The sequence below is a fragment of the Rhododendron vialii genome, chromosome 5a, assembly GCF_030253575.1.
Source record: "Rhododendron vialii isolate Sample 1 chromosome 5a, ASM3025357v1".
NCBI lineage: Eukaryota > Viridiplantae > Streptophyta > Magnoliopsida > Ericales > Ericaceae > Rhododendron > Rhododendron vialii.
This window is the reverse complement of record NC_080561.1, coordinates 13,074,977-13,219,155: the sequence shown is the minus strand read 5'-3', so window position 1 is coordinate 13,219,155 and position 144,179 is coordinate 13,074,977. Positions and strand designations below refer to the sequence as shown.

At 39.3% G+C, this 144,179-nt stretch overlaps 9 protein-coding genes and 1 long non-coding RNA gene across 16 annotated transcripts; 7 read left to right on the top strand and 3 right to left on the bottom strand.

Moving 5' to 3' along the window:
* Window positions 1-24,851: 24,851 nt before the first annotated feature.
* Window positions 24,852-25,489, top strand: LOC131326709 (uncharacterized). The gene has a single exon (XM_058359567.1). It carries the CDS (start codon window positions 24,983-24,985, stop codon window positions 25,076-25,078), a length of 96 nt encoding a protein of 31 aa, XP_058215550.1. The 5' UTR covers window positions 24,852-24,982; the 3' UTR covers window positions 25,079-25,489.
* A 6,473-nt stretch (window positions 25,490-31,962) lies between these two features.
* LOC131325657 (methylmalonate-semialdehyde dehydrogenase [acylating], mitochondrial-like) lies at window positions 31,963-62,335 on the bottom strand. Of its 3 annotated transcripts, none has more exons than XM_058358011.1 (21): window positions 62,159-62,335; window positions 58,511-58,614; window positions 57,695-58,269; window positions 55,562-55,659; window positions 55,254-55,325; window positions 54,993-55,154; window positions 54,831-54,909; window positions 54,575-54,729; window positions 54,186-54,249; window positions 43,750-43,829; window positions 41,339-41,404; window positions 40,039-40,089; window positions 39,764-39,915; window positions 36,375-36,465; window positions 36,189-36,269; window positions 35,041-35,118; window positions 34,902-34,937; window positions 34,770-34,813; window positions 34,591-34,669; window positions 34,207-34,297; window positions 31,963-32,241 (listed from the first exon to the last, which is right to left on the bottom strand). In XM_058358011.1, exons 3-21 carry the CDS (start codon window positions 58,242-58,244, stop codon window positions 32,093-32,095), a joined length of 2,178 nt encoding a protein of 725 aa, XP_058213994.1. In that variant the 5' UTR covers window positions 58,245-58,269; window positions 58,511-58,614; window positions 62,159-62,335; the 3' UTR covers window positions 31,963-32,092. The 3 variants fall into 3 exon arrangements, with proteins under 3 accessions (XP_058213994.1, XP_058213993.1, XP_058213995.1); XM_058358010.1 differs by having other exon boundaries at window positions 58,511-58,576; XM_058358012.1 differs by having other exon boundaries at window positions 58,511-58,567.
* An 8,997-nt stretch (window positions 62,336-71,332) lies between these two features.
* On the bottom strand, window positions 71,333-73,285 carry LOC131327029 (protein FLOURY 1-like). The gene has a single exon (XM_058359993.1). It carries the CDS (start codon window positions 72,949-72,951, stop codon window positions 71,959-71,961), a length of 993 nt encoding a protein of 330 aa, XP_058215976.1. The 5' UTR covers window positions 72,952-73,285; the 3' UTR covers window positions 71,333-71,958.
* Window positions 73,286-76,740: 3,455 nt separating this feature from the next.
* LOC131327594 (uncharacterized) lies at window positions 76,741-79,585 on the top strand. The gene is made up of 5 exons (XM_058360744.1): window positions 76,741-76,840; window positions 77,130-77,215; window positions 77,333-77,362; window positions 78,262-78,462; window positions 79,172-79,585. Exons 1-5 carry the CDS (start codon window positions 76,741-76,743, stop codon window positions 79,583-79,585), a joined length of 831 nt encoding a protein of 276 aa, XP_058216727.1.
* On the top strand, window positions 79,564-83,941 carry LOC131326247 (uncharacterized). Of its 4 annotated transcripts, XM_058358955.1 has the most exons (5): window positions 79,564-79,937; window positions 80,038-80,175; window positions 81,455-81,513; window positions 81,935-82,062; window positions 83,647-83,941. In XM_058358955.1, the coding sequence occupies exons 1-4, from the start codon at window positions 79,771-79,773 to the stop codon at window positions 81,949-81,951; spliced, it is 381 nt and encodes a 126-aa protein (XP_058214938.1). In that variant the 5' UTR covers window positions 79,564-79,770; the 3' UTR covers window positions 81,952-82,062; window positions 83,647-83,941. The 4 variants fall into 4 exon arrangements, with proteins under 4 accessions (XP_058214938.1, XP_058214937.1, XP_058214940.1 ...); XM_058358954.1 differs by lacking the exons at window positions 81,935-82,062; window positions 83,647-83,941 and having other exon boundaries at window positions 81,455-81,616; XM_058358957.1 differs by lacking the exons at window positions 81,455-81,513; window positions 81,935-82,062; window positions 83,647-83,941 and adding an exon at window positions 81,293-81,318.
* A 758-nt stretch (window positions 83,942-84,699) lies between these two features.
* On the top strand, window positions 84,700-86,055 carry LOC131327593 (protein FAR-RED IMPAIRED RESPONSE 1-like). The gene is made up of 4 exons (XM_058360743.1): window positions 84,700-85,413; window positions 85,525-85,664; window positions 85,727-85,779; window positions 85,964-86,055. Exons 1-4 carry the CDS (start codon window positions 84,700-84,702, stop codon window positions 86,053-86,055), a joined length of 999 nt encoding a protein of 332 aa, XP_058216726.1.
* Window positions 86,056-90,671: 4,616 nt separating this feature from the next.
* Window positions 90,672-105,131, top strand: LOC131326993 (leucine-rich repeat receptor protein kinase HPCA1-like). Of its 2 annotated transcripts, XM_058359935.1 has the most exons (19): window positions 90,672-91,189; window positions 92,491-92,611; window positions 92,719-92,790; window positions 93,026-93,100; window positions 93,195-93,266; window positions 93,431-93,592; window positions 93,713-93,787; window positions 95,722-95,793; window positions 95,897-95,968; window positions 96,073-96,141; window positions 96,310-96,384; window positions 97,521-97,592; window positions 97,749-97,883; window positions 98,091-98,569; window positions 99,617-99,772; window positions 99,869-100,005; window positions 101,100-101,319; window positions 102,515-102,750; window positions 104,441-105,131. In XM_058359935.1, the coding sequence occupies exons 1-19, from the start codon at window positions 91,090-91,092 to the stop codon at window positions 104,912-104,914; spliced, it is 2,874 nt and encodes a 957-aa protein (XP_058215918.1). In that variant the 5' UTR covers window positions 90,672-91,089; the 3' UTR covers window positions 104,915-105,131. The 2 variants fall into 2 exon arrangements, with proteins under 2 accessions (XP_058215918.1, XP_058215919.1); XM_058359936.1 differs by lacking the exon at window positions 92,719-92,790.
* Window positions 105,132-106,000: 869 nt separating this feature from the next.
* Window positions 106,001-109,843, bottom strand: LOC131326256 (uncharacterized). The gene is made up of 3 exons (XR_009199949.1): window positions 109,428-109,843; window positions 109,216-109,292; window positions 106,001-106,549 (listed from the first exon to the last, which is right to left on the bottom strand). It is a non-coding gene; the product is annotated as an uncharacterized LOC131326256 (long non-coding RNA).
* Window positions 109,844-119,710: 9,867 nt separating this feature from the next.
* LOC131326624 (uncharacterized) lies at window positions 119,711-122,087 on the top strand. The gene is made up of 2 exons (XM_058359474.1): window positions 119,711-120,261; window positions 120,948-122,087. Exons 1-2 carry the CDS (start codon window positions 119,721-119,723, stop codon window positions 121,586-121,588), a joined length of 1,182 nt encoding a protein of 393 aa, XP_058215457.1. The 5' UTR covers window positions 119,711-119,720; the 3' UTR covers window positions 121,589-122,087.
* Window positions 122,088-134,395: 12,308 nt separating this feature from the next.
* Window positions 134,396-136,603, top strand: LOC131326737 (uncharacterized). The gene is made up of 2 exons (XM_058359603.1): window positions 134,396-134,988; window positions 135,793-136,603. The coding sequence occupies exons 1-2, from the start codon at window positions 134,439-134,441 to the stop codon at window positions 136,431-136,433; spliced, it is 1,191 nt and encodes a 396-aa protein (XP_058215586.1). The 5' UTR covers window positions 134,396-134,438; the 3' UTR covers window positions 136,434-136,603.
* Window positions 136,604-144,179: the final 7,576 nt, after the last annotated feature.

The following is a 144,179-nucleotide window of genomic DNA, read 5'->3' as shown; positions in this document are numbered from 1 at the left end:
TCAGAGGGAGGAGTATGTAGTTGTATGTAATATTCTTAGGGGGGTAAAATGGTCAAATAACATGAAGTCTTAGGGGTATAATGGTCAAACTGCACAACGGCATTTTTGTCTGTAATTGGTAAAAGTTTTAATCGGCTATCGGTAGCAGGAAGTGGGCTGCGAATAGCGGCCCCCTAAAATAATCATGTAGCAATTTGATTCTTTTAAACTTCGAGTTATTATTTCATTATATAGCAAATTCAACAAGATTTTTTTAATGCATATATAACTTGTCATCACATGAGGGCTTCTCACTAAAGGACCCCTTTCGCTTATTCTCTATTCTTAACTTTTTTGTCATTTCTATGGGTCTTCTTCTTTCTCTCTCTAAAAACGGGAGCACCTCTCTCTAGGCTCTAACCCTAAAATAGCTGTCGCACTTACTCTTCTCCTTTCCCTCTTTCCCCCTCGGGTTTATACCCGAATTTGGGTGGCGGGAGGGGAGGGACTAATCACTGCCTTCAGATCTAGTTTCCCTTTCCCCTTCTCCACCAAAATCGCTTATCATTCGCCACCGCCGCACAGCTTCAAGGTTTGGAGCCGCGTGGTCGCCAGTGGCTTTTTGGGGCGCCGGCTTGGGAGCTTGATCGATAGGGGGCTAGGCAAGAGAAGGGCTACTCAATGACGCAGGGGTGTATTTCTTGATTTATTTCATTTTGTTTGGATTTAGTCCAGTTTATGTCCAAATTTAGTTCGGTGGTTTATGGTCATATGCTTGGTATTAGTTTTATTTTCTGCAAACTTGATCTCACTAGGCGAGTTTGAAATAGGGCTACACATACTATGCTTTGATTGCCATCTTTTTGCCTCATAGTGGTATACAACTACTCACATTTCCCAAAAAAAAAGACGCCTTTCGCTTAATATATTGTTTCGATATATAGTATGGAATTGCACAAAATATGGAATGCGTCCATTACAATAAATAATGGCAGGGTGCCGGATTTGTGAAATTTAGAGGAGACATTTTAGGTTTCCATTTTATCCTTTGTTTCAAATGTTTTATTATGCTTCTTTTTAACCTCATTTGACCTTCAAAATTTAAAACTCTTAAAAATCAAACGGAGAAAGATCAAGGAAGGAAGAGAATTCCATATTTTTAGTGGAAAAAGCCATATAAGGTATTAAATTCCAAAACAATTATCCCAAAATTTAAGGATAGGTCAACCAAAAACGATTATCCCACAATATAAGGTATTAAATTTTTTTGGTCCAATATTATGTAAGAAAATAAGAAAGTAGAAATTAATTTTTGTTGGCCAATTAATTCATGCCACTTGTCATATCCACGTTCCTCCTCACAAAAGAACCTTTGCTTTGATTAATACACACACATGCTTCTAATGAAAGATCCCTCATTTTGCTTAAACCTCCCATTTTCAAGTCATATTTTGATAATCCAAATTGTTTAAAACATGTTTTTAAGGGTACACGCAAGAAATTAGTTCAAAATATGACCGAAAAGTAATTGATCCAAATAGTTTTTCATAAAGCTTGACATGAACTATTTTATGAAAAACTGTTTGGATCAAACACTTCCCAGTCATATTGAGCTGATTTCTCGCGGATACCTTTAAAAACATATTTTAAACAAGTTGAATGATTTGGATCATTAAAATATGACCCCAAAATAGAATGTCCGCATTTAGCAAAATGAGAGATCCCCCATAAGAAGGTCTTTCAATGCAGACCTCATAGTTCGGAGCCCCATGCTAAAAATCGGAGTCGTTCAACTTGTATAGACATATTTTTAAGAGTACCTACAAGAAATCAGCTCAAAATATAATCGGAAAGTACTTGATCCAAATAGTTTTTCATAAAGCTTAACTGTGGGCAGCATGCCCTTTTGGAAATTTCTGGATTTCCAAACGCGAGGGCTTGGAATCGAGGGAGCGCGAGCGCGGATGGCAAGCGCTAAAAAATATAGAGTCGTCACTCGGGTTTTGAAGGTCCGACACCTAAGGAACCGTATTTCGAAGCACTTGCCGCACTATTTTGATTTGAAAAAGTGAAGGCACCGGTCCGTCATAACCATACCTGGGTTCGGGAGCCAGGTTACGAGAGGGGAAGGGTTTTAAGGCACCCCTCTCGTCCAATCCGAAGATCAGTCTCTACTTAGGCATTTTGTGAAAATATTTGCGATTCTTCTTTTATTAACCAATTTTTAGCCAATTAGGGCGGGGAAACAGTTAATCGGGGATTAAAACTGTAACACATTGCAGGATGTGATCAAAAAATGGCATGGATGAAAGATATGCTAGAAAATAAATGAGATAAAACCCCACATTGTGACCAGATATCAAACAGTGCGTTGGTGTGAGTTTGACACAAATAGTGGCTAACTTGCATGCATGAAACTTCCAGCATGCAAATACACCATCGCGCGTCGAACCCACTCCATCGTGCGAGGGTCGATGTTCTTCCAATGGGTTGAATTTTGTCTCCTTCTAGGCTCTGGAAAGACTAGTGCACACCCAGGGGACAAACCAAGCAATTTATAAATACTAAAAATAAATAATTATTACAAACAGGGATAATAGTAATAAAAAGCGACCTCTAAACAGTGGGGGTACCAAAACAGAGGCCATGGACCAAGTTGCCCATGCAAGGGCAATTGCTGGAAACAGAAGGACCATCATGCGATTGAGTCAGTTCACCGCGCGAATGTCATGACTGGACTTCTAGGAATTGCTTTGCATGACTGGGCTCTGAGACATATTCAGAAGCAACCCAGGGGCATTCCCAAGGGAACAAGCAAATAATCTAAGTTAAGCTACAAATTTTTATCATGCAAGGCAGTGGATTAGTTCTAATCATGCTTCAAGGTGTTTTATTACACTATGAAAAAAGAAAAATAACTAGCATCTTATCCCCACGAAGAGCATCGCGTGATGACCAGAATAGTCGTGCGTGGGAGTGGCTCCATCGCGCGTAGGAGTGCCAGCAGACGGTTCTTGTAACGCTGCGGACTTTGGGACCAGGACTGGTATTGATTGCCAGCCTTGATCCTGCCAGCCCCCCTTAGGGACCAAAACAGTAAACAGGCAGTAAAATTATACCTTTGCTTGAGTGATATGGAAATAACTTGAAGAAAGTGGTAGAGCTTGTGAAATAAGTGTATGAAGATGGGTTGAGTGAGGAAATATCAAGAGTATTAGGGTTTATGTAGCCTTTCTTACTTGATTTTTTGTAACCTTTTGGAAGAAGAACCATGGGGGGTACTTATAGAAGATGGGAAAGAGCTTGGTGGGTGAAGGACTTGGCCTAGCAACCAGCCAACAAGGCTGGCCAGCTTCCCTTGGTGGAGAAAGAGACCAACCAGGTGATGGGAGTGGTTGTGAGGGTGGTGCAATCCATGCACCTGCAAACGCAGTTCAGTCGACGAAAACGAGGTTCTACAGATGAATAGCCCCCTGATCATCACAAAATCCAGCTGGAAAAAGGTGAAAGCGACAGGTGTTAACCATCGCGCGACGAGTGACTTCATCGCGCGATGGTTGAACCAGCCCCCGTGATGGTCAACAGTCAAGGCTTTGACTTTGACCAACACCTTGCAGATGGATCATCGCACGAGAGATCCAATGGATCGTGCGATGGTCAAACCTTAGGTCAGGGTTTTGACTTAGGGTTTTGGGGTTTAGGATAGGTTCCACTCACTCAAAGCTCAAACCATTTCACTCTCAAGACTGTTTTTTATTTGATTCATCATCGGGGAAATAAGAAACCGAAAAATAAAGTAAAACAATTGGAAAACGAAATTGGGGTGTCTACAGTAGTCCTTCTTTGACGGCACGCGGGGCACCATTGACTGGTACGGGTAACGTCAAAGATTTCTAGACACCCATCAAATTTACCCAAAAGCCGATTAAATGCAAAATGCAAATAAGTATATAGAAATACCGTGCACCGATGGACCGAAGAGCGGATCAATCATTGAAGAAACTCTCCTGGGGAATAAATAAGATGGACGAATAGATCGTCGCTGAGTTGAAATTGGATGGATGGATCATCATTGATTTGATAGTTGGACGGACGAATCATCGTTGATTGAAAATTGGACGGATGGATTGTCGCTAAGTTGAAATTGGACGGATGGATCGTCATTGATTTGATAGTTGGACGGATAGATCGTTGCCAAGTTGAAAGTGGACGAATTGATCGTCGCTGATCGAATATTGGACGGATGGATCGTCGTTGATTTGATAGTTGGATGAATGGATCGTCGTTGATTGAAAATTGGACAGATGGATCGTCGCTCAGTTGAAATTGGACGGATAGATCGTCGTTGATTGAAATTGAACGGATGGATCGTCATTGAGTGAAATTGGACGGATGGATCGTCGCTGATTGAAAATTGGACGGATTGATCGTCGCTAATTGAAATTGGACGGATAGATCGTCGCTGATTTAATAGTTGGACGGATAGATCGTCGCCGAGTTGAAAGTGGACGGATTGATCGTGGCTGATTGAAAATTGGACTGATGGATCGTCGTTGATTTGATAGTTGGACGGATGGATCGTCGTTGATTGAAAGTTGGACAGATGGATCGTCGCTGATTGAAAATTGGACGGATGGATCGTCGTTGATTTGATAGTTGGATGGATGGATCGTCGTTGATTGAAAATTGGACGGATGGATCGTCGCTGAGTTGAAATTGGACGGATGGATCGTCATTGAGTTGAAATTGGACGGATAGATCGTCGCTGATTGAAATTGGACGAATGGATCGTCATTGAGTGAAATTGGACGGATGGATCGTCGCTGATTGAAAATTGGACTGATTGATCGTCGCTGATTGAAAATTGGAGTGTGTGCGGGCAGACCACTGCTGGGGATACAAAAGTGCTCCGGATTTGAAGATCATATAATTCATGGCGACCATCAAAATTGTTGCGGTGCCATAACGAGAAACCATGGGCCTTCGTAAGAAAGACGAATCATGATCGGGCCTGGCTAGAAGCTAGATTGGGCCTGAAGGCCCAATTGGACCATCGCGAGACAGAGCCACTCCGTCGCGCGAGGGAATCCTGTTAGGGCTTGGGTCTGGAAAGATTCCAGACCCGGCCCACACCTGTTTTCTTCCCTTTTCTTCTCGGGGATGCTACAAAAATCAGTTCCCAGCGGTGTCGAAATTTCAAAACTCCTCACAATTCTCAAACTCTCCAAATCCCAACTCAAACCCTAGGATTTCTTCCCAAACCTTTGATTTCTTCACGAAAATCGATAAACCCACACGCAAACACACACCCATGGGGGATCACGGCAATGGTGGCGGTGGAGGAGAGGTAGTTGATCGTCCGGAGGACGAGGGAGGACCCATGGGAGTTGAAATAGCAGAGCAACAGCCGGCGGGGATTGTCGCAGACGTAGGTGCAGTGAGAGCAGGCGGCGGCAATGGTGTACAAGGCCACGAATAGGAGGTAGGTGGTGAAGGCGACCATCGCGGGACAGAGCCAGGGCGTTGCGCGACGGAGGAAGCTGGGGCCACGGGGTCTGTTGTTCGGCCATTGGACCCGAGCGTAACAGTGGAAGGCTCGGTGGTGATTGGTGGCGATTCTGAAGGCGCCAGGGGCAGTGGTGATGGCATGGGGCCGAGTGGGTTTACGCCGAGGGACCCAGCGACAGGCAAAGGTGTAGCGGCTGTGGAGGAAGAGACCACGGGGGCTCCGTTTGTGTACAGAGAGGAGGATGTACTCTTCCGGCCAACGGTGACATCGTCATGCCACAGGCTGATCACCAAGTAGGATGTCGCAGAGCTCCTGAGCGATGAGCAACTAGCCCAACTTTTGAAGGATAACCCCGTAATAGGGGCTGCCGTTTTGAAGGCTCGAGAGGAGCGAGAGAGGGAGATAGCATCTTCAGAGGTTGCGGCAAGGCCGAAAGGGAGAGAGCCAAGGAGGAGGAGGCTCTGAGAGGCATGGAGGCCGAGGAGAGGGCCAGATCTAGGGTGTACGGGCCCAGAGTGACGGCAGTGACAAAGGCGGTGAGTTTGACTTGTGTCCCTTTTACAGTAGAGGGGTACATGCCACCCACACCACACTTGTTTGTGTCGTCGGGCTTTGCAGCTTATAGGCCACGGCGAATAGAGTACGACTCTGAGCTCGTCCTGTGAGATCTCGACACCCATATTTCGAGCAGCTGGATAGAGGTAAACTTCCAAAATCCCCCTTTGTAGTTTCAATTTTGAATTTCCCTGCTTGTACTTGAATGTTGAAACACACACGGTAATCCTTAAAAGAAAAGACCGAATTGCGATACCATGATCTTCATATCGAATGCCATGCATGCAACATAATAACTTGAACCAACCATCTGCTACCAGGCTGCATTGATTACTTAGAACTTGAGAATGGAAACCTTGCATGCTAACATGCCCTCTTGTTGCTTGTTTTTGTGTCTGAAACAGGAGAGAGCGAGGCAGAGGGATATCCATGGTTTCGGAGGCGCACGTAGCTCTTTGGCGTTATACCAGGGTTTGCCCGCAAGGGTAAGGCAGTTAGTGGATGAAGCGGGCTTCAGAGAGTTCATCCAAACCCTTACTCCGGTCAGAAATGACCATGCCGTTCTAGTAGCACTTGCAGGGAGGTGGAGGGACACTACCAACACCTTTCACCTATCGCCCGGGGAAATAACAGTGACTCCTGCTGACTTTGCAGCGATTACCGGCTTGAGAGTTAAGGGCGAGCCTATCCCGTTTGATTCGGGCATTCACGAAGACCCAGTGGCTCTGGAATGGTTCTTGGGAGAAGCGCCCAAGATTGAGGAAGGGATGGCGAGGTATGGGCAGTTCACCAAATATCTCAAGAAAAAGGTGACAACTAAATAGGAAGCGGAGCAGATGGCCCGGGCATACCTACTGTACCTCTTTGGCACGTCCTTGTATCCGAATAGGCGCAGTAAGGTCCATTTGTCATACCTCCCAGATCCTTCAATACCCAACAGTACGACTCGTTGAGGACAGAGATGATTACTGTTGGGTATTGGAGGATCTGGGAGGTATGATTTCAATAGAGTAAAGCACAATTTCAGATTACACTTATATCCATTTGATTGTATAACCTGCTTGATTGTATTATAATATGCACGATGATTTGCTTTGCTTGTGAACCATGCAGCTCTGGGCCTATGAGGTTTTGAACATGTGCCGCCCTGCTTCCGAGAGCTTGGATTTGGGAATTCTCCCGCGTGCTCATATTTGGAGCAAGAAGAACATAGGGAAGAAGAAGGGAAAGGGTGATCTGAATGGCTTTCGGATATACTTAGACAAGCTCCGCCCCTCGCAGGTATAATCACGAAACTTGACTGAACAAAGTACACATCCCTTTGTATTGCTTTAATGCTGTCGCTGATCAATACTTGCATTGTTCTCCTACCTTGTGTGCAGATCGAGTGGGATCCTTGGAGAGTGGCAGGGCCAGAGCCCGAGTACCTGGCTAAGAGCAAGGTTGTGACGGCTAGCAGAGTGCTGCTGGAGTCAGCCTTTGGTTGGTAGTGGTACTTGGGAGACCGGGTGACATGCCAGTCCCTTGGCTTCACTAAGTTCCAGGTGCCGGGGCCACTTCCACCACGGGCCTCACACACGTGGGAGTACACATTGGCTGAGCTGGAGACGTTTACACAGCCTGACACCGACCTGACACGCCAGTTACGTCCTGACATGGACTATGCAACATACCAGAGGGAGCGTTTGGCGGGGCCGCTGAGAGTCCGAGCGTTCAGAGAGGTTCGGAGCCAGGCTCATGGAGCCGCCGAGGAAAAGAAGGCTGCAGGAGAGAGAAAGAGTGGTGGCGAGGGTCGCGTGAGACGAGGCTTGAGCGGACCAGTGAGAGGTGGGCCACCGGAGTTACCGTGGAGGATAGCAGTGGTAGACTCTCAAGGCAATCCAGTCAAGCTACACCTAGCCCCTGCCAAAGTTGAGCCTGCACCGATTTCTGTTCCAGTAAGACATTATTGTTTCCTTTCTTTGCATTTCACTAGAATTGAATTATTGCTGAGTCGCCTTGATAACTCCCAAATCACTATTGTACGTACCAACTGAGTGGGCGAACAAAGCTGTTCGTCGTATGCTTGCACTGGAGAACGTAGTAAGAAGAGCAGCGAATGGTTTGCCATTGGACCTGCGCTATCCAGCACCAACTTCTCCACCGGTGGTTCAGAGATCTCAGGTACCCCTTTCTGAAAACGATACGCTCCTGTTTTCAATACTTGATATATACATCTCCTTTCGATACATAATATGCCTTAAAAGCCTCTTATTTGAAATTGACCATACCTGCTTTCAAACATACAATATGCACAATGTATACTAATGCACAAAAATTACCATGCAGGCACAAAGACAGGCGGCTCCTAGGAGAAAAAGCGCCAGAGACCCTCCACAGAGGAAGCTGGCTGAGAGGGCTCCTACTCCTCCGGTTGCTACCAGGCGACAGACGAGAGGCTCACAGCCGACCTCCGCGAGTGAGGAGGCAGCCCGAGAGGCCGTGGCGTGCGCAGAGGAACGGTACCCAATCAAGATGCGCCAGAAGCCCTTACAAGACGAGCCGGTCCGCAAGAAGCGACTAATCCTGCCTGAGGTCTCTGAGGAGGAGGACGAAGAGGAGGAAGAAGAAGAGGAAGAGGAAGAGGAAGAGGAAGAGGAGGAAGAAGAGGAAGAGGAGGGGGAAGAGGGGTCGTCCGACGGCAGTGGCTCTGATGACACCGCAGATGATCCTGGATACAAGCAAGATCCTAGAGAGATAGACGACAACGATGGCGACGAAGATTGGCTTGGAGAGGATTGAGGGCTACTACGAAACCTCCTTTACTTCCTGCAATTTTGACTTTTACTTTCGGGCCTGCGTGCCCAAGTAGATAGGTAGATGATGGGCGAATAGGCCCTAGCTGACATTTGATAGCTGTTTTGAGGCATGCGTGCCTTCTTGATTTGCGGGCAGATGTGCCCAAGTAGACATGATGACTTTGATTGGCTGAAGTGCTGAACATGCAGCAGCTTTCTTTATTTTCGACATGGATAGATCATGGTTTAGCTATAAAATTTGCAATTTCACGGTTCATTTACTCTTGCAATAGATTAGAGGAGATAAAACTCACCACTAATACCAAACTTACATTGATGACATGCTGAGACTGCTTACAGACACATAAATATGTACAGATGTGACTAGCTCAGAAGAAAAATCGAGGATACATCCTAGGACACGACCAGGATACAGGAAAAGAATGAAATTTTGGGCAACAACAAACCAAAACTCAAAATACTTCAATTTTCATAGAGCCGACACCTTTATGAGATAAAAAATGTACAACATGACTTGAACAAATAAACGGAATTGAAAAATACATCCCGGAGCAAAGTTTAGACCAAAAAGTGCTAAAAAAAGACATAAAAATGGACATAAGATGCAAAACACGACTTGATTATGTCCCGGACCAAAATTGACACCTCCGTACAGTCATATTAGGTCCAAATGACTTGTACGGCATGAGAGAATGGGGCGAAAGTCTCCAAAACTGTAGGGAGGTATTCCCGAGCAGATACATTTAGTTACCGAACACGTGATGTTTGGGAACACGTGGTAAATACGACTGGACTTATCGCCGGGCAGTATGAAGAACAGCGATATGGAACAATGACATGTGAAGTCCTTGGTCCATGCAATCTGTTCGGCTGAATAAAGGCCAATGACATGACAAGTCACTGGTGTAAACTATCTGTTCGGCAGATAAGAGACATTCTGATTACATTTGGACCAAGTTACATGTGAAGTCCTTGGTCCAGGTAGTCTGTTCGGCCATGAGACAGCCGAACAAAGAAGGAGCTCCAATCGAGAGTAGGAGCAGAGGGAATACTCTGGAAGATTCCAGAGTAGTCATGTCCCATAAAGGGATAAAGATCCCAAGAATATAGGATCTGAGAAAGATACCCAACAAGTATGGGATGTTCGGCTCTTAATGGAAAAGAATCCTAAAAGGACTCTTTTCCATAAACTGATAAAGGAAACGAGACTCCTTGATATCCTGGGTTTCCTATACGAGTTAGGAATCCTATGGCAACAAGGATGCTTGGACGGCAAGCATCCATAAATCTATAAATATGAGGTAAACCTAGAGGTGAAAGGTACGCAATACATTGCATTATTATTGCTTTCCTACTGATAATTAGGGTTGAGTTTTCTAGTACGTGATACTAACAAAGGCATCGGAGGGCCTTTGCCACGAGAGGCAAAGGTGCACTCACCCCCTGTCTATTTTGCAGATTAAGGTTCAGACGTCGAGCTAGGGTTCCGGTGAAGAGGCACGAATAAGCCGTTGCAATCCAGTTGATCCGAAGCATCAATTGTTTTCATCCCCCTACAAAAACGAATTTCGACCACCCGAAACCCTAATTCGAACTTGAAATGGGCCACCGAGGGTCCAAAATTTTCGTTAAGCGCGATATTTCGAATCCGATGCTTGGACACAGTTACACATACCTATAATGACTTGTTTGAACCATCAAAACTACAAAATAACCCTTGGAACGAAAAATGACCAAAACTGGACAGTAGCTACTATAAACTGTCAAATTGTATGCTGCATCATTGCGCGATAGACTGGGAGAATCGCGCGATTGAGGAACCATCGCGCGATGGATAGTTTCTGCTAAGCCACCTTTGTTTGACCACATCAGATTTTTAAGGCACAAAAAGCCTTGTCATTGTCCTTAGCCGTCCAGAGAACCTCTAGGACAGCTCACAGGTGTGCCCTTGTATTAAAGGGGGCATTGTCACCTTGCTTAGATATTTGCCTTGAAAGGAAGGATATTTTTTTCAAGCCTTGGGCTATAGAAGGCCATGCCCCTACAAATGTGAGGCATATTCTCTAAAGTTAAAACTTTCACCACCCTCACAATGGCAAACAAGCTCCCTGTCTTGATCAGTCCATAGCTAACGGCCTTTGTAGCCGGAGATTGGCTATCATTTCGATCTCACGGGCTGGCCGCTTTTCGTTTCCTCTAAAATGTGAGGGTCCGCCCCGAAATTCTGATGGCGGTCCTACAGTTTGGGACCCAAAGGTTCATGTTTTTAGGTTTGAGGACAACGAGCTGTGCCCAACTGTGGAGGAATTCCAAGCATACCTCTAGGGGTTTGCTTCGAGCGTGATTGTCGTACCACCTTACAGGAAGAGCATGCCAAAACTTTTGCAGTCATGTCTCAACATCTCGAGGGGAGCAGCTAAAAGTTTGTCAACTGAGGGGCAAATCAACATCATACGCCTGATGGAGTGGTATGGGCCTGAAGGAAACACAGAGAACACCGCCTTGCAGGCTTGATGCCGATTTGCCCTGATTAGTATACTGGCCGCTTACTTACTAGTATCTCCGAATAGGCGAGTCAACCCCTCGCTGGTGAGCGTTGCCGCTTAGATGAGTGCTAGATGGAATGTGGTGCCGCTGGTTCTGGCAGAAACGCTCATGGGCTTGGATTTGGTTTCTACTGGCCAAACAAACATATTCAGTAGTAGTCCACTCCTGCTGCAGGTAAGCTCTCACTCAACTCACCTTTTTCCAGTTTTCGCACATGTACCTTTTACCTCATCTCTCGGCTTAGGCTATATCGGGACTCCTCACTTGTTTTGTCGCTCAAGTTTTATATGGCTCCTTACTTGTCTTTTCACCCACTCATACAGCTATGGCTATCAGACAAATTGCAACTGCTCACAGCACCGGAGGCAAACTGGCCTCATCTGCCCGGCCGAATGCATCAGCGCGGGATGATCTATCTGGAGATGTTCGTGAACTAGTGGTACACGTTCATGAAGGAAATGCAACCGAATGAGATCATCTGGAGGCATGAGACCCTGAACATTCCAGACATGGCCCTTAATTCCGCAGGTTTTGAGAGGATGGTGATAGCTGGGCTGACCGCTTTTCACATTCTAGGGAAGAGTCAAGGACTGCACCAAGCCGGAATTGAAACTTTCAATATCCCTGCATTCACTGCACAGAACTTGGCTGGATATGAGCACAATTGGGTCCTGTGGCAACTTGGCAGTGCAGGACCAGATTTCAGCACAGAGCTCATGCATCGATACAAAGCGTGGCTAAGAAGGGAAATCGCAAGAAGACAAAGTGACGACTGACTCCCGACAGACTATAATGATCTTAAATAAACTGTGAGCCTGTTAAGGCCTCTAGCATTTTATTCTATTTTTATGCTTAACTACTTTAAAGACTTTGCTCAGCTGTGTAATAGAAGTAGTGGCTTGGATATAATCGAAAGATTTAAAAACTTTCTCCTTTTGATCCAAATGTTGAGCTCCAGGCCGCTTTGAACGTTAAAGAAAATTTCCAAAATGGCAAACCATGGATCAAATTGATGGAATGTGACCGAATCTCACGAAGAGACTGCCTACGTATCCTCTTTCAAGGAATCAGGTCAAAACGTAGTTCAAGCTTAGGTTCGCTCGAGTATTTTTGACTCTCCTTTTACGCTCGAACTTTTGCCTAGTGTCGCCACTTCGGGTTTTCGGCCTAACAAGCTTTTGAATATTGTCTATTTATTTTTTCCTGAACCACCTTCTTAGGTTTTCGGTCCAGCAGGCTTGCTCTAAATTTTGCTTGGAACCGCCCACCCTTTTGGTTTTTGGCCCAACGAGCATCTCTCAGGGATAGTAACACTTGAGTTGATCCAGATTTACCAAAGTGGAGAACTCGTTGTCATCAAGGTCTATGAGTTGAGCTGCTCCCCCAGAAAGGATGGTCTTGATAATGTAAGGCCCTGAACGCTTTGGACGGAATTTGCCACGGGGATGAATACAGGTGCCCGAATCTCCTTCGTAACCATGTCTCCTTCAACCAAGTCCCTAGACTTCACCTTCTTGTTGAATGCTCGTGCGATCCTTCGTTGATACCCCTGAACATGGTATAAGGCACAGAGTCTCCTCTCATTGAAAAGCATGAGTTCCATAAACTTCTCGCTGAGCCATTCAGATTCCGTGAGTCCGCATTTTGCCATGATTCTCAATGACGGTACCTCAAGCTTGATAGGGAGTACCGTTTCCATCCCGTAAACTAAAGAATAGGCGTTGCTCCTGTCGATGTTCGAATTGACATCCGATACCCCCAAAGTGCTAGAGGTAGTTGCTCATGCCAGCCCCAGGCAGACTCAGCAGACTTTTAATAATCGTCTCAATATTCTTGTTTGTCGCTTTGACAGCTCCATTTGTTTGAGGGTGATAGACGGTCGAATGATGGATTTGGATTTTGAACTCTTTAAACAATTCCAAAACCCTGCTTTTGAAATGAGTCCCATTATCTGACACAAACGTTTGAGGTACACCGTATCGATAGATGATGTTCTTCCTGATAAAATGGGCAACCTGAACTGCAGTTAGAGTTTTGTAGGATTCAGCTTCAACCCACTTGGTAAAGTAATCTATCGCTACCAAAATGAACCTGTGATCGTTCGAAGCAGACGGTCTGATCATGCCGATGACATCAATGCCCCACACAGAGAAAAGCCAAGGAGAAGTCATGCCAAAGAGGTTAGAAGGGGGAACATGCATTAGGTTGGCATGGATCTGGCACTTATGACAACGCCGTACATAATCCACACACTTAGACTCCATCGTGGACCAGAAGTAACCCTACCGTAGGATTTTCCTAGCAAGCATGACACCGCTCATATGAGGACCGCAGACTCCTTCATGAACTTCCTCCATAATCCTTGTGGCTTCAAAACCATTGACACAGAGTTTGTGTATCCCACAATGGGATCTCTTGTAGAACTTCCCTCTACAAAGGATATACTGAGCAGCTATCCTTCGTAACGCGAGTTGATCCTTTTAGAAGCTTCAGCCGGATACTCCCCACTTTCAACAAAATTCCATAAGTCGTGGTACCAGGGTAGGCCATCATTTACGTCATTGATGGCGTTGACATACTGATAGGCAGGATAGTCCTGCTGTTCGATCAGAATAGGGCGGAGTTTAACACCCAAAAGGAGTTCAACCATGGAAGCCAAGGTTGCCAAAGCATCGGCAAATTGATTCTTCAAGCGAGGAATGTGAGTAAAAGTAACCTTGTTAAAACGAGGAATAAGATCTTCCAAGTCCTGATGATAAAGTTTCAATTTCTCTTCGCGAACTTTCCAGTCCCCGTTGGCTTGAGATACAACAAGATTAGAATCACCAATGACCTCGAGTTTTTCCACACCGAGGGTAAGAGCGGCCTCCATACCAACAATACACGCCTCATTCTCAGCTTGGTTGTTTGTGACATCGAAATTGAGCTTGAACGCAAGCGGAATGTGAGAACCACAAGTGTAATCAACAGTACTCTGATCCCATATCCCTTCTGGTTGGCTGCTCCATCAAAGTAGAGTGTCCACACGTCTTCGACAACTGTTAGCACTTCCTCATCCGGGAACATGAAATCTGAGTCCTCTGGTCCATCCATAGGGTGATCAGCCAAAAATTTCGCAACTGTTCGCCCTTTGACAGATTTCCTTGTAACATACTCGAGATCAAACTCTGCTAATAAGAGCAACCAACGTGCTAACTTATCAGTAAGTGCTGGCTTCTCAAATAGATACTTGAGAGGATCCATTCGAGAAATCAATTTCACTGGATAAGCCAGCACGTAGTGTCTCAATTTCTTAGAAGCCCAAACAAGAGCCCAACATGTCTTTTCCAGAGTTGTGTAGCGTTCTTCACATCCGACCATCTTCTTACTTAAGTAATAAATGGCCTTTTCGACACCCTTATCTCCTTCTTGAGCTAGTAAACACCCCATAGACGAAGGATTCATAGACAAATAAAGTATCAAAGGCTTCCCGAGAACCGGCGGCATGAGGATCGGAGGATTCTGCAAGTAATTCTGAATGGACGTGAAAGCCGCTTGACACTTGTCTGTCCATACAAACGGAGGGTTCTTCTTTAGAAGACGAAACATCAGCTCGCAAGTCAAAGTTAACTTGGCGATGAATCTGCTGATGAACTGAACCTTCCCCAAAAAGCTCCGCACTCCCTCTGGTGGCTTCATTTCAAGTACAACCTCAATCTTCGACGGGTCAACTTCAATCCCACGAGTAGTGATCAGAAAGCCAAGTATTTTACCTGCTGTGACTCCAAAAGTACACTTCTGCGGATTGAGACGCATTTTATACTTACGGAGTCGTTCGAAGAACTTTCGAAGAACAGGGATGTGCCCTTCACGAGTTTTTGACTTGGCAATCACGTCATCTACATAGACCTCAACCTCTTTGTGCATCATGTCATGTAAAATGGTCGTAGCAGCGTGCTGATAAGTAGGACCGGCATTCTTCAAACCAAACGGCATGACCAAAGAGCAGTAAGTCCCCTATTCAGTGATGAATGTCATTTTCTCACGGTCTTCTGGTGCCATGAGAATCTGATTATAACCTAAGAAACCATCCATGAACGAGAGCATGGCATGTCCCGCCATATTGTCAACAAGCACATCGATGTGTGGCAAGGGAAAATCATCTTTAAGGCTTACCCTGTTCAAATCCCTAAAATCAACACATACTCGGATTTGTCCATTCTTCTTAGGAACCGGCACAATGTGGTGAACCAGGTAAGGTATTGAGAAACCATAAGAAAACTGGCATCGATCTGCTTAGTGACCTCATCCTTGATCTTTTGCACCCAATCCGGCCTCATCCGCCTTAGTTTCTGTTTAACGGGTTTAGCATGTGGCAGTAGAGGAATTCGATGCTCCACTATCTCTGGGTCAATGTCGGGCATGTCCTAATGAGACCATGCAAAAATATCACCAAACTCCGTTAGCAGTTCTTTGAAATCCTAATATTCTTTTGGGGACAAAGTGGAGCCCACTTGAACCATTCGGGGATCGCTCTCATCTTTCAAATTTAAAGAAACTACTTCTTCTTTTAACAGCTGAGCATGCCTTTGATCTTCCCTTTCGATGAAGGCACGGACTTCCTTGGGAATATCCCCATCGAAATTTATCCCTTCATCGTCAAGGTCGACACAGTTTATGTATAAATCATCAAATTAGTCAGAAGTAGGTTCTTTCATTCCAAAAGACCCCTCAAGGCTACCAAGTACAGCAGAGTCAAACTCAAAATAAAAGCTATGATGTGGAGGGCTAAGAGGCACAAACTCCGACTCAGAGCTAGACTCAGAAGACTCTGTGTCAGACTCCGTGTCAGACTCAGACACATCATCAATGCAAGTTAAGCGCGGTTTGAAAATGCAATTTTTAAGGCTACCCTTGGCCTCTGTAATAAGAGAGGTGGGATCCTCGAGGGCATCGGGCCTGAGCATGAGCACTTTAGCTTCTTCAGCTTCCTCTGCCAAACCCACTTGGGAGAACTCGTGAAACAGTTGCTCCAAGCTTCCCTGATTGAAAGATCCCAGCCAGTCAGTCCTGACCTTCGGCTGGCTGAGCTTCTTCTTGAGTTCCATCCTTGCTGGCTCCTCATCGCTATCCGGCCAAGTGTCGTTAGCGAAAATCTAAAAACCCGATAGTAGCTCCCCAGTCTCTGAATCGATAAAGGGCTCAGCCTACCCTGTGTAAACAGCGTTTCCCTTCTCGCAGACGAAGTAGCTGTCAGGATCACCATAGAGGGTTCAAGGTTTTCCCGTACATTTCCTTCTTTTGGCATCATTGGGTGAGGCAATGTACCCCAAACAAAGCGGCCCTCGCAGGAAGGAAAGGTAGGGAATTCCGGGATCCCTTGTTGGTGAATCCCTAAGCCCAACCCAGGTAGATAGGGCATCCTCTTCATATTATCCAAAGCAACAGAGCTTATGATGAAATCTTTGTTCACATTGATAGCCAAAACTGAACTTGACGTATCAAAAGAAAAGCCTCCCAGATCAACATCCTCCTCGCCATGCATGATTCCTAGAACGGGAGTACCATATTCCTTGAACGAGCGGATCCTAGAATCACCACAGATAGTTAATGTGCCAGTTGGAAGTCCCAGCATGCACTACAAGAAAAAGTATGTTTAGTGACGAAAAAGTGGCGACAAAATTTAATTTCGTCACTAAATAAGTATATTTGGCGACAAAAAAATAAATTCGTCACTGTTTTGATAACTTCCTTGACGAAATTATTTTGTCACCAATTATAACTATTTAGCGACGAAAAAGATATTTTTGTCACCAAAGGCTCCTATTTGGCGACAAAATAAAATTTTCGTCGCCAAAAGAGTAAAAAATGAGACGAAATTATTTTTTGTCACCAAAGATAACTATTCGGTGACGGAAAAAATATTTTGTCCCCAAATGAACCAATTTGGCGACGAAAAATATTTTCGTCTTCTTTTTACGTTTTCAGTGACGAAAAATTTATCCTTTGGTGACGAAATGTATGAATTTCGCATTGTCACCAAATATATTTCGGGCATAACTCTTTGCTCAGAGCTCCGATTGAGATAATTTAAATTGGGTTTGAACAATAACATAAAGAGCTACGACTTTCATGTTTATTAAAATTGCTAATTTTAATGTTTAATAGTTCAAAATGCCGTTCAAAATATATTTTAATGTTCAATGTATGTGTTATATATTAGATATTTCAAACATATGCTGAAAAGTTTGTGTGGTGTAGTTGGTTAAAGCTTGCGTGCAAAACTTAGGAGACTCGGGTTCGAAACCCCGCACGAGCAAGAAAGTGAGATTTTTTTCACATATAAGAATGACTTTCGCGACGAAAAATTTCGTCACCGATGGGTCACCTTTGACGAGCCAAAGGGAATAATTTGTGACGAAATTTTTTGTCATCAAAAAAGCACAATAGGTGACGAAGAAAATTTCGTCACCAAGTCATTTTTCCGTGACGAAATTTTTCTTCACCAAAAGGCACTATAGGTGACAAAAAATAGATTTCGTCACCAGGTAGAAATCCTCGACAACCTTTAGTCGACATATTTTTTTTCGTCACCTATATTATTTGTGACGAAAAGCATACAATTTGTGACGATTTTCATTCGTCACCCAATGCAATTTTTCTAGTAGTGATGACTTTTTGGTGAAGAGTAGATGGGACAGCCATAATATCAGACCTATGGAGCCATGGCCTGCCAAGCAGAAAATTGAAAGTAGCTGGGATGTCGACAACATGGAATTCGACATCCATTTCAAAGCCCTCAACATCGAGTTTGAGCATAAACGTACCCTCAACCACACGGCGAGTGCTGTCATATGCCTTAACAGCGAGATTGGAAGGTGCAAAGTCCTTCTTAGTTAAACCCAAATGGTAAGCCACCCTTAAAGGGCAAACATTGATTGCTGAACCGCTGTCGATGAGAACAGTCGGAACCCAGAGCCCTCGGCATTTGACAGTGATATGCAAGGGGCGATTGTGGTTGACCCTTTCAACTAGCAGGTCCTTGTCAGTGAAGATCACGGTGTGCTTGGAAGTAGGTGGGAGGATAAGAGATATCATTGCTTCAGGAGTAATAACTTGAACCTCACGATGGGAGAGAGAGTGGCAAAGTTTCTGTCGATGCTCACGGGAGGAACAAATCAGTCCCCAAATCGATATAACAGCGGGAATCCACTTAAGTTGTTTCTGAATCATGTCCGTATCCGAGGTGCCAGCAGGTACCTCAAGTGGTGTAGACCTTGGGAAGGTAGAGGGCTCGCTCCTTTGGTTAGAAGGTTTGGATGAACTTCCAGCTTTCAGATTAGCAGGCTGAAAAATCCATCCACTCCTTGTAACATTGTGAACGTTTCCCAAAGAGGGCACGACCTGAGGGTCTTGATCAATATCCCAGAGGTCAGCAAGGACCTCACCCAGTATGCGTTTCCCTTTGTCGGCTGCTGGTGCTATCGTAGGCACTTCCAAGTCTAAACCCAAATCTTCAGCCAAGTCTTTTACCAATAGTGTGTCCCAAAAGTCCAAATCCTTGACCGCCGCAACCTCTGCAATAGGTTCTGGGTCAGCAAAGAAGGGAACATCCCAAAGTCCGCCATCGGCCAAATAGCGATTGGCAGTCCAAACTTCTGCCCCAACTTGGACATTGACTATATCATTAACGTCCCAAAGATCGACTGGCGGGATAAGGTCCGTGACCATGATATTGCAGTCTTCCCTAGTCGGAAAAGGAACGGTAGGGCATGGAAGTCCCTCATCAACGATGTAGAAAGTGGGGTCATGTTCGACATCAAATACCGAGTCGACAAGCCTGTCGATGGTAGAGGGGAAAAAGCATTCCCCTAAGACGCGAGGTTCTTCCTGAACGAAATCATCCTCGACAAAGTGAGATATGTGATCTGGCAAAGCGTAGCCTTGAAAAGGATTAGTGTCAAAATCCAACAAAAATTGCCAAGTGGGTTCGGGATCCCAATAGTATTCCTCTTCAACAAAGGTTTGGGCTGTTGGAATAGCATATACAAGGAGATACCATCCAAAGGATCGAGCATCGCCTGGTTGTGTCCGACCTGCCATTCTTCATTCCAGACCTGGTCATGCTGAGGGAGCGGGAGATACTCGGGGTGTATTGGGAAGCCTTCTAGCTTAAGTTGGTTCCACTCTTGGATTAAAGGAGCGGCATAATTATCACCGTCGGCTATAGACCAACCCACAGCTTGCATGCTGAGTTCAGGCTCTTGCTCAAAGAATGCTGGTAGTGCAGCCCTGAATTGGCTTTCAAAGTTCCGAGAAGAACTAGGATCCGTTATGACCGGGATAGGATCACGATGAGTCGAGGACGGACCAAGTCGTATAGGCTGAATAGGGTCATCGTGGAGATCACTAATGATTTCGTTGAAGAGATCGAGGCCTGTCTGCAGGAGTTGAAGAGTTGGATTAGGATGAGAAGGTTCTTCGATGAACATGTGTCTACTTCTGATTCCAATGGTATAGTTACGGCCGGTTTGGGCTGATTCATTGGGATTATATGGTTAGTAGGGTTGAATATGGTGGAGCAAGGGCTGATTTGAGTGGAGCTGAAGGATATGTGGAGTAGCATTGTGCTTTGGCATGGAATTGGAAAGGATGTTTGGTTTTTGAGATGGCGGAGGTGGAGCCTGAAGGGTCCCTTCATCTATAAGGTCCTGAATCGCATGACGGAGACGAAAGCAGGAATCTATAAGATGACCAGTCCCTTGGTGATAGGCGCAGTAGAGATTGGCTTTGAAATTAGGTGAAGGATTTTTGGGTAGAGGAGTTGGATCAAGGGGCTTCAGATGACCTGATTTGATCAACTTTTCCATAACAGAGGATAATGGAGCCTCGAATGTGGAGAAACTGCAGGGTTGATTACGAGGCCGGTTGTTCTGTGGAGTCTACACTTGATTGACGTCGGCAATGTGATTGGTAGTATTGGAAGAAGAGGCATTGGTGCCACTGGTTGCTGTGTTGGAGAAAGTCCCACCTCCAAACAGTGCATTGGTGTTTCCTGAGTATGCCCAAGGTTTTGACTTCGGAGGGTTAGAGGACTTTCCCCTTGGTAAAATACCACTTTGCAATGCGTCCTCGATGGCTAGGCCAGAGTCGAAGAAGGTTTCAAAGTTTGCTGACGCTTGAACAAGTACCAAATGTTTAGCATAGTCTGGCTGAAGATTGGGGGAAATGATGCGGAGTTGATCCCTCTCACTGGGACGCTCAATCATTAGAGCGGCTTTGGCCCTCCACCTCTTAACAAAGTCCGCGAAGGACTCCTTGGCTTCCATTTTGGTGGATTCAAGTTCTCGTGTCGTCATTTTCAGCAAGGAGTTATAACTGTATTGCGAAATAAACGCAGCAACAATATCTTCCCAAGTCCTCCTCTTAGCAATATCAAGCGACAAGAACCAATGAACTGCCAGACCAGAGAGAGTCTGAGGGAATAGTTGCGACATGGCTTCGGGCTCAACGGACAAGAGCTTCATAGTAGCATGATAACTATAGGGATGAGTCTTAAGGTCACCACTGCCATCAAACTTGGCCAGTTCTGGCATTTTGAACTTGTCAGGAAGCTTGGCATTGGGATACAAACAGAGATGGTCCAAGTCGATTCCCCCAGCACTGATCTTTTCAGATTTAGAGACAGACTCCTCCAGCTTGGTGATCTTGGCCATAAGAGTAGCCAAATCAGGATTTTTAGCAGGCCTAATGACAGTAGGGTTCAAGTTTGTGGCTATTGGGCGAGCTTCTCTCGGATTGGGCTGAACTATGAATCGCCCTGCATGATTCGGGTCCTCAACAAAGATAGGTTCTGCATGAACATCCTCATCGACCTTGCCTCCCACTTCTGCTACTGGCGGAAGACGAGTGTTAAAAGGTCATTCAAACGAGTAACATTGGCATTTGTCTGAGCAGCCCTCTGTTGCATGGTGGCGATGCTATTCTGAAGGCTTGTGAACATTGATTCCACAGTGAGTGGTTGGGGTTGATCTGCCATGACTGGTATTTCAGAGGAACTTGATGAAGATGAAATAGTTGGTGATGTCGGGGGTTCAACTTCCTGAATAACTGAAGACGAGCCTGACTGAAGAGTAGCCAATAGAGAACGCGGAGAGTCTTCCGTTGTGACTGACTGGGATTGTAACCTGACAAGCCTTTGAACTAAATTCTGATGCAGACGTTCCAAGTGGGTTTGCCTTTCTGCTTCGATACTCTCCGTGGTGGTGCAATGATTCAGAACTTTGCTTGCAGTAAAGTAAGAAAAGGCTCAATAGGAGTCCTGCAATAACTTTAATCTAAATAAAAGACTAAAGTGAAAGCGCAATCACCGTCGTCAGTGTCATCCTAGACTCTAGAACTAGAAGACAAGTCTGTCTTTAAGATGTTCGGACATTGCCAGAATCCTCGAGAATCTTTTCGAGGGTGTATCCTTTGAATAGATCGACGAACACTAAGAGATGTCAAAATAGTCTAAGCCTTTGACTATTCCGTTCTCGAAGTTTCAACTTTGAACGCAGAACAACTCGGTGTTGATGACGTGATACTGGAACCGGGGCGGCGTAGGCAACACAACGCCATAGCCTAAATGGTGTACGTGCTGCGGCGGCGTAGGCGACACAACGCCATAGCCTAAACGGTGTACGTGCAACAGTCATCGTCGAAGGTTGTTGGTCATTCGGGGTCCCCAGGCTCCAGTAAACCTTGCCGGATTGCCAAAATGATCCAATGAGGCTTATCCCACATCGATGCATATGAAGAATGCTAAAGAATTTGATTTAAGAAAAGAAGAATCACAAAATCGCAAAATGCCTTTTCAAATTTGGCTCACTTTATTTAATCCATTTTAAAAGAAAATTACACAAGTGATCAATCGAAAAAGTCCCAGATTGGATTGGCCGGATACGAGGTCCTGTTAAATCACCATTCCGACCTTCGACAGAGCGAAGCTCACCGTTTTGATAGACTTTTAAAGGATTGTTCATAAGTGTATTTAACCTTTAAGCATGGATTAATATTTGTTCGATTTTCCCCCGCAAAGTCGCCACTGTGGGCAGCATGCCCTTTTGGAAATTTTCGGATTTCCAAACGCGAGGGCCCGGAATCAAGGGAGCGCGAGCGCGGATGGCAAGCGCTCAAAAATACAAAGTCGCCACTCGGGTTTTGAAGGTCCGACACCCAAGGAACCGTATTTCGAAACACTTGCCGCGCTATTTTGATTTGAAAAAGTGAAGGCATCGGTCCGTCATAACCATATCTGGGTTCGGGAGCCAGGTTATGAGAGGGGAAGGATTTTAAAGCACCCCTCTCGCCCAATCCGGAGATCGGTCTTTACTTAGGCATTTTTGTGAAAATTTTTGCGATTCTTCTTTTATTAACCAATATTTTGCCAATTAGGGCGGGAAAACAGTTAATCGGGGATTAAAACTATAACACCTTGTAGGATGTGATCGAAAAATGGCATGGATGAAAGATATGCTGGAAAATAAATGAGATAAAACCCCACACTGTGACCGGATATCAAACAGTGCATTGGTGTGAGTTTGACACAAACAATGGCCAACTTGCATGCATGAAACTTCCAGCATGCAAATACACCATCGCGCGTCGAACCCACTCCATCGCGCGAGGGTCGATATCCTTCCAACTGGTTGAATTTTGTCTCCTTCTAGGCTCTGGAAGGACCAGTGCACACCCAGGGGATAAATCAAGCAGTTTATATATACTGAAAATAAATAATTATTACAAACAGTGATAACAAGAATAAAAAGCAACCTCTAAACAGTGGGGGTACCAAAACAGAGGCCATGGACCAAGTTGCCCATGCAAGGGCAATTGCTGGAAACAGAAGAACCATCGCGCGATGGAGTCAGTTCACCGCGCGAGTGTCATAACTGGACTTCCAGGAATTGCTTTGCATGCCTGGGCTCTGAGACATTTTCAGAAGCAACCCAGGGGCATTCTCAAGGGAACAAGCAAATAATCTAAGTTAAGCTACAAATTTTTATCATGCAAGGTAGTTGATTAGTTCTAATCATGATTCAAGGTGTTTTATTACACTATGAAAACAGAAAAATAACTAGCATCCTATCCCCACGAGGAGCATCGCGTGATGACCAAAATAGTCGCGCGTGGGAATGGCTCCATTGCGCGTAGGAGTGCCAGCAGACGGTTCTTGTAACCCTGCTGACTTTGGGACCAGGACTGGTATTGATTACCAGCCTTGATCTTGCCAGCCCCCCTCAAGGACCAAAACAGTGAACAGGCAGTAAAGTTATACCTTTGCTTGAGTGATATGGAAATAACTTGAAGAAGGTGGTAGAGCTTGTGAAATAAGTGTATAAAGATGGGTTGAGTGAGAAAATATCAAGAGTATTAGGGTTTATGTAGCCTTTCTTACTTTATTTTTTGTAACCCTTTGGAAGAAGAACCATGGGGGGTACTTATAGGAGATGGGAAAGAGCTTGGTGGGTGGAGGACTTGGCCTAGCAACCAGCCAACAAGGCTGGCCAGCTTCCCTTGATGGAGAAAGAGACCAACAAGGTGATGGGAGTGGTTGTGAGGGTGGTGCAACCCATGCACCGGCAAATGCTGTTCAGTCGACGAAAACGGGGTTCTATAGATCAGTAGCCCCCTAATCATCACAAAATCCAGCTGGAAAAAGGTGAAAGTGACAGGTGTTGACCATCGTGCGACGCAGTGACTTCATCGCGTGATGGTTGAACCAGCCTCCGCGATGGTCAATAGTCAAGGCTTTGACTTTGACCAACACCTGGCAGATGGATCATCGCGCGAGAGATCCAATGGATCGCGCGATGGTCAAACCTAAGGTCAGGGTTTTGACTTTGGGTTTTAGGGTTTAAGATAGGTTCCACTCACTCCAAGCTCAAACCATTTAACTCTCTAGACTGTTTTTTATCTGATTCATCATCGGGGAAATAAGAAACCGAAAAACAAAGTAAAACAATTGAAAAACCAGATTGGGGTGTCTACACTTGACGATAACTATTTTGTGGATCTCATGTTTGGATCAAGTATTTTTCAATTATATTTTGAGCTGATTTCTTACAAGTACACTTGAAAACATATTTTAAATAAGTTGAATGGTTTGGATCATCAAAATATGAACCGGAATGCTCCAAACTATGAGGTTCGCATTTAAGGACCTCATTTAAGGTCCTTATTAGAAGGGGACTGATATGACTTGGTGACGCATATTTGGTCCATTGGCTATTTCCTGATGCATGATACTAGCCTATCCTTTGTATGGAGCTTACACGATGGTTGGAACAAAAGACACATTTGATTGTTAATTCCAATGTGGCTGATAGATAAAGGCATCTGCATGAACTATTCAATCGTTCAACTCATAATCAAAAGATGAAATTATGAAAATCAAAAGATGAAATTATGAAAAACCTTTTACTTGGTTATATTCTTTTTCCTACGAGATGGCGGAAATTCCTTCTACCGCATTCGTTGTTATGAAAAATGGAAATAGGCCTTGGACCTAATCATACCATTCCATTACATTATATTGACAATTTCAAAAAACTGGTCATACTATGATCATAGTATGATGGCAGTCAGACAAGTATGCCCCCATTGTCTTGTGGTTCAAGACATCTCTCTTTCAAGGAGGCAGCAGGGATTCGACTTCCCATGGGGGTAGGGTACTACGAAAGGAAGTTGATCATGGATTACCAATAAGCCTAAACTGGATTCTTCCCGGGTCGATGCCCGAGCGATTAATGGGGACAGACTGTAAATTCATTGGCAATATGTCTACGCTGGTTCAAATCCAGCTCGGCCCAAAAATTTGGCAATCTACCATGAGATGGTATAACCCCTAGCCCTTCATAAATACCTAATATAGAGGAATAAAAAAGAATCTAATTTTCGGATATATCCCTTATTTACTTGGGATTGTATTTCAATTGGTCAAAGCACTGCCCTGTCAAGGTGTAAGCTGCGGGTTCAAGCCTCGTCAATCCTGACGGATCCAATCAATCAATACATCAATTTAACTCCCTCTTTTTTATGAAAGCTGGTATAAAGGACAGCCAAATTTCATTCCCAAAGGGGATCAGTTCTGGGTTTCAAAGTTGCAACTCGGGCACGACTACTGCGCTATAGCCGATGGTGGTTGTATTTCTTGCTTCCATTGCATGAAGTTGCTAGTTAGTAGTGGAGAATTTTGGGTATCTATCCTAACATCCCAATCTTACCTGGTTTCTGGATCTGAGGCTTTGCACGATGACATGGTGGTGCAAGGCTATCCGCAACATTTGCTATTAGCATAGAAAGTAATGAAGAAGTCCCAAGTACGGGCATGTTTGGTAGTTCGTCATTCATGCTTGTTTGTTTAATTTATGTTGGATTAACTGCTGTAAAACAAGAACGTATTACCTCGGAATCTGCTACTGAAATATAGAATACCAAAATGAAGAACGACGGCTGGGTTGAGTCGCGGACTAGGTCGCTCTCTTTAGGACGTTTCGCGGCTCTGTCCAGATTGTGCAAGTAGTTCGTTGAGTACCACGCCGTCCCCAGGATAAAACAGCCCAGAATTCACCACCTCTGCTCAACCTTCTCTGCACAAAAGAAAATCGAAAAACAAAACACAATTCTACCTATTGCTCGAACTCAACAGAAACCATTTTTGTGGAGGGAGAGAGAGATGTTTTTTTCCTTGTAAAAACCTATTCTAAAACTCTGAATTTATAGGAGTAGAAGAAGGGTTGTGGCCACGATTTTGGAAAACAAAACAATCAAATCCCGCTAATTATGCACACATTCTTTAATCAATCCGTTAATCAGCAACAAATCAGATCCCACTGATTATGCACACGTTTTTAATCAATCCGTTCCGTTAATCAGCCAGAACTTTCCATTTAGAAAAGGATTTTTGATTGACTGAATATTCTGTAACAAAAAAACGTGTTTCAGAATTTTAGCAAAAACGTGCTTAACTAGTACGTGCGCGAGGCTCAAATCCCGGATTTGCCCCCCCCCCCCCCCCCCCCCCCCCCAAATAACCCGTGACGCGCACCCAGTTAACTAGTTTCTGAATCAATTTTCCAAATTGCCGCCCATTTTCCTGAGCGCGCAAGACCTCTCCTTGGGTCCTTATTCACAAACTCATTTGTGTGCAAAGTCATTTAAAGTAGATAGAAGTTTTGTGACTTAGCAATGTGGGACTAGAGAAAACACAATGTTTTACAAATAAAAACCAAAGTTCCAACAATCCCCCACTTGTATTTTTAAAACAAAATATTCGAGCAAAGGTATAAAGCTGTGCATAAGTAAAGGTGTCTTTCAACTTGAACCCTTACATAGTGATAGTGCTTCAGATAGTAACTAGAGTGACTTGTGATCTTGAACTCTAAGTCTGAGAGCACTACACACACAACTCTACTAATGTGTAATGTTTAAAGCCAGCACTTTATGGCCATGTGCTTATATCCCAGTTTCATGAATGACCTAGAGAATTTGCCCAAATTCTCCCGAGAAGCGGCCGAACTTCAACATTCACATAGGTGAGTCTATCAAGAGTACTCCTGTAGTCTAGGTACTCTACTCCACATAGAGCTATAAAACTCATTAAATGTTAAAATAACACAACCTTTTTCACTACTGGATGTCATGCTTCTTAGGGATGGACTTGGAGTGTAACTCCTTACAGCATGATTCTTACCACATCACCATGTGACTCTTTTTTCCCTTTGAACCTATTTCTTGGGATCTCCAGTCTATAGGTTGGGTATCCATCACAAGTGACTCATTTCTTAATAGGCTTTACCCCATCCCTTTCGAGGTGTTCCACACCTTCTCTCGAGCTAATCCATTCGTCAAAGGATCAGCCAGGTTTTCTGTTGACCATACATAATACACTCTAACAGCTCCATTAGAAAGCAAATTTCTAACTGTGCTATGTTTACGACATATTTGTCGTTTCTTACCGTTGAAAAAACGGTTCTGAACTTTTGCAATAGCCGCGGTACTATCGCAATGGATTAGTATGGCCGGTATCAGTTTTTCCCGTAAGGGAATCTCTGACAGGAGGTTTCTCAACCAAGCTGCCTCCTCACTAGCCACAGCTAGTGCTATCATCTCAGACTCCATAGTAGATTGTGCCAAAATTGTTTGTTTCTTGGACTTCCAAGAGATTGCACCTCCTGCTATGTTGAACACATACCCACTAGTTGCTTTGGAGTCATCCGAAAGGGTGTTCCAATTGGCATCACTGTATCCCTCTAGAACAGCAGGAAACTTCTGATAGGGTAATCCAAGGTTCATGGTTCTTTTCAAATATCGCATGAGCCTCCCATAGCAAACCAATGCTCCATTCCTGACCTGCTAGTAAACTTGCATAATACCCCGACTGCATAAGCAATATCTGGTCTCGTGCAATCACAAGCATAACGAAGACTACCAATAATACTAGCATACTCAGATTGTCTAACCTTGTCTCCAGTGTTCTTAATCAACTTAATACTAGGATCAAAAGGAGTGGAAGCAGGTTTACAGTCAAAGTAATTGTATTTCTTCAAGATCTTTTCAATATAATGTGACTGAATCAGAGAAATTTCATTTGCAGATTTAGTAACTTTAACTCCGAGGATTACACTTACCTCACCCAAATCCTTCATGTCAAAATTTTGGCTAAGCAATAATTTAGTTTCATTCATGACAGATAAGCTAGATCCAAATATCAGAAGGTCATCCACATACAGACAGATAATGGTGCATGCATGATTATCAAACTTGTAATATATGCATTTATCACTCTCATTGACTTTGAAACCATTTGAAACAACTAGACTGTCAAACTTTTCATGCCACTGCTTTGGAGCTTGTTTAAGGCCATAAAGAGATTTAACTAGTCTACACACCTTGTGTTCTTGACCATGGACAACAAATCTCTCCGGTTGATCCATATAAATCTCTTCTTCTAAGTCTCTATTTAAAAAAGCAGTTTTAACATCCATTTGATGTACAACTAAGTTATGAAAAGAAGCTATGGCAATCAAGACTCAGATAGAAGTAATCCTTGTCACAGGAGAGTAGATATCGAAAAAATCTATGCTCTCCCTTTGCCTATATCCCTTAGCTACGAGTCTAGCTTTATATTTATCCACAGAACCATCATGTTTCAATTTCTTTTTAAGCACCCATTTGCAACCTATTGCTTTGCAGCCCTGTGGTAGGTCTACTAATTCCCAAGTTCTATTGGACTCCAACGAGTCCATTTCATCATTTATGGCTTCTTGCCAAAAATCAGCGTCTGGGGAAGTCAAAGCCTCATTAACAGTAGTGGGGTCCTCTTCTAAAGAAAATGCAAAGTCAAGACCAAAGTCCTTAGCGATTCGAGCTCTCTTGCTTCTCTTTGGTTCAATCTCAGTGTCCATAGAGTTCTCGTTTCTAGGTTCTTCTAATCTAGGCACACTACTACTAGATTCAGCACCCCCACTATTTCTGGATTTAAAAGGGAATTTTTCTTCGTAAAAATCAGCATCTATAGATTCTACGATCACCTTATTGTAAATATCGTTGAATTTATATGCTTTACTATTCACAGCATAACCAATAAAAACGCATTCATAAGCTCTACTCGCAAGTTTTGACCTTTTCGGGTCAGGAATACAAACATATGCTAGACAGCCCCAAACTTTAAAATATGACACATTGGGCTTCTTGTTTTTCCACAATTCATAAAGTGAAATCAAAGACTTAGAATTAGGAATTCTACTCAGCACATAGCGTACAGTCAATAAAATTTCACCCCACTAATGTGAAGCTGCACCCGAACTAAGCATAATAGCAACTACAAGTTCACACAAAGTTCAATTCTTGCGTTCTGTCTTTCCATTCATTTTGGGTGAGTATGGAGCAGTTTTCTCATGTATTATACCAGTAGATTTATAAAAAGCAATGAACTCATTTGAATTATACTCAGTGCCTCTATCACTACGGAGTCTCTTAACCTTTCTATTAAACTGGTTCTCAACATCATTAAGAAAGATTTTAAACATATCAAATGCTTCACTCTTATGTTTCATCAAGTAAACAGAGGTATAATTCGAATGATCATTAATAAACATGATAAAATATCGGTGTGCATTTCTAGTGAGAACTCCATCTAATTCACACATATCAGAATGGATCAAATCTAGCAATTCGGTCTCCTTAAAAGTTGATTTATGAGGCTTCTTTGTGATCTTAGCCTTGCTACATGATTCACATCTTTTAAAATCATTTAAGGAGATATTAGGAATAAAATCTAAGTTGCTCATATTCGTAATCAGTTCTTGTTAACATGACAAAGTCTAGCATGCCACATATTAACAGAACAAACAATGTAAGAAGAAGATGCACTTTTATTCATATCAATAGTAAGCTTAAAAATGCCATCAGATGCATAACCCTTTCCAACAAACATGTCATTTTTAGTAAGAGTATACTGATCTGCTCCTATGGTCTGGGTAAATCCGGCCTTATTGAGGAGGTTGCCGGATACAAGATTCTTCCTCATTTTTAAAGTGTGCAGGACTTCCTTCAGAGTGACAGTCCTTCCAGAAGTGAACTTGAGATCAACCTCACCAGTACCAAGAACCTTAGTGGTGTGGGAGTCTCCCAACAACACCTTCTTATCATCAGCCTCAGAATACTTTTTGAACAAGGAGCGATCATAACAGACATGGCGAGAAGCGCCAGTGTCTATCCACCACCCTTCTGAACCACTTATCAGATTAACCTCTAATATCATAGCCACTAGTGGTTCTCCATCCACCAGGTTCGCCTGTGGAGCGCGACGCCTGGGGTTCTTGCAATTTCTTGCCATATGGCCAGGCTTGTTACAATTGTAACACACAAATTGGACAGGGTCCATGTTTCAAGCCTGGCCTCCAGAAGGGGGTAACTTCTTGTTCTGATTCGATTTTCCGTTCCGGTTCTAGTTCTAATTTGGCTTTGTGATTCCTCCTTTCGGCTTGAGCATAGTCGAACTGTGGTTCTTTTTGTTTGCAACAAAAAGAACCTCATCCTTCTGATCCTGTTTCCGAGCCTCCTCCTCAATACGGAGCCAAACAATCAAGCTTTCTATAGAAAAATCTTTTGACTTATGACGGAGATCCTTTTTAAAGTCTTTCCAACTAGGAGGCAGTTTATCAATAAGAACAGCAACCTGAAATTGTTCACAAATAGACATGCCCTCAGTAAGAATTTCATGTGCAATTTTTTGTAAATCGTGTGCCTGGGAAACTACGGATTTTTCATCAATCATAGAAAACTTCAAGTAGCGACTAACAGCATATTTCTTAGTCACAGCCTCTTCGGTATCATACTTTTTCTGGAGGACATCCCAAAGTTCTTTAGCAGTATCAAAGGTGGAATAGTAATCGTAAAGCTCATCAGTCAAAGCATTCAGAATGTAGTTCTTGCACAAAAAATCATCATTGATCCATTTCGAAATCTCTTTAGTGTTTTCAGTAGTAGGGGGATTCACAGCAACAGGTTTAGTCGAATCACAGTATGCAGCAAGTTTTTGAGTAGTCAGAAAGAAAAACATCTTTTGCTTTCAACGTTTAAAGTACAGCCCCTCAAAGCGAAAAGGTTTGTTGATATCAATGGTGGTAACAGAAATCTTATTTTCAGAATCCATGGCAAATTGAAACGTCTTAAAATTGTTGGATTAACTGCTGTAAAACAAGAATGTATTACCTCAGAATCTGCTACTGAAATATAGAATACCAAAATGAAGAACGACGGCTGGGTTGAGTCGCAAATTAAGTCGCTCTCTTTAGGACGTTTCACGGCTCTGCCCAGATTGTGCAAGCAGTTCATTGAGTACCACGCCGTCCCCGGGATAAAACAGTCCAGAATTCACCACCTCTGCTCGGCCTTCTCTGCATAGAAGAAAACCAAAAAACAAAACACAATTCTACCTATTGCTCGAACACAACAGAAACCATTTTTGTGGAGGGAGAGAGATGTTTTTTTTCTGTGTAAAAACCTATTTTGAAACTCTGAATTTATAGGAGTAGGAGAAGCGGGTTGTGGCCACGGCTATGGAAAACAAAACAATCAAATCCCGCTAATTATGCACACGTTTTTTAATCAATCCGTTAATTAGCAACAAATCAGCGCGAGGCTCAAATCCCGGATTTGCAACCCCCCCTGCGCGAATAACTTGTTAACTAATTTCCGAATCAGTTTTCCAAATTGCAGCCCATTTTCCTGAGCGCGCGAGACCTCTCCTTGGATCCTTATCCACAATCTCATTTGTGTGCAAAGTCATTTAAAGTAAATAGAAGTTTTGTGACTTAGCAATGTGAGACTAGAGAAAACACAATGTTTTACAAATACAAACCAAAGTTTCAACAATTTATTTATTTGCATTTGAATCAAGACAACAATGAGCAAAGATTCAAACACGAAGTAAGCAAACAAATCAACAAAACTATAGCAAGGTTACGACATGGGTCCCCAGGTACATTACAAATAATATAAAAAAAAGTGGACAAAATGGGGCAAGGATACAGAGAAGATAACAGAGAAGGCAAAGGGAAGAGTCCATGAATCATTGAAGGGTTCGTACAATACAAAGAAGAAAAAAGAAGGCAAATACAACTACAAAAAACACAAAAATAAAGGATAAAGGAAAACCGACTAGAAAAATAACGATTTAAGCATCTTGGATTTGTTGTGATCCATCAGAAGTTGTAAAAGCCAAGGATTCTGTATTTCCCAAGGATACACCATCACTACTAGGAAAATCCTGCCATTGTCGAGTCACTGTTTTGACCTTGGTGTAGAAGTGTAGTTCAGCCTTGCCTGCAAGTAACATTGCCACCCAATTAATCTTCAAAAATATGTAATAAAAAAAACAGTCTAAAGGTTCTCAAAATCGTATCAGACTACATACCATATTGTGTATAAAGATAGTGTCCTGTATTCATCACGATATTTATCCTAAAATAAAGTCTAATGTTTATATCGATGTGTTTGTAGTGGTATTGTATTAATGCACAGGTATTTAGGCTTAAATAAGGACACAAAACCTTGATTTTTCAGTTAACTAATCAATATTACATCATCCAACCATGGAGATCGAAGCCGACCAAAAAAAAAAATTACCATGGAGATCGAAGACAACAAGAAGCATTTTCACCTGTTTTCCCATGATATCCTGTTTCCAGCCAGCCAACCACCCTTTCCACCTCCAGAGTTACTATTTTGGAATTAACCCTTAGCTAATAGCCTAATACCCACCACTGACAGACACCAAAGCAAATCCATTCACAGTGGATGTCCGTAACATAAGTCAAAAGGTACTTGGACGATTCTCTAACATACGTGTAAACAAATACATGAGACCCTCTTATCATTGTCTCAGTCCCTATATTCAAACGTGTCCAGGAAAACTTGTGTTATGCACCCCTTATGCATACTTCTTAGAAAAAATCTACGCATAAGTTATCAATATGTTTATATGTCCCAAGTATACACAAGAAAATTCTATAGATTGCGTTTTTGATGGCTGTTATTAGTGTTTTTTTTTATATATTTGTATGTGGGGTGGTGTTCAATTCAGATCTCCCCTCCCCTTCGAACCTCCTGGAACATGGGTGTATTGGGTAAGCCTCTCTTCCACCTAGCTCTGCAAAAGGAAGAACCGATTAGTGCCTAGCGGGCCGAAGGTGGCTGGAAGGCACTCTGATTAAATTAGCCCTGAGCTCAAGAGAGTGAAATCACAGAACTTAGCTCGGAGAAGAAGGCATACCTTCCTAGGATTTATACTGTTGTATTTATAGGAGTGCCTTGCCTTGGAGATCAAGACCGCGCGTGCCGGGCATGTGCCGTGGTGACGTTCACTTTCTGGCTCGATGCCGCACCCGATGATCGCCAATTGCCAGGCACTATGCTGTGGCGAGGGAGGAAACCGCGCCACATGGCAAGACCAGATTGGAGCCACGTGGCTGGTTTGTGCGATTATGGAATCCCATGCTCAGTACGCTGCACAGCTGGGCCACATGGCAGGACCAGATGGTGCCATGCGACCGGACCATATTCTCAGCAAGCACTAATGCACTATGCTGTGGTACATTGTATGACCGTGCCACATGGCACGACTAGACCGGCGCCACATGGCTGGACCGGAACGTACCACACCCGCATGTTCCCCCCTGCCAGAGTGCCAAGCTGTCAAAAGACAATTGACCGCGCCACATGGCCGGGCAGGTAGATGCGGCGTATAGTATCATATGTGGAATGTGACCGTGCATGACCCGATCCGATACCTCGGCCCAGCCGCTGAGCCCCGGGTGGGCGACCATTCCGGTCGCCAATGGGCTCTGGTCATCTCGTTAATTGGGCCTGCGCCGAGTTGGGCCTGATTATCTAGCCTGAATGGTTGACCCGCTATCCAGCCTTCTACATCATAGACTTGGAAAGACAGAAGAAAGAGCAGACAAATTGACTTTAGTTTACTTTCTTCAAAGTTCATTCGACTTAAACCTTTGGAGTTTGGACATCAGGTATGACGGCAAACTAGATGAAAAGGTCCCAGATATCCAAATAATACGCTATCAAAGAGAAAAATATCAGAAACAAATATAGTTGTCAATTATACTGGTATTTGCACTGCCCTCGCTTTTGGTGTTCCTTCGTAGATGGTAGGTTTTCACTGCTAATATGTAATGTACTCATTGGTTAGGATCAATAACATTTGTATAAACTGCTTGCATAGCAGAAAGAAGATATACAGAATGTTCTCACTTCTCGGTTAGTATTTATTACCAGAGAAATTGAGATCCCCGGAAAAAGATGCCTTGGAGCCGTTAGAGGAGAAAAAGGGCAGTGAGGCTGCAACAGGAACATTTATGCCAACCTGGATTAAATAAAGCTTATGTCAGTAGTTCATATAGTAAGTGAAAGAAAAACTAAAATTCAGCTATGGTAAATATGACATGTAAATATGATTATGAAAGGGACGGGTATCTTTACACCATCAGATAACAGGAAAACTAGCATCAAACATCACCATATAGTAAAAACAAAACAAAAAAATTCAAAAAAGTTAGCAAACATAATTCAAGCAGTTAATGGTCTAAACAATTTTAAAGCATCTGTGCTATTTGTTGAACCAGAAAAAGGACATGCTAAGAAGAAGTGTTGTCCTACCTGCCCAGCCTCAATCTCACTCTGGAATTTACTAGCAGCTGCAGCAGATGTTGTGAATATGGAAGCTCCACTGCTATATCTGTTCGGAGAGAGCAGGTTAAAATATAACATGAAAACACAATGCTTCAATAAGTTAAAAATTATTAGGGTGCTGAAGATAAGATAAGATTGGGACATACTTGTTTCTGTTAACGAGGTTTATGGCCTCCTCTAAACTGTCAGCCTGAGTAAAAAGCACAAAACAAAATCATAGCATCAAATTTCCAATGATAAGTGCATGGGTAGAAAAAAATTCGGAATGCCACACCAACCTCCATGCAAAGTAGCACTGGGCCAAAAATTTCCTCCTGCACATACAAAGATCAAGTGTCGTCAAGGCTCAAATCTACCCTTCCACTAGGTATGATACAGCAAAATTTGAAAGTTCCATTTACACTCATATCAAGCTACCTTGTAGCACTCCATCTCAACTCTGACGTCAGATAATATGGTAGGACCAATAAAGTTGCCCAGTTCATACCTTGGCACCTATATGTCATTCTCAATTAAATCAAATTAACCCTTGGATATTTAACCAAAAGAAAACCCAACAAGGTGCTCATTATCTCAAACAAATCACAACAGAGACCGGTATATATAACAGCATCATTCAAAAAGTGAAACCAATACACTTGTAGATCGTGTTTCAGTTCCTTACATCAGCATTAATTGCCATCACTACATAGCAGCTTCTATCTATATCAGTCTGAAAAATAGATTTATTTAGTCCACACTCCACAGGATAACTCTCCATCTGGGAAAGGTCTTCATACCCTAGGCCAAGCTTGGTTAAAATGACCTAGGGGCTGCACTGTAGGTTCAGCCTCTTCCAAATCTTCATTTGTGTTACAGACTAACAGTGTTTGCGATGAGAAGCCTAATTCAATAGGAAACCTTGGTGTAACCAGAAAAGGAAGCTTCCGCTTCATTGAATTGATACTTAGTTTTCCTCCCCAGGATGGAATGTGTGAAGTGAAATGCCTAGTACCACAATAATATGAAAGAAGGCTCCCTAACCTAAATAGCTAACTTTTAGGGTTGAGGAAACCCACAACCATGTCACAGTTACATAGGCTCAGACAGTCTCCTCGAGCTTGCTTTGGCTAATTTTGGCATCCAGAGATGAGGAGTAGGCCATTCTCTGTTCAGTAGATTGCAATCGTCTGGATAAAGTTGTAAGTTGATTGAGTATGTGGATGGCATTATAATTGCAGGTGATGCTTGTAAAGACATTAATTGATTGGAATGGTTTCTGCATAACAATTTTCGAACCAAAGATCAGTTAGCCCGTTCCAGGATGCCCCATGGTCGTGTCATTGGGATGTCAATAAGCACATTTTGAAATATCTCATGAGCAACAGTTGGTGGCCTATTATATCATAATCATGGTCACACTCAGACTCGGGGTTATGCAGATGCAGACTAGGTTGGATTGCCATCTCATAGGATGTCAAATCGACAAGTACTACTGGATATTTGATATTTATGAATGTATTATTTTGGTGGAACCAATTGCGGGCATGAAAAAGTAACAGAGATTGCAGACACGAAAGATGTACCACAATGTTTCTTCCATCAAGTGCTAGTTTGGCACCGCTATCAATACCACTCTGAATCAATCTGCATAGGCGCTCCTTTGCCTGTGGATACAACAGAAAACCCAAATGCGTAAAATTTTTAAGCGCGAAAAAGAAGTGACGGGAGCAGCAACTATATATGGTTACGGAATTAGTCTATGTATCAACCTGTTTGCTAATCACAGGACCAAGGTCAGCATCCGATTCAGTTCCAGCATTTACTATAAGTGATTTAGCAAGCTCCACTAATTTATCTTCCCTAAAAAGCAACCGAAAGACCAAGTTAATCAGATACATGCCATTTCCAGCTGGAAACATAAATCACAGGATGCACTACCTCACTTTTTGGTTTCGATATTTAGAGAACAGCAAAGGAGGTGAAATTTAACAGAGTGACCTCAATACAAGTTACACAACAGCCCAAAGAAACATAAGCTACGCACTCCCATGATCCTCATCCTGGTTTCTGTTTTCAGTGAATAGTAGAATACAAACATTGCTTCAACTGTTTGCATGAAGATTTTCTCATGGACTAAGACAAGGAAACACATTCAAATTTGTTATCTAATTCAGTTATAGGATCACTTTGCGATTTGCTAAGTTCTTTATGCTGATCAATAGGAGCTAAAGAGGTCTATGCAGCACAGAGTATAACACTATTCATAGGTGACTCAGAAAGGCTGATAGGGGAGTTCTACGCCAAGTCTCATCCAGTCATGCTCCCTAAACAAATACCTTAAATTCCTTAAATTCGTACACCATGCCAATGGTTCAGCCACACTTCAACCCATTTGAATACAGAAAGACATTCTCTAGCTCTCAAATATATCATACATAAAATAGTTTGTTATGCCTCAAAGGATGTCAAACAACACACTCAAAATGAGACGAAAAACTCCGGATATCAACAAAATATAATGCCATGAAAACTCTCTCAACTCACAAATCCCACACTCTACCTCTATGCAATACACATACATATAGGAAGAGAAATCAACGGGGTTAGGGTTAGCTCAAAGCCTCAAGGATTACACGTGAAGTAGTTGAGGAGGTTGAGCTGCCGACAGCACCTGGATGGGAAAAAAGGATCCTCTACATCTGGTACCTCAATCCACTTGGTAGGACTATACTTAACCAAGTAAACAATCACCCCCTCCGACCAAGGGGTCAAGCACCTCCTGACCCCGCACTCCCTGAACCAGAATCCTCACCAGTCTAGTCTGCTACACCTTGAACCAAAGTAGGTGTCTGCAACCCCTTACTGGGGTGCCATGCAAGGGTCATCTCCTTGCAACCTGTGACCCCACCTCCCCTAATCTTGCAGGAATTCCGCACAGGATGGTAGGTTGACCACAGGGATGGTCAAGGATGCCCTGTTCAATGAGGAGGCTCGAAGGAATGGGATGGGGATATCAGCCTACGAAGGCACAAAGGCCTTGGTAGCCGATGGCAGGGTTAGTACTCAGGGGAAAGCCAACAGGAGTTCCAACAAGGGGAGATCGAGATCTAGAGGTCGTAGTTTTGTCTGCTTTTACTGTGGCTAGGAGTTGCATATCAAACCGAATTGCCCTATGTACAAAACAGAGAAAGGAACCAAACTTCTGAAGCAGTCAGTGTTTCAGACTTCAAGATTAAGGATCAGGCGTTACTGGTCAGTGCAGCTGGCCAGCATTGGGAAATCGGACTGGGCGTTAGACTCAAGTTGTTTAGACCACATCTGCACAGACAAGAAGAGTTCGTGGTTTAGGAGGCATACGACAGTGAATTATCAGGATGGCCAACAACAAAGCTAGCAAGAGAGTTGGCAAAGGGACATCCCGTTATGTATGTCAGACAGAAGGAGGGTGAGGTTCACAGATGTCCGACATGTTCCGGGATTGAGGAAGAATTTGATTTCTCTAGGGATGCTGGATACATGGGGTTGCAGATTCTCAACATGTATGCAATTTTCAAAGTCTCCAAGGGAAACGGTCCAAGGTTGCAAGGGAGAAGGGTTGGTCAACTGTATAGGCTGGAAGGGAGCGATCTGACAAGAGGAGCTACTGTCAAACATGGTTCCAACGGTACAAGGATGAAACAAAGTGGACAGGGAGAGAGACGGTTGCACAGGGAATTGGTGCAGGAGGAGTCGTAGGGCCCATGTCGATCCTCAAGTGCAAATAGTAGCCACACAGGGTGTGCAAGAGCTCCGAGAAGTTCACAAGGAAGCTCAGAGCAATGGGATGAGGTAATGTTTGAAGAGTTGTACAGCGCCAGTGACCCCAATGACCAGACAGATCTCATTTGCTCCAAATTTGATTAGTGAGTGATAAATGATATACCTCTGGAAGAATTCCTGCAAGATTGGGCGAGGTTGAGTCACGGGCTACAAGGTGATGACCTTGCGTAGCACCCCGGTCAGGGGGTGCGGGCACTCCGATGTGAGGGGGGGCAGACACCTTGGTTAAAGGTGTGGCCAAGTTCAGACTGCCGAGGACTCTGGTTCAGTGCTTGCGAGGTCAGGAGGTGCTTGACCACTTGATCGGGGGTGATTGTTGACTTGGTCAGTATAGTGCTCCCAAGTGGATTGAGGTACCAGATGTAGGATTTTTTTTCCCCATCCCAGTGCTGTCGGCAGCTCAACTTCCTCAACGACTTCACGTGTTTTCCTCAACGACAACATTATGATAAAAATCGAGAAACGCACTCTTCAAGTTTCAACATACCTATCCTCAAATTAGTTTGGGCCTTCAGAGTTACTTATGTATATTGTTTATGCTAAATAGGAAGAGAAATATGAAGGCAACCCAACCAAGATAAGGAGATTAATAAAGTGCACCCGTGCCTGTACAATACAACGGCCATACAATTTTTACTACAACAACGTATGTGAATGCATAGGAACAGAGAAGACAATCATAATGCCATTTTGTGATGCTTGATAGATGTTACTGCTAATCAGTCGTTTAAGATTATTCCCTTCACTGAAATGACGGTCCAAATGAATTTTTTCCGCTAAGAGAAATCAACCTTTACTTACTGTCATGCCTATGCAATAATAAATCACACAGCTCATCGTTAGCATCAAGTAATTGCCACACATGTAGCCAGTAAAACCCTCTCAAATGCAGAAAGACATTCAAAGACAAGCACCACACTCTAAACTCGGAAATAGGTGGTCGAGTTAAGTGGCGTTAGGGAATCATCTCTGTTCTGCTACCTCTGCCGCTTCTTTTCTTGGCTTCCTATGCAACGCTTTCTCGTTTCTACTAAGATAGAGAGGGGTCAGGTTTGTTTGGCATCTATGCCCCCTGCCCTACACCAAACAGTATGGGAGCCTTTCCGCTCGTACTGCTCACACTTATGGAACTTGTGGATAAGCGTAGCAGAAAATAATAAGAAGACCCAGTTCTCCCGAGCTTACAACACAATTAATACTTGAGGGATCTTCAACCCCTAGACATTAATACTTGTCCATAAAAGGGCCTGAAAAGATTAAAAATTCAATTGCAACATATGGTGGAATAAGAAAACACATATATCATGAGTGATTGAAAGAAGAGTTGCAAAACATATACCACAAATTTGATCCTCCAACAAAAACAACCGTGCTGATTGCCATGCACCTTTGTCCTGCAGCACCAAAACCTGTGGCAACTAATACATTCAAGGTCGCGTCCATGCTTGCATCAGGCATGACAATTGCATGATTTTTGGCTCCCCTGTTACACTGAAGAGAATAGTCAATCATCCAAATCTTGTTCACAGTGACGGGCGTGGAAGTTAAAATACTTGCCCACAAGTTGCAAGGGAAATGCATATTTGTTCCAAGAGCCAGATAATCTGCAACTACCTGAACACGTTTACCACTAGCTGATGCTCTTTCAAAAACATACACGCCAGCCTTGAAACAGAAATTACAGAACAAGGATTTAGTTAAAAACTAATAAACCTACAGGCCCAAGCGAAAATTTAAGCAGAAGATTTACAACACTTTGAGAAAACCTAGGAACGCCTAAAAAGGAATCAGATGGACTTGACATAGTAAAATGCACATTGTTTTCCATAAGTTATAAGAACAGCATTTAAAAAATAAGCCAGATGTGAAAAAAATCAACGTCAAAATTAAAGTAAGCATTCAATGTTTCACAGATGAGATTAAATATTATCACGTAGAGTTAGGAAGCAAGCAACATTGTAAAAAATACTAGACATAGAAGGCAAGTTTCCAGAGAAAAAAATCTGTTTGGGTTTGGCACATCTAACTGTCACCACAGGCATTGCCACATATATATGCTTTCCCATATCTCAGTCCTCCAATCTATTTGTGAATTGAAAGCAAATTGCTCAGGGAGCCATGACACTTTACATAGAACTCCCCAACTAGCCTTTCTGATTCACCTTTGTATAGCAGTGTGCGTTGTTCCCCTCATACTTCTATAGCTCCTAAGTAAATTGTTTTCGGTCCCCCCAAAAGCTCCTAAAATAACCGGAAAATGTATTTCAGAAAGGTACAATGATGGGACCATCATAAAAATCCCCCCCGCCGCGTTCATTTAATTTAATTTTTTCTAAATTTCATCCAGCTAGGACTCCGGCCCTTTTTACGTTTTGGTTAGTTTATTTATATCCGGACAATTTTTAATTTTTGGAACTTCATGGTATCACTAAATTCACCACTTGAAAGAAACTGTTCCATGTTTCGATGCAGTAGTACTTTTTATAGCATTGGCCAAAAGAGACGCTAACTTTCCTAATGTCAAACTTTTTCTCCTTCAAAGGGGAACTGATAGCACGTTTGACCTGAACTACGAGTTGCCAATTTGGGACGAGGACATGAGACCTTAGTAGTTAAAGCTCTGCCATTATGGTTTTCGCCTGGACTAAGTCAATGGTATGTAAATCCAATTGGCAGTTGCATCACCTGTGTCAAATGGTCATTTTATCTTTTCCTCATTTACTTGAATTTCAATAGATTACCAGTCATTTAAGCGCTGAGAAGATTCAGTTTGCATACTGTCTGGCTCCTTGCATACCCTTTCAGCCTTTCAGGATTTACAGTGATAGATGTTAACTTGAAATAGATAAAGACACCCACATGCAGAGGCATTCAATAACAACAAACTAGGAGTTGAAAACAGAAACTAACTCACAGTATCTGAACCAACAAACGATACAGCTTTAATATCATCATCATCACAGATGGAATTCATGATGTCCTGCCAAAAAATTGAAAAAAAAAATACATTCAAAATGAGACATCAACACATTGAATTGACGAGTTTCCTCAAGAAGAAATGAAAAGCCCAATGACGACAAGATATGAGGTTATGTATTCTGATAAAGCAGAACTCGAAATTCAGGTGAAATAAAAAGCAAAATGTGCATACTGGATATTCAATGGACCAAAGAAAACACATTCAGTTACAACAGTTACCATCTACTTCATGTACATCTTTCGGTTCCCATTCACCACAAAATGTGTTGAAAAAGATTCAAAAGATTTGCAACTTTTTCGAACCTTAGCTAGTTTCACGAATAGAATGCATTTATGCCATATAGAGTAATGATGTGGTAGCACAGTATCACGTCCACTTCAAAAGACATCTACATTTTTCATAAAGTCTAGTTACAAAATATTACATGGGTTAAGAGGAGTTCTCAAATCTAAGGAAATGGGTTCCCAGTGAGATTTTTGGCATGAATATTGGGATGCTAATGGCTGCGCTGAGGCGAAGTTCCATACCTTTCCATGACTGCAATTAATTTGGGAGTCCTACTAAGAGTACCGACGAAACTCCCACCGAAATCGTACCAACGGCCGCGCCGGGCTGTCTCCGGCCACCGGACGGCCGATCCGAGCCGTCCAAAAATTCTATAAAAAAAAACCGAGGGGGCCACGCAGGAATCAATAGCTATATGTACATACACAAAAAAATAGGGTGTTAGATCAAGCGCTGTTGATTCCCGCGTGACCCCATCGGTTTTTTTTTTTAGAATTTTTGGACAGCTCAGATCGGTCGTCCGGTGGCCGGAGACAGCCTGGCGCGGCCGTTGGTACGATTTCGGTGGGAGTTTCGTCGGTACTCTTAGACTTTCTGTTAATTTGGAACATTTGCTTACATTGACCAATCCAGGTTTGGTTGGCCCATTGGAGTTCTTCTCCAAGTTGTATACTTTTGTGGCTATAGGTGGGGGATATGGAGGATTCTCAGTCAACAGGGGAAAAAAACACCCTCCCCTTTTCAAAGACTATGGTTCCATTACTGAGCACCAAAATGAAAACTTAAAACCCTAAAATTTTCGAGAATTCACTTTGGGATACGCTATCATACAAAAGGAGAGAAAGAGAAGAGGGTACTGCAGAGATCAAAATGTCCATGCCGATGCTCACCTTCCAGTTCAACAGACATCCTCCTACTTTTCTTCGTTCCAGGATGTTATAGAACATATATACACACATGCATATGTACCTAATGAATCAAAGAAGTCGGATGGCTGGAAGAGGTAGAGGGAGAGAGTACAGAAGGATTTCCAAGCACATCATTTATTCACATTTACATCCTGATCCAGACTTCGTACATATTGCATCAGACGGCTTTGTTTCCACTCAGTCTGCAAATGAAAATCAATGTCGGACCGGACATGGATGATTATATTCCTAAATTGAATGGGACGTAGTCAATAGAATGCTGATTGCTGACTAAAACCATCCTCCTTGGTCAGTTTTAGCCACTCCAGTCCGTTTATTCGGCTTTAATTATGCTGCTATTTTTCAGCATGTAGTGCACTATGGAGGATTCTCTGAGTTATAGGAAGTTAAGAGTGCACTTATTGTTGTTTTGTACCAACCATTATTTTGTTTTTATGGCTGACTATCATTATGTGCTCTTCACGAAATAGAAAAAGGACTTCAAGATCAATTAACTATGTCACATCAAACTAGGGCCGTAAATGAACTGAGCCATTCGTGAACTGTTCGAGGCTTCGCTCAGTAAGGGTTCATTCGAGTTCGATTCGGCTATTAAATGAACCAAACCTGAACCTCAATGTTGGGCTCTTTGATAAATGAGCCGAGCCGGAACCTTATAGTATTCGGCTCGGTTAGGCTCGTGAACTTGTTAAATATAAATTAATAATTCTTTAGGGGTCTATATACAAATATAAAAAAATTCAATGATATATAATTTAATACTTATTTTTCTCAGAAATTCTATATGACCAATGAGAGAGTTTGGGTTTGGTTGAGTTTAAAGAGCTGAGCCGAACCAAACCCGAGCCTTGACGAGAGCAATTCGAGCCTAGATTCGGCTCAGCTCGGTTCGTTTGAATTTACCGAGCCGAACTCGAGCTTTGAAAAATTTTAACAAGCCGAACTCGAGCCAAGTTGTTCAAGCTCGAATCGAACCCGAGCCAGACTAGTACCTTAACAAACCTGAGTCGAACTTAACAGGGTTCGGCTCGATTCGGCTCGTTTACAGCCCTACATCAAACCCTAAGAACCTGTCCTATCGAATTGAGCCGGCAATAGCATAATGCTTGTTACAAAAAACTTGGAGCTTACATGGGTGCCATGAACAATATTCAAGACACCTTTAGGCAAACCAGCCTCCACTGCTAACTCTGCAAGTATAACCGAAGCACCTGAACAACATCAGGAAAAGTCAACATCAAACAGCTACTCTTCATAGGCATATCACAGTTGAGTGACTGCTCTATCCAGTCTTAATAACTACAAGCCAAGATAATAGTAAAAAAAAAAAAAAACAAACCAAGAAATTCAACAGAAGGGATCTAGAACCAGGGAAATGCTCAAGTACTTTGTATAACCAGCATATGAATATAATGAAAGGAGAATGCAAGCAAAAAATCAAAAAATAAGTATAATAAACGAAAATGATAAGCGCGGTACCAGTGGCAGAGCTAGGATTAAGATTCCCGGGGGGCCTGAAAAAATTTCAACCTCAAACATCTTTCTATTCCTTACCCAACAAATAAGTACAAAAACAACTATCAAAATCCTTGCATTCTATAGTCAAAGAGAAAGCCAAAAAACACATTTTTCTAGATTGATCTTCCATCAAAATATAACAAAAGTAGTTTAACAATCTATCAAAACAGAAAACCGACATGTTTTCAAATCTCAAAATCATATAAGATTGACCACGAACTGAATTTCATCACAACTTTCCTTTCAATATATGATATATATATAACGGAAGAGTCTGAGAGAAAATCATACTCCATTTTGTTCCAAAGTCTGGTTTTGATAATCTTAATTTTCGAAAAAAGATCGTTTTGCCATTGCAGTAGAAACAGTAAGAGTAAACACGTGTGATTACTCGATAATTCTAGTATAGATTGAGACTTGGGAGCCGAGGATTTTTATTTCGATCAAAACAAAATCGAAAATTCTACTGTAGTATAGATTGAGACTTTTTTTAATGAATCCAAGGAGATAGACTTGTTTGTTCAGAAATGACATTTCGAATTTGTACGAGGAGTGAGGTGGAAGACAGCAATTTTAGGGGAAGGATTTTTTTGGAAGCAAATGTCATATCAGGAGTAAAAGGATTTTTTGTTTACAGAAAAAAAAAAAAGTGTGTGTGTGTATGTGGTGGGGGGAGGGCAGGGGCGGGCCCCTTAATACCTCCACCACTGCACGGTGCAAAGATCGCTTGAGAATCAATTATATCCATCGATATATAACTATATTTCTTAGGATGCAAAGAGAGATTTCTGAATGCTATACAGGAGGTGCTCCCAAGGGTAACTGATGATTATTCTACTGTGATCCTTGAGAGTTGGCCTTCGAAGTGGCACCTGCTCCATTCAGATTTCGGATACACAAAGTTTGAGCACCATTTTTTCGTCAAATGATTTTGAGGAGTGGTGGGCTAGTTTTAGAGCCAAGGAAAAAGGAAGAGTTAAATTTACAAGGAAACTTCAAATGGCAAAGGAAAAGTTCAAGGTTTAGAACTATGTAGCATAGAGACATAATTGGCACAGGTTACAGCTGCATGTGTACCGATTACATGAAAAAAGGAGTGACCTCTTCCAAAAATTGCGGTGAACGCAAATCAGTCTTAATCAAGAATAAATGCATAGAATAGTTCACAAATTTCCAGCCTGTCTTACCAGATAACATTAATACCATACCCAAATGATTTACGTATTGGGAATGCACATCCAAAAACATGGAACAGCTTCACTCCAAAATGATGATTTGGCCATCCAAGAAATGCCCAATTTTTTCCTTGTTATTTAGCATTTTCCTCAGGAGAAAAATATCAATGTACTAAACCAAATGTCTAGAGAGAATGGAGCTTTGACCAGACCCGAAAAAAAATATCATCATAATAAACCTAAAAGAGTTTTACGTAAGTGATTTTAAGGTATAATACTTTTCTATCAGATGTTTATCGCTTAAAATAAGTAGGACATCCAAAAAATTAGGACAGGTGGTGTACCATAATCCACATTCCAAGTGAGAGAGGTTCCAACCAAGTAAAATTCTATGGACTTCCATAATCTAACAAAAGTAACAATATCCAGAATATCCATGTGAGTCGACCAACACCAAATTCAATCGACTTTAAGCAAACTAATAAACATATGAAGATTTTCGGAACTGTGATGAGCTAAATTTGATGTAGAGCCATTCATTAACTATTGACAAACATGCTAATCAGCATAATTATTAATCTCGTTCCGGACCATGTACTGGTTTTGTTACAGATATGGTATGTGTTGGTAGCATAACAGTATGTTCCTGTTTTGGATTTATCGCTGAAAATCAAGTGGTGCTAATTGTGCTGTGCTCATGTGGCAGATGATTAACATACTTGATCCAATCGGATTTAACTAGCTTATTTGGAGAACAGAAAGAATTATTCAACCATTTTGGTTGAGTTTGAAGTCTCTAAATTTATTTTATATAATTACGTTCCTGCGTACTGTTTTGGATTTATCGCTGTAAATAATTAATATCTTCAATTATAGATATCATATATACTTAATTCCTCTTCCTAACATCTTGAGTACTTTCAATCATGAAATTTCAGAACACCCAAGATTTTTATGAGAGTTGAAAAGAAGCCTTTCAACGCTTTATATCTAATTGCTAACTACTTAAACCTACACTTGCTCTCACGTCCTTGCTTAGGTGGATATGTGCGTGTAGAGGCTTTCTCTCTCTTTTTTTCTTGAAAAACTCAAGAGTCTAGATCTACCCTTATTTTACAGGTGGTATGTTTGTTACTCTACTCCACCTTGTGTCCAAAGACAAAAGAAGAGGAACAGTCATCAGCCCCAAATCAGTCCTCGTCCGACTCGTTTCTCCTCTTTCAATTTCTTTCTTCTGAAATCCACCAGCAACATCACATCCGGCATTCATGGATCTCTATGAGCTTACCTTTTTGGTGATGAAGATTCCTTCAACTTATATTTATCACTCACCTCCGGGCTTTGTAGAGGGTCAAAAATACACAAACGAGGGGCATGTCTCCCAAATCAACACGTGGAATAAGAGGAAAGAAACGACCTGTTAAACCGCGGGACCACTTGTCCGCGAGGTCCGACCGGGAGGGCGCCTGACCGAAAGGGCTCTCTGCCGCGTGGCCTAACCCACCGCGGACCACCCGACCGTGGGGGCTCTCGGCCACGGGTTCAGCCTGACCGCAGCGATTACCCGACCGTAGGGCCTAGCCCGACCATGGGGCACCCGAAGCTTCCAGGAGGCCACAGCTCCCAGCACCTTATTTTCATTCCCTAAACTTAAGGACTTTTCTTTACTTTAATTTATTTAATGAAAATAAGGAAGTATCCCCCATTTGGATCCAATGGCATTGCCAAAAAATCAAAATTCCAATCATATCAAAATGTTGACCCCCCACTTTTTTTGCAGAGCTTAGTAGCAGGATCCTTCTAAAATGAGGGAGCTTGAATCAGTGCTCCCAAGATGGGAGTTTGACACGAGCTTGCTCCCCTCAAGACAAGAGCTCGCTCCTAAATAAGATGGGAGCTTATCGGGTCGTTAAGGCAATTATTCTCTTACTTTTAAGGGAGTCATGCCATTCTAGAAATAAGAATATGAGAATCATATTGGTCAAGAAGTTTTGCAAATTGAGAATATATAACCTCCAATAATTACACTTTAAGATGGGGAAAATTTTCAATAAGTACCACTTTTCCTTTAATTGTTAAGTATTGAATTTTTATATAATCTATATACGCTCCTTAGGAGCTCCCAACCTTAGGAGCTTCTAGGCACCTCCGCTTCTACTCTTGCCTCTGCTCCCGCCTCCGCCCCGCTTCATGCTACAAAGGTGCAAAGCACAAAACTGCACATTTTTCTCGAGCAGTAATGGTTCGAAACATGACCTTGCTCTTCACATAAAACCTCGCAAAGTTATGGTGGCTCTTAGAAAAATCCAAGGATCAATTAGCACCATTTTTTACTCCGAAAATCGATACTTTTTCGGAAAGTCATGTTTTCATACTTAGCCAAATTTTAATAAGCAGACATAGCGGGCTCTCGAGCCCCGAACTTGATCTTTTGGTTTGAGAATGTGAAACCCGCCTCCGTCCCCAGATGCTTGAGGAGATTCGATTATTGAGATAAAGGCGAGCGTGCTGTTCTCAGATATAATGCAAACCAAGAACCGAAACACGGCTCAACATGCTACAGCCAGCGTCACCCAAGTTTGGGTAAGTGTCAATAAAGGACCGATTGCGATTCCCCGAAGATTTGGGCATGATGCCTACCGCCTAGGCCGCTAGGGGCATTGCCCACAAGGGCTCCTAGCCCCTGCAGTGGCAGCAACTTTGCCACAGAACAATGAACCCTGTCAGCTGGCACAGCAGCAGGGCCGCCAGCTCAGGAACCGGGAACAACTGTTGGACACCTTTTGCCGTCCATTGGTATGGAATAGAGAAGTTGACCCCATAGCCGCCAAGGCTTGGCTGAAACAGATCGCCAAGTTCTTGGACACCATGAGCATCACCAACGAGGAGGACCGCATTGCCTTAGGTGGTGTTCCACTTTTTGTAAAAGTACTTTTTTTTCAAAAGAAGGTAATTTCAAACTCAAATATAATGATAATGAAAAATATTTTTTTCAATTTTTTGTACCGTTTAAAAGATCTTAATGAAATTTATCGAACAAGATCCATATTGGTAGGAAAATTATTTGCATAAATACATGATTTTTGAGCTTGAAATTACCTTCTTTTTCAAAAAGTACTTTTTTAACAAAAGTGGAATACCACCTTAGCCGCCTTTCAGCTAAAGGAAGAGGCCGATCATTGGTGGGACCTGATCAGGGCCACCAACAATGTCACAACCATGACGTGGCAGCAATTTAAGGATCTCTTCAATGAGAAGTATTTCCCGGAACCAATCAAAGACGCAATGTTGCAAGAATTCATAGATCTGGAGCACGGGACCATGACTGTCTTACAGTATATCACGCGCTTCGAGTTTTAGCATGTCACGCTACGAATTTAGTGACAACTCCTGCCACGCGTGCGAAAAGGTTCGGCTGGGGACTCTACCCTGCCATCCGAAGGAGCGTAGCGTCTCAAAGCTTCAGCACGTATGTTGCAGCCGTTCAATGTGCACTCACAATGGAGCGTAAGAGCACCGATTCCAAGGCTGTGTGGAGTAATCTGAAGAAAGGAGGATTATCATCTGGAGGACGGATCCGCAACAACCACAACAGCAACAAAGGCTACGCTAACCAAAAGCCATACTCTCAGAACAATAACAATCGCCCACAACAACAGATGAAACCTGAAGGAGCAGAGTCAAAATCAGATTCGCAGACCAATCCGCTGCTACATTTGCAACGGAGAAGGGCACATGAAGAACAAGTGCCCCCATCCGAAAAACTACTTCGGGAATCAGCCGAAATTCTCACAAAGACTTGCTAGACATGGAGCTCAGCCTCAAAACGAGGCTCCACCGAGGATTGGGTGGAATCAGAACCAGAACCCACTGAGAATTGGGTAGCATTAGAATCAGGGATAGAACTAGTAGCAAAACTGCCTGCACCATAGCAATGTCGTGGGTAGAGCACCGGCGGAGAACAATCAGGCCAATGGAGCTGGCAAAATCTTCGCACTATAGGCAGAGGAGGAACCGAGCAATCCCTCCATGATACAAGGTACACTTGTACTTTTCAACACTTGTTTAGAAGCCTTATTTGATTCTGGAGCATCACATTGTTCATATCTACTGCATGCATGACATCACTCAGACTAGAAACAGAACCCCTAGGAATAACAATGCAAGTGACTTCACCATTAGGGGGTAAGATATCAGTTGGATTAGTTTGTAAATGGTGCGAGATAGAAGTCTCTGGACCGTGGATAACATGCAACCTAGAGTTATAGACATGGTGGACTTTGATGTGATTTTGGGAATGGATTGGCTTTCTGCCCATCAAGCTGTAAGATGGACAACTTATTCAGAGGATGGGACTTGCTTCAAATTTTTAAGAGAGATAGGCAAGATCCCGCTTCCATTTCGTTGACACACCAATCAAGATGGCACAATCAACTACTGGGATGGCTAGCTAATTTGTCACTTCGGATGGACTTAGACCTACCCCAAGTGGTGTGTGAATACGAAGATGTATTTCCTGAGGAACTGCCCCAACTACCTCCCCAGAGGGAGATAGACTTTACCCTTGAGTGTCAACTAAGTACAGAACCAATATCCATGGCACCGTACAGAATGGCGCCAGCAGAAAGAAGGAATCAATTGCAAGAATTGCTAGACAAGGGTTTAATCGGCCAAGTACATCACCCTGGGGAGCCCCATCACTCTTTGTCAAGAAGAAGGAAGGAACCTTGCGGTTGTGCATCGACTACAGACAGTTGAACAGTGTGACAATCAAGAACAGATACCCACTATCGAGAATCAACAACTTGTTTGGCCAACTGAGAGGGGCAACTTGTTTCTCAAAGATTGATCTGAGATCTGGATACCATCAACTGTGTATTAGGGATAGCGATATTCCTGACCCCGTTCGTTTTGGGATTTTGGATTTGGATTTGTTGGTAATGAGTGTAGAGAGAAATAGAGTAATGATTGAAAATAAGGGTAATGATTGGAGAGAAAAATGAGAGTAACGATTAGAGAGAGAGAGAGAAAAATGAGTAATGATTGGGGAGAAATAGAATAATGATTAGAATCCAAAATCCAAAACCCTTAAACGAACGAGGTCCCTTTGACTGCATTACGGACTCGATACGGTCACTATGAGTTTTTGATGATGCCGTTTGGGTTGACCAATGCACCTGCAGTGTTCATGTGCCTTCATGTGCTTGATGAACAAGATTTTTCAATCATACTTGGACAAATTTGTTATGGTCTTCATCGACAATATCTTGGTTTACTCACCATCAGAGGAAGCATGGACAAATTTGTTATGGTCTTCATCGACAATATCTTGGTTTACTCACCATCAGAGGAAGCATGTGAGGAGCATTTGAGAATCGTACTGCAAACCCATAGAGATAGTCAATTGTACGCTAAGGCTAGCAAGTGCGAGTTTTGGATGAAAGAGGTGAAATTTCTGGGGGCATGCCGTATTAGAAAAAGGAATCTTAGTCGACAACGGCAAAGTTGACGCCGTTTTGAATTGAAAGCGACGGATGACAATGTTTAAGATTCGGAGCTCCTTGGGACTAGCTGGTTACTTCAGAAGGTTCATTCAAGATTTCTTCATTTTGTCCAAGCCCATGTTCCGACTCAGAAAGGAGTTATGTTACGCCGTTCGTTTGGGAAAGTTATAAAATACGGCTCACGCCAATTGAAGCCGCACGCAGTTGGCACAGGTGATAGCGCAACTGGCACAGGTGATGGTCGCTATGTCCTAATACTCCAAAATAAAATAAGACTTGTACACAAATGTTGAAAAGCACAAGTGTACCTTGTATGATGGAGGGATCGCCCTGTTCCTCCACTGCCTATTCCTCCTCTGTCTGTAGTGCGAAGATTCTGCCAGCTCCATTGGCTTGATTATTCCTCACCAATGCTCTACCCACGGCATTGTTCTGGTGCGGGCAGTTCTAATGCTGGTTCAGTCCCTAGTCCCTGATTCTGATGCCACCCAATTCTCGGTGGGTTCTGGTTCTAATTCCACCCAATCCTCAATGGAGGTCGGTTGTTTTGAGGCTAAGCTCCATGTCTAGCAGGTCTTTGTGGGAAATTCAGTTGATTCTCGAAGTTGTTTCACGAATGGGGGCACTGGTTTTTCACGTGCCCTTTTCCATTGCAATTGTAGCAGCGGATTGGTCTGCAAATCTAATTTTGACTTTGCCTAGATCCTTGACTCCTCCAAGGTTTCATCTGTTGTTGTTACTGGCGATTGTTGTTGTTCTGAGAATACAGCTTCTGGTTAGCATAGCTTTTGTTGCTGCTATTGTTGTTGTGATTGTTGCGGATAAGTGCTCCGGATGTTGATCCTCCTTTCTTCAGGTTATTCCACACAGCCTTGGAATTTGCGCTCTCACGCTCCATCATGAGTGCACACTAAAGGGCCGCGACATACATGCTGAAGCTTTGAGACACTACTCTCCTCCGGATGGTAGGGTGGAGTCCCCAGGTGAACCTTTTCTCCTGCACGGCAGGAGTTGCCACTAAACTAGTGGGCATGACGAGCTAAACTCTTTAAGCGCGTGATATACATCGTCCCCTGCTCTAGATCCATGAATTCTTGCAACATTGCGCCTACGATTGGTTCACGGAAATACTTCTCATTGAAGAGATCCTCAAATTGCTGCCACATCATGGTTGTGACATTGTTGATGGCCTTGATTAGGTCCCACCAATGATTGGCCTCTCCTTGTAGCTGAAAGGCGGCTAAGGCAATGCAGTCCTCCGCATTGGTGATGCTCATGGTGTCCAAGAACTTGGCAATCTGTTTCAGCCAAGCCACGACGGCTGTGGGGTCAGCTTTTCCATTCCAAACCAGTGGACGGCACTTGCAAAAGACATCCAACAGCTGGTCTCAATTCTTGGGCTAGCGGCCCTGCTGTTGTGCCAGCTGACGGGGTCCATTGTTCTGTGGCAAGTTTGTTGCCACTGCAGCGGCTATCACCTATGCCAACCGCGTGAGCGAGGCTAGGCCACTACCTGCCTAGTTCACCGCCAGTCCAGGCATTTGCCCTTATTGACGTTCGCCCAGTTGGGCGTACACTCGAAACAGATAGGCAAGTCGAGCAAAGTGAGCGAGCGAGCAAAGTCGCACAACCAAGTATGGTGAAACGGGTTGCATGGGCTAGACCGCGCGAGCTAGGCCGAGCTAATTAGCTGCGAGAGCTAGGCTGTATGCCTAAGGCCGTAAGCAATAACCTTGGCGATGAGCCGATTTGATTAAAGATAGACCTATTGAGAACTAATTGTGGTTCTTTGAGGCTTTAGGCATGACGCAGAAGGACGTTGACCTCTTAAATGTGACCCGGGCAATGTGCTCTACTCTAGTTAGCTTGGCAGGGCCTGAAGGGAGGCCATTTAGAGGCTTGGTCACGGCAATGGCACAATCGACGAAAGGTCATGATCACGCCGCTTACGCGACGATGGTAGGGACAAAACCAAGTCTTAACTAAGCCCAATGGTGATAATGACGAGACCGAAGTAGACCTCGACCACACCGTTCACATCAATCCTGGATATCTTGTGGCTAGGTGGATAAAGAACAAGGGATCGCCGCAGAGAGGTGCTCGCGGAGTGGCAACCGCTGGTGTCACGGGGACCGCTCCCTGACAGTACGGAAGGAATATTTGCGCAAGACTTGTGCGATGTGTCCAAAACTTGTAAGTCCCCTCGGCACAAAAAGAGAGGCTGTGTGTGCTTATAAATAGGGCACTCCCCCACACTTTGGGGGGACAACTAGACAGTTCAAGGGCGATTTTAGATAGAGAAACTCTCTAGAGAAATTGCACTTGATCCTTGCTCTAGTTGGGTGAAGATTTTCTACCAAGGATTCTCTCCTACTGTTTAGCTTTGATTCTTTCACCAGTTCAGATCATCCATTTAATCTGTATTTAATCATCTATTAATCTCATATCTCCCCAGCACTTTTCGAATATATAAAACCCCGGATTTCTACCTTTCTTACTAGCTTTTATTCTTTTTATATAACGGCTAGACACCAATACGTAGCCGGCAAAACAGACTGGAACAGCCTGAAGCGGCTGAAAACATAGCTGTAGTTAACCAGAATGGAACATAGTGTTGAGTGTCCCATTTTCTACCATGTACCCGATATCGGGTGATACTGTACGTGATTCATAACTCAGCTAATCGGGGCTGTTCAAACAAATTTTAGCAATCATATTTTGATGGTAAAAAATTCATGCTTAAGAGCTACATTCACCGTTGCACAAACCATCATTAATAAGAATGAAATGGATAAATAGCCAAAAGTCATACATCTTGTCCTAATCTTAAGTAAAGCCCTCCTCGAATTAAGGCTCCTTTTGTTTGGACATAAAATATTTTACCCATTTTCCATTGTTTGGCTAGAAAAAGGAGGAAAATATTTTCAAGGTAAAACATTTTGCACCAATGGGGTGAAATTGTTTCCCTCTAATTTTGGCCGCAAGTCATTTTTGCATTTCAACACCCGATGGTCCGACATTTCCCAAAATCACATATTTCATTCCCTTCTTCTCCCAAATCATATTAAATCCAAAACAAGAGAGAGGAGGAGAGAGAGATAGCACGCGCTTACTCGATTAAAATATTTTTAATCCAGCAATCTGCCATTGTTTTGGAAAATATTTTTCATGTGCCAACCACACACCTGAAAATAAAAGTTTAAAGTTTGTTTTTTGAAAATATATTTTACATCGAAACAAACGGAGCCAAAAATAAAACAAAAAAGAAAAGAAACTAGAATTTACGGTAGCAATTAAGCTAGGATCCGAAATCATAAAAGAGAAAACGGTCCTGGAATTCTTTAATGAGAAGAATTGCAAAAGCAATCACCTGGATCTCTCTCACATGGCTTTAGAATAAATGTATTACCACAAGTAACTGCCATAGGGAACATCTGCAATGAAACCATATTTGTAATTATTTTTGTTTCCACAAGTCAGGGAATATAAGAATACTGAGGATCCCAGAACCATTTAAAACCATGAAAAATGTAGTAATCTAACAAAAGCACAATCATACAAAGGTTACTCATAATTTGTCTCAGATTCTTCCTGGGAAGACTTATTTATATATGGCACTCATGATAACAACATGAAGATAATCCCATCATTTCACCAGCAAGAAAAAGTAAGCACCGTCCAAATAGAACAGCCTCAAAATGGAAGGCATTGAGAGGAAGAAAAATATTGAAGAGGAAAAGAGAAGCAGATCAAACTTACCCATAGTGGAACCATTGCTGGAAAGTTGGAAGGACAAATCCCGGCACAAACACCAAGTGGCTCTCTAATACTATAGCTATCGGTTCCATATGATATATTTGAGGCAAACTCCCCCATTTGCAGACTTGCCATTCCACAAGCATGCTCCACAACCTCTAAATGGGAAAAAGCAAAGCTTTAAAGTGCACGACAAAAACAGTTGATCTTAAAAAATCACTACATCATTTTAGGTCAAAGAAACAATAAAGACACAAACCTAGCCCACGTAACACTTCACTGTATGAGTCCTTCAATGTTTTACCCTGCTCGCTTGTAATATTCATCGCCAACTTATCCTGAGAGAAAATAAAACGAATAAAATTAACTAAAAATGTACTGGTCAATAAGATGTATGGCACTGACAGCATAATGGACATACAATATCTCTCCTGATAAGTTCTTGGAGCTTGAACATGAGCCGTTGACGGGTTGTGACTGGAGTGCTTCGCCAGGATGAGAAAGCCCTTTTTGCAGCAAATACTGCAGCCTTGAACTCTTCAGGGGTGGTTAAGGGAACTTGGCAAACAACTTGCTGTGACGCCTACCGATGAAAAATAAATTCATAACGAACTATCCACATGATTTATTAAAATAACAAAAGAAAGAAAAAAGGACATCTCTGGAATTTTTCTGTACTTACAGGATTTATCACGTCAATGGACACCAATGATTGTGAATCAACAAATCTACCAGCAATGAGATTGGGAACCCTCTGCCAGAAATAATCAACACCTTCTAGTCTATTACAACAACAAATACAAACTCACAAGGAAAGGAGAGAGTAAAAAAGCACAAATCTTGATACATGACATTTTCCGATTGCTAGTGTCCTAAATTCTGGCCTATTATTTCTCTGAATCTATAAAATAACAGTTTGCATTTTGTTAAGAATAAGCATTGGGTTCACTTTGTTTTGGCTAAGTTCATTTGATTCACATATCAGCTTACCGGAGGGTTTCGCTGGCGCCAAGATGGCTCGCTAGTTGTTGGTAGATTTGAATTTCCAACACCAGATGTTTGGGGTCTCAATGTCTTGAATCTCTTCACTGAAACATGGGAATACCAGTTTTTGGTGAGAAGAGAAGGAAATCACCAAGAACTAATTAACTGCAGACTTCCTAGCATTCTGAAACAAACAGCATGAACATATCAATCATACCGAACGTCTCTCGAAGCAACATTCAAAACCTTTCACAAATTTTAAAGGGCGAACAGTATCTCATATATTCGCCACAACAATTTTTCCAGGATAAGCATCTCTTACCTTGCACAATCACCAAAAGTATAAAATAAAATACGTTTGTATCTCACACCAAGCTGGTCAATATTTTCCTTTCCAGTATCCTTCTTCCCCAAAATCATCTTTCTTAAAACAAAATTTTGAAAGTTTCACCAGGTTGATGAAAACCAACATTGAGGAAAAAGAATTCCCACCTGTTTAAGTATGGGCACAACAACCGATAATAGGATAGTGGCACAATAAATGTACAACCCTGCACCTCAAAACAATAAGTATAACTAACTATTGCCAAGCAATCCTCGACAAAGGCAGATCATAAGATTCATAGGGGTGAGGTGGTCTTTTTGATGCCATAATCCAAAATGAGAATCGAATCTTTGGCCATTTTAGGGAGTTATATTATGCATTAATCCATTCTCAAATCCCTGTCAAGCTGTCCATACCCAGTCCAGAATCCATTTCGCCAATCCAAAATTCGGCCATGCCAAACACCATCTTAAGGGTGAGGATTTATGGCCCAAGCTATAGGTCCAACTCATAGGAGTCAAGAGGTCCGATTCCTCTTTTATCAAACACTAAGAACGATACGTCGCAACATTTGATCATTGCGTGATGCAAAGACAAGCGCAGCTGACCTATTAACCCTTAGCCTAACAACATGGCTCAACAGTTATAACTTAAGTTAATAGTAGCTAGGGGGCATTACCTTATATACCACTCAACGTTTTGATGTCTAACCAATGTGGGATGGGATTTCACAATCTCCCCCACTTCAGATCGCACCGTTCCTCGTTGCGCCCCATGGTCCAACAAGTTCCACCCATCAAGCATTGGGAAACAAGTACCCGCTTAAACATATCAAGCTCGTCTCATGTGGGACCCACTCAAGCATAACAAGCACCTCAAGCTTGTCCCTTGTTGGGCCCGCCCCACAATTCCAGTTGGTGTAGCCTCTGATACCACCTGTAAGTCTGTAACGACCCGTGCGAGCTGACCTACTAACTCTTAGCTTAACCTGCTAACCCTTAGCTTAACCATGTGGCTCAGAAGTTATAATCTCAAATGATTAGAATGGAAATATGCAAGGTCAAACTATTCTGCATCAGTACCAATAACTGAACCAGCTGCGTTGCGGGCAAACTAGAACTTCTAAAGCTGTAGGAGGCTCTATACTATAACAAGAAGCCTTGTGAAGCTTCTATATGTTACTTTTTGGTCTTATATACATGTTGACAAGTGGCCAGAGGACACAGAAGGAAAAGAGACTATTTTTCCAGAACCTCATAAGAAACGTCGAATTTATCACTCTAATCTAGAGATTCCAGACACATCTCACATCTCAACAGGAAAACTAGTTTAGTGGACTTCAGCAATTGCCTCATGAACGGAGTAGCCTCAATCACAAGTCTTGTGATCTACGATGGCAGACTCCATATTTTGCATTTTAACAGTGAATGATGACATAAAGGAGGTGGTCATGCTGGAAACAATTTGGAGACTGCATCCTACAGAATAGCCACATAGCCCAATCAGTGCCTCAATTGACATATTACCATAAATCTGGAGTCTAATAAGGAAACCTATGGAGCTCTGCTCTGAAAAAAAGGAGGAAGACCGATAAAATGAAAAGGTGGACAATGGATGTGTTATTTACATTAAAATTAATGTGCCAGGTTAGCATAGAATCAAAACAATAAAACGATGATACAAACAAAGAAATTTAATACAAAGTAACCTATCAAAAAAAGGAACTTCATAAGAAGTAACATAGTGAAAAAAGGAACTGGATATGCAGTGGTAGTGTAGTACATAATACATATCTTGTCTAGAGGGGGAATAACCTGTAGGGTTTCCCTGTCGGAGCCTAGACTTGATGTTGTACACATGCTTTGGCGTCGATAAAAGCTCTGGATTACTTTGTCTCAATCTCTTTAAAATTTGGCGTGGTTTTAAACCAGCTTCTGTCATCTCTTTAATTAGCAGCACCTCTGACTCTGAGAAGCGACGAGCAGAAGGATGCTCCGAAATGTCTTTTAAAGGTTCATGGTTGTGTGAACCATTTTTTATGGTTAGTACCCAAAATCCATCATCCTTTTTACCCAGACATTCAAATGGACAATTGGTAAGCCTAGAACCTGTTTTCCTTTTCCGGGCATTTTCACCAGATGCCTCGTCAATAGTTTTTCGCCTACTCCGATAAACACCTCCTCTGTCACATCCGAGGATTACATCTCTGTCCTTCCTAGACTGCTTAATAGTTACAACATATCCCTGGGACAAGGCAAACTCCCCCACATGTTGAATAAGTTCTTCTCGATCTAGAAAACTACCGGGAGGAGGAGGAAGCATTTGTAGGGTTTCAGAAAACTCTATTAAATCAAGGGAGTCCATCACAAATAACGAAGAATAAAACCCTGCATTAAAGACAGATCCATAAGAAAACAAATAAAAATAAATAAATAAAAAGAAGAACTCAGCTTGATAAATCTAACTCTAATAAACTACGTGCTTGACGAAAATAGAGGAACAGACTAGGACATCTAGATTTCAAGAGTTCAATTTTTCCATGGAAGGTAAAAAATTTAACTGTTCTTTAAACTCTTATTATCAGATGGGTTTGTGATCTTGCACTAGCTTCATTATTCAATCACATCCCTTTCCAGTTGAGTAGTTGACTATGATATACAGATCGACATTGGCTAGTTCTCCAAATTCTGCATGACCTTAGTCCATATCCAAAACACCAAGAGAAGAAGAGAGTCTAAACATCAACATGCGAGTAAAATATCGTAAGGCATTAAGCTGACATATCGCAACAAAGGAGAGTCAAATGATTGCTTTTTATCTAATTCTATCAGTGACAATAAAGAATAATACAAGGAAGAAAAGATAAAAACCAATGCAAGGGTGACACATGAAGGTCGTGCTGAATTCTAAAACCATATCTGAAATTGAAAGAGGCCGTTAAATCCTATTTTCCCATCCGCTGATGCTAAGAAGTGTGATGAGAAACCAACTTACTTTTAAACTCCATACCTTCTTGAAAAGGGTAGTTCATATATTTTGAAGACATATCAACTATGATGCACCGACACGGACACGGATACGGACACGGACACCGAAACCGACACCGGGACATGGGAATTCTAAAAAAATGGGGACACGGACACGGCGGGGGACACGCCACGTGTATATTTATTTATTTATTTATATATAAATAATTAATTAATTATAGTTTAGCACCCAGAAATTTTAAAAATAATAATAATTTGGCCCCAAATTTTTTTTTAAAAAATTACAGTTTGACCCCCAATTTTTTCAAAAATTACAGTTTGGCCCCCAAAATTTTTAAAAAAATTGCAGTTTGGCCCCTGCCGTGTCCCCATCGGTGTCCCCGCCGTGTCCCCAGCGGTGTCCCGCCGTGTCCCCAGCGGTGTCCCCCTCAAAATTTAATATTAAAATATGGGACACGCCACGTGGCGTGTCCCGGACGTATCTCCGCGGTGTCCCGCGGTGTCCCCGTGTCCCCGTGTCCTGACACTGCGATTCTTCAACCTTTAGAAGTGTCGGTGCTTCATAGCATATCAATATTTAATGCTTTTAACAATGTCCTGAAACAATCCTACAATTTAGAATGCCCTTTAACCAAAGGGGGAAACCAAGGTTACCAAAATGGTATTATCCTTCCTAAAATCTTGAAGATGTGTCAATAGACAATAGCCAATTCTTTCAAGTTTTCAACAATCTCCTTGAACAACTGAGTTAAAGATGGAAACGGAAAAAATCACAATTAATTTTTTACCCGACTTCACTTTTCAAGGAAAGTTACCTGCTAACTTATCTGATACAACCGGTGTTATTTATTTTGTAAGCAATAAAAATGATTAAAGAGGGCAAAAAAAACAGCAAAAATACTAACCCAGCCAAAAACCATTCCCAACTAGAAAAAACATCAATGTAGAGCCCTCTTTTCAAAAGCTTCCTTATCGCATCTGACATATATTACAACCAGTGGCGGCGCCACATACAACTCACCATGGTCACGTGACCACCCCAAACAAATTTTTTTTGTTAAAAATACATATAGAATTTTTAGGACAGCTCATGCTTTGAAGTAGTTTGAGCACCCAATCCATACATCAATGAACACCCAATTCACAAAATTTGAACACCCAGTCCTTTCACCATTGACCACTGATCAATGGTAAAATTACGGCTCTTTATTTGAAACTGTTTATATATTTTTTCATCATATTTTTTAATATATAAGCAGTCTAAAAAATATTAAGTTCTCTAATTTTCAATCTGTTTGAACCAGTGCGAAGATCTTATTTTTCTGAAAATTTTATTCTAAATAATCATAATTAATTTTTGGCTCTAGGGCTCTCATATTCTCATGTGAGAGCCCTAACAAAGCCGTAGAACCAAATGAAGAACATATACTTAATTATGAGAGCCCTAGAGACAAATATTAATCATGAACTTTTAGGATAAAATGATCATAAAAATAAGAATTTCTCACAGGTTCAAACGAATTGAAAATTGAAGCACTTAATTTTTTAACCATAGTTTTTAAAATATAAACAGTGTTAGTCTCTTTTATTTTATTTTTTTTAATTTCAGCCCATATTGCCTTAAAAAATAATCTCCTAATATTTTTAAACAAAATGTTGAATTGCTCGGCATCGCCTAGGCGGGCTTGGTGCTTGGTGGTGGGTCGCCGCCCGACTAGCGACGAGCGTTATTTAGAATACTATGAAGTATATTGTAGGGCTTTTTTTTTTTAACACCCTCCCGAGAAACCCTGGAGCCACCACTGATTACAACTTAATCCACACCAGCTTTGTCAGTAACAAAAGCTGAAGTGACTTCCGGATGCTCTTCCAATAAATATGATTAAGCCATTAAATGCAAGAAGGTTAACAGGTAAAGTCTCCTGTTTTCACCTTTATTCTTTAGTGACGAGGGTGTGTGGGATTTTGTTCAGTCCAATCCCAGGTCATGTAGTCCTCATCCCAACTATACCAGGTAATATCAAGCCTAAGCAAGACGATGGAGTGACCGGCTCCCCGTTTCACACATACCAGGTACTTATTATCGAGGTGTATCGTGAATTTAATTTGCAGCTAACCTAGTTGGTTAAAGCAGACAATGTCCCTACCACTACAGCTCAAAATTAGGGGGGAAACTTAAACTGAACTACTGAAGGTCCCTACCACCACATTTACTTTTAAAGTTACTAATAATCCATACCTTCTAAAAAACGGTAGTTCATAATATTTTGAAGACATGTCATATTTGATGCTTTTAACAATGTCCTGAAACAATCCAACAATTCAGAACGCCCTTTAACCAAAGGGGGAAACCAAGGTTACCGAAATGGTTTCATCCTTCTTATGATCTTGAAGACATGTCAATGGTAAATTCTTTCAGTTTTCAACAATCTCCTTCATCAACTTGAGTTAAAGATGGAAACAGAAAACATCACAATTAATTTAAACTCAGCTTCACTTTCAAAAAGAAAGTTAACTGTTAACCTATCTGATGCACAACCCGTGTTATTTATTTTGTAAGCAATAATTGAAGAGAAAAAAAAAAGTAAAAATCCTAACCCAGCCAAAAACCATTCCCAACTAGAAAAAACATCAATTTAGAGACCTCTTTCCAAAAGCTTCCTTCTCGCATCTGACATAAATTACAACTTAAGCCACACCAGCTTTGTCGCTAACAACAGCTGAAGTGACTTCCAGATGCTCTTCCAATTAGGGGCGAGAGTGTTGGGAATTTTGTTCTGAACAATCCCAGGTCATGTAGTCGTCATCCCAACTATACCAGGCAATACCAAGCCTAAGCAATAGGATAGAGTGGACGGCTCGAATATTTAACCGTTGGTCCAACCCCATGACTCTCTACCAGATGTGCAGCCATATAAACCCATGACTCTCCACCATATGTGTAGCCATATCCCAGTTGGTTCCCCTTTCACTACCGTGTAATTATCGGGTCGTATCGTGATTTTTTTATTAATTGTGGCTAACGTAGTTGGTTGAAGCAGACAATGTCCCTACTACTACATTTACCCAAAGCAAAGCTCGAAATTCGGAGAAAAATTAAACTGAACAGTATAGCATATTAAACACAATAACACTCGGAATAAATAGACAGAGAGATTGTGGAAGTACTGAGGGCTTTATTAAGTTTATACAACCATTAAACAGACAATCACAAACAACGCAGCTACATTCTCCGCGACATATCCATTCAACTAAATGTATATTATATACAAGTTTGAGAGAGAGAGAGACCTGTGGGAGGAACGAAGGAACGATCAATTAGGTGAATATAACGAACAATTGACTCTACTCCAAATCAGGAAATCGAATCCCCATCAAAACAATTCATCTGTGCATGAAGCCCTAGCGCAGTGTTTCCTTACGCTGTGTTTGGAAGTCAGGAAAAGAGGAGAGAACGTGAAAAAAATGAGAAGGAAGTGTAGTCTATTTTGTCCCTCCATCCCAAGAAAGAAGATATTCCCTGGTCCCATTTTGTTTTTCCATCATTTATTTATTTTTTTTATTTTGTATTTATTTGTGTATATCTTTTAATTTATAATATTTTTCACGATTTTCGATAATTTTGTATTATAGATTAAATTGAAATACGTAAAATAATATCTATATTGCATATTTTTAAAAATTCACATTAAAAGATACACATAAATAGATTCAAAAGAGACAAAAAAAATGATAGGACAAATAAAATGAAACAGATGGAATATCTATAACGTTATTCACATCTCACAAAAATTAATTTATATATTGTAATTTATAATATATTTTTTGAATGATTTTTAAAAAATTTGTTAACTAAAAGTAAGTTAGATTTATCAAACATCAATATTGCATATAGAAAACATTATATATTAAAAGATATAGATAGTTGTTTTAGAAGTGTGAATGGTATTTTGGACATACTTTGTGGAGAGGAGGGAGTAGTGTTTTGTTCTAGAAATACCATTATCAAGAAATTTCATTAAGGAAATACAAAGAGATTAAATTCCTTCTACCGCTAGTGGAAATTATGGGTTTTCCCTTCACGGTGTGTTAATTGCCGATCTGAACCGTTCATCTTGCAGGGCCTGTAAAATATTATTCTCATTCAAAAAATTAGCTTCACCGGACATCGATATGAATATCAAAACTTAAATTATGGTTTATAAAATGAATGGCCATGGACATTTCAACTTTTAATTGATCTATCGATATACAATCAAGCTGATTTTTTGCGTAAATTTACTACACTTTGGGCCCTACAAGATGAACGATTCAAATTATAACAATAAGCGTATGGTGGGATCCACAATTAGTGGCCGTGGACAACTCATTCTTTCCACCGCCGGTGAAAAGAATTTAATCTCAAATACAAAAGGTATGGAGTTATTACTTTGTTGGTTGTTCAATGAAAAGAATATTGAAGGGGATTGTAAGAGACAAGAAAAATAAGAAAGAAAATTATTTTGCTTTAATATTTCCCTTCATTAAATTACAAAACAAATAAAGGATGGATTTTTAAAATTTTCTCTCCCATTTTTTTCTTTTCCTTTATGTTCCAAGAAGAGCATTAAATTATTCATTCGATTCTACATTTTTCATTGTTGCTACTGGGGTCATATCTTAAATGGATGTGAGACGAGTTCACAAGGACCACGACATTAACATTTTATTACTACTCAAAAATTAACTTTTTTTGAACCTTTTCAAATCGATGGTCCTAGCCCAGCCCACTTCATTAACATTCTGTTACTACTCAAAAATTAGGGAAAATAACAGGTAAGGACGTATTTTGATAATTAATACCCGCCAAGAACATGCTATGGATATTAATTATCAAAACACGTCATGGGCTGTCATTTTCTCCAAAAATTATAGTAAAGTTGTTCTTATCATGTAGCTATTAGCTTGCATGTCCTTGGCGAGTATTAACTATCAAAACACGTCCTCGACTGTCATTTTCTCCAAAAATTATAATAAAGTTGTTCTTATCATGTAGCTACCAGCTTGTGTATAGGATATGCTGGAAAATTAACTTTTTGGACTTCTTATGTCTTTTTCCTATAAAAAAAAAAATGAACTTCTTTTGGCTTCTTCTTCTTCTTCTTTTTTGATCGGCTCTTTTGGCTTTTTTCTAAGAAAAACTATAGCTTTTGGATCTTTGAAGAACAATTTTGGACTTATTAGAACGGACTGTTTTTAAGTAATAACTTGATCTATTTTAGGTGATAATTGCGCTAAAAATGGAGAAGGCGACGGACGTGTAAATGGTTTGATGCAAGTCATCCTAAACACAGCCTTTATTTGAGTCGATCACATTTCAAAATTCGAATTTTAAGTTTTTTTTTTCAAATTTAATGCTATATTTCGCCATCTTTAAAAAAAAAAAAAGCCAATCTTTTTAAATACTAAGAGCAAGTTTACCGGTCAAGGTAAAAAAGTTTTTTATCTATTTTAGCTTGTCAAAATAAGAAAAGTGCTTTGTACCAAAGTAACAAAACACAAAGGTAAAACAGCTCTCAGTGGTTTGACTCGGTATTACAGCAAGTATATCAAAAGAGCTAAAATACCTTTTTAGCTATTTTACCTAACCAAATCCCCCAAATGAGCATTGCACTGGATTAGGTAAAGGGTTAGGCAAAATGCATCCATCAATAGTGCATAGGTAAATATACCTAAGTACTATTCACCATGTATCTATTATTTAATTAATTTCCCCCTCACTCTCTCTCCTCTTCTCCCCTCCTCCTCTTGCCCGTGCATAGGTTAAATTAATATTTTAATACATAATAGGTAAAATAAATAATATTGATGTAGTGTTGAAAAAAATGTGAGTAGGTAAAATAAAAAAAATATACTGTTCATCAGCATTTTTAGCTATGTACTGGTGTACATGCTCTTAATACCTTAGAACTATTCATGAATTATCCCATTAAACAATAATTGTTTCTCTATCTCCCTCTCCCCAATGGAACTCTAGTACTGGATGAATAGTAAAGTTTTATAGTATTTAATAAGGATAGAGATGGTAATAGAGAATATTGGTATAGAGTTAAGAGAAATTTGAGTAAGTAAAATAAAAAAAGTGAACTGTTGAGTAACTAAAATACACAACTATTGGTGTATATGCTCTAATACAAATCTTGGTGGAGCGTAAAATTTGATTACCTTTAATCCCCTTAAAGTAGTGAAAATCATTTGCCAATCTCATCCGAGCATTTTGATTAGGAAATTATATAGGGAAAGGCAAAAAACGGATCTTCAAAGATCAATTGCACTGGGAATACGAGATTCACGTTGTGTGTGTTATGTAACAAATTCTGGCTATTCAGATGTGTTTGAATGTTCTAAATTTTAAAAACACTCTTCTAAGGAAAAGTTTGAATGAATCTTGATCATTTATTACAATAATGGACGGATGAAGATTGGTTGTGTTTGATGTTTTGCACAACCTTTGTGCGTGTAGCATCTTTGTACTCCTATAACACCATGATATATACATATACTAGCGCATGCCCGTGCCTGAAGGCACGGCTCAAAGAATGCGGCATGGGAACTGGCTTTTAGTGTCGTTACTCTTCAGCAAAATCGTGCCTATGGACACACACCCACATAACTTGACCCAACACAAATCAATTTTTAATTAGTGGGGACCGCTTCGACTAATCTAAAATTCAATAGCTCCATCGAGAGTCAGTCACACTCACACTTGAAGTGAAATTAACTACAAACAATGTCATCTTAGCCTAAACGTAATGTGATTGCACATTCAACAAATCGTATACAATAGCAATTACAAAACCGACACAACACCAGTGAGAGACCCATCTTCGTCCTCTAACCTATTAAAACACAATCAACCGTAATAAATTTCAAACCCCAATTTATCATGACTTACATTCGAATCCTCCTTTAGATTCTCACCCGTTCTAAGCCACTTCAACCCATTCGTATTTCTTTCCACTTCTTACCATAATCAAATCCTCTATTCTCATCTCCCTCTAGTAATAGCAGGAGGACCTCACATCTTGCAATATTTCTGCATGAAAATTGAAACTCATTGCATGTGATCCTTATGCACCTGCCCACCTCCATAGCTCTCTCATGCAGTTTCTCCCATCTGCAGCACCAACCCCTGCTTCATAACCTAATAAAAAGAAATTAACAAAACTAAGAATATTATCAAAATAAATATTTTATTTGTCCTACCGCGTATTAATTTGACGCAACATCAAAAAAGCAACAAAGACACAGTCTTCAATTAGAATTGGAATTCCCATAAGAAACTGGAATAGAGATCATGTTGGTAATGAATCTAATGAGACAAAAAAATTATGTTTACCATAGTATTAGTTTCAAGCAATGAGTTTCACTCCATCCACAACTCGTCAATTCATAGATTAAGCTAAGCCAAGCAAATTTGAGCCAGTATGTACATAGATGCTTATGAAAAGGTGTTTTGGCACTTTTGGCGTACTATGGCATGGCATGGAAAACACAGCTGTCAAAGAATTTTGGTCATTATATTCCAACTAAATGTATAGAATATGAAGGCAAGCAAATTCAAAACAAAAAGGTTCTAAACGGTATCATACCACCAAAAACTAATCCTTATTAGACCACCAAAACCTCAGCCATATGATTTCTCTTACACCAAAAAAAATCATTTGTAAAATAAATTCATGTATGATATTAAAACTTCGAAGTCATGACTGAATGTAAATGTAATATAATAAGGAACATCTCCACCTAATTAACTTACCGTAATACAATGGAGTCTTCGGTCAAACTACAAAATTAATGCTGAAAGCCATGTAAGGAAATATAGAATCGCAAGACCAAAACAATTCAGTCTTAATGTACACTCCAATTACTTTGTATTTAAAAGAGTTCCAAAATCCTTAGCAAGATGTGGGCACAAAACAAAATTAAATTTCGAATTAATACGAACTATGACTTCAAACTGAGTCGTCTCAATATCTACATTAGGAAGCATTTCTCTGACAAATCCTCTAAAGCTAGATTGCCGAATCTGTTTATTTCACCAAAGCCATGATCAATAAAATAACCCTCCTACTGCAGTACACTAATTAATTCATGGCCTTTCATATGGCATCCATTATACAGGGCCTTGCTATGAAAAAACATAATGTTTAATTAGGTGGCGACAAAGCAAAACTATATCAATAAAATGCAGTGCACTATAATAGTGATTACATAACATAAACATAAAAATATCTCACATACCTTGCTCAAAGATAAGTTTTCGGTATATACATCTGGATTGGGTTTCACTAGTAATGGTTGTTGAAGACAAATGCTAATGAAAAAATTGGAGTTACAATTGGAGATCTGTTGGAGTTGCAATATATAGGCAGTTCCTAAACGTGGTTTGAAGGGGATAAAACCCTATGGAGGATTTGTGGATGCTTTTCCGAAGGCCAACTCTTCATTTTCAAAAAGTAGAGGGGGGGGGGGGGGGGGGGGGGGGGGGGGGGGGGGTACCTGCAGGTTTTTTAAAAATACTAAGGAGTACATTTTACAAAACCAGTGAAACCAAAGATGTCTTATTTCTAAGTTCATTTAGTACCTAACTTATATTCAACAATGTCTACCCCACAACTTACCAAACGAAAGAAATATTAGAGGAAGCAAAATAAAATGATAAGAAATATTGGCATATGAAAATTCTTTTCATCTTTCATTCCCAATGAGAGGTTCCAGGAGACACAAAGCATTCAGTTGTAGCTTTACTTCAACTCCGTTCTTTTTAGAACCTTGTATACCAAAACAAACATAAATTTAGTGATTCATCACAGTGAGAGTTCACGAACATAAATAAAAAAATAAAGTGGGATTGCACCTAGAGAGGTAATATGTATTTAGAACAAAAACACGTTGTTTGTTTGACTTCAGAAATTTCAAATTGATTCTCACCCAATTGCCCACTGATAGTTGTCTAATGCTTTCATTGAATATTCGGCATAATTTCACACATTTTTAAGGCACAAATAGATCTTGTTGCTCTAAATATCTTACTTTAAGGATGAATCATCCGAATTCTAATTTGGATTTGAGAGGCTTCATTCCAATCATAGTCCGATTTTAGATGTCTGACTTGCCCTTTTCAGTACCCAGTCCGGCTACTTTTTTACATGATTTTAACCAACACTTTTTTATGCCCACAAAAAAAAAGGTTTCATTTTTAGCACAGATATCACAGCAAATTCCATATACTTTTAGCCCCCACCCTGAAATTAATTATTAGTCTACTTGAATTACCTGTTTGGTTGGTTAAAATTGGGATACATATCCATTCCGCCTTCTGTGACCTCGTCGGACCCTTTAAACCCTTTACTCTCTCATTTTTGTTTTGAAAAAAAAGAAGGAAGAAAGTAGCTGATTGGAATTACCACAGAGGGAAAAAACCATATTTATTTGATCAGCCTCCCCTCCCTTTTTTGAACAACATCACTAAGTTTTGCCAAAAACTCTTATTATGAGAAATTCATCAAAGATGCCTTTTATATTAAAAATCACATGCGAGTACACTTATCAAGTCTCCAATAAAATAACCAAACAAACTAACCTTTTGTTAAGGTTAATCTTAACAAAGATAAAATTACGGAAGAATACCACCGGCTATACTCCAATTAAAATTGCGAAAGATAAAATTAGAAAGGAAATAGAGCTAATACTACCTAATCAAGAACTTAAATGTTTAGACAGCCAATATGAGTTCTTCACCAAGGCTTTTTATCACACATAGCAATCACGTCTTTTTATCAAAGATTGTTTTTTTTTTTGGTCTACATTCAAAAAATGAAAAAGCAGATTTAGAAGAAATAAAAAATCTCACCAAACTAACCGTCTACCTTCAATATAGTAAAAATTCATAAGCATGCGAATGGATAAATGTAAACAAAAACTTTAAGTGTACCTCAATTTTCCTGTAAACTTGTTAGGTAAACCTGCTGCAAAACAAACTCAAACATCATAAATTAATTTAGAAATAATCCCTACGTAATCGAGTTTTGATGCAATTAAAAAAAAGACCTGAACAGAAAGACCCAAATGGGAGCACCGGAAGAATAGAACTTTGTTGCCATCGACGTTGTTGGATGAACTCATATTCATGTTGCAAAAATGTGAACAAAAAACCCTAACTGGAGAGGTAAAGGACCTCTCAATTTTTGAACCACGGTTGAGAGAGAGAGAGAGAGAGAGAGAGAGAGAGAGAGAGAGAGAGAAGGTTTCAAATTTTGAACCAAAAGGAGAAGGGAACAAAATTAGGTTTTGGAAAAGAAAATAAAATTAAATCAAAATCATACCTCATTACTGATTCATCTAATTCTATATCAGGGAAACATTTAAGACTAAAAAAAGAATATAGAATGGAGGGCAGAGATTTATGCAGAATGAGGGGATAAATCTAGAGCGTTGGTTGTCTATTGGATTCAAACACAGCTCTGTTTTATTTTATATTATATATATATATATATATTGGAATCCGGATCCTCTACAAGGATTGTGTATGTGGTGATCGTATGAAGCTGAAACAATGTCGGTTTGGTAAGATAATAATAATGTTCTAACATCTATGTTAGTTCTCTCTCCATTTGGCTGCCTTCGAATGAAATGGCGTTGGTTTGGTAAGAATATAAAGGCTGATGAGATTTGCTCTATTTTGTACCGTTGGTCCTTGGATCCGCTTATTTAATAGGTGACGCCCCTTGTTGAAAGCCTCGGACCATCACCACAGGCACAATCTTTATAGAGGATCCGGATTCGAGAAGAAGAATGAAGGAAAAATAATATTCTAACGTCTATGTTTTCAATTCCTCAGTTTCTAACCTCCTAATAAAAAATGAAATGGGAATCTTTTCCTCTCCTTCCTTTCATCTGCTATATGGACAAAAAAGGAAACACAAAATGAGTTCTTTTTTTTTTTTCCAATCGATAATGGTAGTTTTATTAATGCAAAGATGAAGCATCAAAAGTAGCTTCCCTATGAACCCAACTCGGAAAATTCCCTTGCCAAGTTAACGGGGAATCTAAAGATAGGGCATATTTGGCTATAGCATTAGCCACCCTATTACCGTTACGGGGAACAAATTGAAAAGAACAAGACGAAAAACGACAAAGAAATGATAAAATATCCTCAACAATAACTTCCAGGCATGCTTTAATCTGACTCTTGCCTTGCAACATATTGATCACCGCTTTGCAATTTCTTGATCTCTGGGTTGCCATCTAAAACAACATTATTCACTGCCATTATTATCATAAAAATATTGTCCATTTCATTTCCGTTGTGATTTACAAAAAATGAAAAATACAATTTGTGTTTCTTAAACTCACGCCTTCTTGGGCCACAAATCATATCTTCGATACGGGCAGCAATTTCCAGATCATCCCTATAAGGCCATTCCGTTTTCCACTGCGAAAAAGAAATGAGGAGGCTTCGATTGGTCATAAAACAAAAACTCTGGATGGCCTTGTTTGGTTTCAGTTATGGAGAGCACTTGTTATAAAAATGTTTTTGAAAACATAAGAACTCATCGATTTCGCAACATCCGTGTTTCCTATTTCTCAAAAAACACAAATTCCAGAAACCGGCAACCAAACAATTTTGTGTGTTTTTCCAAAACAAATTGAGGAAAGAGCTTCTGAAAACTGCAACCAATTTTCACAACGCATTGCTCTTTTTTCATGGTCTCTAATACTCACAGAGCTCCAAGTTTATTGCATCTTTACAGCAGTGAAAAAGTACTTTACATAGTTCACTCCCTCTAGTGCGGAAATGGGGTGCCGATTCTGCAACCTCATCAGTTCATCATACTTTTCCAAAAATCCACCTGCGAAAAAGCAAATCAAGGCATTGAACTCGTTTGCTTAAAATTCAACGAAAAATCTATGACAATGTCAATGGCATGAAATAAAGTACAACAATGGACCAACACATACCAGGACTATTCGAAGAGGCAACTTGTAGTAAACTTTATAGCTTTGGTTTCTGGTATACATGCACAGAGTTTTTTTACCACTACATGTACCTTAAATGATTACTGAAAAAAAGTGCGAAGCATGTTAGAGAGCAACCTCTCATTTAAATTTTTATCATAATACACAGACAATCGCAACAATTACTTCACAGGATGTGTTCAATCTGAGTAATCTAGGACAAACGAAAGGGTAAACAGTCCATCCAGTGATTAACTTTCAGCGATTTCTTAAGGCTGTATCTGAATCGATTAAGGTAAGGAAAAAGAAAAGTTAAAGATCTCATGACTCACAATGGTCAGATCCTTCAACTTCGTCATTTCTTTACCAAGTTTTTGATCCAAATACAAAATAAAGAAATGTACCATTGTCTTTTTCAAAGAAGATCAAAATGAATGTCTTTTGTGTCTAAGAATTCCCTTGTAATACCTTTACCTATGATTTGTGCCAGATGAATTTTCAACATATTTTACTGATTTAGTAATTTCGACACGATTTGTGCCAAAATATTAAATCCTAGTTAATACTACAGATAGGATTCATGCCAGATGATTTGTGGATATGATGTAATGATTTAGATATTCACTTACTTCTTTATCTAAGTAATTATGTCATAGTTAGACTATTCTCCTAAATGATTTGTGCCAGATACTTCTTTATTGACATTTAAAAAACAATCATAATCTTGAAATACATATCTCAATTATTTAAACCAAATTTTAGCTATCCTTTAATTGGTTCTAAACATAGAACAATTTGCAGGCAACCTAAGAGTACAGCAAGCCAAAAAACACTAGTATACCACCAAATTTTCGTTGCATAATACAACAGAGCCCAGACATCAAATGGAAAGAACTGCAATGCTCAACAACTCCCTAGCTATTTCACTGTGATTTTCTAACGCGTCCACTAAACCACATATGAAACATGGAAAAATCATAGAGCTACACTGCAATTTTACAAGTCATGTTCCAACTTGCGATTTTCCCCCCTAACTTTTTTGAACTGCATAGAAAACAAAAGCATAACCAATGCACTAAACAAAGAAGAACTCAACGTGGTGACATATCGATGTCACGAGAGCTAATTAGGGCATCACCAGGGCTCCCCTCCATATTTGAGTTGAAAAAGTTCAAAGATTCATCGAATCCTTTGGATTCATCCCCTTCGTCACCCTTCACACAAACCTTTGATTTTCGCCTAAAATACCTCAACTGGTCTTCCAAAAGACCCCTTTCTGACTCATGCTTCATCACAATCCATCTCAATGATTGGATTACTTCTTGATCATGGATTTGCTTTTCCTCAGCCAATCTACGGTACTGTTTGGCTTCCATCTCGATCAAACTCTTCCCGTTTTGAAGACGCAAAATCATTGCCATTGCTTCCTCAGAAGCCGTGGCAGCTGCGTTTCTCTCCTTTTCAAGTTCCAAATAAACAGCATCTGCCCTTTGCCTCTCAATATTCACCAATTCCCTCAATGCCATGACATCAACTTCTTCATCTCCATTTACCAACTCTTGTCCATTACTTTCATTGCCAAATTCCCCATGTGAATCAAAATTTTCCTTGACATTACCATCCCCTTTTGCAAATTCACCAAATTCCCCATTAGAAACAAAATTTTCCTTCACATAATCACCATTTCTCTTCTCAACTCCATTATTTTCCTCCAATTGACCAATTGCTTCTGAATTCCTCAAAAATTCCAATAGCACACAAGGTTTTGAACAAAGCCCATTTCCCAAATCACTTGATTTTCTTCTAAAACCACAAGAAACTATCGTATTGTATTTCTCATGATTAGTACAGCTTTTTGAACAAAACCCGTTTCTTAAATCACTTGATTTCCCTCTAAAATCAAACAGCAATTGAATTAAGCCCTTGAGATGATTACCCAACTGCAGGACCTTCAACCCCAAACTGAACACCAAAAAGAGACATAACACGTTGAATAATTGCCTTAAACACCCAAATACAAAAAACCCACATCCATAGTCACTCTTCTTCTGGCCCATAAACTTGAAGCATGAAAAACAGTCCATCAATGAAACCCTACTATGTGGTCCCAAAAATCTCTCGTAAAAAAACAAGAAAAACAGAGCAAACACTCGGAAATATAAAAAAGGTCATCTAAAATTTGAGTATGGGGTTGAGTCTAGACCTTGTTAATTCAAGTTTGAATAATAGATTACGCACGAAACCCATTAGAGAAAGGAGTGAGTACAAGGAAGGTATGGAGCAACTGAACCTTGTTTAGAGAGTGTGGAGAGAGAGAGAGAAGAGTTGGAGAGAAGAGTGGTGAATTGGGGAGGGACTCCAGGGAGGAGGGGGCGTTAAGTTCGAAATGGATGAGCAGAGAGATTCAGAGTCGGCAACGGGTCTGAAAGAGGAGAAATTATTCAATGCCGATGCGGCACCCAACAAGTAGTACCACATCTATTCTGCCCATCAAATATTTGGGTCGTGTGACAGAGGTATCAAACGGCCGGGTTGGCATTTGCGCCAACTTTGTTTCGTTCTTTTATCGGGTCATGCTATTTCATTTATTTAATTGTGTTGTGCAATTTTTTAATTGTGTCGTGCAGTGTTCTTCTTGCCCATTTTCAATCTAGTTTTGTCTGGAATTTTTTTTATGTAATAACAATTAACGGCTTACTTATTATGCCGTTTCAGGTGCTTGTCTAGAACCGTCCCGTGCTTAGTCTACTTCTGTATCGTGCTCGTGCCCGTGCCCAGCTCATCTAAAATTATGCTAGCGTTGTGCCCATGCCAACCCGGCCTATTTGACACCCTTCGTCCATCACGACGTATATGGCCTCTCACAAATATATACTCCAGTATAGAGAGAGTTTGAGCACCACTTGACGATCTCTACGGGGCACTGAATAATCAGTCATGAAAGGATCTCCATCGGACACGCGCACGTTAGAATCTGGGTAGTAAATTAGCAGTCCTAATATGCGGGCAGTTTCGTAATTCTCCAGGGGATTATGTCGATTTGATGTTATCGATGGGACAAGTGTCGTTTGCGGCGGCAAGTGACAAACAATCATATCGAAATTATCTGCTTAGGAAATCTAGGCTGGGGTCTTGAATCGAAAATGATATAGGTACCGACCGCCAGTAGGGAAATCGTACCGACGGCCATACTGGGCCATCTCCGGCCACCAGATGGTCGATCTGAGCCATCCAAAAATTCTAAAAAAAAAAACCGAGGGGGGGCCTTCACGGGAATCAATGGCATCCGATGTGTATAGGGTGCTTGATCTAAACACCCTATTTTTCGTATATATATACATGAAATACACAAAAATAGGGTGTTTAGATCAAACATCCTACACACATCGGATGCCGTTGATTCCCGTGTCGACCCTCTCGGATTTTTTTATAGAACTTTTGGACGGCTTGAATTGGCCGTCCTATGGCCGCAGACGGCCCGGCGCGACCGTTGGTATGATTTCCCTACGGTGGCAGTCGGTACTCATAGCAGTACTCTTCTTGAATTTGTGCCTTGTTTAGTTAATATATTTATGTCATGGAAGCTGTTACCGAAACTCACTGTACGCACTGACCGTGCACGGTACGCACGCCTGTCTGTTTCTTCAGTTTTTCCGTTTATATTCATGGGGGAATTACTGAACAGTGGGAGGTGGGGCAAAGAATCTACAGTCATAGACTACTTTTTTGAAATTAAAAAGTTATGGAAAGAAAAAGATTAATTGTCAAAACATGATTTTAAAGACAAAAATACCCCTCCCCTAAAATCATTTCACTTTCATACCCCTTGTCCCTATCTCTCCGTTTGGCCTCTCCCCGTTAACCCCCCTCCCCACGTGCTCCTTGTCCCCTCCCCACGTGCTCCTTGTCTTTCCCCTCCACTTCCACTGCCACAACTTCGATTCTGATTCTGAAATCTATAAAGAAAAAAACTTCGATTCTGAAACTTATCGATTCTTTTTTCCAGTGATCCATTCAATCTCTCTCTCTCTCTCTCTCTCTCTCTCTCTCTCTCTCTCTCTCTCTCTCTCCATATGTATCCACAACCTTCTTTTTCTTTTACATTTGTTGGCAGATTAGATTATTTGCTTGTTTTATGCCTTGGGTTATCTTTTAACAATTGATTCTCAAGTTTTGGAGAATCAACGAAGGGCTATTTCCAATTTCTTTAATTAGGTTAAGGTTCGTTTCTTCTAACTGGGGGCTTTTTTAGATGAAAGTAAGGGCATGAAGGACCGAGGGGCTTATGACGACGGAGGTGTGGCGATTTTGTCGAAGAGAAAAGCAGGTGCAAAACCCCAGCCTTTTCATTGCACCTCTTGTAAATCCATCACAAACCCATTTGAAGTTAAAAAAATACAGAACAGTTGTATGCACCACGACCGCCACCGAATATCGATTTCCTTCACCAAAAAATTGACGAGTTTAAGGTTTTCAAGTTGGATAGCCTCGATGCAAGCCATGAGGGATTCGATGAGTCGGATCCCATACTCTTGCGGGTCGACTAGCATCACCATACGAGTTAACTCGGTCCAAATCGAAGACGATGACGCGGTGGTGGTTTGATGAAGGTTTGAGCCGTTTGTTTTGGGAATACTGGAATTGTTGAGCTCGGCGATGCGGTGGTGACAGGTGGTGACGACAATGGTGGATGTGGTGGCTGTGATGGGCGGCGGTGATTGGTTGGGGGGTTGGGGAAACAGACTAGTAGAGAGAGAGAGTAAAGTTAGGGGGATAGAGAGAGGGGGAGGGTTGGCTAAGGGGTGTAATAGTCATTTAACATGACCCTTCCATATATTAGGAATTTGTCTTCCTCTGTTTCATGTTTAGAGGAATTTCACAAAAACTATATAAAATACCCCTCTTCCCACTGAACACTAATTTCCCCTTGAAATTAATCGTTAGGCCAAATTGATGTGTCTACAATACTTTCTAGCTACAGCTTATTAAACCATGACCGGGCACTTCGCTTCAAGGTTACTGGAAACGCCCGACACATGACCTCATCTAGTACTGCTTGGAGATGCATTAGTGATTTGTATGTCTCTAAGTGATCCAATGGATCTGTGGAGCCATTGAATGTCTCTAATTGGGGTATTTTGAACTTCCTTGGAAGTGGTAGCCCCATGACTTCGGTCGTGAAAGGTGAATCCGTGGTCTGCACCAATTCTTCTACCGTAGCAGGAGTTTGTGCTTTAATGTGTTTTATCAATCCTTCAATCTGGTCTTGCATCTTGAATATTACCTCTTGTTCATGTGGTGGCCTTTCCAAGGGCGGTTTGCTATGCTTTCTTCAATTTTGGCTTTCCTTTTCATTGGATTCGCCTTCTTCCTTGTCATCCTCTTCTTCATGTCGACTATGTCGCAAGTTTAGGATACTTGGTTCTGAGATCTGTTTTCTAAGATTTGCGTTTTCCTGCATCGCAGTCTGTAACCCTTGGGTTAGTGTTTTTATCTGTTCTTGCATATTAGCAAACGCCTCTGGGGTTATTTCAGCACCTCCAGTTTTGTTTGCTGCAACGGCCTTGGCCGCCTCTGCTACCTTAGCAGCTTTTTCGGCAGCGACAACCTTGGCGGCCTTTGCAACTTTAGCGGCTGCCGGCAGCTTTGGTGGCTTCGGCTGCTTTGGCGGCAGCAGCGGTCTTTGCGACATTGTTGACGCCCATTTGTGGGGGGTTTGAAGCCATTGTTGTTTTGCTTGATCGGGTTTCTACCATACAAAACTATTCACCATAAGGAAAAAGTCTTTCCCACAGACGGCGCTAGCTGATGAATCAGCTTTGTCGTCGGCTCTAACCTGATCCTGCAAAACAATGTTAAAGCTTGAGTCACCGATGTGGTGGCTTGCCAACCACCCTCCGATGCCTAAGTCAGTAGAATACTTGCTATATAGTGAGAGTATTGAGATTATCTGTTATGAGTTGCCTACCTTTGGTTGGTATTCTATCGCTGTATTTATAGGCATCTTGATAGGAGGTTGAGTCCTTGTTGGACTGTTTTATGTGAATTCCGGATTTCCTGTTTAAGGTTAGAAGGAGTCCTGCCTTAGCTAGGAATCCCAATCCATCCCTGATTATGTATTTCAAGGGGATTAGTGCTTATCTTATTGAGGGCATCCTTTATCCCCTAGGACTTCGGTCATTCCTTATCCTGTAGGGGTATCTTTGTAGGAATAAGTATATTCCATGGGTAATGTCTGTCGAACATTATCCCCTTTCTGTAGCTAGGGATCGGAGCTGGTCCTACTTTCCTTATGTCAGCTTCGTCCACGAAGCGGACCTTGCATACCTTGACTTTGTCCCAGGTCAGGTTTCCTAGAGAGGTCCAAGTGGGACTGGTTTTACTCCCTAGGTCTGTGATTCTTGTAGTGCTGACCTCCTTAGGTCTATTATATACTTATCAATCATGTACTGAGAGCATTCACAGTGGTATAATCAAAACCAAGAAGTTGATAAGGTTAGCAACATTTGCTCAAAAAAGAGCTTATATTAGAATAACCAAACTTAGCAACTCATCAAATTTTGGCCATTGGATAATCAAAACTAGTAACTTTTTGCTAATAATTAAATTTAGTTGTTTCCACATATCCTCAATCAAATACCCCATCATTACACAAAACCTTCTCTCTTCTATTTTCAACATGTTTCTAAGAAAAACACTTTTATTTTTTTGCAAAAAACAATTTTTTTTATTAAAACTATTTTTCAAAAACTGTTCTTTTGAAAAAAAAAAAAAAAACTTTTCTAACTTTTTTTATTCAAAAAGTATTTTTTTTAAAACTTTTTCCCAAAAACTTGTTTTTTTAAATCAAAGTTAAAAAAAACTATTTTCTCTTTTTCTAATAACCTATTTTTATTAGTTTGAAAATTATTTAAAAATAATTATTTTCTATGTCACAATTTCTAGATTTTTAAAAGCTGAAAAAGTGATGTGGCAAGTTTTGGTTATTCAATTTTGATTGTGCTATTGTGGATCTCTACATTGCTAACCTTGGCAACCCTTTACACGGATAATCGAAAGATGATGTGCCGGCTTTTGATTATTCCACTGTGGATGCTCTAAGGTGTTAATTTTAATTAATCATTATCTCAAAATTTTGAATGTAAAGGACATGATTTTTCTATTTTTAAGTCTGTTATCACAATCACCGTGTATGAATATTTGCTACTCCATTCACCCAATCACAACAACATAATACATTGACTTGACCAACAGTTAAGTTCTAATTCCTTTCGATTTTCAATAAGTCTACACATCCCAACCCATTCTCCCGATTTTGTTCCCGACGCTAACGTGGTAGACGTTAGCAGCTGAAAAAATAAAAGGCTAAAATTTTAATTTTCCCTCCAAACTAGGGCATTTCGGCATTTCCCCCAAACCAACATTTGCAAAATGAACGGAGAGAGGGAGTGAGGAGGACGACCACCAGTGACATCCACCACCACCGGCGACTCCCACCGACGACTCACCCTCCACTTCTGGCGACCACCACCAGCAGGAAAAATCTCCTGGGCCCAACAACGACACCACCACCGGCGCCATTACCGACAACCAAGGTCTCGTTTTCTCTCACTCTCTCTGGGTTGTCGATGACCCCTACAATTTCAGTCAATTCCAGCTTTTAATTTCTCTGTAACTTGTTCAAAGCCAAAAAAATTAGGAAATCTGAAATTGGGGATTTTTTGTTCGAACCCTAACTATAAGATTTCTGCTTCCTATATGCATCAACAGTCAAAGATTTCTGCTTCCGATATGCAAATTTTTGGTTTGGCCATCATCATTGTGTTCAGTTGGGTATGAACATTAGAAATTTTTGGTCCGGTCATCATTTAGTTCTAGCATGAAATAAGTTGATCATATCTCCCTTGTTTTGGTTCTTATTGGAGTAGCTAAAAAGTGTGTAAGTTCCATGTTTGATCTAGAATTGTAATGACTACAGTGACGATTGATGTTATGATTATGATCAGTTCTGTTTTGAGAGTAGCCTAATTTGTTCCTTGAGTAACTGCGGTGCAATCTACTTGTATGCTAAATGGTTTGAAAGAAGAAAAAAATGCATGTACTGAAATTAGGATTTCTTGTCTAACTGAAATTAGAGATTTTGTTTAACTGAAATTATTGATGCCTATTGGAGAAAAAATTAATTTTGTTGTCAAAATGATGCATGACTTGGCCCTCTTTTTTTAATCTCATGAAGTCGTTATTGATTTGGTGTCCTATCGTGTGATAATACTTATCGACCTTAGTTAATTGTTGAACATGTAGGTGATGTTTCCGATGTCGCTAGATTCTGTTCCATCGACAATGCCTCAACGATCATTGAATCAAGATGAGATAGATACTAATGAGAAAGAAAAGGTATGGAGCGGATACAATGGAGATGGAGAAGAGGTATCGAGTGGTTCTTCTAAAAAAGAGTGTGATGAGATATGTACTAATGAAGATGGAAAGGAGGAAACAGAAAATATTGAAGATAGAGTTGAGCAACCAAAGGAGGGAATGATATTCGACACACTAAATGATACCTATCTATATTACTCAAGATATGCCAAAGAAAATGGGTTTGCTGTGGCTAAAAGAACTAACAAGAAGGGAAGAGATAGAAACTTGAGGAATGTTACTTTTCAATGTTGTCGTGGTGGAAAGGCAAAGCACTACAACAAATATGACTTTCTATAGCATAATTTTATAGCGTTTTTTTACTTATGCTATAATAGACAAGCAGATATAGCGTTCAGAAAGCAAATGCTCGCTCCGAAATTTCAATAGCGTTTCATTAATGACTTTAACAGCGTTCCTCCAAAATTTTATAGGTGCGGATCCTCAGCGCCCAAAATCGCAAAGCCCTTTCTGAAAGTTCAATCATGGCGCCCAAAATCGCACAGCCCTATCTGAAAATTCCAATGGATAACTCGATCAGTGGCGGCATAGCTCCCAATCGTTTCGTGCGAAATGGTGGTAGATTTCTCAAGTTGGGCGAATTAGTGTTGCCTGCTAATGGATCGATCTCTAGGGTTCCAATCGTGAGTAGGTAGGTCCTCGCTCTCTGGTTGTCTTTAAATCTGTTCAGTTAATCTATTTTTCTCTACTAATAACTCGATTTCATCATTTTCTTCTCCCTCATTCCGTAGTTGGAGAAGAATCAAAGCTATATTCAGAACTATTGCACTGGTTGAGGCAAAGAATCAAAGCTATATTGACTCGATTTCATCGTTTTTGTCTCGCTTCCAGATCTATCGACCATTCCGTCAAGCTCTACAAATTTCCAGGTGAATCTCTTTTTCTTTCGATCTTCGATCTGTTGCATCTGATTTATTTTTTCATTTTTGGAATTTTTGCCTGCCGTCCGGAGGAAAATAGACTATTTCCTCATAAATAATGGAGTATCGTTTTGGTGTATTGCCACAAACTGCACCTACACAATTTAAGACACACTTGCAAAACAATTTTCCTTCGAAAACTGAATTTGTGCAAGAATAAAGATTTTTTTTGCTTCTGAAAATAGGGAACGAGGGGACTTCTCAAACTTAACAAAAATAAAAACCTTATTCCATTTCGTTTGAGGTTCTTTGATATTGAAGCATTAACTGAAGTACTTGTTCAAAATCACGTATCATTGATCGATATCACTATAGGATAAAGATTAGAATTGGAATTGTCCAATTAGCCGAAAAATACTATTTTCGGCACAATCGATCCGGGCACGTCGCCAGCCCGCCCCATGCCCCACTGTCTTAGGCCTTCTTCGGAAACCACTTCTATCACCCCACAAGCTGGTGGAGGCATTGGTTTTTCCTTGTTAAATTTCCATTTTCATTTTCTTATCGTGGATTCTCATGTAGTAGTGCCTCCAACTAAAGCTCACCTACTCAAGTATTAATAATTCTACAAGGCCTGAGAAATTGAATTCCCAATTGTTATTTTAATGTCAAAATTAGGCGTCAATGAAGCAGAGAATAGACACATGTTTTAGCAGTTTTGCCTTTCCTTAAATTAAATCTCTTGTTTCTCGAATAAACCTAAACAAAACTAACAAACCGTGGATGGTGAGCAAAAGAAGAAAGAGAAAAAAATAGCAACAGAAAGTAGTTGAAACTTAAAACATCTTAAGGAGAACATGAGTTCAAGAAAAGATGAAAACTTATTTCAATGTCCGAAAGAGTCTAGTCTCTCTTGGCATTGCCTTAAGCAGAGTTCTTCTTGAATGTTGACAAATATATCTGTTATTTACATTTCCAAGTTGAAGCCAAAGCACAAAAGAGGTACAAGGAAACCACAAGTTCTTAGTTGTTATGTATGTATGTATGTGTAGCAGTTAGAGATGTAATATTACATTTATTTTTCGGAGTACGCTAAAAATTGTTTGCAAAGTGGGATTAATGGTAGTACCATTGTATAACAAACGTAAGTTTCAATCACCATGTAAAAAACATGAGTTAGTTATGTTAATGAAGACTATTAAAATCAAGAAATGAGGTCAGATTCAAGGAGACTTTGGTTGTTGTTGGGATTAATGGTAGTACCATTGGTTGTTGTTGAGCTTTCTAGAGTCAGAATCAGCGGGCAACTAATGAAGGAACACCACCTACACTCTTGTTCCTCCCCCAGTAAGCATGTTATTTATCTTTGCGCTTCTTGGCTGTTTTAGTTGTTTCATGATCTATTTGTTTTCATTGTAATTGGTTTTGAAAGAAAGGAAATGTCTTTAGGGCTTGGCATTTGAACCATGTAGTATGCCCAATACCCTTGACCAGAGTGGAGTTTTATCGTGGACTCTTGACAATGAGTGGTTTGGCATATATGGTTTACCAACTATTATCCTTCATTTTGCTAAGATAATTGTGTTGAATTTGCTAAGATAATTGTGTTGAAGTTGGAATCTTCAAGTTGGATGGGCTCTTTTTTCTTAATGATCTTGGTTTAAGGGCTATCATTAGCTCTGTGATGATTGTAACTAGTTTCCTAGCTTCCCACTATTTGCTTACTGCTATAATAATCTAGTTGGTAACATACTCCATTGAGAAGCAGACTCGGAAGCTCCCTAACTATCGTGGAAGAGGAGCATTCTACAGAGTTGGGCTACTGGAGGAAAAAGAGGATCAATTGGAAGCTATATTTATTTTCCCCTTTTTGGTTATGTCGATGTCGAGAAAGAGGTAAATATAAACAGAACTTTTGCAAGGGTTGCCCCTTATCAAGTATCAACTTCTTATGGTTGTGACTTGTGAGGTATTTTTGTCTTCCATACATATTGGATAGGTAAGGATACGATGAAGCAAAAAAAAGAAGAAGATTAATACACCAAGTGAAGGAAGGATATCAACTAAGGTAAATGACAAGTTTCTCTTTACGTGTCCATCCATTGAAATCACTTTTCAGTCTATAGTCTTTGTTTGGTCTTGACAACACGGTTAATTGCATGATGGTTGAAAATTTGTTGCTGGAACTATAAAATAAGTAGCAGAGACTATAAATTAAGTGTAGGACTTTGATGGTAAATGCTAAAAATGGTTTCGCTTGTTGCAAATATAGGTGAACTGCTGGAATAGGATATTCTAGTTGCTGGAACAAGGAAATAGTACCTTGTTGGCTAAGATATAGTTAGGACTTAGGACATTGGCCATCTTTATTGCTTGCTTTACCAATTTTAAGGTATTCAAGATATTGTTAGATATCTTTGCTGGATCTGAGATTTTGGTGCAATAACTAGAACTGGATATAGATTGGTCCTCTTGACTCCTCGATAAACTAAGGTTATATGTGGGGCAAATCTGATTTCATTACTACAAAAAAACACTGTTGTTAGTAGCCTAACGAGACTATTTTGGCGCAATCCAGGCGTGTGTTATAGGGTGCCCACCCCCCACACCCGGGCTGTCTATATTCCACAATAATTTGGCTCGTGTTTTTCCTAATTGATATTATGACTTACCCACCATCTTGTTTGTTGCCTTCAGTGATGGGCCTTGATGTTCCTTTCCTATTTGCCAGTTATGTTTGTGTTGGAGAAACACACTTTGAATTAGTTCTAGAAAGATGTGGAGCATTATTAAAAGATCAGCTATGTAGATAATTTAGAGTACGACAGATTTAATATGCATGTACAAGTTTTTTAATGAAACTCATAAAGGTAATACTATTTACACACGATAGAGTACGTGAAAAAATGTTAAGTTTAAATGCGACTCGACTGTTTTGTCAACTACAATAGGAGGTAAGGTACTATTGAACCCTACTGTTGTATTCATTTTGTAGATGGATGATGATGATGAAAGGATAACCAATGTTAGAGGAAGATTGTGAGGATACATCAGTTTGATTTAAGTGCTTACCAAGGTATGAAAAGGCATTTTTGCTTGCATCTCTGTAACTTGCATTTGTTGTTCCTTTTTAAAGCATTAGGTGATTGCGTTTTTTCCCAACCACTATCTGTTCGATAGCGTTTTCTGGCTTTGTTGCTTTCTATACTTTCGATAGAGTATTGGTTCGGTTGAGATACAAATTAATGGGGTGAGAAGAGTTATGTGAGGGTTTTTTCATTTATTTATTGAACTTTGATGGCTTTTAAGTAGGAACTGAGTAGTTTTTTTGGTAATTCTAAGTTATATTATGCATCTTGATGATGCACTTCCGTCGTGATCCTCTTATTTAATAATGCTTGTGCTTTTATAGTATGAATATTTTCGCGAATCACGAGCTTATTCTACACCCATCTATTGATCCAAAATTTTGTACCACAGGGAATCAAGAAGATTGCATCAATTCCACGTGCTTGGCTTTGGGAGGAAAGGGAGATTAAATTGCTCGAAGATTGCATCAATTTCAACAAGCTTGCAGCATAGGAAATTTTAAAGTAATATGTTGGTTAGCTTGTTTATGGCTGGCTACCTTTGATAACATTGGACATCGGGGTACTATATGAATTCATTGAAATTCTTGCAACCTTTTCATGTAATTTGTGTTTTCGAGTTGTTTCAAAAGCTGGTGTAATGAATACTTGCCCGATTGAATTAATTTTGTTAATTACATTGGTAATATTGAAGTTTTAGATTATATTTGTGTTTTTCTAATAATTATTTTACAGTTGGTGTTGAATGTAATAAAAAATAATATTAAATCAGTGGTGCAATGATAAACACGCTATTAAAAGAATCTCAAAATTAGCATACAAAAAATGCTATTAAAAGTATTAAAATTTTATCTAAGATAGCGTGCAAAAAACGCTATTAAAAGTTTATCTAAGACAGCGTTCAAAAAATGTTATTAAAAATTTATCTAAAGACAGCGTTCAAAAAACGCTATTAAAAGTCTTGACTTTTAACAGCATCGGCTAATACAGCGTTCTCTAAAACGCTATCTATGACATTCAATAGCGTTTTTCGAACGCTGTAAAATGTAATTTTTGTTGTAGTGAAGGTCAATACAACCAATCCGGTCAAACCACGGCCACAAACAAAAATTGAGTGTCCGGCTCGCCTTAATTTTGCTATATGTCCGAATGGAAAGTGGAGGTTAAATCGGGTTGCCTTGGAGCACAATCATGAATATTACCCAGGAAAGTCCAAGTTTTACAAAAGCAATAGCGTTCTTGATGACCATGTGAAAAGAAAGCTCATATTGAATGATAAAGCAGGGATTCCGTTGTATAAGACTTATGACTCACTTCAGATTCAGGCGGGGGGCATGATAACCTTCAATATAATCAAAAGGATTGTCAAAATTTTATGAGTACGGAGCGACATAAATTAATTGTTGAAGGAGATGCTGAGGCGATGCATAGTTATTTTATGAAGATGAAAGCCGACAATTCTGACTTCTTTTTTGCCATAGATTTGGATGATGATGGTCGATTGAGGAATGTATTCTGGGCTAATGCAAGGAGTAAGGCAGTTTGTAAGGAGTTTGGTGATGTTGTGACATTTGACACAATATACTTCGTAAACAAGTATGATATGCCTTTTGCTCCATTTGTAGGCGTCAATCATCATGGTCAGTTGATATTATTGGGATGTGGACTCGTATCTCATGAAGACACCAAGTCATTTTCGTGGTTATTTAAGACTTGGATGACATGCATGTGGGGTTGTGCTCCCAAAGCGATTTTTACCGATCAATGTATGACCATGACGAATGCTATAGAAGACGTATTTCCTAACACCCGACACCGGTGGTGCATATGGCACATCTTGAAAAAGGTGCCAGAAAAATTGGGAAAGTACGATGCATATAAATCAATTTCACCTTGTTTGCAAAGTGTGGTTTATGATTCACTTACAAAAGATGAATTTGAGGATGCTTGGGAGATGTTCATCAAAAAGTACGAACTTCAAGATAATGAATGGTTACATGGGTTGTACTTAGAGAAGAACCGATGGGTGCCGGCTTTTGTGAAAGATGTATTTTGGGCGGGAATGTCATCCACACAGAGAAGTGAGAGTATGAATTCTTATTTTGACAGAAACTTATACATTGAACATGATAAGGATTCCAAACAAGTAACCAATTTGGTATGAACCAGCAACAAACTCCACTGAGGACATTGAAGCAACACAAAGAGCGCAAAATTTTCAGTTAGGCTGGTATAAAACTTCATACCTTTGCTCGAGCTAATTGAGCAGAGAAAAGAATTTCCTAGTAGAGAAGATATAAATGATTTCTACATTATCAGTACAGTGCACATGCTTTTTTTTTCCTCTTCCAGAAGTACCTCTAGTCCATTCACAAAAAGGATTTTGAAACGTGACAGTTCAATTTCTCTGTAAATGTAACTAAAACTACCTGTTCTAGCATGAGTTGATACTAATACTATGTTGCCTATAGGATGCATAAATCTTTGACTGTTGATGATGGACATAGGAAACAGAAATCTTATCGTTAGGGTTTGAACCAAAAAATCCGCAATTTCACAAGCCCTAATTTTTTTTTTTGGGTTTCAACAAGTTACAGTGAAATTAGAGGCTAGAATCGACTGAAATTGTAAGAGTCATCGACAACCCAGAGAGAGAGAGAACGAGACCTTGGTGGTCGGTAATGGCGTCGGTGGTGCCATCGTTGCAGGGCCCAGGAGTTGGTGGTGGTCGTTGACGTGGAGGGTGAGGCTGGTGGGAGTTGCCGATGGGGGTGAGGCTTGTGGGAATCGCCGGTGGTGACCGCGTTTGGGGGAAATCGCTGGTGGTGACCACGTTTGGAAGAATTTCCAGATGGTATCGTTTTGGGGGAAATCGTCTAGTATGGGGGAAATTTTTCAGCTTTTTTTTTTTTTCAGTTGCTGACGTGGGGCCCACCCGCCACGTCAGCGTCGGGAACAAAATCGGGAGTAAAGGTCGGGATGTGTAGACTTACTGTTCGATTTTGTTCGGGTTCATTTTCTCCAGACGGGGGTAATAACTTACGCGCATTCACGTTCCTTCAGCTGAAATGCCGTATAAGGGTGAACAAACTATAAAAAATTGTTGGGAAGTCCACTATAGCATATTTGTAACCCACTAAATCCACTTCTAAATTTCATAACCCCTCTAGTCCACTAATTAGGTTTTGGTGAGGCCTTAAGTCCAATTCAATTAAAAAAGGAATTAGTTCAGGACCAAAATACCCTTACCTTTAAAAACTGTTAATTTGATATATCTCACTCCTATAAAATCTTTCATATCCCACTCCTATAAAATCTCCCATATTCACGTTGTTCCCATATCCAAAAGGGAAACAGAGTCCAAACGAGAGAGAGAGAGAGAGAGAGAGAGAGAGAAGATTACCTTTTCCATTCAAATCCCATATTTTTAGCCCATTATCCGTTCTACGTTTGAAATCCCAGCAGTTACGTTGGAATAAAGCGACAGAAGATTCTCCTTTTTCTGATACACTGTATATAACGTAATTGTACATATATAACGTTATATACTCGTTCATCAGTTCTCATTTAACGTGCGATACTTACATTTTACGTTATATACTCATTCATCGGATCACATTTAATGTTATATGAGTTTTTGAAATCTTTTTTTATTATAATACAAGAACATATAACATTCCACGTTTACATCCAAACGTAATATACTTGTTCGTCAGTTCACATTTAACGTGAGATACTTACGTTTTACGTTATATACTCATTCATCAGCTCGCATTTAACGTTATATACTCATTCACTCATGACAGAAGACCACATATAACGATATTAAGGATGCAAACCTAAAATGATTTTGGTTGTTTAGGTTTAACCTTATATAATGTCAATATAACGTTATTGTACATATATAACGATATATAACATTATATACTTGTTCATCAGTTCACAGTTAATGTGAGATACTTATATTTTACGTTACATACTCATTCATCAGCTCGCATTTTAACATTATATACAATGCAGTATCAAACTTTAACACGCCATCAATTTCAATTTATCCAAAATGTACGACCTAAGTCAGTGGGCAAGTCAAAACTTGTTCAAAATGAAACATCATTAATGTTCGAACCATCGAAGACAAAGTTTGTTCAAACCCCCACAAAAAATAAAAAATAAAAATAAAAATTGTCCCAATGACACCATCTCAGTCCTTCTCTATCACCATCTCATCAGTTCATCCGTGCTGGAGGATCTATCCTTGCTATTGGCGGGACATTATATGTTCGTTCCACAGGTACCAACTTTTTATCTTTCTGATTTGGTTTTCTCATTCCTGCAAAGATACACAGAGTTAAACATATGCAAATATATATAACCTAAACACTAGCATGGTAATATAAGTAGATTCAAGAATCATGTATAACCTAAACACTAGCATTCAAATATAGTCGTATATGTTACCATAACCATAAATAACAGTAGACAATCCGATATGAATTGGTCCGCGCAGCGGCCCTAACAGACTTGAACATATAACCATATATGTTACCTAACAGCAGTTAAACAAAAGTACAAAAACATTCCAAAGCCAGTAAGACATTAATAAAACACGTAACATTATATAATATATATAACCATATATATTTAAGGTGAAAACATGATATATACCTTCCGCAAGTCTACTGATCATATATAACATTTTATCAAAACTAATATGGAACATGTAATATTTGTATGTTGTTGCAATACAATGAAAATGATACGGTATATCATATATAACCATATATATTTACGTTATTGAATTGGTCCGCGCAGCGGTTTATAGACCTGAATATATAACCATATATAAACTTATAAAATAGTCACATATAATGTTATATATTATTAACTGTCCAATTGTGCTTTACTAATGAGTTCCTATATATACCTTGAACTGTACTCAGTTACCAACATTGATATAACCATATATACTATCAATCGAATCCCTAACTTAATTCAACCATACCATACCAGATCAAAGATTGATATAACCATATATACTCACAATCAACACCCTATCTTTACTTAACCAATACCTAACCGATTAGAGTTTGATATAACTATATCTACTCGCAATCAAAACCCTAATTTAACTGAGCCAAACCATTTATATAACCATATATACGATGAGAAACATAATCTACTCAGAACAGGGTCTCAGAGTCGATGGATACCAATCATAAATTTTCCCCAGGATGCTGTGTACAAAACCCTCAATCACAGGGCAAATAACTTAGGTTTATAACCATATATACGAAGAGAAACATACCTGGTGTATCGATTGCGTTGTAGGATCTGACAAAGGCGATGGAGAAACGAAGGCGAAGAACGACGACTAGCACTGAAACAAAGGCGACTAGATCTAACGAAGGCGAAGAACGGCGTCTGACTGAAACGAGGGCGAATCAAAGGCAACTAGCGCAATGGAGATGAACGTGGGTGAACAGGTGCGATCGTTGGTGAACAATCGCGACTGACGAAGGAGGGCGACGATGAAGGAGGGCTGATGATGACGAAGAAGGACCGGCGACGAAGAAGCCCTACGACGATGAAGGGCTCTCAGTATGGTTCGTTGGGTCAATGGCTTTTTTTTTCCCTCTCCCTCTGGTTCATTTTGGAAATGGGGGGGGGGGGGGAGGGTGGACGGGTTTTGTAATGGGAGTAAATGGATATATTTGACATGGAGGAAAATACGGAGATTGAGAAAAAAACGGGGCAATTTTTTTTTTTGAAAGGAGGGGTATATTAGACTGATTAGGGTTGTTATATATTTACTAATAGGTTAGTGGACTTAGAAGGTTATAGAATTTAGAAATGGACTTAGTGGGTTTGGAAAGTAGTATAGTGGACTTATGAAAAATTCTCCCAACAAACTACTTGATAAATTTTGAGGCAGTGCCAAGGTGTAGAAATGGTAACTACGATTTACTACTCCAAAATTTGTATGGGAGATCATCCAAGTTATGAAGCAATTTTACAAAAAAATGTGGGCTATTGAGACGGTATTTGTTGGGGAGTCTTTTCTACTATTTCACTGGCAAGGGCGTCTGGGATTTCGTCCAACTTAATTTTCAGTTACATTTGATCTCATGTCCTACTTAGATCACTGTTTATTTGTGAGGGTTCTAAATGACTAATTTTCTTTTCTTTTCTTTGTTAGAATGGTATTGTATGCTATACAAAATAATGGCTGTGTCAATCAACACAATCAAAGATTTTGTATTTTTTTTTTTTGTCAAAAATTGAAAAGATTATATTAGTTATAGCCCAGCGGCAACATAACAAAGTTCATTACAAAAATCTTAAACAAAGCCAAACTAATCATATCTAATAATTGTAAACGAGAAAAACACAAGAGAGTCAATGTCTTCCACACTCAAAGATGAGGAGAGAGAGGAATTTGACACAAAATGAAATTCTTTTTCACGAGGAGAAACATGGGTGCGACAGATCCCACCTCCCATTTATTCAAGTGTTTAGGTGCACGACCAATCCATTCTTTCACTAGCGAGGCGCCCAATATAGCTAGGATATAGTCCCGTATAGATTGACCCTAAATGAGTTGATAACACTAGAGAGGTTTTGAACCTGAAGACTTGGAAAAAAACAAATTCCCAATGCTCATGCCTTGACAACGCCATTGAGATTAAAATACTACTTATTTATTAGCAATAATCAATGTTGACTTTTGTGGTCCCTATATTGCAAGTGTGTCGAGTAAAAAAACTATTATTTGGAAATTCTAGTGCATGACACGGGCACACTGCTAGTTTAATTTTATTGGTTTATCTTCGTTGACCTTGTTACCTCCAATTTAGGAAGAAAATGGGTATTTATGATATTTCTATATACTCTATAGTTCTCTAAAAAGAAAAAAAAAATGGAAGATTTAATTTTATTCTGTTTTTGATCGGCACAAGAAAAATGAAGATGCCGAAGTAGAGGAGAAAGATTCAAACCTAAGGACAGAGAGAGGGAAGCTTTCTTCAGAGTTAATGGCTGCAAATACCAACCTCCCACGCTCTGCCAATGACGAATTCAAACCTATTATCCTACTAAATAAGCAAACCCGACAACACACAGCTTTCATACAAACATTTCCCACTGGCCCACTACATATCGTTTAAATTTTGCCGGCCTATTTGTACTTGTATGTATATACAATACCATTAGCCGAAGTCCGGTTGATTGATAAGTTTGTTTTTCATGATTGATTACGGTATAATTAATGGGATTGGGCCTTGTGAATTTTTGACATAGATGGTCTGCCTTTAATCGACCGGGTAATTCTCAGTGCAGATGGCCTGCATTTAATCGATCGGGAGGGGATTAGTTGGGATTGGGATGCGCGTAAGTTACACTGGCCCGGACGCCCGTTGCCCACGAACAAAAAAAAAAAAAGTATATACAATGCCCTTCACGCAATCGGTAAGTCGTCGTTTTTTTCTGAAGGAGTTGGATATGATCGAGGGGAGTGCTTATTATAGGGTCATTACTATGTATTTGACCAAGTTTGTTTCATTCAAATGGTGGGTTTTTTGGCTATATTTTTACCGACATGTTTGGCCTACTGGATCTGAAATCTCTGGCTTCACACCTGATTTGAAGTCAATGATAGATAGTTTATGGGTATTTTGCCCTGCAGTTTTTAAGAAGAATTCCTTACCCAGCATTGGTATCGAACAGCAAGTGCTCCTGTTTCATACCCACCTTCATTATCTAGTAGAACCAAATATTTCTTGCCCTCTTCTCAGATTTCAGTTGATTGTTTCTTGGGATTGAACTCTAAAAAAGGAAAATGATTGTGTCTTGGGAAATGGGTCCAAAGATTAAGGTCTTCCTTTCATTGATTTCAATTCAAGTTTTGATTGTAGCAGCATCAACGAATTCAGCTGATGGTAAGTTTGCCTTGAATAATTTATTATTGTCAGTGAAGTGTTTTTGGCATGGTAGTTTTCCATTCTCTATTTTTTAGGCTTCTATATATGTTTCGGGACGTGTATGTTTTGTGAATGAGTGTCTCGTGGGAATTGACATGCTCTATTTGTTTTATACATAGCTTTTCTTGAGTTAAAGTTGTGTTAAAGAACATGAATCCTATGTTACATAGATCCTTCATTTTGGTTTAAGTACCCGTGTTGATATGTCCGACACCTTTATCCATTTTGAAACTCGAATCCTCTACTCATCATGATATTTACAGAAAAATTAATGTTGAATTAGCTAGAAAAGCGATATTTCTAGTCTCACACGGACAGAAAATAGCAAAAATATATTTTTCTTAACCCCTTCTTGTTTAAATACACAATCTGAAAAACTTATGCTATATATGCTACGTATTCAGGACTTGTCCCTGTACCCATACCCAATTTGGGGACGCATATCTGAGTATCCTAAGATTCAAGTTTAGGAAGGTCCGATGCTTGAACTTGCACCCATACCCGATACTAGAACCCAAGTCCATGTAACATAAATGAAGCCACATTGACATTGTAGTTTGACTTTTACTTTATGTTTGTACTAAATATTTGTTGGAATTTGGAACGATATATTTCTTGAATACTTGAACTAATCCTGCGGAGACCAACCGATGGCTCCCATTTTCGTAGTATCTGTTAATTGACCATTGTGATGCTTAGTAGATTTCAAACAGTGTAGAGGAGAATGAAGCAGTGCTGGACATCCAAATTTGCTCCAAGCATCCAACCGCTGGAGCATTCGGTTTTGCTGATTATGAACAGCTTCTTGTGATTTGCTGCAGAATTCCTATTCTTACAAAATATTCCACGACTTTTTTTTTTTTTTCATTTGTCATATGGCTTGTGATTCACCACTTAGAAATTGGCTCCTCAAACCTCAATTATTAGTACGATAAGCTAGTCTTGACTATGCGGTTGGTGATTATTTCGGTAGTTGGAACTAGAGAACTCTTAGTTAACTATAAGAAAAGTGTAACTTTGCTCAACATAAATCGGTTTCTGCTATATAGGGATAGTTTCTGGCGTTGCAATTCGGTATTAGTAGAGTCTTTAAAATTCAGGAGATGGGTTAAAATGGTTGTATTCCTTTCTTTACAGTTCCAACAATTTCTTCCTCTTTTTCTTTTTTTGGCTTTTTCTTGGATGAATGGGATAGTTTCTACATGAGGATTGGGTTGTTGATGATGAAGACCTGGAACTAATAATGATTTTTGATGCAGTTCTTGCTCTGAAATCACTCATGTCTGGCTGGACGAACACGCCACCCAACTGGGTTGGGTCAGACCCTTGTGGCGGCAGCTGGGAAGGAATTTCATGCACCAATTCACGCGTGACCTCCTTGTAATGCATTGGTGCCATATTACTTGAACCTTTTAATGCTCTAAAAGTGGTTTTGTATATCCAGCCTTCACAATCCTTGATCTTAATATAACAACTTCTAATTTCAGGAAATTAGGAGGGACAAATTTGAATGGTTACTTTTCCAATGACATCACATCATTATCTGCGTTGCAATATCTGTAGGTCTTCTTATTTTGATCTTGTTTTTGATTCTTGCGCATGTAATGTGCCATATTCATTTTTCTTTACATCATTTCTTAGACTGCAGTATGGGTATACTTGCGTCAGTGCGCGTATAGTTACTTACGCAATATCATAGAAGTTCCTAGCTTAATGAGCTGTTTTTATTTTGTATTCTTTTCAAAGGAATGAAAGAGATCAACTATTTCCTTATTTATTGAAATTTTCTTGCAGGGATCTATCTAACAATAAGGGTCTGACAGGAACTCTTCCACAATCAATTGGGAATTTGACTAATCTTTCTACCTTGTAAGAAAATTTTAGCTGTTTCTTAGAACTATCAATTTTGTAACTTGTGTGGTTACACTCCTTACCTTGATGACTTGCTTTTTGTTTCGCACAGAATGCTGATCGGTTGCAGTTTCTTTGGTTTAATTCCAGACTCAATTGGATCTCTTCAGCAGTTGACCTACTTGTAAGAAATCCACTCTGGTGTATGTGTCTAGTCTTTTAAGGAGGGTGCGAAATTACGCGATTCCTTCTGGAAGGCATTAACCATCTATCTTTGTTTCCCTGCCTCATTCCAAATTCAGTCATCTTAAATGTCTTGAACCATTATTTTTTCCACATTCTCTGCAGATCTCTGAATTCGAATAACTTCAGCGGACCAATTCCGAATTCCATTGGTAATTTGAATATTCTTATTTGGCTAGATGTAACCGCTAACCAGCTAAATGGAACAATTCCCATCTCCAAAGGGACCACAACGGGTCTGGACATGCTAGTTAATACGAAGCACTTGTACGTCTTTACTGTCTTTGGAATATCGAATCTAATTGCTATCGGTGTTCTTAATGTCCTTTCCAAATGCATATATAGTTGTATTGTTGTGTCATGCAAATCCTTTTCGATTATTGACAGTCATCTCGGACAGAATCAGCTCGTTGGCAGCATCCCATCTCAACTTTTTAACCCAAACATGCAAATGATACATGTGTAAGTTTCTTGGATTGGCTAATTAAAAGGTTCAGTTGTTTTATCACTTGAATGACCAGGTGACTTTATATCTTTTGGCCAGAAAAAATATACTCCATTCCATTGTCTTACTTTTTATATCAGTGCACTAGGTAGCCTAGATAGACGAATAGTTCATTTTGTATTCTGTTGTTGTTTATTCTCTACATGATGACTGGACAATATTAAGTTGATAGTGCCTTGTCATGTAACACCAGTTATTGAAATTCCTTTGAAAAGATGAGTTTACGATGCTGAAATGGTATTTGATTTCCTTCATAAACTTTTGAAGCCCCGAAAAGACATTGTTAGAAAGATGGCTACTTAACCATTAAGGACTGCGGTGGTTCTATATCTTAAAGTCCTCCTTATTTTCTGGACAGTTACTCCGTTTTCATTTTTTAACCTGACTGAATATCTCTATCAGAATAGGTTCCCTCAATTGCTTATTGGTATAAATTCATCATTCTTAGCTTACCTACCTTAATGTTTAATTATTGCTTAAAGCATCTAACTTAAAATCAACTGGGAAAGAGTAGGGATACTGTCTAGGCTCATTTACTACTTCTAGAGGTGATAATCACAGCGGGATAAACTTTGGCAATAACTGTGGGGAGATTGTAACACCCCGTCCCACATCGGAAGTCTACATGGATGATCTTGGGCATATAACAAACCTTGTGGGCTACTACTAGTACCTTGTGCTTAAGCTTTTGGGCCATGTAGTGTGGCTTGTGGATCAAAATCAGGGTACTGGGCCAGTGGTCTGCTTGGGGCGTTACAGTGAGTGAGGCCAGCGCACCTCTCTAGGGTTCAGTACTTGATGCGGTGCGCATAGAGGAGAAATACCACTTTAGGCAATTTAAGCCTAGAGTGGCAAAATCGTAAATATGCGACTTCGGAGTTACAAGTCGGGCCTACCTAGGTTCGATTGGAAACAGCCCAACGGTCCAGACACATCCCCTTTGGCCATGTGCCGTGTGTTTTTTAGCCTGTTTTGGCCGTTTAGACCTCCGAATGGGCGATTTTACCGTTTTAGGAAAGATTTGTTTTGCTTATAACTTTTCATAGGAAAGTCCGTTTCAGTCTGTTCTTTTTGGAGAAGTCTTAGAATTTTCTATATTTTCGGATTTGTTATTATTCCGAAATTTTCCTTTTCTAGTAATTTTTCGTTGTTAATTGATTCGGCTTCCTTTTCGGGCGAATCAATTAGGGTTCGGGTTTCTTCCTATATAATAAGTTGTAAGCCTTCGGGCTAAGGCAGTTTTTGATTAATATTGAATGACATAGAGTCTGAGAGAGTTTTCTCATTATCTTTCCAGTTTGTGATTGTCCTTGTTGCACGTTCGATCTTGTTTCGTAATACGCCCTGCATCAGTACTTTACCTTATATACGGAGTTTCTTGCCTCGGCCTACAAGGTAGCTCGTGCCTCTCATGATGTCATGGATAACCGCTTCCTGGATTGACATCATGCATGACAATTGCCGTGTGCAACGCTGTCTGGCGGCACGTGACTGAACCAAGAGTGATGTAACTTGGCCAAACCGAACAGCTCCGCACTAAGGTGTCGCTGACCTAGCCTCGTGTGATCCTACAAGATCCGATCCGACACCTCGGCCCGCTCGCAAAGCTCGAGGTGGGGCATTCCTTTTGGTTGCCTATGGGCGTTGGATGTCGGTTTAATTTGGGGGCCGTGGATGGCCGATCCGCATTCCGACCAACTACAAATTACTTTTGTCATTAGTTATAATACTATGACTTAAAAGGGGAACATTTGATTCAGTTTTGTTGAGAGAGGAAATTAAGAAATGGATTCCCAACTCTGCGTATGAGATTCTCCACTTATTTCAAGTTTGGACATTTTTTTGTAGGCTCAAATTTGATTCATATAATTCATGTTCATGTATTGAGCAGGATTTTGGACAACAACCTACTTACTGACAGGATCCCTTACGAAATGGGAAATGTGCAAACTTTGGAGGTGGTGTGAGTATCTCGTCACATACTATAGAAAATATACTGAGCTTCTTTATGGCCTTACATATTCTCTTTAGTCTCCGATTTGTTTTGAGTTTTGCTTTTTGAACAGACGCCTCAATGGGAATTCACTTAATGGTTCTGTCCCTGCAAACCTAAACTACCTTACAAGTCTCAGTGAGCTGTAAGTAGACAAAGAGAAAAGTTTCCAACATAGGCTTTGGTTTTATGTGTTATTTGGGAATTTGAAATCAAATCATGGAAAGGGTTTTTGTTATCCCTTTTCAGGTACTTGGCCAACAATAATCTGACTGGAGTTCTGCCCAACCTCACAGGGATGGACCTCCTTAACTATGTGTAAGTTGGTGCAATTTCTTAGTAGAGTTAGTATATTCAGATGTAGAGAAAGACGACCTAGCCTGTAGTTTGTAGAATTCTTTCCTCTCAAAACTATATGCTCGTTTCGTTCTTTTCAATTTATTTGTTTTTGTTAACTTGCATGACCATTTGTATTTTCTAATGCAGGGACATGAGCAACAATAGTTTCGACGCATCAAGTGCTCCTCCATGGTTTACAAGCCTACAATCTTTGACGACATTGTAGCTCTCTCTCTCTCTCTCTCTCTTCCCCCCCCCCCCCCCCCCCCCCCCCCCCCCCCATACAGATGCACAGAATGGAGAATGCATACTAACATGTGCAGGCATCTGTGATGAGATACATTAAATTGAAAACATATCCAAACTAGTGGGGACTTTTTTAAGTCTGTTGTGTCGGTTCTTGAGACCTTAAACATGTTCTTGCTGACCTTCTCCATGGAATTGTGGCATCATGACATGAAACATGTTACTCCTTACTGCCGTCTTTGGTTTATGTTTCATATTGCCAAACTTTTTAAATCTTCTGAGACATCTTTTCATTTTGTCATGCTGCCAGTATTTTTCTAGGAAGGAATTGATCTCTACATATATTCCCTGTTGTCTTTGATGATGTGCAATTAGCTTTTACAGCAAAGCAATTACAAATATGTTGCGTCTTGATCACTTATATTTGCTTATCAATTATGGTTAGCCTGACAGCATTTTCATAAAGCAAATTTTTTGTCATCAGAATCTGAATACATGCCTAATCTACTGTTGAAACTCTCTGAATACATGCCTAATCTAATGTTGAAACTCTCCAAACTCATGGGCACTCGAACTAATGTAATGGATTAGCATTCTTTGGTTTCTACCTTCACTCGATTGTTGTCTTATAGCTAATGATGTGATACTATGCAAGCTGACCCCCCATTCTAGTTTCTCTTGTTTTTTTGTGAAAATGTATTACTCTCTAAGTCCCATTTGAGAATTTCAACTTTTTATGTGTGAGTCTCTCTTTGCTTTCACGTCAAAAAGTATTATTTTCTAATATTGCCCCTGTATCCCCCACCTTTAGGAGTTTTCGTAACCATCTATGAGGAGTAATTGGAAAACAACAGAGTTTGGTGCTTTGACCTTTTAAAGTAGATATTAGGGGACATCACAAATTGGAAAGATGGACAAATGAAAATGGACAGATCATTTGGGGGTGCATCTCTTCGTAGTTGTAGTCATGTGCCTTTTCTGGTTTCATCAGTTACTGCTTGGTCTTTCTCAAACAGCACACACAATCGGGCCTCTCCTTGTTCATTCACTAGTAATTTAATTAAATTCTTAGAGTTCAGTGCAATAATGTAAGCTTGTATTGATCCTAACAGAATGATGGAACGCACCCAACTTCAAGGACATATACCAGTCAATCTCTTCAGCCTTCCTCAGTTGCAGACTGTGTGAGTTCCCTCAAATCTCTAAGAAGCACCAGATTTTATTGTTGTCAATGTTTAGTATTCTAAATGATACAAGCATGTAGTTCAACACTGAGTCTATATCTTTTTGATACAGATCTAAGGAGCATTAGTTGATTGTTTGATAATGTATGTTGACAGGGTACTGAGTAACAACCAACTTAATGGAACCTTGAATGTTGCCACAACCTCTAACAGTGAACTGACGCTCGTTGATTGTACAAACAATGTGATTACGAACTATACAAAAGCAACAGGATCAACTGCAGATGTAATGTAAGCCCTTTTATTGAGTATACAATTTTCACAAGTACTAACAGTTGGAGACTCATCAATTACCTTTCAGAAGTTACTTTCACTTCATTTTAACAAAAAAGTGTGATTCCTCCATTATGAAGTCACCTGTGCGTGTCTATCTCATGTTTTACCAGTGTAGTAACATATTTATCTCCTCACGGGGGTTATTTGTATTACTTGATGCAGATTGGCGGGTAACCCAATCTGTAATGGAACTAATGCATCACAAAGTTATTGCTCAGCTCAGAATTCCAATTCCTCAAGTTCCATACCATCAAATTACTGCCCAACCACAATTTGCAGTTCAAATGAAGTACTAAGCCCGAATTGCACATGCGCCTTTCCTCTCACAGGAACTCTGCACTTCATATCTTTCTCCTTCTCCAATTTGGAAAACTCCACTTACTCCAAGTTCCTTGTGGGTACTCTGATGTCGGCCTTTTTGTCCAGTCATCTTCCAGTAGATTCAGTTGCCGTTAGTGATCCAACCATCGACATGTATTCTTACCTTCAGTTCACAATCCAAATCTTCCCTTCTGGCCAAGATGAGTTTAATCGTACGGCAGTTTCTGGCATTGGAACTCTCCTCAATCTCCAACCTTTTCAGATCAAAGATTATTTCGGTCCCTTCTTCTTTATTAGTGAAAACTATTGTTGCTTTGCAGGTAAATGGAAGTTTTATATAACACTGAGTTGGGACTAATTTTTTTTAAAAGCTTATTATTAAAATTATTGAACTTTTTACTGTCGTTTTTCACTATTCTATTTGCCTCGACTGATCAAGTAAAAGAATTTTGGACAAAAAAGTTTAGAAAATTTATCATAAAGCTGGATTATTTTACTTGTCTACATTTGAGGTTTTATCTTTCAATTTGGTCAATATTTTTTTACTTCTCTCGTTCCTCTCTTTGAGGCAAATTGAATTATCACAGAAAAAAATAGCCAAAACTAATTATTAAATACATAGTATAAAATAAGATCAAATAGAAAAAGGAGTCATCTTTAAGTTAGGTTCAATTTATGTTTAACTAAATGGATCAAAAATTCGTTTTGGTATGTTGTTCCAGTTAGGTTGGAAGAGCAAACATATTGGAAACGGCTCGGAAGCATTTTGAAAACTTAGCCGGAACATAGTCGAGATGTCAAAAGAATTTGCGAAAACATATGAAAATGTCATTGTTGGACATTTCTAATAGGAGTTTAAAAAACTCACCATTCCATATTTTTCATAGAAATTTCAGCATATTCGGTGCATTCCAGTATGTTGCTGGAAACACTGAAATTTCGTGATTTTGGCAATTTCATCTCAGTGCCCTGCGAAACAAGACGTTTTGACCATTTCGATTGAATTTTGTTCCTTGACTTTGACAAACTTTTGGCCCTGGGCTTATCTATCTACTCCAGTGTTCATTTCAGAACCCTGCGAAACAAAACGTTTTGACCGTTTCGATTGAAACAGAACGTAATTTTGTTCCTTGACTATGACAAACTTTTGGCCTTGGGTTTATTTGGGCCTATCTATTTATTCCAGTGTTCTAAAACAAGGAATTAATCAGCAATTAATCGCTAGCGGGACCTATCCGATTAGGTCCGACTAACAATTAATGGCCGATTATTAATATGCACCGATTAATCCTCGAAGGTGGCCGACCGCCCGACTAACGCCTAACAACTTTTAGTACATTGATCTATTCATCTATTTTCTTGTATAGATGCTCCTTCCAGTACAAACAAGTCATCAAATGCTGGCATTATTGCTGGAGCAGCAGTTGGTGGTTCAGTGCTCGTGTTACTATTGATTGGGGTTGGAATTTATGCTTACCGTCAAAAGAAAAGAGTTGAAAGAACGAGTGAACAGAATCCTTTCGGTGAGATCACCAATTAAACTAGAACAAAGCCATTTTTGACTAATTGTTATGCAATTTTTTAGATTACTAATTCCCTCAAATGCCATACAAATGCAGCTTCTTGGGAATCCAATAAAACAAGTGGTGACGTTCCTCAGCTGAAAGGAGCGAAACTGTTCTCATTTGAAGAACTTGAGAAATGCACGGACAACTTTTCAGAAGCCAATGTCATTGGAGCTGGGGGCTATGGGAAGGTATCATCTTCATGACATCTTATTGCTTAAAATTGTGTTGTTTATGCTATTCTTCTTTTCCTTCGTACGCAAGCGATTTGGATTTTTCAGGCCCTAGGCCTAACTTGAGCCACTTTTAACACCATATGACTTTCAGATTCAAAATGTTCAATTGAGAGGATGTGATCATTATTGGTTGTAGAGAAAAAGGTTGGAACCATGTGTTTGGTTTCTATTTATCGATATAATCATTCTCTCTCCGTCTTCCTCTCTCTTGCCGGGCATGTCGTAGTGGAGGAATAATGTGTCGCCAGAAACTAAATCACAATTCCCATTTTTTTTTTTTTTTTGTAATTGCACTCCTATTATTGTCCTCTTTCATGTGAAGTTACAACATTGTCCATTCATGGGTGGAATTTCCACGTATCAAAGGACAATACTATAGCCAAGCACCCAAAAAAAGAGAGGACAATACTGTAACTTCACATGCAAAAAGTAATACTAAAAAAGGAGTTAGACTATAGAAATAGGGAGTGAAGTTGGCATTGTCTTGAGATTCTAAAATATCTCAAAATATTCGACCTATTTTCTCTTCACCTAGTTATTTTTGAAATTTCCAATGGGAGATTGTGCCTTATTAGCCTTTATTTTGGAAAAAAAAGAATAACGTTGGTTTAACTCCTACACACATTTTGTATCTTTCTGCTAACAAATTAATACATCAGTGCTGGATTTTCAAAATTCTCGTGTGTCATCATATTGAGTTAAATCAATTTTGACTTTATCTCCTGGTAATATCTGTATAGAAGTACGTCGGATTTTTCCTGAAATATAACCTAACCTAACATAACTCTATCATTCTTTATCTAAAAGAACCCGTAACATACCATTGGGAAGCGATTCAATAATTAAACCTTCAAAAATGCCTTTTTCCTCTTTCTTGGTCATTTTATCTAAAATCCTCCTAAAGGTGTTATTAATTAATAAAAGGAGATAAATTACTCTCCTCTTGTCCTTTTTTTGAAAAAAAATAAGTTTCATATTTATCTTATATCTAATGCTGCACTATGGAGTTCTTAAAAGCTTTGGATTCTGGATTTCTTGCATGTTGACAGGTGTATAAAGGAACTATTGCCTCTGGGCAACTAGTTGCCATCAAAAGAGCTCAACAGGGATCGTTGCAAGGTGCTCTTGAATTCAAAACAGAAATCGAGCTTCTATCACGAATTAATCATAAGAATGTTGTCGAGCTTGTCGGTTTCTGTTACGAGCAAGGTGAACAAATGCTGGTCTATGAGTACGTTCCAAATGGTACTTTAAACGAAAACCTTGCAGGTACTGCCCTTCATTTCTTGGCTTCTGTATCTAATCTTAGTAAGATTGTGATGCTTGTCTTTCCTCGATTAGTCTCTGACACTATATATATATATATATATATATATATATATATATATATATATATATATATATATATATATATATATATTATCTCTAGTAAGTGGAATTATTTTGGTAATATATCAAAAGTAGCATGCCAGAACAGGTAAGGAAAAGTGTCCTGTTATTGGAACCTCAACCTATGTACGTAGCATATGCTACTGCATAGGCGTGGTGGTAGCTATAGCTACTGGACCCAGGTCAATCGTGGAATTTTTTTATCGTTACTAGTGGACGGTGGGTTTATGGTTCCCCAGAATTAGTTGAGGTGCACATAAGTTGGTCTAGGCATTTGGTTATCAAAAAATTGAAATTCTCATGTGACCCCATCAATTTGAGTGTAAAAGTTTGCAAACGCGGATCTCAGGTTCAATATTGTATGCTCGGGCTATTGTTTGAGGCCAAACTAATCTTTTTGTTTAGTACTATAGACTTTGGAGTCAATACAACGTACAAGTTATGGTTTAGATTCCTGAAACTGTTAAAGTTTAGACTTTAGTTTTATAAAAAAACAGTTTCATAATTTGTTTTATTTAGAGGGTTTTGTTTCATGCAATTCGACTCTCTGGCTCAAAAAACAAAAGTGAACCCATCAGACAAAATTTTAAGCCTTGATGTCTAGCTAAGCCTCGGTCGGGGTACGAAGAACTGAAAACTAATGGTTTTAGACCTTTTTGTTTATCGTTATCATGTGATGAGCTACGGATGTCGAGTGTGGGTATGTGTCCAAGTATCGGATTTTATCTAAATGTATTTGATACAGATAGAGGACACGCCGGAATATTTCAAAAAGTTGATATAAATAATATTTTCTAGCTTAAATAATATTTACTGGTTGCCTTGGACCCTTTTATGCATAGAACTGCATATCATAGGAGTTCTATGCATAGCTCCCGTCAAATTTGAATTAGCAAATATTCTTACTAAGTCATTGACATATTGTCCAACACTGATCCCATAGCCGTATCCGAGGAACAAGGGTCAGTCAACGGGTACTTAATACATTTGAAGGATACATGTGACGTAGGACTTGGAACATAATCAAGGTTCATAATTCAGATCTCAAGTGATGATGCATGAATTTTGTTTGTAGGGAAGGAGAGAAAGAAAATGGATTGGATGAGGAGGCTCAGCGTGGCGCTTGATTCGGCAAGAGGTCTAGCATATTTGCATGAGCTTGCCAACCCTCCTATCATACACAGGGACATCAAATCAAATAACATCTTGCTAGATGATCAATTAACTGCAAAGGTTGCTGATTTTGGTTTATCCAAACTCAGGGGTGATATTGAAAAGGGATATGTCACCACTCAAGTCAAAGGGACATTGGTCAGTTCTATAAATCCTCAAAACTCTGGGCTAGCATCCTCAAAACTCTGGGCTAGCATTTACATTCTACTGTACTAGGCTAACATGATTGAAGTCATAGCCAATATTTTCAGCTATTAGATCTCCAAGATCATATGGAAAGTTGCATATACCATTAGCTTGGTTTGCAGCCGAAGTGGATTCATATTCTTTATCTTTTGTCATGCATTACATCGATTACTGGCGTATCTTACCCAAACCCTTTGCGTCGAGCATGTGGTTGGTCGAAAGCTTTTAGGAATCAGAATCACAGTATCACATTGACTTCTGTGAGGTACATATGAAGTCCCAAGGAATATTTCCGAAACAAAAGTGATGCCAGAAGCAATTTGTTTCCTATTAAATCAAAGCTATCGGTCATCCAATATATCATTAGCTAAATATGTGCATGCACACACACTCACGGACAGATCATAGAAACACCATGTCCTCCAAGAGTCCGGCTCCTCTCCAATTCTAATTCAATAGTCAGGATCATCCTAATAACTCCAGCCCCAAAGCTCATATAGTATTCTACGGACACCCAATTACTCCTCATATATTCCCCAATTACATAAGTATTTTCCCTCCCCGTTAAACCAGCCTCTGAAAGGATTATTATTTTTTATATATAGCTGATGAGGATTTTTTTCCCACTAATAATAATATATAGGCTATAGCTCATGAGAATTTTTTTTACTAATGTTATATTAGTAATTTTTTTTCTTTCGGCCAGGTTTCTTTTGTTGATATTATGTAGCTCATAAGAATTTTTTTTTATTGATACTAATGTATTTCCACGATCTTTGCACGATGTTGCATGCTCATTGTAGTTGTTTTTCATGTAAAAATGTTGAAATCACTTGGGGCCACTGGTGGTTTTACCTGATCGTTGCTTTTAGAACTCCAGAATTAATTGAGGTGCGCACAAGTTGGCCCAAACATCCGGTTATAAAAAAATTATAAAGCAACTAATTACTATAAGTTGCACATGAAGCATATTGACATAGAGTCATTAATTGTGGAGTTTTACTACAACAAGATAATTCACAAAAAACATAAGATAACCGAAATGGCGAAACATGAGCTATATAAAAAAAAATTTCTTTAAGAGTTAGGTTTAACGGGAGGGAAGACGCTTATGTAATTTGAAAATATTTGAGGAGTAATTGGGTGCCCGTGGAATGCCAGATGAGCTTTGAGGCTAGAGTTACTAGGGTAATCCTGACCATTGAATTAGAATTGGAGGATCCTCAAATTCCGTATAGATTGGAGAGGAGCCGGATTCGTTCTCCGACAAGGTGCTACATCACCTGTACAGGCTGTACTGGTCTTGAATGTTGGTGCGGTTGGTTGTCTTGAATCTCAATAACCAAAACATTTTAATGAAACTTAGTGCTCGATGTTCGAGTTTCTTAAGCTTTGTTTAGACATCAGATTTGTGGAGGGATTTGTTGAAGAAAAAGAAAATGAAGGGGACAAATGTATTCAATCAATCAACATCTGAACACCTTTTTCATCTGTTCCTTTACGTTTTTCGCCCCTGCTACAAAGTAAGATTCAAGCACGTCGTCAAGTTATCTAAATTTTGGTGAAAGCTTTGAACTCCTTGTTTGAGCCGAAATACTGTCATTGATTTCTTTCTTCCTAACTTGTTCTTCTTTCTATGTAGGGTTACATGGATCCTGAATATTACATGACTCAACAGTTGACTGAAAAGAGCGACGTTTACAGCTTTGGAGTCGTCCTTCTAGAGCTCGTAACGGGAAGAGCACCAATAGCGCGCGGAAAGCACATTGTGAGAGTAGTGAATGAGGCAATGGATGGCTCAGAAGATCCATACAGCAATCTTCAGGAGGTTCTTGATCCAAATCTGGACAGACATCTTGTTGGTTTGGAGAAGTTTGTGGAACTGGCAATGAGTTGTGTAAGCGACTCGGGAGCCGGGCGGCCAACGATGGGTGAGGTGGTGAGAGAAATTGAAAACATCATTCAGATGGCTGGTATGAATCTCGACAAAATCAAATCGGCCAACACCATTTCATCAGATTATTCAACTGAGGAGAACATTCAAAGTCCTTATAGTGGTGAAGACCCCTTCCACTATAGCATGGGTTCTCTGCCTTTCAACGTAGAGAGCCACTAAAACTGCGTTTGGATCATATGCATTTCTCGGACAAAAAAGCACAGGAAAATTCTTGGGATATGTTTGAATCGTTTTCTTTTCACCAATCTGCGGTCAAATTTATACCAAAGATAATTGTCCCATATTCTTGTTTTTTTTTTGTTTTTTGTGGAGGAACATAGTGTATACTTGAGTAGGGAACAATTTGGCTATTGCATGAGAGTTCCTTTCGGTTGAATATCTCTGTTATCATGTGTATTCTGTAAGTTTAGTCTAATTAAGTTTTTTTTTTTTTCCCTGGAAGTTTTTCCCTTTTATATATGTAAGTATGGACAGATTAGCCAAATGGAGAGACTTTATACAGGAGATAATTTGAGAAGGGATAAATTGTGAAAAAAGAAAAGACAGGAAAAATAATGAAGTGAAGGTGTTTTCTTCCCTTTTTTTTCCTGGTTTTCCTGATTGTTTTTCATTGCCTCAAGTTGTCAAGTACATTATCAATTCGTTGAGTCAGTTCATTCGGAGTTTTGGCTTAGTTTTAATTTGGTCCAATGCCAATGAACAGTGGAATTTGTCGGTTCATTGAGCCGGATGCTGGGTTTCCACCGGGCACTAACTCTATAATTAAAGTTGAACATTTGGGTAAACATGGGTTGGGCCCTTAAACCGATGGGTATTATTTTTTTATTAGACATTAGTATCGAATTTGAGTGCAGACCTAAGGCTACTACATTTATTTTTTATTTTTTGGTAAATTAACTTGAAATTAAAAAGAGTTTAATTGAATGTACAGCCTACAAGGGATATACCCCAGGAGGAAAAGAAAAAGAAAAAAAAGGAAGAGTGAAAAAAGTGCGATAACCCATGCATAACCCGCATGGAGAGTAGGGTAGAGTAAATAAAATAACAAAAGTGATGTGTGTAGAGATCATAACCCCGTTGCACTATCCATCTAAGCGGAAGGATAGTACAACAGGGTATAATATGAAGTGATACGAGTAGAAATAATCATGAAATTGAACTACTACCTGGCACATCCTGCCAGGCTAGGAAATAAAATAAATAGTCACGGCCAGAGATGACCAAAAGATAACCAACACTGAGGACTAGCAACAACATAGCAATACGGCATCAATGGAAGCTGAACAGCTATTACAGAGGAACAAGGCACCAATAAGAGGCTCGAACCAGAGATGTCGGCATCCAACAGGGGGCCCCACCCTGCACACCACGCCCATTCCATCCGGCCTAATACTCCCTCATCCACCTTATCAAATCTCAGTACTCCACTCTCGTTAAAAGCGGGGAGCCATTGCATCACTCTTTCTCCCTTGGCAGGCATCACAACACAACAAATTCACACATTTAATGTCAAGGAGGGATGCAAGGGAATTCCACTATCTCTCATAGAGAGTATACAAAAAAACTAACCATTAAGTGGATTAATCAATACGAAGTAATTAAAAGGGGGGAGCCATTGGATCACACTTTCTCCCTTGACAAGCATCGCAAAAAAACAAATTCATACATTAATGATAAGGAGGGATGCAAGAGAATCCCACTTTCTCCCTTGGTGAGTATTAAAAAATACAGTATTACCGGAGTGGCCGACGAGAATGAGCAAATAAACAATTTCCAAAATCTGAGCAAATCAATCTGCGAATAAAGAATAGATGAGTTAGAATTGTAAACGATACTAATTACTGATTAGAACAATTTTTGGTAAGAAACATTACTAATTCGAATACATGTCCACTGGTATCAATCTGTAACGCCCCGAATTTTGGGAACGTTAAATAGGAAATTTCATTGAAAATCTTAATAGAGTCTGGCTCATTATTACATCATAACTCCCATGGGAGTATTTTTATTACACAAGGGAAGGGAAACTAAGGTTCCTAACTACAGCTCCGCCTGCTCTTCTATCCTAGCCAGCTCTTCGAACAAAAGCCTCCAAGGTGTGCAACTCACCCTGTTCATCTACCAAGTCTGACACATTATACCAGCGTCGCCACTGATATAATATGTCAGGGTTACCAAAGGTAACACCTTGAGCTCAAAGCTCAATAGAATAACCCATATCCACTAACCCTTAACTTACAAACAATCGATCACAAATTCGATGATTTTCATATAGTTCATACATACTCGACAAAACAGTTAACAATGACACATCTACATTCATTATCCAAAATAATGTTGGTGTCCATGATTTTTCGAGTTTCTCTTACGCGACTCCTCGTAGACCGTGTCACCATTTTCCACATTTCATAATCATATCAACATTTTCAAAATCGTCATTTTACACACCCAACCTCGGTCGGTCTCCCGAGTATCCTTACAATGGTTCCGCCGTGCTGGGTTCCCATTGGCACACAAAATTTGCATTGGCTCCTCTCTGCGGATAACCAAGCTACTCACCCAACCTCGGTTCCGCCGCGCCGGTCTCCCAAGTATCCTCACAATAGTTCCGCCGCGCCGGATTCCCATTGGCACACCCAAAAACACACATCACACAATGAGCTACCATGTCTGGCCACATTGCGGTTTCCAAAATATTTCTCCTTTCCAAAACATGCCTTTTCATTAACCACATCCTAGGTGTCATGTTTCTAACTTTCTCGATTTCCGTGTCACGTTTTCATGCATAGACTCTGTGGTAGGACTTTTCACGGAAGTAAACATAAATCATTCATTGTAATCTTGAAACTAAACTAGCAAGATCATCCAACTCAATGTTATTAATTATGCTCAAATCACCACTTAAAGCATAACGCCACATGTACGGACGCCTTTGGAGTGAAAATCACTTATGCTTTACAACAAGACAAGTAATACAAGCAATTCATGCATATATGCTTATAACCGTCCTAAAGATCCAAATACGAATATCAAACGACAAAGTCTTATCTTTCGAAAGTCGTTCTTTCTTTCTTTGTGGGAAGTTCAAAACAACATATGTTTATTAGCGTAAAATTCAATTATTCCAACATGCTCATACTTCCATTAGCGAAAATAAGTTGTTAACTATCATGCATTTCAAAACATTATAAGTGACAGATAACCTTATATACGGAGAATCTACTTATACTTCCAACATACGATTCTATGCTATATGTTGAGTTTAGTGGACAAGGGACTCTACCTTTCTTCTTAGCGGTAGTGACGACTACGGAGAGAATAAGTAAGTCGGATGGAGTAACTTCCTACGGTAAGCTTCGAAAGAGAAAGGTTTCTCTCGAAACTAGTTCGTGACTAAAACTACTAAACTTTATGGATCAAAAGGATGGTTTAGGATGAGTTTCTTGAGGAACTTAGGAAGAACTCAAGAACACTCAAGAATAAGGAAGAACAAAGTAAGAACACAAGGATTTTCTAGAGAGAGAAGTTGGAGGATGAAGGTGTGGGTTGAATGGTGAGAATGGGGTCCTATTTATAGCCAAAATGTTGGGCTCTCCCTCCCCTCTCTTGGCCGGCCATCTCCCTCTCTCTTTACCCCATGGATTTTGCTCCATTGAGTTGTCATGTCATGCTTTGAAAGCATGCCAAGTCTTCCATGACTTGTCTTGTCCAATCTAGGTGTAAGAATAGGTAATTATGGGGATTTTCTAAGACTTAAAGGCAATCCTAGATAATTATAACCTAGGTTGGTAAGTCTTGCAAGGAAGAAAGAAATGATGGCTAGGCTAATCTGTAGTCTTCCCATGTTTAGTCAATCCTAGGCTAGGTTGTAGTCAATTTCTAGGATGATTAAAGGCTAGTTTGAAAGTCAATACATTCATTGGCAATTTCTAATGTCTATTGTCCAAGTGATAAAAATTTCCTTAGCATTTATCAACCAATGGGTAAAGAAATAAAGAAGATAGGTATGGGCTTGAATGACTAGTCATGGGGTATAATGATTACCTCTAATGGCCTAAGAGTTTAATTAGGGTTGGGAGGGGTTCATAAGGCTCAAAGATGGTCAAAAAGGTCTATCTAGGGTTAGAAGATTATAACTAGGTAATTTGGTAGTTCGGTTCCTCCAACTAATCGGTTAAAATGAATCCTACTTGCCATGTAGGACTTCTAGTCAAGAAATATAATTTTAAAGGACTAAAATCTAATTATGACGGATTATAGAGATTAAAAAAGAATTTTTAAAAGTAACTTTCAAGTAATTAAGAAAAATTCAAATATTTAACGAAATTTTTATTTATCGAAAATCAAGGTCGTTACAAGATCCATTGATCCAGGATGAGGTATAATACCATATTCAAGAATAGAGAATAAACAGCAGGCCTTTCAGAAAATAAATAAATTATAGTTATATAGAAGATTACCAACAAATCTGTTGGCCACGGGAAATGAGAAGGCCATACAGTAATCTGCCGACCATATTACCAACAACTCCCCAATTCTGCACAAAAAATAGAGACATCAAATAAATACAAATACGTGTTCCTAACTCCCAAGTCCTAATTCCTAAACAAAGAGAGAAGAATATAGCAGAGGAAAGAACCACGAACGAATACGAGTAAAGGAGTAACTTTACCAATACGAGAGGAAAGAAATTGTGCAACTGCCGATTGGGTTCCATGATTGCGACTGCCGAGTGCCTACTGGATATCTTTGCATTGCAAGAAATCGTTCGGCTATCAAGTCAACTTCGGCTATCTTTGCATCACCAATCTCCTTAGTCCTCACGATTCCATGACTACGATTGCCAACTGGGTTCTCGAGTCTCGACGTCATCTTTTTAAGGACCCAAAGCCAAGGAGCAAGAAAGGAGACAGAGATTCAAGGAGATAGAGAGAACTAAGAGAGCTAGATTTCAATTTTTGACTGAAAGACTGAGATCGACCACCGTTGCCGAGCCAGGGTTTTTTTAAATGGTTTATGGGTTGGGGGTGTAACGTGTGTTCCTTCCCAACTTTCAAAACTTTTTTTTTTTTAAACAATTGGGTTGCCTAATATATCGCAAATAAAAGAATAGATCAATGTAATATTTGTTCTCGATCTTTTGGCTAAAATCAAATGTAGTATCTGTTCTCAATCTTTTGGCTAAGATAAAGTGTAGTATCTGTTCGCGGATTTTTTGCTATGATCCAATATAGTATCGTGGATAAAAAAAAAAAAGTTTAGTATCGGCAAATATGCCCTATCCATGAATGTTCCGAGAACCTAACAAGGGAATTTTCCCAGCTGCAATTGTATGAAAGTCATGCTAGATGTTTCTTTGATGCAGGTACAAATAGAAATCTTTTTATCAATTGGCAAAAAAAAAAAAAAAAAACGAAGTGCTCGAGTTTTGACACAATGCCCTTCTTAGGCTATAGCCTCCTCGTAGCGTAAGAAAAAAGGCTATTCATTACTTTGAAGAAGTTAATAATTAAAATCTTGCACGTCTACTACCCAGCTTCAGTTTTTGACTTGGATATGTGGAGAAGAAAATATGTCAAGTGATAATTCATTGTATCCCCCACCGTGGGTAGCTGCAAGTAATTGTGTTCATTGCTACTATTATACACTCCGAAAGTACCCTTAAATATATGGCATTGCTTGTCGTGTTTCTAGGATATCAATGGTTGCGGTTGCTTTTTTACACTTGTCGGGAATTTCGAGTTGAAAGTTAGTATTTTCTTTAAAACTTGGCAGATTATATTGTCTTTGTTTCTTGCCTTCAAGTGCCGGAGCCAGGATTTTGTGTCGGAGGCACCCAACACAAAAACCTTATCAAATCTCAATACTCCACTCTCGTTAAAAGGGGGAGCCATTGCATCACTCTTTCTCCCTTGACAGGCATCACAACACAACAAATTCACACATTTAATGGCAAGGAGGGATGCAAGGGAATTCCACTTTCTCCCTTAGAGAGTATACAAAAAAACTAACCATTAAGTAGATTAATCAACACGAAGTAATTAAAAAAGGGGGGCAGCTATTGCATCACATTTTCTCCCTTGACAAGCACCGCAACAAAAACAAATTCACACATTAATGTCAAGGAGGGATGCAAGGGAATCCCACTTTCTCCCTTGGCGAGTATTAAAAAATACAGTATTACCGGAGTGGCCGACGAGAATGAGCAAATGAACAATTTCCAAAATATGAGTGGATCAATATGCGAATAAAGAATAGATGAGTTAGAATTGTAAACAATACTAATTACTAATTAGAACACTATTTAGTAATAAACATTACTAATTAGAATACAAGTCCACTGGTGTCAAGATCCATTGATCCAAGATGAGGTATAATACAATATTCAAGAATCAATAATAAACTATAGGACTTCCAAAAAATAAATAAACTATAGTTATATAGTAGATTACCAACATATTAGTCGGCCACGCGAAATGAGAAGGCCTATAACGACCCTGATTTTTTGTCAATAAAAATTTTGTTAAATAGTTGAATTTTTATTTCTTGGTTGGAAATCCTTCTTGGCAAGTCTAGTTATTTCCCAACTGACTAGTTTGGCCAATCCATATTACCCTTCAAGGCTAGTTTCCATCTAGATGAACCTTATGATCCTTATGAATCCTCCTAATTCCTATGTGCACATTTTGAACCTTATGAACCTCTCTACAGCCTAGTTGAACCTTTCCGACCCTAGACAAGAAAATCATTACACTTTCATGACTAGTCATTTCAAGACTTTATTTCTCATCATTACTTCTTCCAAGTGTATCTTTTCTCATCATTAATAATTTGTAGGGTAATTCATATCCTTTGGGTAATAGAGGTAAGACTTCCTTCCTAACCTACACACACACACACACACACACACACACATATATATATATATGTATGTATGTATATACATATTTCCTAGAAAGGCTACTTAAAAATCCTTATTCATTCTTTTGCATTGACAAGTCACCTTTAATCATTTTACTTTTCATTGACTTATCACTTTCCTTTCAAGCCATCATTATGCTTCATAAAACACTTTCCTAGAAAGTGCATGATTCTTTCTCTCCATTGAAAGATCACTTTCAAAAAGATATCTCTTCCAAGTATATCTTTTCTCATCATTTACCCATTGAATAATAGTTTGTAGGGTAATTCTTATCCCTTGAGTAATAGAATTTGTTTCCAACCATTTAGTTAGGCAAGCCTAAGTACCAATTGACTTAGTTACCTTTCTCTAGCATTTAAGAATCATTGGACAAAGATAGTAATCATGATACTTCCAAAAGTAGCACTCATAGCCTATTATAAGCATGTCTATTGTCCATAGGCTTACTTTCTAGGAATTCTTTATCCATTGGTCAATAGATTACTCTTGAAAGCCTAACCCTAATCATTACCTTCCTTAAGACCTATTAGGACTACTTAGACCTAAGTATACCTGGTTATATATGTAAAGATATATATATATATATATATAGAGTTAGGTTCCGGTGAGGGATCCCTCATTTTATTAAAATGCGGGACTCCCCTCCCGATTGAATTTTGATGATCCGAGCCGCTTAAAGTGATCAGAACGTGATTTTAAGGGTCCTCACGAGAAATCAGCAAAAAAAATGACCGGGTAGGGCTTCATCCGAGCAGTTTTCATTGAATGGTTCAAAAAAACTGCTCGGATGACGCCCTTCCCGGTCATTTTTTTTGCTGATTTCTCGCGGGGACCCTTAAAATTACGTTCTGCACATATTGAACGGTTCGGATTTTCAAAATTTGATCGGAAAATGAAAGTCCCTCATTTTAACAAAATGAAGGATCCCTCACTTGAAAATTCCTCTATATATATATATACACACACACACACACACACACATATCACAGACCAAGTGAGGGATCCCTCACTTTGTTAAAATGAGGGACTTTCATTTTCCGATCAAATTTTGAAAATCCGAACCGTTCAATGAAAACTGTTCGGATGAAGCCCTTCCCGGTCATTTTTTTTGCTGATTTCTCGCGAGAACCCTTAAAATCACGTTCTGATCACTTTGAGCGGCTCAGATCATCGAAATTCAATCGGGAAGGGGAGTCCCGCATTTTAATGAAATGCAGGATCCCTCACCGGAACTTGACTCTGTGTGTGTGTGTGTGTGTGTGTGTGTGTGTGTGCTAGGAGAAGTGTTATCCATTGGGTATTAACTAGTCATTAAGACCTTAACCATAATTATTACTCTTTCTCCTAGCTTTATAAGGCTACCTAGACCTAAACACACACATGCACATATACATACATACATATATATATATATATATATATATATATATATATATATGTACACCTGAGAGAGAGAGAGAGAGAGAGAGAGAGAGAAGTGTGGTGTGGTGTGTTCTTGTGTGTTGTACACTCCAACAAGCTACATTTTAGCCTTAAGCCTATTTACCATTTGCCTACCCATTTCTAGACAACTTCAAGCATAGAATCCTAGTCTTTAATCATCCTAGAACCTAGCCCTAATTACCCTAGAATTTGATTACAACCTAGACCTAGGAATGACTAAACATAGAAGGCTAGTCCTTGACCAAATCTTTAGACTTGTAAGTCTTGCACCCTAGATCATGATCACCTAGGATTTACCCTAGAAAGCTTAAGATCCTACTTGCCTAAAATAGCCTTAATCCTAAATTTGGATTTGACAAGTCATGCATGCTTCCAAGCATGATATGACAACTCAATGGAGCAAATCCATAGGAGAATTGGAGAGAGAGAGGGCGGGCCATATGAGGGAGGGAGAGAGCTCAAAGTTTTGCTATAAATAGGATCCCTCACTTGTCATTCAACTCACATCTTCATCCTTCAACTTCTCTCTTTAGAAATCCTTGTGTTCTTACCTTGTTCTTATTTGTTCCTCCTTCGTTCTTGAGTTCTTCTTGTGTTCTTCAAGAAACTCACCCTAAGCCGTCACTAAACCGCCACTCGATCACCATTTCGATCCAAAAAGTTTAGGAAGTTTAGTCAAGAGCTAGTTTCGAGAGAAACCTTTCTCTTTCGAATCTACCGTGAGCTTTCCGTAGGAAGTTACTCCGTTCGACCGCCGACTTACCTTTCGTAGCCGCCCTACAGCCAAGAAGAATGGTAGAATACCTCTACTTACTTACTCTACGTATATTGTATGTTCTTTGTATATCGAAATGCATGGAAGTATTCGTATTTTGATCTTAGGATGGTTATGAGCATGTATGCGTGATTGTTTGTTTGATGCATGATAAAACATAAGCAGTCTCCACTCCAAAAGCGTCCGTACATGTGACGCTATGCTTTATGTTGTGAACTATGTGTTTGAATATGACTATGTGAAGTTAGGAAGAATGACATGATATCAATGACATAGAGTTGGATGATTTTGCTAATTTAATTTCAAGATTACAATGAATGATTTATGTGTACGTACGTGAAAAGTTCTACCGCGAAGTCTATGCATGCAACGTGACACATAAACCGAGAAAGTAGAAACATGACACCTAGGGTGTGTTAAAGGCAAGATAAGTTTTGAAACCACAATGGGGCCGGACTTGGTAGCGCATTGTGTGGTGTGTGAAAACGTTTTCGAAAAACCCAATGAGAACTCGGACCGGCGGAATCATTATGGAGATACTCGGGAACCCAGAACGATGGAACCGAGGGATGAATTGTGGTTTGGTTATCCGTGGAGAGAAGCCAACACAATTGTTTTAATGATTTTCGAAAACCCAAATGGGAACCCGGACCGGCGGAACCATTGTGAGAATACTCGAAAACCCGGAGCGGCGGAATCAAGGGTTTTGAATTGTGGGTTGGTTATTCGTGGACAAGAGCCAATGCCAAATTCAATATTTTTGTGTGCCAATGGAAACCCGGAGCAGCGGAACCATTGTGAGGATACTCGAGAACCCGGAGTGGCGGAACCGAGGTTGGGTGTGTTTCGAAATGTTGATTTGGAAATGAAAACGAGACACGGTCTACGATGAGTTGCGTAGGAGAAACACACATGTCGCAGACACCAACGTTAGATTAAAGAATGTGGATGTGTCATTGTTATTTGGATATGCATGTGCTATGTGACTTGCTATGTATAAGTTAATGGTTAGTGGGTATATGATTATTCTGCTGAGCTCTTGTAGCTCATGGTGTTTCCTTTGGTGATCCTGACATATTATATCGGTGGCGACGCTGGTATAATGTGTCAGACTTTAGAGATGATCGAGGTGAGCTGTATACCTTGGAGGCCTTTGGAGCCGAAGAGCTGGCTAGGATGGAGGAGCAGACGGAGTTGTAGATAGGAACCCTAGTTTCCCTCCTTGTGTAATTATGAACTCTTGTGGGAGTTATGATGTAATAATGAGCCAGACTTTCTTTAGATTTTTAATAAAATATTTATTTAACGTTCCCAAAATTCGGGGCATTACAAGGCCACACAACAATCTACCGGCCACATTACATACCAATCCCCAATTCTGCACCAAAAATAGAGACATCAAGTAAATACAAATACGTATTCCTAACTCCCAAGTCCTAATTCCAAAACAAAAAGAGAAGAATATGGCAGAGACAAGAACTACGAACGAATACGAGTAGAGGAGTAACTTTACCAATACGAGAGGCAAGAAATCGTGCCACTACCGATTTCTTGAAAAGTGACAAATTATAATAAAAGTTTAAATGAAATGTCTAAATAGCCAATTTTGACTTGTCATATTGAACTTTTTTAATATCCTTCTCATTGTAGTGAATTTGTTAGAATTCTCAAATTATGAGCAAAACCAAAACTTGTCGCAACTTGGCTTTTTCTTAAAAGAATATGAATTTTGGACTTAATTTTTCATTTTTCTGATTCTTTTCGTTGAGACAGATCAATAATTAATAAAAATTTGGTGCAAAACTAATAAACGAGAAAAAAAATAACTGAAAAAGACAATTTAGATTTTTGGGAACACCCAGCCTAAAAGCGGAACAGAAAATTAGGAAGGAACTATGGTAAAATTGGGATGTAACTTGGTATGGTGTCCACAAATTAATAATGGTTGCAACCATTCAATGGGGCGGATGTGGAGAACAGGTTAACATTGGAAGCAGTGGAAAAAGAATAAAGAGATTAGGAAAATGGAACAAGAGGAGGTGCAGATCATAGAGGGCATTTAGGTATTTTTCTCAAGAAACTAACACCGTTTAGGTTTACTTGACCTGATGGGGAATCTTGCTACATTATTTGTTTCAAAAGAAAGGGAGGTCACTGGTATTTCAGAAACCTCTAGAGAGGTATGTGCTTTTGTCAGAAACCTCAAGGGAGGTCAGTGAAATTTATCCTACTTAATATTAGACTCATTTTGAAGGTATTATTACTATCATCTTTCCAATAATACTAATTTTATAGAAAAAGGATGCAGAATGTAAAAGTTATATGTAATTGATGAAATTCTAGTAGAAAAGTAAATAGAATATTAGTAAATGACAGAAATGGAGATGAGTCTCCATTTAGGAGGAGACCCTCCAAATATGGAGAATGAGAATTGAGTCTCCATTTTGGAGACCCCAAATAAAGATGGGTTGGAGGATATGCATTCTCCAAAATGGAGTTTTAGAGTTCAAATGGAAATGGGTTGGAGTTGCTCTAAGTAATGTTGGTTTGGTGGATGAACTTGTTTGGATTTTAGGGTGGATAATTGTTTAGACTTGTTTGAATTGGTTTAGATTGTTTGGACTTGAAGTTAATTTTGAGGCTTTATTTTTTAATTTTTTGGTATATATAAAAATATAAATTACATGCTCAAATCCGCCGAAACCACATCCAAACCGAACCGACCAAACAATACTCAAAATTACTCCAAAAATGACAATTCACAACGAGTGGAGAGGATTGGGGAACTAGACTAAAAATTACTCCAAAATACAGTAGGGAATAAAATACCAAAAAAACTAAGAAAATCGACGGGAGCAACCGACGGGCATGCGGGGCCCACTCTGGTCCCTACACGGATTCAATCCGTTCAATAATTTAAAAAAAAAACCCGAGTGGGTCCGTAAAAAATCAGTTCAATCCAATATGTGTAGCTGCTCGATCCAATTTTCATTTTTTCATGGATCCAAAATCTGAATGAAAAAATGAAAGATTGGATTGAACACCTACATATACCAGATTAAGCTGATTTTTCACATGTCCACTCGATTTTTTTTTTAAAACTATTAGCGGCTTGAATCATTTGTGCGGGGCCGAAGTAAGGGCTGGCCTAAGAGTGAGCCCATCAAACCCTTGGGCTTGGGCAACCCCTTGGGCAGGCAACCCAAAAATATTTTGTGAACCAAGAAAAAACAAATTTTAGAGAAAATGACGGCCCATGACGTATTTTGATAATTAATATCCGCCAAGGACAAACTGAGAACATTTGTTAATGTTGAAAATGTCCTTGGCGGGTATTAATTATCAAAACACGTCATTAGCTGTCATTTTCCCCAAATTTTAGGAAAAGACCCAGCCCACAGTTTACCCGTCCAGAGAATCAAAGCCCAGTAAAGGGCAAAAAAATTTGGAAACCGGCTGGGGCAAACTTGGCGGAAAAAGTGAAATAAGTCAAAAGTAAAAGGGTTAGAGTGTAATAAATAAAGAACTCATTCTTTTCTTTTTCGACAAACCACTGATACCTTTCTTTCTTCGAGGGCACTATTCGCAACCCTTTATTTTCTTCATTAGCTCACTTCTTTTATTTACTCTATATAATTCATTAATTTTCCTTTATTTACTCTATATAACCCATTAAGTTCCCCAAATCTTCCTATTATACCCCTCTCCTACCAAAACACCAGATTTTTGGCATTTCAGGTCCCGAAAAATGAAATGTTTTCGACATTTGAATACCGTAATATTTAAATAATTTCGACAGTTAGTTACCGAAATGTTTATATATTTTTGGCACTCAATTACCGAAATGTATATATATACAGGACTTTTCTAATCTTTAGTAATATAATATTGTCAAATATATTTTCGGTAACCTAATACCGAAATATATACCAGAATTCGGCAGTTAATTACCAAATTATATATATATTTTCAACAGTTAGTTACTGAAATATATATTGTGTCTAAAAAGTTAGAAGGGCAAGTATGACATTTTGCATTGAGGGCTCATAATGTAATTATTTGAAAATTTTTAATGGACTAATAGAGAAAATAAAATAGTCGCCCCCTTTCTTCTCCCGTTCTTCTCTGTACGTGCTCTGAAGACGAAAAAAAAGAGGGAAAATTTTGGTTTTGGAGGATCGAAACTTTTGCTCCCCAAAGTCCCACAATTCAAGGCTCCTCCGTTAGAAATCAAGGAGAAAAAGACAAATTATTCCCAGATTTCACAAGCACTAACAAGTAAGTCATTGATTATTGCCTTGATGCCTTCTAGGGTTTTTGTTTTTCTATGAGAACATGAAAACTAGGGTATTGATTTGGATGATGGAATTTTTGGATTTGTTATTTAAATGTTTTGAAAGATGTGCAAATCTATTACTACTAAATAACTCAACTTGCTTACTCTCAATGAATAACAACTTAACACGGTGGACTGTATATATATATATATATTTTTATCGGCATGACTGTTTAAATTATAGTTGAACAATGCAAATAAGTGGAATACAAATAAGGGGCTGTTTGGATATCTTCATTGCTCAAAATAAAAACTAGGGGGATTTTGGGATTTGTATTTGGATTGTTAAATTTACCTGTTTTCTCCACATTATAGATCAAGCTCTTGCATCACTTGAGGATCGGTTTGAGCAATTTGAACTTTATGAAGCTATCTTTGGCTTTTTGATGAACGCAAAATTCAAAAGTATTAGTGAAGAGCAATTGAGAGAGCATTGCACTAAACTTGAAAGTTTATTGGAATACAAAAATCATGGTGATATTTACAGGGATGAGTTATTCTAAGAACTTCAACATTTGAAAACAATATTGCCGGGAGAAGTAACAAAATTGATCAACATCCTTGATTTCGTAAGGCCTTATTGGAAAGATGGCGGTTTCCTAATGGTATGGGTTGCATATCGCATTTTGTTACCTATATCGATCACAGTTGCTTCAGTGGGGAGAAGCTTTTCGAAGTTGAAGTTGATAAAAACTTACCTTCGAACTACCATGTCTCAAGAGAGATTAAGTGGATTAGCTATGATCTCAATTGAAAATGAGTTATTGGATAAGTTAAACTACAATGATTTTAATAGAAGAATTTGCTTCAAAAAAATGCAAGAAATTGTTTTCTTTGAATCGGATTGTGCTAATCATAAAGCACCATAACCGAGATTGCATTTTGATTTTGAATTTTTGATGTAATTCAAGCTAAAAGCACAATATAATCTCCTCTATTTTTTTTTAGTTTTTTTTCTTGTTTTTTTTTATGAATTAATATTAAGTTGGCAACAAGTTTGAGTTCAGATTTGGACAACTCAAATGTCGAGATCGGCACTGTCCAGAATGGGCCCTCATTCCCGTCGATTTCCTCCATCAGTGTCTCCCGTCGGTTTCCTCCATCAGTGTCTCCCGTTTGTTTCCGTGGCAGAATTGATAAAATATACAGTAGGTTGAGTGGAACAGAGTAGGGAATAGGTTGCGTCTACTAGAGCTAGGTTGCATAGCAACATTGAAAGTAACGTGTGCCCCAAGGTGAGCACATCCTCCAAGTCAAAAAAATAAAAAATAAAAAAACATTTTCAGCTATAATTAATAAGCAGCTACATTTGGAAGTAACCTGTGCCCCAAGGCGAGCACATGCTCCAAGTCAAAAAACAAAAAAAAAAAAAAAAAAAACATTTTCGGCTATAATTAAAACTTGGAGGCCAAGCTTATAATGGTTTTATTTAAGCCTCTCAAAATCAAACTCCAAACTGTGCCAACCATTCTCATTTCTGCTCACAAAAATGGGTCTAAAGTCAGAGAACGGAAAGCAATCTCCAATTAGCAAAAAACCCACAATCCCATGGCCTTGGCCAGATCTTCCCCCCCAACTACTCAACATAGTTGCAAAAAATTCTACCCTAAGGAGAAACATTAGCTATGGGGGTAATGTCACCAAATCATACAGAGTTCTACCAAAACAATGCAACCCCATCCGCAAATCACCATTTCCCCAGCTCATCACCAACGGCACCGACACCTACGCGGACACTTTTTACATCCCATTCCATTCTGGGTTCTATTTTTGGCGTGGGAGACGTGCGTTTGGTTCTGGTTCTTTGAAGCATATTGTAGGGTACTCCCATGGTTTATTATTTGGTAGAGGCAGAGGGTATCTACCATCATCCCAGTTATATCTCTGGGATCTCTGGGAGCGTACTTGTTGTACCTGGCTGGATGTAAGTCATAATATTCCGCCTTGGGATACAAGTGTTCCATTTAAACATGGTGCTATATCTTCCTCACCTATACAGGGCACCACTCCTACGATGATGGTCTTAACAGGTATGAATTATTACCCTTGTCTAGCAAACTACTTTCTAGGCGTGTTGTTTGTCAAGTCTTTTTTTTTTGGCGTGACAAATTAGTTTGATTTATCTTGTATTCCTCACTTAATGAGAAAATGAGTCAAAATCCACAGGATCACACCAAGGGGACTTGATATAACAGAGAGAGGAAACAATTGCAAATAGAAACTTGATATAACAGAGAGAGGAAAAGATAGTAAATAGAAAAAAAAAGCTGTTGATCCCAAGAAATTCTTGGATTTCTCCCGAAAGTGGCCAGGACATTAAAGAATATCCAGAAGGGCATTCCGAAAATTGGTCTGGTTCTATGTCGGCTTTTTTCCATTTGAAGAACGGAAAAATTTCAATTAATCAATCGTTCACTGTTTACGCCGTTGAATTCCTCTTTAATTGATCAAAATGTGAAAGAATTCCAATTTTTTGTAGTAATGCAATCCAAATAATCTTTGGATCGATTAGAAGATGCTTTCAACTGGTTAGAATGTGGCACTCAAGCAAAACTAGATTTTGCAGAATCATGGTGTATCTTTGTTACTTTCATGTTTCTCGAGATTTCATGAATCTAAAATAAACAAGCACCAAATTAAAAGATAAAAAGAAGTTTGATATAGATAAAAACGAAGTTTTGTATTTTATCTCTTTTACATTGTATGTACTGAACAGGAATGAATCATTCGGCTTTTGCGTTCTATCGACTAAGAGGAGGTGAATATGCTTGGATCAAGCAAGATTGCACCCTTGTTGACCCCCACTCTACAAACAACCAACTCATACAATTCACCCATGCCATTGGATTCAACCGAAAGTTTTATGCATTGAGTTTGCAAGGAACTCTTGCAGTGATAGAGGAAATCGATTCTCGTCTCCGAATCAACGGTTTAAGCAAAAGCAGGGCTGTTCCAAGTGTCCCGTCGATGCATTTCAAGGAGTACTTGGTGGAATCCAATGGGGAAATCTTGTTGGTTTTCCTAATCGTGTCTAGGAAATCTATTCGCAGTGTGGACAATGTGGAGGTTTATCGGCTTCGGTTCGATACACTCTCATGGGTGAAGATGGAGGGGATAGGGGAAAGGACATTGTTCGTGGGGACTAATTGTTGTTTGTCAGTCAACGCAAGTGAAGTTGGGTGCATAAGAAATTGCATATATTTTAGTTATCAAACAGTTGAGGGGTGGTGGGTATATGATATGGAGAGAGGAAGTATCTCACCTGGTTGGGATAGTTCAGATTCCAAAACAAAATCGCCAGTGTGGGATGAACCAGAGCCAGAGGAGGAGGAACAATTGGTTTGTAAAAAAAGATGATGTTTTTGTAACTCTTACTTTTGGCGACTTGTTTCATTTGCTCTATCAATTTATCACTCTTTGGATTTGTTTGAAAATATAGACGATATGTGTTTCGGGAGCAAATTTTTTTTTTTGTTCCGATTTATATCGTAGATGGTATATTTTTGGATTATGAGAGAATTTGTCAAAGTGCTGAAAAATAATGTGCAAAATAAGCTTTACGGAATATGTTAGTACGTGAATTTGTATTCAGAATCCATAAAACTCCTCTAGAGGTGGTCTTTAGATTGTGCATTCTTTTGGTTTTGTTTTGTTTTGTTTTTTGTTTTTATAACGCATGTAGACAGAATACAATCCAAATTTTGCTCCCAAACATCCAGAGAAAATGACGAATGAAAAAAGGAACAAGGGGGCGACCAAACACCCCCACGTAAAAATTTTCTATCTTGGATTTTTGGATATTCACTAGTAAAAGAGCACGTGCGATGCACATGATTGGTTTTTATAGTATTGTATAATGAGAATATCCAAAGCATACAACTTAAAGAGGAACGAAATAGAGTAGTCATTAGGTGGATTCCAACCCTCAAAATCTCTCTCTCTCTCTCTCTCTCTCTCTCTCTCTCTCTCTCTCTCTGTAACTTCTACATGTTTTACATGTACAAAACACGGAACAAAGAAAGCTTAAGAAGCCATTGGATTAGGCAAAGCTAGTGCTCTCTCTCTATTAAAAAAAAGATACACACACAGACACTTTATTTAAAATGATGAAAAACCCAAGAAACAACTTTTGTATATAGTGACATTTTATTCCGTATAAAATGCACTATAACCCAATATGAACTTTCCTTATAGCAGTACATATAAATTTATCATGGAAGATTCTAAAGTTGTCACCTATTTGGATCATGTACGGTCATTGCAAGTGCTTCTCATGATACCCATTGTCCATCTCTCTTAATTAAGAGGAATTGTTGCCTCTACAAAAAGTAAAATGGTTAGGAATTGCAACTTCAACAGCGTGATCGATCCACACGTTTCCTGCGATGCAATTTGTGACAACAAGCAGAAATGAAGATCTCCCAAACTTTATGTTCTATCAATAGTGATATGCTAGAATATAGAGGTTTCCATATCTATCAAAGAGTTATGAGACAAAGTCCAAAGGGTAGCTGATGCTCACTTTTATTAGAAAGGTGTCCGGAAGTGCTGAATTTATGAATTGCAGATTCAAAAGAAACACACAATTACATCAAGTCTAAACCAGAATATTGCTCTAGCTGTAAGTAGCTTCACAAATTGAATGGAACTCCTTAGATGGCTCATAGTCCCCTGATTCACTTCTAGGAGAAAAGGAGCGTTGGTGATCATATAGATTGACATTTCTGTCACTGCAAGTATATCCTAAGGTAAATTCAATTAAGGCTTAGGAAACGATAATAAATTTCCATCATTAACTGATCAATCTTGGTTGCTTTACTAAGGTTCTTTGAAGCTTTACTAAGTGTTAAAACTTCATTCTACACACATCTACATACAAAAATAATGCCAATTAGATAAAACTCATGGAAGTATAAAGGAGATTAAGATTAAAATACTTGACATTACGTGTTAATATCTAAAGGAGATTAAGATTTCTACTATTTACAAAAATTATACTCCTCCACAATCTTTATTTTTGGGAAGGCAGCCTCTAATATCCAACCTATCTTTAAGGCATATTATACCTGTTCCCATTGAGCCTCCTTTTACATTGTAAACCTTCACCACTATTTTAGCAATGGAGCTTGGTTTCTCATTGTCCAACTTCTGATCTCAAGGCCACTAAGTCTTTGGTGAACACACTTTTCCCAATTGGTATAATGCCGAATCGTTAATTTTCATTAGAGATGACAAATAACTATCTACTTTCTACGTTGATATTAATAATTTCAATACCAGAATTCTTACAAGTCGTCAATAAGATGTAAGGGTGACCCAAAAAATCAAAGTCAAAGCGCATAAGTATCTCCTCTATCCTTTAACACTCATTATAGCTATGGATCATGGATAGCTAAAGATAGAACTTCTCTTCCTGTTATTGAAATATATATCTAGAACTTGGAAGTAACTTTTCTGTAGGAGATCTTAGACCTGGATAAAAATGGGAACGAAGTGGAGGATATGTAACATTATTTTATCAAATCGGTTATTCGGGCAAAGCATTTGAATTTACAAAGCACTAACCAACCAAATTATAAAAACAAAGAACAGATCGAGAGGAAGCGCTTGGAAATCTCACATCTAGGTAGATAGGATCAAACGATGACCTGATCAATATCTCTGAGAGGATTAATTGCCATGATCTATTTGGTCGCAGTCCACAAAAATTTACTAAGACGTGTCAGCAAAAAAAAATTTCAAACAAATTTGGGCTCAAAATAATTAAACTGTAGAAGACAAGTTTTGGTGCACCAAATGAAAACAAAAGGGTAAATTTGTAATTTCAAATCGATGGACAGGAATGAATATCAGAAAGGACGGTGCATAGAGATGATAGTAACATTTACAATATGTCTACAAACCATGAAACCAACCCATGACCCAACCCATGACCGCTGACGTGGCGGGATGGGCCCCACATGAACAGCTGAAAAAAAAAAAAAAACCAAATCTGGTTCTCTCTCCTCCCTCTTCACCAATGACCAATATACCCCCATGGACGCCCCCCGCCTTCCCTCAGAGTCTCAGACCCCCTCCACTTGCCCACCCATAACCCACTGGTTCCACTCCTACCAGCCGCCGCCGCCGATTCCACCCGAATGATCTCCTGCAAAAGAAAAACAAATTTCATAAAAGTTGCAGAAAATTGAGTTTGGAACACCCACCAAACAATTTCAAAAATATAAATTGCATAATCTGGGGAGGGGACGGGAATTGGGAGGCCGGAAAAGACTTCTGGAGGCGGAGGGCAAGGAGGATGACGATGCCGGAGACTGCCATAGCAGTGGACAGAACCACCCCTTGTGAATTCAAGATTGAAAACATGTCTAGAGAAAGAGAGAGATAGTTGAAACAAAGATGATGTTTTCTTTTTTGGTAGGTGAGTGGATCTTCAATGGAGGTCGTTTTAGTGGAATCGGCAGTGGCAGCGGCGGGTAGGAGTAGAGGCGCAGTGGCGGCAGCAGAGGTAGGAGGAGAGGACGGGGTGGACCGACACAGGTGATGGGCGGCGATGACGTTGTGGTCGGCGGAGGCCGGAGGGTTGGTCGCCGAAGGTAAATCCGGTGGTGGTGGTGGGAGTTGCCAGTGGTTATGGGTGTTGACCTCTCCTCCTCCCTTCCTCCCTCACTCCATGAACCAGAGATGGGGTTGGGGAGAAATTGATTTTTCAAATTTTTTTTTTTAAATTTTGGGGTTTTGCGAACGTATGTACTTTTGCTTTGGTGGGAGTGAAAGACCGTCCTTATTTGAATGCCCAATGGGCGGTGAGTAGAAGAACCACCCTATTTCAAAATGCATTTATATATATTTAAGGGAAAAAAATTGAAATAGTTCCTGTAGTTAAGTGTTTGTGTTAACTTGGTTTCTATAGTTGTAATTGCCTCGATTTACACTCTGTACTTTTCATTTTGTTCCAATTTGGTCCAATTGCTAACTGCCGTTGTCCTTTTAAATAAAAATAAAAATAAGTCAATAAAGACAAAAATAAGCCAATAAACCAATTTTTTTGTCTTTATTAAAAAATTGATTTCGATGGTAATTTTTTACTTTTTAAGTTCCACTTGTCATGAGGAAGTAATAATCTTTGATAATTGACAAAAAAACAAACAAATGCGAAAAAAATTGAATAAGGACAAAAAAAATAAATCACTTGGCTTATTTAGCCGAACAAACCCTGAGTTTATGTAATATTCTGACTTTTGGACATTGTTCTTTATTATGTTGTAACTTTTGGATCTATATCATGTTGTGACTTTTGGATATGGTTCTATATGCATTTTCAGTACTATGCAGAAAAATAAGGCATCTCAGTATTTGTCCACAAGTTGAACAGGTAGACAATACCAATGGTTATGTTGCTTCATGGTTGATTATGAAAATGCTGAATTGGAGAGTAACTTTTTGCAGAAAACTATAACCAAATTTCTTCTCAGGTGCTTCCTTATCAATGAAGAATGGAAGAATGAGCTGTGTTTTGGTTCAGAGGTATATTAGGTAGGCCTGTGCAAAAAATATATCCACCCGTGGACCGAACTCGACCCGAAGGGTTTCGGACGGGGTCGAACATGTGTTTCGGATGGGTACGGGTTCATTTTCTGTTAAAAATCAGATTTCAGTTCGGGGTCCGGGTCCGGGTTGATGTGTTTCTTACCCGACCCGACCAATTCATGAAGATTAATTTAGTCTTTTGGTCGGACCCGACCCGACGTAAAGAATCGGACTCGCGGACGGTTCTTACCCATTTTTGGTTCAGTTTGCGGGCCTAAAACATTTGTTACCCGACATGTTGGGTTGGGTTCGGGGGCAAACCTGACCCGTGCACACCCTTAATATTGGGGCAAGAGGGGAGTGAGAGAATTACTGTTTTAATCCCAAAAAAAGAGGGCCATTTGATTTTGCTGTTAAAAGGACTAACAACGGTTAATAATTGGACAAAGTTGGAACAAAATGAAAACTACAGAGTGTAAATTGAGCCAATTACAATTACAGGGACCAAGTTGACATAAATACTTAACTACAGGGACTATTGCAGTTTTTTTTCCTATATTTAAAATAGGGTAAATTTCACTGACCTTCCTTCTATACTTTAAGGGGCAACTATTCGCAGCCTCATATTTTCTCCATTAACCCACTTCATTTCGGTAAATGGTTGTCGAAAATCATACATAATATTTCGGTAAATAGCTGTTGAAAACAAAATTATAATTCGGTAACTACATGTCGAAAATACGTTCAACCTTCGGTAAACAACTGCCGAACATACATTTTCGGTAAATAGTTGTTGAAAAAAATATTATATTTCGGTAATTGTATGCTAAAAATGTATCTCAATTTCGGTAACTAACTGTCGAGTATAATTGAAATTTTTTAATGGGGTTAAGGGAAAAAATACGATGCTACGAATAGTCACCCCCATACTTTAATAGGGTAAATTTTACTGACCTCCCCCGAGGTTCCTGACAAAAGCAAAGACCTCCCTTTAAGTTTTTGAAATATCACTGACCTCCCTTGCTTTTGAAACAATTGTCAAGATTCCCCATTTGTTAACTTACCGTTAGATTCTTACCAGAAAATCATGATGTCAGCGCATTTAAAATGCCTATTGCCCAAATTACCCTTGCAAGAATGACCCAACAGTCACTCATTTGCAAAGAAAATCCTTCAACGACCCCCACATTCCGCCATATCATAGATGATTTTGGGAAAGAAAAAACACTGAACCTCGGTAATTTAAATCATTCACAAATTATGAATCCTAAAAATATTTTCACAAGCTCTCTCTTTATTTAATTTTTTGCTTCAGTATTAAGAAACTCAAATTTTCAAATTCATGGGGTTAGTTTAGTGGTGAAGGTATAAAACTTAGAAGTTTGTTTTTTTCCTAAAGGTCTAAGATTCGCAAACTATCAAGTGTTATTAACTTTTTTGGGGGCAGTCTATACAGAGTTTTGCTTTGACTTTGGGCCCCAGAATTAGATAAAGTGTGCGTAAGCTGTCCAAAAACTTGAGTTATTGGGAAAAAAGGAAAACAAATTCACATTTGTAATGGAATTGATAACTAACCCATAAGTAAGAAAGTATGTTCACCGCCCATTGAAGTACAAATTCACTCCTGTTTATAGAGCTTTTTTTTTTTTGGCAATCGCATGTTTATAGATGTCATTTGATACATATTTATATATTCGGAGCGGTTCCGGGGACACCCAAAAAAATATCTCATAGTTTTCGATCAAATTTTGATGATCTGAGCCGCTCAATGTGATCAGAATGTGATTTTAAGGGTATCTCGTGAGAAATCAGCAAAAAAATGACCGGAAAGAGCTTGATCCGAACAGTTTCGAACAGTTTTTTATTGAACGGTTCAACTAAAAACTGCTCAAATCAAACCTTTCCTGGTCATTTTTTTTGCTAATTTCTCGTGGGCACCCTTAAAATCACATTCTGCACACATTGAACGGTTCGGATCATAAAAATTTGATCGGAAACTATGAGATTGAGATTATGGGTGTTTTTTTAGGTGTTTTTTTAGGGTGTCCCTTGAACCGTTCCGTTATATATTTACTACATAACATTTTACATAACATTTATTGAACCGTTCAATAAAAGACTGTTCGGATGAAGCCCTTTCCGGTCATTTTTTTTTTTGCCAATTTCTCGCGAGTTTTCTTAAAATCACATTCTGATCACATTGAACAGCTCGGATTATCGAAATTCGATAAGGAAAGGGGGGTCTACATTTGAACTAAAAAAGGACCCCCTCATTTGAAACAAACTGTAACCTCTTATATATTATGTATATAATATAAACTATAGTATATGATCCCTCCATCCAAAATTTTAGTCCACTATGAAAACTTATGCCAAAAATAATGTATTCCGCATATAATTTTCAAAATCTTTTGCACCAATTGAATGTTCCACTGAACTTTTAGAGAAATAAGTTGGTTTTGTCTTTATTCAAAAAAAATTATGTTTGTTAGTTTTGCGCCAAACTTTAGTGAATTATTGATTCATCTGGACAAGACGAATCGGTTATTTGAATAAGGACAAATAAAAGTAAAATTTCTTATTTTTTCCAAAATATTTGGGTAAAAGTAAAAAAATTTACTTTTCCGATTTGTTTTGTCGAGACGAATCAATAATTCACTAAAATTTGGTGCAAAATTAACAAACATGAAATTTTTTTAATAAGGACAAAAAGTGCTAAAAGTTAAGCGGAACGGGATGTCTTTTTTAATTTTATTTCAAAATTTTTATAAAGTAATGCACATAAAAAAAATGTTGGGTTGTGAGTTTTTTAGGTGGTAATTTTTTTGTCTTTAATCAATTTTCCTTGCTTAATTTTTGCCAATTGTTTTTACTTTTTAGTACATTTAGTCTAGACATACTAGAAAAGTGACAAATTATAATAAAAGTTTAAATGAAATGACTAAATAGCCAATTTTGACTTGTCATATTGAACTTTTTTTTAATATCCTTCTCGTTGTAGTGAATTTGTTAGAATTCTCAAATTATGAGCAAAATCAAAACTTGTCGCAACTTGGCTTTTTCTTAAAAGAATTCAAATTTTGGACTTAATTTTTCACTTTTCTGATTCTTCTCGTCGAGATAGATCAATAACAATTCATAAAAATTTGGTGCAAAACTAATAAACGAGAAAAAAAAAATTGAAAAAGACAAGTTAGATTTTTGGGAACACCCAGCCTAAAAGTGGAATAGGAAATTTGTAACGCCCCTAATTTTGGGAACGTTAAATAGACATTTTCATTGAAAAACTAAGTGGAGTCCAGCTCAATATTACATCATAATCGTAACAAAAGTACTTTTATTTAACAAAACAAGAGGGAACTAGAGTTTCTATCTACTGCTCCGCTTGTTTCTCCATCCTGGCCAGCTCCTCGGCTCCAAAAGCTTCCAAGGTGTAGAATTCACCCTGTTCATCTATAAGATCTGACATATTATACCGATGTTGCCACCAATATAATATGTCAGGGTCACCAAAGGTAACACAATGAGCTACAGAATCTCAATAGAAAAACACATACCCACTAACTCTTAACTTACAAACTTTAGGGCAATTTCTACTTAGTACATGCACAACTATCAAACAGTTAACAATGACACATCCACATTCACTATTTACTATCTTTGGTGTCCATGATTTTCGAGTTTCTCCTACGCGTCATTTCGTAGACCATGTCACTGGTTTCACATTTCATTAACCAAATCAACATTTTCAAAATCGTCATTTTAACACACCCAACCTCGGTTCGGCCATTCCGATCTCCCGAGTATCCTCACAATGGTTCCGCCGCACCGGGTTCCCATTGGCACACAAAAAACATTGAATTTGGCATTGGCTCCTCTCCACGGATAACCAATTCACAATTTAAAACCCTCGGTTCTGCCGCTCTGGGTTCCCGAGTATCCCACAATGGTTCCGCCGCTCTGGGTTCTCATATGGGTTTTCGAAAATCATTAAACCAATTGCGTTGGCTCCTCTCCGTGGATAACCGAACCACAATTCATCCTTCGGTTCCACCGCTCCGGGTTCTCATTGGTTTTTCGAAAATAGTTTATACACGCACTCCTCACAATGGGCTACCAAGTCCGGCCACATTGCAGTTTCCAAAATATTTCTCTTTTGCAAATCACATCATTCCATTAATCACACCCTAGGTGTCATGTTTCTACTTTCTTGATTTCTGTGTCTCGTTTTCATGCAACGTCTCCGCGATAGAACTTTTCACATACGTGATCATAAATCATTCGTTGTAGTCTTGAAACTAAACTAGCAAGATCATCCAACTCTATATTACCAATCATGCTCAAATCACCACTTAAAGCATAATGCCACATGTACGGACGCCTTTGGAGTGAAAAATCACTTATGCTTTATCACACAACAAGTAATACAAACAATTCATGTATACATGCTCATAATCATCATAAAGATCAAAATACGAATACTTCTATCAAATGGTAAAGTTTTATCTTTCGAAAGCCGTTCTTTCTTCCTTTTTGGAAAATTCAAAACAACATATGTTTAGTAGAGAAAAAGTCGTTTATTCAACATGCTCATAATTCCATTAGCAAAATAAGTTTGTTAATTATCATGCATTCCAAACATTATAAGTGATAGATAACCTTATATATTTAGAGAAAGCAGTTAAGGATATTTTCTACATTATACTTTGAATTAGAGTGTAAAGACATGCTACATATACTTAGAGATAATGAGGACGGAGAAATCTACTTATACTTCCAACATACGGTTCTACGTTATACGTTGAGTTAGTGGACAAGGGACTCTACCTTTCTTCTTGGCGGTAGTGACGACTACAGAGAGAGTAACTATGTCGGATGGAGTAACTTTCTACGGTAAGCTTCCGATAGCTTCGAAAGAGAAAAGTTTCTCTCGAAACTAGTTTGTGACTAAAACTTCTAAACTTTATGGATCGAAAGGGTGGTTTAGAATGAGTTTCCTGAAGAACTTCAAGAAGAATTCAAGAACATGCAAGAACAAAGAAGAACAAAGAACAAATACAAGAATTCTAGAGAAAGAAGTTTGGAGAGTTCAAGGTGTAAGTTGAATGCTTGGACAAAGGTCCTATTTATAGCAAAATTTGGCTCTCCCTCTCCTCCATTTGGCCGGCCCTCTCTCTCTCTTCTTTCCCATGGATTTTGCTCCATTGTATGGTCAAATCAAGCATGCCATGCCTTCCTCACTTGTCTTTTCCTATTTTAGGCCATACCTTAGGTCATCATGAAGGGTTTAATGGCTTGTCTTGTCCTAGGAAGGGTTAACTTGTAAGAAAGAACAAAATGATGAGGCTAGATTGTGTTTAAAGTAACCTAGAATGGGTTGTCAAATAGATATTAGGCTTATGGGCTATAGGTAGCTTGTGGGAATGAACAAAGTCACATGCACACACCACACTCTCTCCCTCTCTCTCTTGGCCTCCCCTCTCTATTCCTCTCTTGGCTTTTCTCTCTCTCTCTCTCTCTCCCTCTCCCTCTCTCTAGACTATATATATATCTACATATATGGTTATATATGAGTACGCTTAGGTACCAAATAGATTTACTAAGGCTAGGAAAAGAGAATTGATGTGGGGTTAAGGCTTTCAAGTGTATTGTGTTGTTTATTGGTCAACACTTTTCCTAGAAAGTGCATATATATATATATATATATATATATATATATATATATATATATATATATATATAGGCATGCTTATAAAAGGCTATGAGGTGTATATACCTATAGATAAGGACATCTATGTACTTAGAAGATCTAGGAAAGTGACTTTGGTGGGCAATTTAGGTTTAAGGCTATTGTTCTTAGGGTTGCATGCATGGCAAGGCTAGGCTTGCTTCTTTTTGGAAGCAAAATGATGGCTATGATTTGTCTTGTCAAAGTTACATACACATTGGCAAGTCAAATGTCCATTATCCAAGGGATAAAAATTTCTCTAGCATTTATTAACCATTGGTTAAAGATATATAAGAGATAGGTATGGGCTTGAATGACTAGTCATGGGGTATAATGATTACCTCTAATGGCCTAATGGTTCAATTAGAGTTAGGAGGGATTCATAAGGCTCAAAAATGGTCCATCTAGGGTTAGGGAATTGTGACTAGGTGAATTGGTAGTTCGGTTCTTCCAACTAGTCGGTTGAAAACTAATTCTACTTGCCACGTAGGATTTCTAGTCAAGAAATAAAATTTTAAAGGACTATTTTAATTATGACGGATTATAGAAATTAAAAAGGAATTTTAGAAGCAATACAAAGTAATTTAAAAAATTTAAATATTTAACGAAATTTTTATTTACCGAAAATCAGGATCGTTACAAAATTAGGAAGGAACTATGGTGAAATTGGGATGTAACTTGTTATGGTGTCCACCAATAATGGTTGCGACCATTCAATGCGGTGGTGGTGGAGAACAGGTTAACATTGGAAGCGGTGGAAAAAGAATAAAGAGATCAGGAAAATGGAACAAGAGGAGGTGCAGATCATAGAGGGTATTTAGGTATTTTTCTCTTGAAAACTAACACTGTTTAGATTTACTTTACCTGATGGGGGAATCTTGCTATTTGTTTCAAAAGAAAGGGAGGTCACTGGTATTTCAGAAACCTTGAGGGAGGTATGTGCTTTTGTCAGAAACCTCAAGGGAGGTCAGTGAAATTTACCCTACTTAATAGTAGACGCATTTTGAAGGTATTATTATTATTGTCGTTCCAAAAATACTAATTTTATAGAAAAAGGATGCGGAATGTAAAAGTTATACGCAATTGACGAAATTTTAGTAGAAAAGTAAATAAAATATTACTGAAGGAGAGAAATGGAGATGAGTCTTCATTTAGGAGGAGATCCACCAAATATAGAGAATGAGAATTGAGTCTCCATTTTAGAGACCGCAAATAAAGATGGATTGGAGGATATGCATTCTCGAAAATGGAGTATTAGAGCTCAAATGGAGATGGGTTGGAGTTGTTCTAAGTAATGTTGGTTTGGTGGATGAACTTGTTTGGATGTTAGGGTGGATAATTGTTTAGACTTATTTGAATTTGTTTAGATTGATTGGACATGAAGTTAATTTTGAGGCTTTATTTTTAAATTTTTTGGTATATATAAAAATACAAATTGCATACTCAAATCCGTCGGAACCGGTCCGTCGAAACCGCATCCAAACCAAACCAACCAAACAATACTTATAAGCGGTTGGCGAATGAAAAAAATGACAATTCGCAACGAGTGGAGAGGATTGGAGAACTGGACTAAAAATTACTCCAAAATACAGTAGGGAATAAAATACCAAAAAATCTAAGAAAATCGACGGGAGCAACCGACAGGCATGCGGAGCCCACTCCGGTCTCTGCACGGATTCAATCCGTTCAATAATTTAAAAAAAATCCGAGTGGGCCCGTGAAAAATCAGTTCAATCCAATATGTATTGGTGCTCGATCCAACTTTCATTTTTTCATGGATCCAAAATCTGAATGAAAAAATAAAAGATTGGATTGAATATCTACATTTACTGGATTAAGCTGATTTTTCACATGCCCAATTGATTTTTTTAAAACTATTTAACGGCTTGAATCATCCATGCGGTCTCCGTGGTGGACTCCCATTCCCGTCGATTTCCACTGTCAGTGGCTCCCGTGGATTCCCGTGCCAGAATTGATAAAATATACAGTAGGTTGAGTGGAACAGAGTAGGTTGAATAGCAACATTGGACGTAACGTGTGCCCCAAGGTGAGCACATGCTCCAAGTAAGAAATAAATAAAAATAAAAAAACATTTTCAGCTATAATTAACAGCTACATTTGGTAGTAACCTGTGCCCCAAGATTAGGGCTGTCCACGGTCCGGATCGGATTGGATTTGTATGAATTTCATTTTAATTTGTATTTCACGATTTTTAGAAAATGCAATCCAATTCTAATCCAAAAGTCTCACTGTTCGGTTCGGAATCCGAGGTTCGGTCCCGGTTTTATACATGGATTCTCTTCAAAAAAATAAAATGATGCTACTACCGTGATCATATTCCAAATAAAAATGCAAACACTAATTTTCATAAACATTGTCCAAATTGTAAAGGCATTAAGGCAATAAAAATGGTAAAGGCAACAAGCCAGCAACCAAATAAAACTAAGTATTTTCCAAAATACACAAATGCTTGTCAAGCATGATCTACTAATTACATCCCATAAAAACCAAACAAAAAATAGCAAATTAGTTTCTCAAAACAAACAAGCAAATTAGTAAAATTATAATTATTTATATATATTACACACACACATATATCTATATTTTTATTTTTTTAAATATCTCACGGTCTGGTTCGGTTAATCCACGTACGATTTTGAAATAAAAATCCAATTCTAATGCGTATCTCACGGTTTTTTAATTTTCAAATCCGTGTCCGGACTATTAATCCACGGACAAAATCCAAAAAGCACGGATTGGATTGGTCACGGTTCACGATTTTTCTTGGACAACCCTACCCAAGGTGAGCACATGCTCCAAGTCAAAACAAAAAAAAAAACATTTTCGGCTATAATTAAAACTTGGAGGCCAAGCTTATAATGGCTTTATTTAAGCCTCTCAAAATCAAACTCCAAACTGTGCCAACCATTCTCATTTCTGCTCACAAAAATGGGTCTAAAGTCAAAGAACGGAAAGCAATCTCCAATTAGCAAAAAACCTACAATCCCAAGGCCTTGGCCAGATCTTCCCCCCCAACTACTCAACATAGTTGCAAAAAATTCTACCCTAAGGGAAAACATTAGCTATGGGGGTAATGTGACCAAATCATACAGAGTTCCACCAAAACAATGCAACTCCATCGGCAAATCACTATTTCCCCAGCTCATCGCCAGCGGCACTGACACCTACGCGGAAACTTTTTGCATCCCCTTCCGTCCTGGGTTCTATGTTTGGCGTTGGAGATGTGCGTTTGGTTCTGGTTCTTTGAAGCATATTGTAGGGTACTCCCATGGTTTATTATTTGGTAGAGGCAGAGGGCATGTACAATCATCCCATTTATATCTCTGGAATCTCTGGGACCTCTGGATGTGTCCTATTTATACCTTGCCTAATGGAGGTTGTAATATTCCGCCTTGGGATACAAGTGTTCCATTTAAACATGGTGCTATATCTTCCTCACCTATACATGGCACCACTCCTATAGTGATGGTCTTAACAGGTATTAATTATTACCCTAGCCTAGCGAACTACTTTCTAGGCGTATTGTTTGTCAAGTCTTATTTTTGGTGCGACAAATTAGTTTGATTTATCTCGTATTCCTCGCTTAATAAGAAAATAAAATTGATATTCGCGCTTCACTTTTTACTAATTGTGATTCACTTTGTTCATGAAGTTACTAGTAACTTTACGTTGAAATTGGAGCGCCATCAGTTAAAAGTAGAGTACGAAAATCATTTTCCATGAGAAAATGAGTCAAAATCTATAGGATCACACCAAGGGGACTTAATATGACAGAGAGAAGAAACAATTGTAAATAGAAAAGAAAAAAAAAAAACACCGTTGATCCCAAGAAATTATTGGATTTCTCCAAAAAGTAGCTAGCACATTGAAGAATATCTAGAAGGGCATTCTGGAAATTGGTCTGATTCTATGTCGGTTTTTTTTTCTTTCTATATTTGAAGAACATTACGATTTCCTTTAATCAATCATTCATTGTTTATGCCGTTGAATTCCTCTTTAATTGATCAAGATGTGAAAGAATTCCAATTTTTTGTTTAGTAATGCAATCCAAATAATCTTTGGATCGATTAGAAGATCCGTTCAATTGGTTAGAATGTGGCACTCGAGCGAAACTAGATTTTGCAGAATCATGGTGTATCTTTGTTACTTTCACGTTTCTCTAGATTTCATGAATCTAAAATAAACAAGTACCAAATTAAAAGAAAAAAAGAAGAAGAAGTTTAGTGTTTTTTTTTACTGTTAAACTTATTTTCATCTCTCATACATTGTATGCACTGAATAGGAATGAATCATCCGGCTTTCGCGTTCTATCGACTAAGAGGAGGTGAATGTGTTTGGATCAAGCAAGATTGCACCCTTGTTGACCCCCACTCTACGACCAACCAACTCATACAATTCAACCATACCATTGGATTCAACGGAAAGTTTTATGCATTGAGTTTGCAAGGAACTCTTGCAGTGATAGAGGAAAGCGATTATCGTCTCCAAATCATAGGTTTAAGCAAAAGCAGGGCTGTTCCAAGTGTCCCTTCGATGCGTTTCAAGGAATACTTGGTGGAATCCAATGGGGAAATCTTGTTGGTTTTCCTAATCGTGTCTAGGAAATCTATTCGCAGTGTGGACAATGTGGAGGTTTATCGGCTTCGGTTCGATACACTCTCATGGGTGAAGATGGAAGGGATAGGGGATAGGACATTGTTCGTGGGGACTAATTGTTGTTTGTCAGTCAACGCAAGTGAAGTTGGGTGCATAAGAAATTGCATATATTTTAGTTGTCAAACAGTTGAGGGATGGTGGATATATGATATGGAGAGAGGAAGTATCTCACCTGGTTGGAATAGTAAAGATTCTAAAACAAAATCACCAGTGTGGGATGAACCAGAGCCAGAGGAGGAGGAACAATTGGTTTGTAAAAAAAGATGATGTTTTTGTAACTCTTACTTTTGGCGACTTGTTTCATTTGCTCTATCAATTTATCACTATTTGGATTTGTGTGAAAATATAGGCAATATGTGTTTCGGGAGCCAATTATTTTTTTGTTCCGATTTATATCGTAGATGGTAAATTTTTGGATTATGAGAGAATTTGTTAAAGTGCTGAAAAATAATGTGCAAAATAAGTTTTACAGAAGCTGTTAGTACGAGAATTTGTATTCAGAATCCAAAAAACTCTTCTAGAGGCGGGCTTTAGATTGTGCATTCTTTTGTTTTTTTTTTTTGTTTTTGGTTTTTATAACGCATGTAGACAGAATACAATCCAAATTTTGCTCCCAAACATCCAGAGAAAATGACAAATGAAAAAAGGAACAAGGGGGCAACCAAACACTCCCTTAAAATTTTTCTATCTTGGATTTTTGGATATTCACTAGTAAAAGAGCACATGCGATGCACGTGATTGGTTTTTATAGTATTGTATAATGAGGAGATCCAAAGCATACAACTTAAAGAGGAATGAAATAGAGTAGTCATTAGGTGAATTCCAATCCTCAAAATCTCTGGGTTTTTTTTCTTGGTAGCTTCTACATGTTTTGCATGTACAAAACACGGAACAAAGAAAGCTTAAGAAGCCATTGGATTAGGCAAAGCTAGCGCTCTCTCTCTATTAAAAAAAGGAAAATTCTAAAATCAGCTCAATAGGCTGACGATAGTAGGTGTGTGAATGTGTATTAAAAGATGTAAAAAGTGCACAGATATACGTGTTTTTCTTGTCTTTTAGTGTGTTTATCGTCAGCCCAGTGGGCTGACAATAGCAAGACCGTTAAAAAAAAACACACACACACAGACACATCATTTAAAATGATGAAAAACCCAAGAAACAACTTTTGTATATTGTGACATTTTATTCCCGTATAAATTTCAGTGCACTTTAACCCAATATGAACTTTCCTGATAGCAGTACATATAAATTTATCATGGAAGATTCTAAAGTTGTCGCCTACTTGGATCGTGTACGGTCATTGCAAGTGCTTCTCATGATACCCATTGTCCATCTCTCTTAAGAGGAATTGTCGCCTCTAAAAAATGAAAAATGGTTAGGAATTGGAACTTCAACAGCGTGATCCACACATTTCCTGCCATGCAATTTGTGACAACAAGAAGAAATGAAGATCTCCCAAACTTTATGTTCTATCAATAGTGAAATGCTAGAATATATAGGTTTCCATGTCTATCAAAGAGTTATGAGACAGAGTCCAAAGGGTAGCTGATGCTCACTTCTATTAGAAAGGTGTCCAGAAGTGCTGAATTTATGAATTGCAGATTCAAAAGAAACACACAATTACATCAAGTCTAAACCAGAATATTGCTCTAGCTGTAAGTAGCTTCACAAATTGATTGGAACTCCTTAGATGGCTCATAGTCCCGGGATTCACTTCTAGGAGAAAAGGAGCGTTGGTGATCACATAGATTTGACATTTATGTCACTGCAAGTATATCCTAAGGTAATTTCAATTAAGGCTTAGGAAACGATAATAAATTTCCATCATTAACTGATCGATCTTGGTTGCTTTACTAAGGTACGTACTTTGAAACCTTTCTAAGTGTTAAAACTTCATTCTACGCACATCTACACACACAAAAATAATGCCAATTAGCTAAAACTCATGGAAGTATAAAGGAGATTAAGATTAAAATACTTGACATTACGTGTTAATATCTAAAGGAGATTAAGATTTCTACTATTTACAAAAATTATACTCCTCCACAATCTTTATTTTTGGGAAGGCAGCCTCTAATATCCAACCTATCTTTAAGGCATATTATACCTGTTCCCATTGAGCCTCCTTTTACATTGTAAACCTTCACCACTATTTTAGCAATGGAGCTTGGTTTCTCATTGTCCAACTTCTGATCTCAAGGCCACTAAGTCTTTGGTGAACACACTTTTCCCAATTGGTATAATGCCGAATCGTTAATTTTCATTAGAGATGACAAATAACTATCTACTTTCTACGTTGATATTAATAATTTCAATACCAGAATTCTTACAAGTCGTCAATAAGATGTAAGGGTGACCCAAAAAATCAAAGTCAAAGCGCATAAGTATCTCCTCTATCCTTTAACACTCATTATAGCTATGGATCATGGATAGCTAAAGATAGAACTTCTCTTCCTGTTATTGAAATATATATCTAGAACTTGGAAGTAACTTTTCTGTAGGAGATCTTAGACCTGGATAAAAATGGGAACGAAGTGGAGGATATGTAACATTATTTTATCAAATCGGTTATTCGGGCAAAGCATTTGAATTTACAAAGCACTAACCAACCAAATTATAAAAACAAAGAACAGATCGAGAGGAAGCGCTTGGAAATCTCACATCTAGGTAGATAGGATCAAACGATGACCTGATCAATATCTCTGAGAGGATTAATTGCCATGATCTATTTGGTCGCAGTCCACAAAAATTTACTAAGACGTGTCAGCAAAAAAAAATTGTCCCGACATTTTCATGCAGGTTAATTGGAGAGATCCTTAAACGATAGTGCTCTCCTCTCTAAAATTTCACTCCTTGTCAATTTCCTAAAAGACAGATATATATATATATATATATATATATATATATATATATATATTGATAGGGCCGACAACACGGTAAGTGCTCAATATGTATATTTGTTAACATTCAGCATTTAGTCAATGGGTTTGTGGACTTCGCTACATGTATGACTGAGCCTTTTTATTTTTTATGTATCTATAGCATTGACATTCTGTCAGTGAACAATCCAAAAAACAACTTACGGAATTACAAAGGAAAAAATATTTTCACCCTTCCGATGGAAGATATTTTACTTGAAAAATATTTAACTTCACTTTTACGCAACCAAACAACGGCACATAGGTAGAATATTTACCCGGAATATTTTACTTTTGAAACAAATGGAGCCTAATTCTCTCCGAATAGAATACTTCGGCAAACTACTTGGTGTTCTTCTTTTCTTTTCTTTTCTTTTTTTATTAATTAATGATATGTTTTCTATCATTATTGTTATATATATGTCCATCACATTTATAAACTGTGCGTGCCCGTTCATCACAATGGCGTTTGGAATTTGACCATGATTCAATTGCGATATATTTGTTTTTTTCCCCCCAAGCTGGATATCCACTCTGTATGTTTCAAGTTTCAAACATCCACTTCGTATATTCCATGAACTTTTCTCACGAATATCGAAAGTTGGAATAAATGGAAGGGCAACAGGAGCAATTTATCAAACACCTTATGTGCAATGAGTATTTTGTCGAACTTCTGAGCATGATATTTACCATATAAGCAAGAAAGGCTTCAACGTAGATTCACTATGAGAGAAAGAGATAACAATACACTTTTTTTTTGGGAAACTTACCAATGGATTCTACGTGAACTTTAATTTGGAAAACAATAGTCTGGATGACTTTGGCAATTTCTTCCCCAGAATTCAGTCTTGAAATTAGAACGGAGGAGAATCGAGAGGCTAATTCAAGGAAACTCTTGACTGTTGGAGAGTTGAGAGGAAGAAGGACATTCAGAAATATGCTCAGCATACGTGTAGCTTTTGTACTACGTTACTGTTAGTAATTTATTTTAATCAACGGGTATCTGTAATCTTAACGTGGGGAGATTAATGAGTATTTAATATCATGGAGCTCGTAATATAATTGAGATAAGGACGGGAGTGCAATTATAATTCTGTAGTGGGGTGAATTATAATTAGTGAAATAAGAAATAGAATCCTGGTGGGATTAAGTTTTCTTATTTACACTGGGAGCCCAGACTTATTACTCCTTAGGTCCCTATCGTAGCCCTATATATACACGTTATGCTCTCTAGGTCAGGATGATGTTTTTCTATTATTCAGTAAATAGAGGCAGGCTTAGAGAGAGCAAACAGATCACGAAAGAGTCCACACTTGGTTCGTGCTCTAGACGTGCAGGGAATACGATAGAAGATCGTAAGGTACGGTCGAGCAGTATTCGTGGTTTATAGCAAGACGTGCTATAACAAGTTCAACCAGCGTTCGTGTCGCAGGGAGTTGAGGTAGAACCCTAATTCCGCTTTATAGGGTTTTACAATTTTTGTTGTCTAATCTGTACGCGTCATTACTGGGTCTTGGGGATTCGGTTTCCCAACAGTGGTATCAAAGCAGGCTGTAATCACGCGTATGGATTAAACAAGCCATGTTGTCCGTAGGTTATAGAGGGTAGAACGTAGAACTGTGCTAATCCTTGTTTTGCAGCGTTCTTACCCAGCTATTATGGTCACATGATTTTTATTGGTTTTATGTGATTGGATCCCACGATAATTTTTTCGTGGTTATTGTTATTTATTGGGTACCACGATTATTTTTCGTGGTTGTAATAATTAACGTAGCATGTGTTATTTATTGGGTGCCACGATTATTTTTCGTGGTTGTAATAATTAACGTAGCATGTGAACTCCAATGGAGGCATAAGATCGATATTTGTATGTTTCTTCGATTGTAATAGCATTCGACGGTTATTCGGAGATCGAAGATGGTAGATACAAAAGATTCAAGTTATTTGGCTCGCAACAGTTTTTTTCCAGATTCGTAGGGTCTGATTGCAAGGCTATTTCGACCCAGTAAACATTGGAATCAGAAAATCCGTTCTTCACGAAAGTTGTAGATAATTGAATTTCGAATCCAACCCAATTTGAATCACTTCAATTGGAGGTCAGATGAAGAAGATATGGCCAAAATACTGAAGGCTGTGCAGTTTACGCGGGAGTATGTTAAATCCGAAATTTTTTGCCTAAGCACGGTTGGATTTTGATTTTCTTGATTGATTCAAACTATCTAAGTCTTCTACACAAGTATAGTCGAAGGATTTCAAGTTTGGAAGGACTTCTTATTGCTTAAGGATTTCAAGTTTGGAAGGATTCCTTGTTGCTCAAGGATTGCATCTTTGACGATTTCAAGTTTGGAAGGACTTCTTATTGCTTAAGGATTTCAAGTTTGGAAGGATTCCTTGTTGCTCAAGGATTGCATGTTTCTATGATTGTTTGCATATGTGATAGTTTACCATATTGGAACAACATGGTAATATATAGCTTTTGACCTAGATCACGTTTTTTGCAAACTTAAAATTTTTGATAACCCTTACAAATTTTTTTTAATAACTAAGTGGGAGAGGGAGTTTATTTTTATAAATCCCACGGTCTCCATTACTAGTATGTAGATGATATAATTAATTTTGTGTGATGGTTTTAGAACCTTCTCCCCCATCGGGCAAAATTAATTATGTCCTCATCGGTACAGACTTCCTTAAAGGATAGGTCTATGATGATTATTGTGTGAATTACTACACCATCTGAGGTAATTCATAACGGAACAATGGGTCATGGGGCTAGGTAATGGTATACACTTAGCTGTAAATAATAGTATCCTCACCATCTGAGTCACTATTATTATTTATAGGATCGAAGTTATATTGGCTATTTAATTTTGCTTGGCACGGTATAGTGTCTAGATAGTAAAATTAAAAGGTTGTGCCTATCTACACGAATGATAAAGAGTAGAGACTTCCCATCGAGGCATGCTCTTCACGGTGTGTAGGGTTGCCAATGTTTTTCTTTTAACATGTGGTAGAGGGAACCAATATTAAAATGAAATTCAAAATTTTTATTGCCCTTCATAATTGATTGTTATGTTATTTGATTCTCAGATTCAAAAATGGGCTCTTTCAATCCACTTGCCATTATTCTCAAAGAAAATAAACTTACTGGACCAAACTATGTTGACTGGAAAAGAAACTTGAATATTGTGTTAACTGCTGAGGGCCACAAATATGTGCTTACTACGGCGTGCCCTCCTATACCTGAAGAAAATGCCACAGAACAGGAAGCAAAGCCTTATAAAGATTGGGTTAAGGCTGATAAGATGGCGCGGTGTTATATTTTGGCTTCTATGTCGAATATATTGCAACATCAGCATCAAGCTATGGAAACTGCTTCTGATATGATGCTGAACCTCAAAGAAATGTTTGGGGATCAGAATCGGGCAGCAAGGCTAGTTGCTATGAAAGAATTGGTGAGCATCACCCATGTTGAAGGGACCCCGGTTAGGGATCATGTTCTAAAGATGATAGCTCTTCTTAATGAACTAGAGATCCTTGGAGCTGAAATTGATGGGGAAACCCAGATCGATTTCGTTCTCAACTCACTGCAGTCTGAGAGTTTTAAGCAGTTTCGCCTGACTTATTCTATGAACAAAATGCATTTATCTTTGGCGGAACTTCTTAAGGAACTCCAAGCAGCTGAGGGTCTTTTGGTTGCGAAGAAACCACCATCAGTGCTAGTGGCTGAGAAGACTTCTACTTCTAAGCCGAAAGGCAAGAAGAAGCAGAATAAGTCTCAGAAAAAGGTTGTGGAGGTAGTTCATGCGCCTCAAGGTGGAGTGAAAAAGCCTACGGGCAAGTGTTTTCACTGCAAGCAGAAAGGACACTAGAAGAAGAAATGTCCGGTTTTTCTTAATAAAGTGAACAAACAAGCTAAATCTTTTTCACTAGTTGTTGAATCATGTTTAGCGGTGTTATCTACCAGTACCTGGTGTGTAGATACGAGAGCCACTAATCATGTTTGCAATTCATTGCAGGGGTTCCAGGAAACCAGAAGACTCAGTGATGGGGAGATTTATCTACATATGGAAAATGCTACGAGAGTGGCAGCAGTTGCAGTAGGAAATATTTTTTTAAATTTTAGTAGTAATAGGAGTTTAATTTTGAGAGATTGTCTTTATGTTCCTACTATTAGAAGAAACTTGGTTTCAGTTTCTAAGTTAATAAAGGATGGATATTTGGTTTATTTTAGTGACTCTGTGGTTATTAAGTTAAATAAACGTTTTATCTGTTCTGGTTCATTGGTGGATGATCTCTACATTATAAATCCTATATTTCCTACAGTGCAACTGCATGAATTGAATAACACTAATAATTTACCATGCAAGAGAAAAGAGCCTTCGAAATTGAACCAAACGTATCTTTGGAACTTACGTCTTGGTCATATTAATCTGAATAGGATTTCTAGACTGGTTAAAGATGGACCTTTAGGTTCATTAGAAGTTAAGGAACTTCCAGTCTGTAAATCATGTTTGGAAGGTAAGATGACCAAAAGGCCTTTTTTCAGCAAAAGGATATAGAGCCAAAGAGCCGTTAGAATTGGTTCACTCTGATTTGTGTGGGCCTATGAATATTCAAGCTAGAGGTGGTTTTGAGTACTTTGTCACTTTTATTGACGATTACTCAAGGTATGGATACATTTATTTGATGCACCGTAAGTCCGAATGCTTTGAGAAATTCAGGGAGTATAGGGCGGAAACGGAAAAGCGTTTGGGTAAATGTCTCAAGACACTACGATCTGATCGTGGTGGTGAATACCTCTTGGGAGAGTTTAGGGACTACTTGTCAGCTGAAGGGATTACATCCCAATTGTCAGCTCCAGGTATGCCACAACAAAATGGTGTAGCAGAGAGAAGGAATAGGACTCTTATGGATATGGTAAGATCAATGATGAGTTATTCAGATTTACCAATTTCGTTTTGGGGACATGCACTAGAAACAGCAGCGTATATTCTTAACTTGGTACCATCTAAGTCAGTACCATCTACACCCACAGAACTATGGATTGGGCGCAAACCTAGTCTCCAGCATGTTCGGGTTTGGAGTAGTCCAGCAC

Coding starts and splice junctions, on each gene's coding strand:
- LOC131326709 (XM_058359567.1), top strand. CDS start 24,983: ATGATGGCAGTCAGACAAGTATGCCCCCATTGTCTTGTGGTTCAAGAC.
- LOC131325657 (XM_058358011.1), bottom strand. CDS start 58,244: ATGGACTCCCTTGATTTAATAGAGTTTTCTGAAACCCTACAAATGCTT. Junction 54,910..54,992: donor AACTTATCAGGAGAGATATT/GTATGTCCATTA, acceptor ATTTTCTCTCAG/GATAAGTTGGCGATGAATAT. Junction 35,119..36,188: donor TTGATGGAAGAAACATTGTG/GTACATCTTTCG, acceptor AATGACATATAG/GTGCCAAGGTATGAACTGGG.
- LOC131327029 (XM_058359993.1), bottom strand. CDS start 72,951: ATGGACTGTTTTTCATGCTTCAAGTTTATGGGCCAGAAGAAGAGTGAC.
- LOC131327594 (XM_058360744.1), top strand. CDS start 76,741: ATGTGGTGGCTTGCCAACCACCCTCCGATGCCTAAGTCAGTAGAATAC. Junction 76,841..77,129: donor TTATGAGTTGCCTACCTTTG/GTTGGTATTCTA, acceptor CCCTTTCTGTAG/CTAGGGATCGGAGCTGGTCC. Junction 78,463..79,171: donor CGCCATTACCGACAACCAAG/GTCTCGTTTTCT, acceptor TTGAACATGTAG/GTGATGTTTCCGATGTCGCT.
- LOC131326247 (XM_058358954.1), top strand. CDS start 79,771: ATGGCGCCCAAAATCGCACAGCCCTATCTGAAAATTCCAATGGATAAC. Junction 79,938..80,037: donor AGGGTTCCAATCGTGAGTAG/GTAGGTCCTCGC, acceptor CTCATTCCGTAG/TTGGAGAAGAATCAAAGCTA. Junction 80,176..81,454: donor CAAGCTCTACAAATTTCCAG/GTGAATCTCTTT, acceptor TGAGCTTTCTAG/AGTCAGAATCAGCGGGCAAC.
- LOC131327593 (XM_058360743.1), top strand. CDS start 84,700: ATGAAAGCCGACAATTCTGACTTCTTTTTTGCCATAGATTTGGATGAT. Junction 85,414..85,524: donor CCAAACAAGTAACCAATTTG/GTATGAACCAGC, acceptor CTAATTGAGCAG/AGAAAAGAATTTCCTAGTAG. Junction 85,665..85,726: donor CGTGACAGTTCAATTTCTCT/GTAAATGTAACT, acceptor TGTTGCCTATAG/GATGCATAAATCTTTGACTG.
- LOC131326993 (XM_058359935.1), top strand. CDS start 91,090: ATGATTGTGTCTTGGGAAATGGGTCCAAAGATTAAGGTCTTCCTTTCA. Junction 92,612..92,718: donor AATTCACGCGTGACCTCCTT/GTAATGCATTGG, acceptor TTCTAATTTCAG/GAAATTAGGAGGGACAAATT. Junction 98,570..99,616: donor AAACTATTGTTGCTTTGCAG/GTAAATGGAAGT, acceptor TTTCTTGTATAG/ATGCTCCTTCCAGTACAAAC.
- LOC131326624 (XM_058359474.1), top strand. CDS start 119,721: ATGGGTCTAAAGTCAGAGAACGGAAAGCAATCTCCAATTAGCAAAAAA. Junction 120,262..120,947: donor TACGATGATGGTCTTAACAG/GTATGAATTATT, acceptor TGTACTGAACAG/GAATGAATCATTCGGCTTTT.
- LOC131326737 (XM_058359603.1), top strand. CDS start 134,439: ATGGGTCTAAAGTCAAAGAACGGAAAGCAATCTCCAATTAGCAAAAAA. Junction 134,989..135,792: donor TATAGTGATGGTCTTAACAG/GTATTAATTATT, acceptor TGCACTGAATAG/GAATGAATCATCCGGCTTTC.